This window comes from Chrysemys picta, chromosome 12 (genome assembly GCF_011386835.1).
Source record: "Chrysemys picta bellii isolate R12L10 chromosome 12, ASM1138683v2, whole genome shotgun sequence".
Classification (NCBI taxonomy): Eukaryota; Metazoa; Chordata; order Testudines; family Emydidae; genus Chrysemys; species Chrysemys picta.
The window spans coordinates 3,387,399-3,492,851 of record NC_088802.1 but is presented as its reverse complement, the minus strand read 5'-3'; the positions used below and the strand labels follow the sequence as shown (position 1 = coordinate 3,492,851).

General features: G+C 52.9%; 2 protein-coding genes, 1 long non-coding RNA gene and 1 pseudogene across 3 annotated transcripts; 1 reads left to right on the top strand and 3 right to left on the bottom strand.

Moving 5' to 3' along the window:
- Window positions 1-27,074: 27,074 nt before the first annotated feature.
- Window positions 27,075-49,014, bottom strand: LOC101947286 (tripartite motif-containing protein 10-like; annotated as a pseudogene).
- Window positions 49,015-53,686: 4,672 nt separating this feature from the next.
- LOC135974576 (GRB10-interacting GYF protein 2-like) lies at window positions 53,687-56,689 on the bottom strand. The gene is made up of 2 exons (XM_065562999.1): window positions 56,112-56,689; window positions 53,687-54,007 (listed from the first exon to the last, which is right to left on the bottom strand). The coding sequence occupies exons 1-2, from the start codon at window positions 56,599-56,601 to the stop codon at window positions 53,709-53,711; spliced, it is 789 nt and encodes a 262-aa protein (XP_065419071.1). The 5' UTR covers window positions 56,602-56,689; the 3' UTR covers window positions 53,687-53,708.
- A 2,507-nt stretch (window positions 56,690-59,196) lies between these two features.
- On the bottom strand, window positions 59,197-99,793 carry LOC135974684 (uncharacterized). Its single transcript, XM_065563117.1, has 2 exons — window positions 99,716-99,793; window positions 59,197-62,730 (listed from the first exon to the last, which is right to left on the bottom strand). Exon 2 carries the CDS (start codon window positions 62,712-62,714, stop codon window positions 60,627-60,629), a length of 2,088 nt encoding a protein of 695 aa, XP_065419189.1. The 5' UTR covers window positions 62,715-62,730; window positions 99,716-99,793; the 3' UTR covers window positions 59,197-60,626.
- On the top strand, window positions 82,916-87,985 carry LOC112061784 (uncharacterized). The gene is made up of 5 exons (XR_010591802.1): window positions 82,916-85,327; window positions 85,788-85,959; window positions 86,113-86,541; window positions 86,954-87,097; window positions 87,646-87,985. It is a non-coding gene; the product is annotated as an uncharacterized LOC112061784 (long non-coding RNA).
- Window positions 99,794-105,453: the final 5,660 nt, after the last annotated feature.

Genomic DNA, 105,453 nt, shown 5'->3' with positions numbered 1-105,453 from the left:
CCGTGCCAAAGGAGACGAGCCTCGGCCGATTGACGTCCCACATCTTCCCTGGCATGGAGTAGCTGAACCTGGGCAGCCTTCTGCAGGGCCGGAGCCGGCTGGAGCGGAGCGGGAGACACGCCGGACCTGGGCGAGTATCTGGATCACGCCCTGCAGCCACCCAGCGTCCAGGAAAAGACCCAGCTCACAGGGACCCCGTTGGAGTTGTCTCCAGGGCCGGGGAGAACGAGACGGCGATCTACCACAGCGGAGGGGAGATCCGGTACGGGGTCTATGGCAGGGGAACCACCATAGGCAGCGAGTGACAGCCCAGCCAACCCTGCTGGGGGGCTGGCCCCACGGCCCCAATGCAGCCCCGATCCATCGGCGTTAGCTGCACATGTAACACCAACGGACGCTGGTCATCAGCGGCAGAATCAAACCGGGAGCTCTGCAGCGTCAAGCAGGAGCCCCTACTGCAGGAGCTAAAGGCCACCTGGCGCTCAGCCCAGGCTGTCGAGCAGAGTCCGTCTCTCTGTGAGTGATCTCGGTGCCACTAGATGGGACACAACACCACACCCAGGAGGTGTGTGAGTTACACAAGCACAGGTGTGTGTGTGTTTGGGGGGTTAATTATACTCAGGGCGAGGCTGTGGCTGGACTGGGGGATTGTATCTCCACACCTGCCTCTTCTTCCTCCTTTGGTGACCCCACTGTCCTCCCAGAGCCAGGTTAGAACCTAGGAGTCCTGGCTCCCCCCCCCCCACACACACACACTAACCACTAGCCCCCACTCCCCTCCCAGAGCCGCGGAGAGAACCCAAGCGTCCTAGCTCCCAGGCCCCCCTGCTCTCACCACCAGCCCCCACTCCCCCCCCGAGCTGGGGAGAAAACCCAGGAGTCCTGGCTCCCAGCCCCCCCTACGCTAGCCACCAGCCACCACTCCCCTCCCAGAGCCAGGTAGAACCCAGCTGTCCTGGCTCCCCCCCCCCCCCACGCTAACCACTAGCCCCCACTCCGCACCCAGAGCTGGGGAGAGAACCCAAGCGTCCTAGCTCCCAGGCACCCCTGCTCTCATCACCAGCCCCCACTCCCCTCCCAGAGCCGGGTAGAACCCAGCTGTCCTAGGGATGACGATCAGAGACAGACTCGGATCTCAGGGTCCCCGGTGTGAACCCCGAACCCAGCTGACTTCAGCGTAAGGAAAGGAAAAAGCACCCCCAACGGTTCATTTCCCCCCAGCTCCATTCCTGCAGCGAGGCCGAGTCCTGCACAAACTCATCTCCGCTGTGGCGCAAAGGTGGAGCTGAGAGCCCACGACCCATTTCCCCAGCACCCTGTTTTCCCAGGAGTGGGGCAGCCGCCCCACTACACCCCCTCAAAAACAGGATGTTTTCTCCCCGATGGCCCTTCGTTAACGTCCGGTAATCCAGCGCTACAAAGAGGCTCTGGAGACACGAGGGGCCGGTATGCACGGCGCCGGAGGCGGCTCTGGTCAGTGGAGGCAGCTGCAGCGTTCGGTCCCCAGGCAGCTCCCCTGCTCCCGCCTGGCTGGGGCCCGGGGAGCCTGGGACTCCGCAGGTGGCCGGTGAAGGGCTGCAGGAGGGAGGGACAGACACACATCGTTGCTTCGCCCGTCTGGGGCCCCCCTTGCCTCACCCCCAGTGGCCCAGGGCAGGCAGCAGGGAGCAGAGGGGCCGCTCCTGCACGACCCAGCGTGTGGGCATGTGAGCCCAGCTGGGGCTGGCACCCAGCCCGCAGGATGCCCCAGTCCCAGCCGCTCTGAAGCGCCCAGGAGATGTCGCGGGAGGAGGCCGTTGGGGCAGCGGGCGGCGCTGGATCCATTGGCGGCAGCAACATGGTGACCTGGCGAGGAAGTCGCAGGGGCCGGACCTGACCCGGCTCTACGGCTTCTGCTGCCCGGTGTTGGGCTCCTGCAGGACTGCGCTCGCCTGCCCTGGGCTGTGCGGATCTGGTGCACGGAGCCCATGCCGGGCAGCGTGTCCTTCCCCGCCCTGGAGAGGAGCACGGAGCGCGAACATCACCAACGTGGGGACATCTGGCCTGTGTTTCTTAGCTACGATGTTGGCAACGGCACGTGACACTCGTGGCTCCAGCATCTCTCCGTATCAGGGCTCTCGGTTTCTTCTATTGACTCAGGGCGCCCGGATCTCCCCAGCCACAAGGCCCGGCCAGGAAGGTCTCCAGGTCCGGGCTCCCAGCCCGGCTGGCTCAGCAACCCTTGTGCTCAGGCTGCTCCCTGCCCTCTTTGGTGGTTTCTTGAGCAAATGCGGCTGCCTCTGGGGCGCAGATCCCCCCATTGTAACACGAGCGCTGGGGCAGGGTTCTGCTGAGGTTCAGCTGCCGTCCTGGGTTAATTTCCTGTGTTCAAGTGGTTTGTTTGTGAACCACATTTCGCTGGAGCTCAGAGGTGCTGGGGGTGGGGGGGCAGCTGGCTCCACATGGGGACAAACAGCACCAGCAGCCCCCAGGCCGCGATCGTCCCCTCCAGCCCAGCCCAGCCCCTCCAGACACAGATCCCAGGGGAGGGAGCCGGGCCCCAGGGTGGGACGGGGCAGCCCTAGATCTGCGGTTAGAGCTGGGCAGGGTCCAGGGCCGGGTGCCAGGTATCCTCACTAGGAGGGAACAGGACGGACGCAGGGTTCCGGGTTCACTTCCTGCTCCGGGAGAATCGTCTCACAGAGACCCCGATCCACCCACTGGGACCCTGCTGGACACAGGAGCAGCCGTGAGTCCGGGAGGCTCCTTCCCCAGCTTCTGACCCCCGACCCCCTCCCCCCAGCTCTGCCGGTGCCCCTCACTCCCGACCCGAAGCCCCTGCTAGCCCAGCCCTGCCACCCCCAGCTCTGCCGGTGCCCCTCACTCCCGACTCGCAGCCCCTGCCAGCCCAGCCCTGCCCCCCCCAGCTCTGCCGGTGCCCCTCACTCCCGACCCGCAGCCCCTGCCAGCCCAGCCCTGACCCCCCCCAGCTCTGCCGGTGCCCCTCACTCCCGACCCGCAGCCCCTGCCAGCCCAGCCATGCCCCCCCAGCTCTGCCGGTGCCCCTCACTCCCGACCCGCAGCCCCTTCCCCCCCCACCTCTGCCGGTGCCCCTCACTCCTGACCCGCAGCCCCTGCCAGCCCAGCCCTGACCCCCCCCCAGCTCTGCCAGTGCCCCTCACTCCTGACACGCAGCTGCCTGCTAGCCTAGCCTGGCTCTGCATGGGGCTGCAGGTCGGGAGTGAGGGGCATCGGCAGAGCTGGGGGGCAGGGCTGGGTTAGCAGGGGCTGCGGGTCGGGAGTGAGGGGCATCGGCAGGGCTGGGGGGGCAGGGCTGGGCTGGCAGGGGCTGCGGGTCGGGAGTGAGGGGCACCGGCAGAGCTGGGGGGCAGGGCTGGGCTAGCAGGGGCTGCGGGTCGGGAGTGAGGGGACCCCCACCCTGTGCCCAGCACCTCTGTTGCCCTGAGACTCCACCAAACCCTTTACCCACCCTCCCAGTGCCTAATGTACCAGGACAGAGAGACAGATAAATGGATGAGGGCCCCCTGCCTCCCTGTGTCTCTGGCCAAGAGGTTGCTGTTTCTAAATCCCGCAGGGTGTAGCCAAGGCCCCGCCCCGGCCGCCCCTAACTTTCGATTTCCCCGTCAAGGGTAACAGACTCCTCCTGGTTTCTGTCTCCCATCTGGGCAGGGGAGGAAAAAGGTTGTGGGACCTGTTTGTGAGGCATTTTGCTGCAGTTATTTTGTGAAATATCGACCAGGAAGGAAGAAATGAATGGGGTTGGGTTGGGGAGGGACTCTGCTGAGATGCAAAGGGAGTGTCATCTGAACATGCCAACACTAGCTGGTACCAGAGACCACCTAGTGGACAGTTATGGAATAACTTCCCCGTGGGGGAAATTTCTTCCAAATCTCCAGAGATCGAGTTAAACGCTGACAATTTTAGATCCAGACTCATTTGTATTTCGAACCTTCACGATTCTAACTTTGGATGGTCATCGTCTCCCAATAAATGTCCAATCCTGTTTCATATCATCCTAAACTATTGGTTCCAATGAAATCTTGTGGCCATGAGTTCCTCAGGCCAACTGTGTTTTGGGGGAAAAGGTATTTTGTTTGATCCATTTTCAATTTTACAGCCTGACAGTTTCATTAAACACAGACCCTACTTTTTTGTCCTTGAAAAATATTCTTTTTCTGCTGCAATATTTTTCCACACATAAAATTTGGGGTTTCTTTGTTATTGTGTGAAGGGAAAATGCTCACAGTAGTTTTTGGGTAAAAGAGGAAAATAAGACAATTTTCTTATTTATAACAAAGATTCTCTAAATAAGACAATCAATTTATGTCAATTTTTCTATTTTAAAAGGTCACTAGATGAGTCAATTTATGCATTTATTTAAATAAAATGTCAAAAATTATTTCTAGATTTTTTTAATAAATGGAAAATAGGACAATTTTCCCATTGATAAAAAAAACTATAAATGAGACAATTGTCCCATTTTAATAACGTTTTAGAAATACAATTTCCCCATTTCTTAAAAAAAATCTCTAAATAAGCCAGTTTCCCCATATGTGAAAAAATCTCCAAAAATGACAATGATCACATTTTGAAAAGTCTAGAAAACAGTATAATTTATCCATTTATTTAAAAAGAACTCTAAATAAGATAATTTTCCATTATAAAAAATCTTAAAGCAAGATGAATTTTCATACTATAAAAATATATTTAGAAATTAATTTTATGTTCATTTGGATGCCGCTAGTGTGGATGAAAAAATTGTGGAGGGAAATTTAAAGGTTTCAAAAATATTCGAATTGTCAGGATGGTTTCATTGTGGTTAATAAACAAATGCTTTAAATTTCCGAGGGAAAATTTTTGATTAAAAATATAATTTTCCAATTCTGAAATTCAAAATACGAACAATTTTTTACATCAGAATTTCATAGTTTTTCAATTTCAACACTGAAAAGGTTCAAATTTTCAGTTTTTTTTAAAAAAACTACAAAACTGACTACTCCTACCAGAGACCACTACATCTTTAAGGAAAGCAGCTCTGAAAAAATGAAGCAACTGTCAAAACACTAGCATGCTACGGGCTCTTGCAGTTCACAAAACTATCCCTCTCGCATGTGTGTTATCTGCGCACATCGCTCAGCTTTAAGATGCTAAACAGAGCTATGAGTCCACTAGAAATAGTCACGCTCTCCTCGCAAATATCCTGAATATTGTCTGATACTGGAAAGGAGATACAGAAAGCATGAACAGGTGGGAGTTGTCTTACCAACTCTGAGAGGCCAATTAAGTAAGAGCAAAAAAGACTTTTGAAGTGATAATCAAGCTAGCCCAGTACAGACAGTTTGATAAGAAGTGTGAGAATACTTACAAGGGGAGATAGAGTCAATGTTTGTAATGGCTCAGCCATTCCCACTCCTTATTCAATCCTGAGTTGATTGTGTCTAGTTTGCATATCAATTCCAGCTCAGCAGTCTCTCCTTGGAGTCTGTTTTTGAAGTTTTTCTGTTGTAATATAGCCACCCGCAGGTCTGTCACTGAAGGCCAGACAGGTTAAAGTGTTCTCCCACTGGTTTTTGAGTATTATGATTCCTGATGTCAGATTTGTGTCCATTAATTCTTTTGTGTAGAGACTGTCCGGTTTGGCCAATGTACGCAACCCCACCCCACATACCCCCTCCCACCCACCAACCTCCTCCCAGAGCCTGCACCCCCCCACGTACCCCTCCCACCCCCAACCCACTCCCAGAGCCTGCACCCCCACCCCACACACACCCTCCTTCCCCTGACCCCTGCCCAAAACCTGCACCGCAACCCCCTCCCCACATACACCCTCCCACCCCCCAACCCCCTCCCAGAGCCTGCACCCCAACCCCTTCCCCACATATCCCCTGCCACCCCCCAACCTCCTCCCAGAGCCTGCACCCCTACCCCTTCCCCACATATCCCCTACCACTTCCAGCCCCATCCCAGAGCCTGCACCCCCACGCCTTCCCCACATACCCCCTACCACCCCCAGCCCCATCCCAGAGCCTTCACCCCCACCCCTTCCCCACATACCCCCTACCACCCCCAGCCCCATCCCAGAGCCTGCACCCCCACCCCTTCCCCACATACCCCCTCCCACCCATCAGCCCCCTCCCAGAGCCTGCACCCCCAGCCCTTCCCCACATACCCGTCCCACCCCCCTGACCCCCTTCCAGAGCCTCCACCCCCACCCCTTCCCCACATACCCCTTCCAACCCCCTCCCAGAGCCTGCACCCCCACCCCTTCCCTACATACACCCTCCCACCCCCCAACTCCCTGCCAGAGCCTGCACCCCGACTCCATCCCCACATACCCCCTCCGACCCCCCAACGCCCTCCCAGAGCCTGCACCCCAGCCCCCTCCCCACCTACCCATTCCCACCCCTGACCCCCTCCCAGAGCCTGAACCCCCACCCCTTCCCCACATACCCCCTCCCACCCCACAGCCCCCTCACAGAGCCTGCACCCCAACCCCACGTAACCCTCCAAACCCCCAACCCACTCCCAGAGCCTGCACACCCACCCCTTCCCCACATACACCCTCCCACCTCCGACCCCCTCCCAGAGCCTGCACCCCCACCCCTTCCCCACATACCCCCTCCCACCCCACAGCCCCCTCACAGAGCCTGCACCCCAACCCCACGTAACCCTCCAAACCCCCAACCCACTCCCAGAGCCTGCACACCCACCCCTTCCCCACATACACCCTCCCACCCCCGACCCCCTCCCAGAGCCTGCACCCCAACCCCTTCCCCACATACCCCCTCCCACCCCACAGCCCCCTCACAGAGCCTGCACCCCAACCCCACGTAACCCTCCAAACCCCCAACCCACTCCCAGAGCCTGCACACCCACCCCTTCCCCACATACACCCTCCCACCTCCGACCCCCTCCCAGAGTCTGCACCCCAACCCCTTCCCCACATACACCCTCCCACCCCCAACCCCCTCCCACAGCCTGCACCCCCACCCCACACACACCCTCCCACCCCCAACCCCCTCCCAGAGCCTGAACCCCACCTCTTCCCCACTGTGAAAGTGAAATGAATTATATTAAAGAAATAGAAGGAATTAAAGAATGCTGTATGTATCTTTAAGTAGAAATGAGAAATGCTGCAAGCCAGGGGGCAGGAAAGCAGACATTAACTGCTTAACTTGCCACTTAAGGGCAATTGGTGAAGCATTAGTCAGATCGATAAGAGTTAACAAGGAAGCAGGATATGCATATTGTGCTCCATGCATATTTTACAATTTTGCTCTCTCTGTCCCTTTGTTTAGTTCGCACCCTTTTACCTGTATAAATAAGACTGTTTGAATCTTGCATGGAGGCTCACATTATCTGAATGTATTAGCAGAGCGCTGTGCTAAAACAGAGTGGTCTGAGAAACTAGGAGTCCTGAGTCTAACTTTGACAATTTGGAGGTTCCACCGAGATGGCAACCGTCTTCACTGGGGCTGTGTGATTCCTGACCGTTTTTGTAGGACGACCGTGGTAGCCGGCACCTGGGCATTTGGCCCGAGCGGTCCTCCTCCTGAACGGAAGGGTGCACGACCACAGTGAGGTCTACGCCATCGAACCTGTTGGTTCCCACTCTGTTCTGGTAGGGATCCCGGGATCTGACATCAGGAATCTGGTCAGGTAATTATTTCTGTGTTTTGTCCGGACTGAGGACTGTCCTGTCTCTGTGTCTATCTGTCCTCCTGTGGAGTGTTTGAGTCTGGGTGCCATCTCCGTCCGGGGATCGGCCGACCAAGGGGTTCCTGTCCCCGCGGTCTGAGTGAGTGAAATCTGCACAATCGCAGCCGCACCGCACCTTGGGTAAAACCCTTGGTGTGAAAGCAAGGGCGATTGAGTCAGTAGCCTGTGGGCTCCTTTTGTGTATTGCACCGGGCATCGCTCTGACAAACCCCAATTTCCTTCTTGTGTGATTGGTGTGTGTAAAGTCCTCCTGTATTGGTAACCAGACGTCTAAGTCAGGACAGTTCCCTAAAGGAACGCTGGCTCAGTTTTAGGAAGGGTCCGGACTCCTGTAAATTTCTGGAAAAATGGTCTAGGCTAACTCAGGGAGATCCCAAAACTCAGTGGCCACTGTTAAAACCTCGGAACAAGGACCGAGTGGACACCTTAAAAAAAAAAAAAAACTCGGCCAGCCTAAAACTAAATTGGCTAAAGCAGAGGTTAATTGTTTCATGCAGTGGTGGGAAGAGGCAAATCGTAGGTGGACAAAATCAAAACTCACCTCTCTCAAATATTCAAATAATAAATTAAAAGCTTTATTAAAAGCCTCCTCTCCCACCACCAGACTGAGCGCTCCCCTTCACCCTGTTCTCTGACAAAAAAAACAACAACAACAACCCCGGATCGATCCCAACTCCCTTCATACTCCCCTCTCATTGTAAAAAGGATAAAATGCCCCTTGTTCTGTTCCCCTTCGTTGTCTGCCTCAGAAACGGATTCTTTAGTGTTCCATTACCAATTCAGCAAGGAGGGTGGGTCCTCAACTAGCCCCCACCCTTCCTGGTCCCTTTCCTTAAGCATTTCTTTCAAAATTGTGAAATGACCACAATATCACTCACAAAAATGGTTCATTGGAAAAAGCGGGATTGGGCCCAGACAAGCAGGCAAGCAACAGATAAAGAAACTAAAAAAAACACAGGTTGGAAGCCCTAAGGGCATAGTGTCAGGAGTAAGTGCAAGTATGAACCCCTAGAACAATACTTAAAATGGTGAAATCTGAGTTGATAAAGGTGTCATTTTGGGAAATAAACAAGTGATTTAAGGAAAGAGTGAAAAGTTAACTCTACAGAGGCTGGAGAGAATTAAACAGTTAAACTTTGTGAAAATGTTAAAAAGGATCTTGTTAAAAGAATTCTTGGTTTCTTTGCAGCCATTCTAAAGGAAAAATGGGCCCTTTTCCAGAGGAATGTCTGTAAATAATCCAGGTAAAGAGACTATCTAATTAAAATAATTTGATTATGGACAATTGAGTCAAATTTGCTAAAAGAACATGGGGGGGGGGGGGTTCTATTGGAACTTAACTGCCCCAAATGTATAAAGGTAATGTAATCTATGTACAGCTATGTAAAAACAAAGCAGTGTAAGAGGGATGTTAAGGGAGAGAAAATGTGTATGTATCTGTCTGTCTGTGGGAATATGTGAGGTTTGTAAAACTCCTGTTTTGTAAGTTTAAGATAAATTGGTTTTGTTTTGTTTATAATGCCACTAAAAATCCATTTGACTCTTTAATTCAAAGTTGCAAAACTGACAGACCTTTTTGCCAGACACAGGTAATCAGTGTTGGTTGACTTTGAGATTTGGTATTTAACCCTTAAGGGGTAACTTGATTCTTTATAAAATTTAAATGTTTTCAAATAAAGACCAAGTCATGACTGCAGCAGGACAGTCAAAATCAGAAAAATAGGGAGAGATTCTGGATTCTGTTTGTTTGTTTGTTTTTGTAACAAAATAGCAGATGAAAGCTGTAGGAAAAGAATAAAGACAGTGGCCCTCTGAAGCAACAGCAGGGGTGAGGTGCATAAAACCAAAAGAAGCAATGTTAGAAACACTGAGCCTTAAAATGGCTCTGTGTAATCAGACTGTCTCTTTGATAAGGGTACATAAAACTCTGTAAGAACAAAAGAAACAGTTACACCCTATGTAAAAATGAATGTGGCTAATGTTTTAAAAGTTAAAGTATAGAAGGAATGTGCAGACGTGTGCAGTGTATATTATAGAGGGGGTAAAAGAAATGCAAACGAAACATGCTACTTAATTAAAATCCTTTTCGGGTTATGGGGATGTTTGTAATTACTGTAAGCAGCCCGGACATTGGAAGAACGAATGTCCGAGCAGGCCTAATAACTCTGTAAATAACCAGCTAGACCCCCTACCGGCACAGCCAGTCAGTCCCCAGCCTTACTTTGTCCCACAGCAATGACGGGACGACGGGGAACCTCAGGAAATTTTAGCTCCTTTACTACCTCTCACTCCCACGGGTGAGTGTGTGTTAACTATCAATGATTTGTCTCTCCCTTTCCTTGTTGATACGGGAGCTTCGCTCTCTGCAGTTCATACTACTGACCTGCCTGCGGTTCCCTGCTCCGGAAAGACTGTGTCTGCTGAGAGCATTTCGGGAGTCCCAACCCCTTATCCCCTTTCAAAACCTCTACCGGTCCAGGTTGATCCCCTATCTGCAGATCATGCCTTCCTTCTCTCTGACTCCACTCCAGTAAATCTTTTGGGTCGGGATCTGTTATGTAAACTTGGCTGCACCATATACTGTTCCCCGGATGGTGTCTATTTGCAAATTCCCCAGTCCTCTCTGAGTGATTCTGTGGCCTCCCTGCTGTCTGAGACCCCCCTTTCCACCCCAGTCCCTTGTTGCACACTGGTCCCGTCCCTTGAACACCTAATTTCGCAGGTCCCATCCTCTCTGTGGCCAAGCCATCCCTCTGAGGTAGGCCACCTAAATACTGACCCCGTCTGCATTACTGTTGACTCCTCCAAACCTCTGCCTCGCCTGTCTCAATACCCTTTAAACCCCGAAGCCGAGGCTGGCATTGCTCCGGTCATGACCACCCTGCGGGAGCAAGGCATTATTGTTCCCTGCTCCAGTCCCTGTAACACCCCTATCCCCCCAGTTCGAAAAGCTGATGGCAAATCATGGCGATTTGTTCAGGACCTTCGAGCCATTAATCGTATTGTCATACCTGCCTTTCCTGTTGTCCCTAACCCAGCAACGATTCTGGCTTCTATCCCACCAGAGGCAACTCATTTTACTGTTGTTGATTTGTGTTCTGCTTTCTTTTCTGTTCCGGTTCACCCTGACTCCCAGTACCTCTTTGCCTTTTCTTACAAGGGACAGCAATATACATGGACTACGCTTCCCCAGGGGTATACTGAAAGCCCATCTTACTTTTCCCAGGCACTAGCCCGAGACCTAGCTGACCTTGTTTTCCCATCCGGGTCCACTCTAGTCCAATATGTAGATGATCTACTCCTCTGTTCCCCCTCGTTATCTGCCTCAAAAACTGATTCTTTAGTGCTCCTTACTGCCCTAGCAAAAAAGGTCACAAGGCTTCTTGCTCAAAACTACAGCTCTGTCAAGCCTCTGTCACATACCTTGGTTTTCTCCTCTCCCAGGGTTCCCGTACACTTTCTCCCGCCCGCGTCCAGGCTATCCTTAGCTTTCCCCGACCCCGCTCCCCACGCCAGGTCCGAAAGTTTTTGGGCATGGCTGGATTTTGCAGGCAATGGATTCCCCAGTATGCCTCCCTTGCAAAACCTCTCCAGGAACTCACTCGACTCTCTGTGCCTGACCCCATGCCATGGCCCCCTGAAGCAGACTCTGCCTTTGTTTCCCTCAAACAGGGTTTGGCTTCTGCCCCCGCTTTAGGGCTGCCTGACTACTCTAAGCCCTTTACCCTTTTCTGCCATGAACAATCTGGCTGTGCACTTGGAGTTCTCACTCAGGTGCACGGAGGCAAGAACCGCCCAGTGGCTTATTTCTCTGCCACTTTGGACCCTGTGGCCCAAGGCTTACCCCCCTGCCTGCGTGCTGTGGCTGCCGCAGCACGCCTAGTTGAAATGTCCGAATCCCTTGTCCTTCGCTCTCCCCTTACCCTCCTGGTCCCTCACTCTGTGGAAACCCTCCTGCTACAACGTAACACAGGCCACCTCTCCTCCGCTCGCCTTACTAGGTATGAACTTTTACTGCTGTCAGCTTCGTATATTACTGTGAAGCGTTGTTCTCAGTTAAACCCTGCCACTCTCCTTCCTTTGTCTGATGACGGTGATCCCCACGACTGCCTTGCAACTGTTTCTGCTGTCACCATCCCGCGCTCAGACCTTTCTGATGTCCCTCTCCCTAACTCTGACCTTGTTTTGTTTACTGATGGTTCCTGTTTTCGAGACAACCAAGGTCGTCTCCTTGCAGGGTACGCTGTAGTGTCACTCGCTGAGACCCTAGAAGCTGCGCCTTTACCTTCTGTGACCTCAGCACAAGTTGCCGAATTGGTTGCCCTCACCCGTGCCTGCTTTTTGGCAGAGGGACGCTCCGCCACTATTTACACTGACTCCCGCTATGCTTTTGGGGTTGTACCTGACTTTGGCACCCTCTGGCAAGCTCGGAGTTTCCTTACCTCCGCCGGTACCCCTATCAAAAATGGCCCCTACATCGCTGCTCTCCTGTATGCAGTTTTACTTCCGTCTGCCCTAGCTATTGTTAAGTGCCCTGGCCACTCGACGGCGGATACTGATGTTGCTAAGGGTAACGCATTTGCTGCTGCCTCTGCTAAACATGCTGCTGCCGTAGAACCTTCCCCAGATGCATTTCTAGGTTCCCTTTGTGTTTCTATACCACCGCCGACCCTCACCAACCTCACCCTGCTCCAAGACTCTGCCACAGAAGCCGAAAAGGACTCCTGGGTTGCCCAGGGTTGCTCTCTATATCCTGATTCCCTTTGGCGTTCGCCTACTGGTGCCTTTGTGGCCCCCTTTTCACTCTACCCATCGCTGGCCGACCTGCTACACGGTGTTTAGCATATCGGAAAGGAGGGAATGGTCTCTGCTGTAACTAAGGCAGGATGGTGGGCCCCGCATTTCAGCTCCTTTGCAGCCCGCCACTGTGCCGCCTGTACCACTTGCCAAAGCCACAATATTGGTAAACCTGGAAAAGTGGCTCAGGGGTTCCGGGGCCTGCCCCAGGCACCATTCTTGCATTGGCAACTTGATTTTGTACAAATGCCGAAGTGTCAACGATATGAATCTATTTTGTGTGTGGTATGTTTATTTTCTGGTTGGATTGAAGCCTTTCCTTGTCGCAAGGCTGACTCACTGTCTGTTGCTAAATGTTTGTTAAATCATATTATGCCTGCCAAGGGAATTCCTGCCACTCTGTCCAGTGACCGGGGTACACATTTTACCGGACAAATTGTTCAACACCTGGATCGTATATTACATATCACACACCTGCTGTACTGTCCCTACCATCCACAAAGTGCAGGTGCTGTGGAAAGGCGAAATGGTGTACTTAAGAATAAGCTTGCTAAGATTTGTGACTCCACAGGGTTAAGCTGGCCAGCAGCTTTACCACTAGCCCTTATGGAAATGCGATCCACTCCATCCCAAAGGCATAAATTGAGTCCCTTTGAAATTGTTATGGGACGGCCCATGCGAGCTATGGCTACCATTACTCCAGTCCCAGACTTGAACTTGACTCACAGTACGCTCCTTCAATATTGCAAGGGATTAATGCAAGCTGTAAGTCACTTCCATTCACAGGTTCGAGCCGCCTGGCCAACAGAACCCACCTCTGACGCTTGCCACGACCTCGAGCCAGCTGATTGGGTCTACGTACGGCACCATCATTGAAAACACGCCTTGGAGCCCCGGTGGAAGGGTCCTCATCAGGTACTGCTTACTACCCAGACAGCTGTTAAACTATCTGGCATTGCAGCGTGCATACATGCTTCACAGTGTAAGAAGACACCCTCCCCGGCGAACCAATCATCACCTCAGGACCACGCAGAGTCAATTTTGACTCCGGAAGAAGACGTAGAGGAACAGCCTGCAGTACCTTACAATCTACGCTCTCGTAAGGGTTGCCAGAAGCAGACGAGGACCTAAAGCAAGGCCCAAGAAGAAGCAGTAGTGAGCCTAGCGCCTGCTGCCCGGTGGATGTAAAACCGTGACTGCGGTTCCCTCAGTTGAGGTTGTCAGAACCGGAAGGGCCTTGCCTCCGACATGAGCCTCTGGTGGTGCCTGTTCCTCGGCTGCTGGTGTCTTAAGGTCTGGGGAGTCCACAATGACAATTCTTTTATCCAGCAGTAAGTGTGGATAGCTCAGACCCTTAATATTTCTAATTGCTGGGTCTGCAGCCACATCCCAGCCCACTCTCAAGCTGGTGTTCCTGTCCTGGCAATCCCACTCAATTCCCCAGATCCCACTGGAGGACTTCATCCGTTTAACAAAACATGGAACAGCAATGACACTTGGGAAGCAGTGGGAATAAATGTATCTAAATGGATAAGTGTGGTGGAGGGAAAAGGTCATTGGTGTTGGGTGTGTAATGGGACAGGGCTGGATCTGGGAAAAAGTCGTTGCCTTCAACATATTGTGGCCAATGGTGTATGGGATTATTCGAACAAAACTAAAGAGTGGCGGGCCGGGTACGGGGATATGAATTTTTTCTTGACCTGGGATCAAACAGAAAAATCAATCTCATGTTCCCCCTACAGTAATCTTAGTGAAAACAATACAATCTTTCAATGCCATGCAAATAACACCACTCCTCATAAGGAGAATTACCCTGTGCCCTTCGGAGGATATTACTCCTCCTTTGTAGGCACCTATGTGACAAATGGGTGCAACCGACCCTTCCCAGCCTTAATAGGCCATCATTGGGTTTGTGGGACCAAAGCTTATACTGTGTTACCAGCTAACTGGTCAGGTATCTGTTATCCCGCTTTGTCTTTCAGAAAAAGCTAATATCAGCTACAGGACAACCTAATAAGAAACAAATAAAAGTGGGTATGATTATCCATGCCTGTTGCTCCAAAGCCCTGTAGTGAAGACATCTCACTAGGATCCTGTATGTGGGATAAAATGAATAATGAGACCAAAGTACTGTATAATGGGCTATGTGTATGTGTTAATTCTTGGAGGGGGGAGTGTTTTAAAAGATGGAAGTGTTAGCAACCTTCCAATAGACAAATGTAAATGTAATGTAAGTAATGTGTTTACAAAAGGTAAAAAGGTAACAGTTCCTAAAACAAACAAAAGGGCAATGTGGGAAACCGAACCATTCATATTATACATGCAAATGGCAACATGTTAAGAATTGCCATTGCAGAAAGACATAACAGCTTACCATTGGTATAATATATTTTCTGAATGGTCTCCCACAACTACTGGCGTACTAATGTTACTAACCCTAATTGGTTTTGATTTTAAATTGTATGTGGGTTTAATTGTAACGTTTGAAATGTGCTGTTGGATAAAACAAATGTATGCAAAGCTAGAGCCACAGGCCCAAATCACCTCCCAGTATTTTCTATTACGTGGACTAAATAAGAAGTGACACTGGCGATTAATAATCTTAGTGTCAAAAGGGGGATATGTAGGAGCAGGATCTTATAATGTCCCATAGGAATTAACGTATGATTTGATTTCATTCCTGTCAGCCACCCTTTTTGAATAGCAGAAAGGAATGACAGACCAGAACAATCCTTATGACTGATTATGGTCACCCTTTTGTTTTAGAATAAGTTATAATGTCTATTATGGTTTCCTATATGTATTACAGAGTAGGCCTCTAGTTAAATATACATTTCTTTGTTTTAAGGTTTAGTAAGTAAGAAACAGGATTCTCTAGTGTGTCTATGTTAAGTAGATTAGAGGAACATTGAAGGCCTGTGTCAGGACTGAGATCCCCACTTTGAACTTTAGGGTACAAATGTAGGGGCCTGCGTGAAAAACTTCTAAGCTTAACTACCAGCTTAGCTCTGGTTCGGCTGCCACCATCAATGGATTCCCTCCCTGGGAAGCCTTGAAAAACCCTCACCAAATCCCTGGTGAAAACAAATCCAAAACCCCTTGGATCTTAAAACAAGGAGAAATTAACCATTCCCCTCCTTCCTCCCACCAACTCCTGGTGAATCAAGATCCAAAACCCCTTTGGATCTAAAACAAGGAAAAATCAATCAGGTTCTTAAAAAGAAGGTTTTTAATTAAAGAAAAAGGTAAAAATCATCTCTGTAAAATCAGTATGGAAATTAACCTTACAGGGTAATCAAACTTAAAGAGCTCAGAGGACTCCCCTCTAGTCTCAGGTTCAAAGTACAGCAAACAAAGATAAACACTCTAGTGAAAGGTACATTCACAAGTTGAGAAAAACAAAGGAAAACTAACACGCCTTGCCTGGCTATTTACTTACAAGTTTGAAATAGGAGAGGCTTGTTTAGAAAGATGTGGAGAACCTGGATTGATGTCTGGTCCCTCTCATTCCCGGAGAACGAACACACTCCCAAACAAAGAACACAAACAAAAGCCTTCCCCCCCCCAAGATTTGAAAGTATCTTGTCCCCTTATTGGTCCTTTAGGTCAGATGCCAGCCAGGTTACCTGAGCTTCTTAACCCTTTACAGGGAAAAGGATTTTGGAGTCTCTGGCCAGGAGGGATTTATAGTACTGTACACAGGACAGCTATTACCCTTCCCTTTATAGTTATGACACGCCCCCCAAATCACAGATAGTGTTGGATGTTCGGTTCCACACTGGCTGTGATTTCTTCCTGGAGTTTTAGGAGAAAACAGAGTTAATAAGACACATGTACCTTTAGACATACTACTGATTATATAAAAACTAACAATAAGTTTCATTCCAAAAACAATTGTTAACCAGTTAACTCTGGGAAACTTTCCCGGGAGAGTGCATCAGCCACTTTGTTAGAAGCTCCCGAAATGTGTTGTATTTCAAAATCAAAATCTTGGAGAGCTAAACTCCACCGAAGAAGTTTTTTGTTATTTCCCTTGGCGGTATGAAGCCACTGTAGCGCAGCATGGTCTGTTTGTAGTTGGAAACGCCGTCCCCAAACATATGGGCGTAGCTTTTCCAGCGCGTACACAATGGCATAGCATTCCTTTTCGCTGATTGACCAATGGCTTTCCCTCTCAGACAGTTTCTTACTGAGAAATACGACAGGATGGAATTCTTGATCCGGTCCTTCCTGCATTAAAACTGCTCCCACGCCTCGCTCGGACGCATCTGTGGTTACTTGGAACGGTTTGTCAAAGTCTGGGGCCCTTAGCACAGGGTCAGACATGAGTGTTGCCTTAAGCTGGTTAAAGGCCTTTTGACACTCATTAGTCCACTGAACTGCATTTGGCTGTTTCTTTCTGGTTAGGTCTGTCAGCGGGGCGGCGATTTGGCTGTAGTGGGGTACAAATCGCCTATAATATCCAGCCAAGCCTAAGAAGGATTGGACCTGTTTCTTAGACTTTGGAACCGGCCACTTTTGGATAGCATCCACTTTGGCCTGTATGGGATTTATAGTTCCTTGACCCACCTGGTGCCCCAGGTAAGTCACTCTGTTTTGGCCTATTTGACACTTTTTAGCCTTAACAGTTAGTCCTGCCTGCTGAATGCGCTCGAAAACTTTTTCCAGGTGCTCCATGTGCTCTGCCCATGAATCAGAAAAAATGGCCACATCATCGAGGTAGGCAACTGCAGATTCTCCCAATCCCGCTAGGAGACCATCTACAAGTCTTTGGAAGGTGGCGGGTGCATTTCGCAACCCGAAAGGGAGTACATTGAATTCATACACCCCTGCCTGGGTGACGAAGGCTGACCTTTCCTTAGCGGGTTCATCTAGTGGTACTTGCCAGTACCCCTTGGTTAAGTTTAAAGTAGAGATGAATTGGGCATGTCCCAATTTCTCCAATAGCTCATCTGTGCGTGGCATTGGATAGTTGTCAGGACGAGTTACAGCATTTAGCTTACGGTAGTCCACGCAAAAGCGTATTTCCCCATCTGGTTTGGGAACTAGAACCACTGGAGATGCCCATGCACTCTTAGAGGGGCGGATTATACCCATCTGTAGCATGTCCTGGATCTCCCTTTGTATAGCAGTTTTGGCATGAGGTGACTCCCGGTAGGGTGGGGTTCTAATAGGGTGAGCATTACCTGTGTCAATGGAGTGGTATGCCCGTTTGGTCCATCCTGGAGTGGCTGAGAAAATTGGTGCAAAGCTTGTGCACAGCTCCTTGATCTGCTGTCGCTGCAGACGTCCAAGGGTCATGGAGAGGTTCACCTCTTCCACGCCACCATCCTTTTTTCCTTCGTAGTAGACACCTTCAGGCCACTCCGCGTCATCTGTTTCCTGGGCTGTAAACTGGCAAACGTTTAATTCTCTGGAATAAAAGGGCTTAAGAGAATTAACATGGTATACCTTAGGCTTTATGTTGGAGGTGGGGGAGGCTATGAGATAGTTAACAGCTCCTAGGCGCTCCTGGACCGTGAATGGTCCTTCCCACGACGCTTCCATTTTATGGGCCTGGATTGCCTTTAAGACCATGACTTGGTCTCCTACTTTGAAGGACCGTTCTCTGGAATGCTTATCATACCAGGCCTTTTGCTCTTCCTGAGCATCCTTTAGGTTTTCTTTAGCAAGGGCCAAAGAATGTCGGAGGGTGTTTTGTAGGTTGCTTACAAAGTCTAGAATGTTTGTTCCTGGAGAAGGCGTAAACCCCTCCCATTGCTGCTTCACCAACTGTAATGGCCCCTTAACCTCACGGCCATACACAAGTTCAAATGGTGAAAACCCTAAGCTGGGATGTGGTACAGCCCTGTAGGCAAAAAGCAACTGCTGCAACACGAGGTCCCAATCATTGGAGTGTTCATTTACAAATTTACGTATCATGGCCCCCAAAGTTCCATTAAACCTCTCCACCAGGCCATTGGTTTCATGGTGGTAAGGGGTGGCAACCAAGTGATTCACCCCATGAGCTTCCCACAGGTTTTCCATGGTTCCTGCCAGGAAGTTAGTTCCCGAATCTGTAAGGATGTCGGAGGGCCAACCTACCCTGGCAAAAATGTCTGTTAATGCCTGGCACACACTTTTAGCCCTGGTGTTGCTTAAGGGTACTGCTTCCGGCCATCGGGTAGCAAAATCCATGAAAGTCAGTACGTACTGCTTTCCTCTGGGTGTCTTCTTTGGGAAAGGACCCAGAATATCCACAGCTACGCGCTGAAATGGGACCTCAATTATGGGTAGTGGCTGGAGAGGGGCTTTAACCTGGTCTTGGGGTTTTCCCACTCGTTGGCACACCTCACAAGACCGGACATAATTAGCAACGTCCTTGCCCATTCCCTCCCAGTGGAAGGACTTCCCCAACCGGTCTTTGGTTCTGTTCACCCCAGAATGGCCACTGGGATGATCATGGGCTAAGCTCAAGAGCTTTACCCGATACTTAGTGGGAACTACCAACTGCCTTTGAGGATGCCAGTCTTCCTGGTGCCCACCAGAAAGAGTCTCCTTGTATAAAAGTCCTTGTTCTACAACAAACCGGGATCGGTTAGAAGAGCTGAGAGGCGGTGGGGTGCTCCGCGCCACCGCCCAAGCTTTTTGAAGGCTGTCATCTGCTTCCTGCTCGGCCTGGAACTGTTCCCTTGATGCTGGAGACATCAGTTCCTCCTTGGACTGTGGACTGGGGCTTGGTCCCTCTGGAAGTGATGCAGGTGCTGGGGCTGTTTCCATTGACTGTGAACCGCTGTCCGCTGGTGCACTATGTGGTAACTCAGGCTCTGGCTGAGCCTCTTGGGTAGGGTTATCTGCTGCTTCTGCCAGTTCAGGCTCGCTGGTGCCCTCTGGCATTGGAGTTGTAGACGGGTTTGCAAGCGCTGGACTCAGGGCTGGCAATGGTTCTGGTGCTGGTTGCGTTGCCAGTTCCGGTTCTGGGACTGGCTTTGGCTGGGTCTCTGGGATTGGATCCACTACGGCTGTTGCAGTCGTTGGCAGAGGATCCAGTTCCACCACCTTTGTCTGGGTCTCCGGTAACACAGACGGGGCCCTGGTGGACGGCTCAGGAACAGGGATGGGGGTGAAAGCTTGCTTAGCCTGGCTGCGGGTGACTATTCCCACCCTCTTGGCTACCTTCACATGGTTGGCCAAATCTTCCCCCAGCAGCATGGGAATGGGATAATTGTCATAGACTGCAAAAGTCCACATTCCTGACCAGCCCTTGTACTGGACATGCAACGTGGCTGTAGGCAAGGTTACAGATTGTGACACGAAGGGTTGAATTGTCACTGTAGCCTCTGGGTTGATGAGTTTGGGGTCCACTAGGGATTGGTGGATAGTTGACACTTGAGCCCCAGTGTCCCTCCAAGCGGTAACCTTCTTTCCGCCCACTCTCAAGGTTTCCCTTCGCTCCGAGGGTATGAGAGAGGCATCTGGGTTTGGGGATCTTTGGTGTGATTGGGGTGTAATGAACTGTAATCGGTTGGGGTTCTTGGGGCAGTGAGCCTTTATATGTCCCAGTCCATTACATTTAAAACATCGCCCTGCTAAGGTATCACCGGGACGAGGTTGGTTGGTGGAGACTGGTGTGGTGGGGTGAGAAGGCGTCTGGGGTTTCCCTTGGGATGTGGGTGGGGCCTTGGGTTGTCCCCGGTGGTAAGGTTTTGTTTCGGCTTGCCCCTTCTGATATTCGCTCCAACTGCTACTAGTTTTTTTCTTTTCTGCCACCTCCACCCATTGGGCTCCAATCTCCCCCGCCTCAGTTACAGTTTTGGGCTTCCTATCTAGGATGTACCTTTCTATTTCCTCAGGAACACCCTCTAAAAACTGCTCCATTTTTACTAGGGAAAGCAGATCTTCCAGAGATTTAACATTTGCTCCTGATACCCAGGCATCACAATTTTTGTCAATGTGGTAGGCATGACGGGTAAATGACACATCCGGTTTCCACTTTAGGGCTCTGAACCGCCGACGGGCATGCTCGGGTGTTAGCCCCATTCTGAGTCTGGCCTTGTTTTTAAAAAGTTCATAACTGTTCATGTGTTCCTTAGGCATTTCAGCCGCCACCTCTGCTAAGGGTCCACTGAGCTGCGGCCTCAGCTCTACCATGTACTGGTCTGCAGTGATGCTGTATCCAAGGCAGGCCCTTTCAAAATTTTCTAAGAAGGCCTCAGTATCATCGCCTGCCTTGTAGATGGGGAATTTTCTGGGATGGGAAGTGGTACCTGGAGGGGGGTTGTTAGCATTGGCTGGTGCATCCTGCTTAGCCTTTGCTACTTCCAGTTCATGCTTCCTTTCTTTTTCTCTCTCCTCCATCTCTTTTTCTTTCAGCTCCATCTCTTTCTCTTTCATCTTCATCTCTTTTTCTTTCAGCTCCATAGTTCTCTTGTGAGCCCTCCTCTTTGGCTTTTTCCAGCTCCATCTCTCTTTCATGGGCCTCCTTTTTGGCTTTTTCTTCTCTTTCTTTTAGCTCCATCTCTCTCTTGTGGGCCTCCTCTTTGGCTTTCTCCTCTCTGTCTCTCAGCTCTATCTCTCTCTTGTGGGCCTCCTCTTTGGCTTTTCTTCTTTGGTAGTCATTTTCCTGTTTTCTTGTGCTGGGTCACCCCCTTTGCAGTTGACAAACTGGAAGCTCTCAGCTCTGGCTGCTGCAGAGTTAACAGTAACTTCTAACTAGCTACTCCCGAGGATGTAAAAAGAAAAAAAACCAATTCAGCTTGTAAATACCTTTTACCAGTCATTTGCTAATTGAACCCTTCTCTTAACAAAGGACCTGTAAAAAAAACTTAACACCTCTGCCTTCAGGCAAGGAGAGATAAGATATGCATCTATCTACTTCCAGCTCCGCTTTCCAAGCAGCTAGAAGGAAAAAAAAATCTCACTGGCTTTTGGGTTTAAAATGATCCCACCGCTGCCACCATGTCAGGACTGAGATCCCCACTTTGAACTTTAGGGTACAAATGTAGGGGCCTGCGTGAAAAACTTCTAAGCTTAACTACCAGCTTAGCTCTGGTTCGGCTGCCACCATCAATGGATTCCCTCCCTGGGAAGCCTTGAAAAACCCTCACCAAATCCCTGGTGAAACAAATCCAAAACCCCTTGGATCTTAAAACAAGGAGAAATTAACCATTCCCCTCCTTCCTCCCACCAACTCCTGGTGAATCAAGATCCAAAACCCCTTTGGATCTAAAACAAGGAAAAATCAATCAGGTTCTTAAAAGAAGGTTTTTAATTAAGAAAAAGGTAAAATCATCTCTGTAAAATCAGTATGGAAATTAACCTTACAGGGTAATCAAACTTAAAGAGCTCAGAGGACTCCCCTCTAGTCTCAGGTTCAAAGTACAGCAAACAAAGATAAAACACTCTAGTGAAAGGTACATTCACAAGTTGAGAAAACAAAGGAAAACTAACACGCCTTGCCTGGCTATTTACTTACAAGTTTGAAATAGGAGAGGCTTGTTTAGAAAGATGTGGAGAACCTGGATTGATGTCTGGTCCCTCTCATTCCCGGAGAACGAACACACTCCCAAACAAAGAACACAAACAAAAGCCTTCCCCCCCCCCAAGATTTGAAAGTATCTTGTCCCTTATTGGTCCTTTAGGTCAGATGCCAGCCAGGTTACCTGAGCTTCTTAACCCTTTACAGGGAAAAGGATTTTGGAGTCTCTGGCCAGGAGGGATTTATAGTACTGTACACAGGACAGCTATTACCCTTCCCTTTATAGTTATGACAGCCTGGATCTCAATGTAAATTGTCTTGGTTATTGATTGTAAACTTAGCAAGGTTTAATTTGCAATGCCTTTTTGCTCGATATAAAATACTAGTGTTTGTATTCTCAATCTGTGTGAATAAGGAATGTATGCATCAGGAAAAGATAAGGTGTGAAGGCCATTGTTATAGCCAGAGTCAAGGAAGAAGAAGTAAAGAGACTTAAAGGACATCGAAGAATCATCAGGTACTGCTTACTATCCAGATGGCTGTTAAACTGTCTGTATCACAGCGTGGATACATGCTTCGCAGTGTAAGAAGGCACCACCCCCAGCGAACCAATCATCACCTCAGGACCACGCAGAGTCAATTTTGACTCCGGAAGAAGACGTAGAGGAACAGCCTGCAATACCTTACCATCTACGCTCTCGTAAGGGTTGCCAGAAGCAGACGAGGACCTAAAGCAAGGCCCAAAAGAAGCAGTAGTGAGCCTACCGCCTGCTGCCTGGTGGATGTAAAACCGTGACTGCGGTTCCCTCAGTTGAGGTTGTCAGAACCGAAGGGCCTTGCCTCCAACATGAGCCTCTGGTGGCGCCTGTTCCTCGGCTGCTGGTGTCTTAAGGTCTAGGGAGTCCACAATGACAATTCTTTTATCCAGCAGCAAGAGTGAATAGCTCAGACTCTTAATATTTCTAATTGCTGGGTCTGCAGCCACATCCCAGCCCCACTCTCAAGCTGGTGTTCCTGTCCTGGCAATCCACTCAATTCCCCAGACCTCACTGGAGGACTTCATCCGTTTAACAAAACATGGAACAATAATGACACTTGGGAAGCAGTGGGAATAAATGTATCTAAATGGATAAGTGTGGTGGAGGGAAAAGGTCATTGGTGTTGGGTGTGTAATGGGACAGGGCTGGATCTGGGAAAAAGCCGTTGCCTTCAGCATATTGTGGTCAATGGTGTATGGGATTATTCAAACAAAACTAAAGAGTGGCGGGCCGGGTACGGGGGATATGAATTTTTTCTCGACCTGGGATCAAACAGAAAAATCAATCTCATGTTCCCCCTACAGTAATCTTAGTGAAAACAATACAATCTTTCAATGCCATGCAAATAACACCACTCCTCGTAAGGAGAATCACCCTGTGCCCTTCGGAGGATATTACTCCTCCTTTGTAGGCACCTATGTGACAAATGGGTGCAACCGACCCTTCCCAGCCTTAATAGGCCATCATTGGGTTTGTGGAACCAAAGCTTATACTGTGTTACCAGCTAACTGGTCAGGTATCTGTTATCCTGCCCGACTCTTCCCACAATTCCGAGTGCTAGGGTCCTTCCCACGAGAACGCCTTCGTAATTTCAGGCGAAGAAGAAGGGACTTATCAGATGCCCAATGGTATGTAAATAACATAAGCCCCTTGACCTGGGAAGAGGCCATTGGCGGTTCCCTTATCCCACTTGGGGGAGTAATACACCATGCAAAAAGGCTCCTAAGGTTACAAGCAGTAGTTGAAATAATGGCAAATGAAACGGAGAGAGTTTAAAGACCCTGGCCAAAGAAACAGGGGCGATCCCACAGATGGCCCTCCAAAACCGTCAGGCATTGGACATAGTGCTGGCAGCCAAAGGAGGGACCTGTGCTCTCATTGGAAAGAATGTTGTGTGTTCATACCTGACGACACCAATGAGGTAATAGATCGCGCTAGTCACTTAGAACAAATTGCAAATCTTCCCCATGAAGAGCCAAGTTCTTTATGGAAGTGGCTAAGTAACCTATTCAATTTCTCTGGCACAGGAAACTGGTTGTTTCAGGGAGCCCTGACTATCCTGTGTGGAATCCTAATGATTTTTGTATGTTTTCAGTTAATCTCCTGTTGTATCCAGAATTGTGTAAGGTATGCCACCCAGGTGACTGCCCCAAAACAGAGTGCTAATATGATGGTGTTAATATGATGTGTGTTAAATATGATGAACGAAGAGATAAAGAACTATTAATATGTGGAACCCAGTAATTGTTGGTCTTTGCGTAAGCTTGACCAAAAGGAGGGATTGTGAAAGTGAAATGAATTATATTAAAGAAATAGAAGGAATTAAAGAATGCTGTATGTACCTTTAAGTAGAAATGAGAAATGCTGCAAGCCAGGGGGGCAGGAAAGCAGACATTAACTGCTTAACTTGCCACTTAAGGGCAATTGGTGAAGCATTAGTCAGATCGATAAGAGTTAACAAGGAAGCAGGATATGCATATTGTGCTCCATGCATATTTTACAATTTTGCTCTCTCTGTCCCTTTGTTTAGTTCGCACCCTTTTATCTGTATAAATAAGACTGTTTGAATCTTGCATGGTGCTCACATTATCTGAATGTATTAGCAGAGCGCTGTGCTAAAACAGAGTGGTCTGACAAACTATGAGTCCTGAGTCTAACTTTGACACCACATACCCCCTCCCACCCTCCCACCCCCTCCCAGAGCCTGCACCCCCACCCCTTCCCCACATACCCCCTCCCACCCCCCAAGCTCCTCCCAGAGCCTGCACCCCCACCCCTTCCCCACATACCCCCTCCCACCCCTCAGCCCACTCCCAGAGCCTGCACCCCCACCCCACGTACCCCCCTCCCATCCTCCCACCCCCTCCCAGAGCCTGCACCCCTCCCCACACACACCCTCCCTACCCCGACCCCCTTCCAGATCCTGCACCCTAACCCCCTGCCGACATACCCCCTCCCACCCCCAACCCCCTCCCACAGCCTGAACCCCACCTCTTCCCCACATACCCCCTCCCACCCCCCAACCCCCTCCCAGAGCCTGCACCCCAACCCCACACACACACTCCCTCCCCCGACCCCCTCCCAGAGCCTGCACCCCAACCCCCTCCCCACATACACCCTCCCACCCCCCAATCCCCTTCCAGAGCCTGCACCCCCACTCCTTCCCCACATAGCCCCTACCACCTCCCAGCCCCCTTCCAGAGCCTGCACCCCCACCCCATGTACCCCTCCCACCCCCAACCCCCTCCCAGAGCCTGAACCCCCACCCCTTCCCCACATACACCCTCCCACGCCCCAACCCTCTCCCGGAGCCTGCACCCCCACCCCACCTACCCCCTCACACCACCCAACCCCCTCTCAAAGCCTGCACCCCCACCCCACACACACACCCTTCCTCCCCCAACCCCCTCGCAGAGCCTGAACCCCCACCCCTTCCCCACATACACCCTCCCACCCCCAACCCCCTCCCAGAGCCTGCACCCCCACCCATTCCGCACATACACCCTCCCACCCCCCAACTCCCTCCCAGAGCCTGCACCCCCACACACACCTTCCCTCCCCGACCCCCTCCCAGAGCCTGCACCCCAACCCTCTCCCCATATACCTCCTCTCACCCCACAACCCGCTCGCAGCGCCTGCACCCCCACCCCACGTACCCCCTCCCACACCACAACTCCCTCCTAGAGCCTGCATCCCCTCCCCCTGGCCCACAGATCAGTGTCCGATCCTCCCTTGTGTCTGTGTCAGGAACCACAGATCTCAAAGGGTTTCAGAGGCGTCGCCGTGTTAGTGTTTATCAGCAAAAACAACAAGGAGTCCTTGTGGCACCTTAGAGACTAACACATTTATTTGGTCATAAGCTTTCGTGGGCGAGAACCCACTTCATCGGATGCATGGAGTGGAACATACAGTAGGGAGGTATAAACACACAGCACATGACCAGATGGGAGATGTCTTACCAAGTGGGGGGGTCAGTGCTAACGAGCCAATTTAATGAAGGTGGAAGTGGGCGACTCTCAACAGTCAACAAGACTCAAGCGCTGGCCCACAGGGCGCTTAGGAGCTCCTCAGTCCGAACCACCACCCAGTGTCCTGCTCACGCTGCTAGAATAGCCGCTGAAGGGGAGCAGAGGACTCCAGTCCTGGGCTCTGATTGGTGGAACCCTGGGGGGCCCGACGGGTCCCCAGCCTCTGTGTCCCCCAAGCCAAGGGGCAGGACGTTGTCTGTGCAGCTGGGTCCTCCCTGCTCAGCTCTGCTTCCCCTGCGATACCTGCCCCTGATCTCCTGGGAACCTCTCCCCGCCTGACGCCTGGTTTGCCCTCTGGTCTGTCCCCCGCAAGTCCCAAACAGCCTCTTCAGCCAGGCCTCCCCCCTGGTCCCTCCTCCCCACAGCCCCTGCAGCCAGGCCTCCCCCCTGCTCCCCCCTCCCCCCAGCCCCTTCGGCCAGGCCTCCCCCCTGCTCTCCCCTCCCCCCAGCCCCTTCGGCCAGGCCTCCCCCCTGCTCTCCCCTCCCCCCAGCCCCTTCGGCCAGGCCTCCCCCCTGCTCTCCCCTCCCCCCAGCCCCTTCAGCCAGGCCTCCCCCCTGCTCTCCCCTCCCCCCAGCCCCTTCAGCCAGGCCTCCCCCCTGCTCTCCCCTCCCCCCAGCCCCTTCAGCCAGGCCTCCCCCCTGCTCTCCCCTCCCCCCAGCCCTTCAGCCAGGCCTCCCCCCTGCTCTCCCCTCCCCCCAGCCCCTTCAGCCAGGCCTCCCCCCTGCTCTCCCCTCCCCCCAGCCCCTTCAGCCAGGCCTCCCCCCTGCTCTCCCCTCCCCCCAGCCCCTTCAGCCAGGCCTCCCCCCTGCTCTCCCCTCCCCCCAGCCCCTTCAGCCAGGCCTCCCCCCTGCTCTCCCCTCCCCCAGCCCCTTCAGCCAGGCCTCCCCCCTGCTCTCTCCCCGCAGCCCCTTCAGCCAGGCCTCCCTCCTGCTCTCCCATCTCCCCAGCCCCTTCAGCCAGGCCTCCCCCCTGCTCTCCCCTCCCCCCAGCCCCTTCAGCCAGGCCTCCCCCCGCTCCCCCCCAGTTGAGGGGTCTCTCCCTGGCCCTTGGGTGGGGAGTGGGTCCCTCCCACGGGGGGCTCCCTCCGTCCTTGGTGGGATCCCCCCCCCACTGCACACAGTGTTGGCCTCCCAGGAGCATAGAGACCAGCCTAGAGCCTCACAGAGACCTCCACAGCCATAGAGCTACGGCTAGAGCGTCACCCCCCCAGCCCTGTCTGTGCGGGGAGGAGACTGGCTGAGTCCTCCAGATCATAGAGATCAGGGGGTGGGGGCTAGAGGAGCCGCGCAGTACCAGCAACGACCCAGAAGAACGGGCGGAGTCTCTCCCCGGCGAAAGAGGCCGGCGGGAAAGTGACGATCGGGTCCCCGGTACCAGCATCGAAAAACATCACCTGCCCCCGTTCATAGTCCAGATACACCCGGATCCTGTGGGGTGCCCGGCTCGGGGACAAGGGGATGATCTGCACATGGGACGTGAAAGCCCAGCACCCATCCTCACTGCACATCACAGCCCAGATCCCCTGCTCAGGGGTAAAATCGATATCTCCCTTCCTCCTCACAGACTCTCTGGCCACCCCCACAATACAGACTCCCCCCAACTCCACCTCCACCTCCCAGTAATGTCTGCCCGAGGTGAATCCCTCACAGCCCAGCACGCAGGGCTCAGTGTCAAATCTCTCAGGGGTGTTGGGCAGAGTCTGCCGTCTGCATTCCCATCTCACACTTCTCCGATCCGCAGACAGGATGAGTCGGGGATGGGCCGTGTCTGGATCCAGAGTCACGTTCGCTGCAGAGAGAGAATCAGAGCGTGAGGGGCAGAGCTCAGCCCTGGGGCAGGGTCTGATCGTGTCAGTAACAGAACCTGCCCCAGCTGGGGAGTGAACCAAGCAACCTCCTGCCTCCAGGATTTACCCAGCTCTGCCTGGGGAGCAGCGCTGAGATCTCAGCCATGGGCAGGGGGGTTCACACCCCGACAGAGCCAGTTCAGTGACAGAGTGAAGGGATCAGCTCAGCTGAGCCAGGCCCCCAGACCCAGCGTCTGAGTCTCAGTGATTCCATCCTTGTGCTTGGGGGAAAGACAAGGGGGGTTAGAGGGAGGTGGGTTTAAGGCACCTGTGTCCTTCCTTTAGTCTCCCTGGCCCCTCGTTACAGGGGCCTCAGGGCTGCAAAGCAGAGAGCAGCCATAGTGTGATGCCTCCTGTCTCTGCCCCCAGCAGAGCCGTCCCTTGGGGAGGGCAAATCGGGGCGACCGCTCTGGGCCCTGCGCTTTGGGGGGCTCCACGGGCCGGTGCGATTGGCTGTCGCTGTCACTCCCGTCACTTCCACCACAGACCCCGCACCCCCCTAGGGATGGCCCTGACCCCCAGCATGGCCCCCAACCCACTCCTACAATAACAGTTGGGAGCAGAGTTGCTGTGGAGCCCCTGTGCCAACTTCACACGGATGCGGGGGGGCGGTTTCCTTGCACTGGAGCTATTTTCTGGGGTCTGTTTCCAGGCACATTAAGGCCCCTTTGCTCTGACGGAGCAGCACAAAAGGGCCTGACAATCAGACCCTGGAATCTTTCCCCACCTGCACCCACCTCTCCCCACAGATGTGATTAGAGACCCTGGTATCATAGGAGGCTCCCACCAGATTACAGGGAATCCAACGTCCCCCTGTCCAATGATGCGACTCTGCATAGCCTGTCTCCTTGCAGAGCCCCCCCCCAACGATCAGCCAGCTGAGCACTAGAAAACCTGCTTTTACAGAGACCCCCCTGGCCCCCCAGGACTGTGTGTAGCTGCGGGGGGGTGAGGACACCGCACACTTACTGAACGGCTGCTCGGCTTGTGCTGGTCTATCGGGAACTTTCCAAACTTCTCACTGCTGGCCCCAGGGCTATGCAATGGCTAATACAGTATTGCCAACTTCAAGGGATCAAATCTCATGAGATTGGCCCAACAATCATGACATGTTTAAAGGATTCTATTGTCGTTTTTAGGTCAGTCTCTTGATGTTTGAACTCCCCTGGCCCCTCCCCAGGGTGTGAGCATGTGACAATCAGTGTTGCCCACTCGCCCACATGTCCTGGAGAAGGGGATTTTGGCTCCTGCTGCAGGAGCTCTCACCGCCACATCTGCCCGTCTCCTGCCCAGCAATTAATCCTGTTCCCCAAACCCCATCAGTTCTGTTCCCATCCAATCCCCCCAATTCAGTCCCCCAGTCCCCATCATCACCGCCCCATCAGTTCAGCACCCCTACCCCACCGCCCTCAGTTCACCCTCCCAGCACTCACCCTATCTGCTCAGAACCCACCAGCAATACAGCCCCCCCAGCCCATCAGCCCCCCGCTCACTTCAGCTCCCCTGTACCCCCAGGCCATAATAAACCCCTCCCAGCATCACCTCTGCTCCTCCTGGGGTTCTTAACCCTCCCTAGGCAAGGGAGCAGCCGCACTGGGGTGGTGACAGCGGGAGCCCCAGCCGCGCCCAGGGCAGCTGACAGGATTTCAGAGTAAAATGAAGCCTCATTTTTAGAACTCTCAAATGTCGGGATTTTTTTTCAGCCACAGCTGAGAGTTCTATCATGAGATCATGAGTGAGGCTTAATTTTACTCAGAAATCACATCTCTCTCACTCAATTCGTGAGAGTTGGCATGTCTGCTAATAGGTAATGTCTACCTAACCCATTTTGACATTTTTTTCTTTTGACATATAAAGTAGGGATAAAACAGAAATGTCTATTTTTGTATGTTGAATTTTCCCATTCTTCATTGTACCACTTGTGCATTTGCTAATAATAATAATATTGCCAGGGGATGTGATGTATGGGCATAAAGAGTTCTGAAAATGAGGTGAGATGTTCCTCTCTGATTTTCCAAAAGGCTCATTTTTAAATTCTTAGATCTACGGAGATCCACTGCTCACCTCCTCTCCTGCACCCCAGCCCATCTGGTTAACCCAACCACTAGTTACAAAGTCTAAGAGAGGAAATAATCGACTTTTCTGTTTTTAGGGAAGATCTGGGCAGCCACCAGTAATATGTTGCTCAGCTCCTGTCAAATGCAAACTTGAAACAAAACCTGAACTATGGTGCTGCCAATGAGCCACCATAATTCATAAGGAAGTTTTCACTCCCCCTTTGATCCCAGAAATTTACCTTTGTCCCACTGAGGTATAGATGACAGTGAGTCTAGAGGAAGAAAAGGGTGAAAAAGATGAAATGTCAGGTTGTCATGGTTAGGGATATATTCACATTGTTAATGTTCTAACACAAAAGCAAAATGAAAAGAAAACAAACTTTATGCAGTTCTAGTTAAAGGAAGTTAAGTGCAATTCAGACCAATACAAACCATTACACACATCACTAAAAACTAACCACAAACATTAAAAACTAAGGACATGACCTAAGGTTACACGACAGACCCACAGATGTTTGACCAGCGATTACACACAAGTGGCTGGCCCATCACACTCGACTTGGACTCGCAGGGCTCGGGCACTGGGGCTGTTTCATTGCGGTGTAGATGCTCAGGCTTGGGCAGAGGCCTGGGCTCTAGGACCCTGCAATGGGAGGGGGTCACAGAGCCCCGGCTCCAGCCCGAGCCCGAACCTCGTGAGCCGGAGTCAGGGGACATGGGCCAGCCACAGGTGTTTAATTGCTGTGTAGAGAAACCCTTTGAAACCAACACATAATTCACAGACAGACCCACACACAGACACTTTTTCACTGATTAGCATTCGATCAACTTTACATCATAGGACCTAATCACATCAGCCATACCATCAGGGGCTCGTTCACCTGCACATCTACCAATGTGATATATGCCATCATGTGCCAGCAATGCCCCTCTGCCATGTACATTGGCCAAACCGGACAGTCTCTACGCAAAAGAATTAATGGACACAAATCTGACATCAGGAATCATAATACTCAAAAACCAGTGGGAGAACACTTTAACCTGTCTGGCCATTCAATGACAGACCTGCGGGTGGCTATCTTACAACAGAAAAACTTCAAAAACAGACTCCAAGGAGAGACTGCTGAGCTGGAATTGATATGCAAACTAGACACAATCAACTCAGGATTGAATAAGGACTGGGAATGGCTGAGCCATTACAAACATTGAATCTATCTCCCCTTGTAAGTATTCTCACACTTCTTATCAAACTGTCTGTACTGGGCTAGCTTGATTATCACTTCAAAAGTCTTTTTTCTCTTACTTAATTGGCCTCTCAGAGTTGGTAAGACAACTCCCACCTGTTTATGCTCTCTGTATGTGTGCATATATATCTCCTCAATATTTATTCCATTCTATATTCATCCAAAGAAGTGGGCTGTAGTCCACAAAAGCTTATGCTCTAATAAATTTGTTAGTCTCTAAGGTGCCACAAGTACTCCTGTTCTTTTTACAGATACAGACTAACACGGCTGCTACTCTGAAACCTTTATTACCTGTGAATTTCTTCATTATGGTCTCCAGAGGTGCATTTCTTTGAAAAGATTCCCAGATTCTCCATTTCAGGTCAGAAGAAAAGGCCACTGGGTTCTGAAACTTCTTCCTCTCACATCTGAAGAACAACCCAGTGTTACTCGCTGTGGAGTTCGGTCATATTTGTGTTTTACTAACATGTGTTTTACTCCAGTGAATGGTTGTAGCTCAGCAGACCCTGGAGGATTAAAGTCTCTGTTGCCCCAGGAATAGGTCCAATCCCAGCTTGGACACTACAAGCTTCCCCTTCATTCTGGTGAGACCGATATTGGAAAACTGCCTCCAGTTCTGGTGTCCCCATTTTAAAATGGACGTTGAAATACTGGAGACGGTGCAGAGAAGACCCACAAAACTGATTTGAGGGCTGGTAAAAATGCCTTGCACAGAGAGACCCCTGGGGCTTGAGTGTGGGGTATAAATACCGTCATGGGGAGAACAGAGTTGGTACTAAAGGGCTCCTCAGTTTAGCAAACAAAGGCACAACAAGGACCAATTGCGGGAAGCTGAAGCCAGAGAAATTCCAATGGGAAATCAGACAGACATTGTTAACAGTGCGGGTGGATTAATCATTGGAAGAAACTGCCAAGGGAAGTGGTGGATTCTCCATCTCTGGACGGGCACCAGAACACAGGGGCCATGGCCCCATCACTTTTAAAAGTGGGAGAGCTCTGCTCTCTGCCTTTGTACCTGCCTTAAAGGCAAGTGATGGGGGGAGGGGGTGGAGAGGACGATCAGGGGGCGGGGTCTCGGGGGAAGAAGCAGACCAGGGCTGGGGCCATGGTTTGGGCACCGCTGCCCCCCCCCCCACTTCTAGGGAGCGTGAGGAGTTACTGTCTGTTGATGTCTTTAAATCTAGACTGACTGGCTTTCTGGAAGGTGCTTTAGTCAACACACGTTAGGATTTAGTCAAATTCAAGTGATTGGGCTGAACACAGGAACAACGGGGTGAAATTTAGGGACCTGTGATACAGAGGCACCAACTCCAGAAAAAAAATCGTGGGTGCTCAGCACCCACCAGCAGCCCCATAGATCAGCTTTCTCCCCTCCCCCCCAGTGCCTCCCGCCCGCTAGCTGGCCCTGCCGATCAGCTCCTCCCTCTGCCTCCCACCCACCGGGGATCAGCTGTTCAGCAGCAGGCAGGAGGTGCTGGGGGGAGGGGAGGAGCAAGGGTGGGAAGAGGCGGGGCAGGGCAGGAAGAGGCGGGGCCTTGGGGGAAGGGGATGAGTGGGGGCAGGGCCCGGGGCCGAGCAGGGGTCTAACAGCCACAGGGAAATGAGAAAGTCGGAGCCGGTGCTGTGATAAATCAGTTGCACTGAACGTCCCCTCGGTCTTGTATTGTGAGTGTGGGTAAGCAGGATCCCCTGACTTATATCCTGTACACCATTTAAGGGAGACAATTAGTGACAATCCTTGTGGTGATGTAGATACCCATCGTACCAGGACCTGGCGTGAGACCCACTAACCCATTTCAAAAATAATTTATGTTCTTATCTAGTTCTTTGGATACATAGAATGGTCAGTCCACTAGCACAGGGGTTCTCAGCTTACAAAGGCCAGTGTGTGTCCACTCCACACTGAGGGACGGCAAACTACTGAATGAACTTGCATTGCCCGAGGGAGCCTTGAGCAGTGTGAGTTGGTGCAGTTCTGGGGGGCAGGGCTGGATCTGGGGGCAGGGCCGGCTTTAGGCCAATTCCACCAATTCCCCCGAATCGGGTCCTGCGCTTAAGAGGGCCCCGCGCCCAGTGGCAGGGTCGCCCGGAGTGGGGGGCAAGTGGCAGAGAATCCCTTCCCTGGCTAGAGGCACCTTTTTAATTTTTACTCACCTGGCGGCGCTCCAGGTCTTTGGCGGCGGGTCCTTCAGTGCCGCCAAAGACCTGGAGTGAGTGAAGGACCCACCGCCAAAGACTAGGAGCGCGGGCCGGTGAGTACGAGCTCCATGTGTTTTTTTTAACTTTTTTTTTTTTTTTTTTTTTTAAGTCATCCCTGTCGGGGCCCCGTCAAAACTGTTCGAATCGGGCCCCGCACTTCCTAAAGCCGGCCCTGTCTGGGGGGAACTGGCTGACGCCTTCTATTGCTGGTTCATCAATGGTTGGGAGAGGATTCATGTAACACAGCTGGGCGGGTCCCTGCCCGTAGGTGTCTGTGTCAGCGCAGGGCCTGTCAGGCTTGGAGCTTGACATCAGCATCACAGTCAAGAGGCAGCCCAGGTCGGGGAATTGGAGGGCTCAGCAGACCCACAGTCCAGGCTGCGCCCCAGGAACCCGTCACACTGATGTAAATCTCCCTTGTGGCCAATTAAACTGATTACTTCTTGTTCTGCCCTCAGCGGACTTGAAGAACAACTGATCACCGCTCTCTGTAGAACAGCCTCAGACATAGCTGAAGACTGTTAGCAGGGTCTCCCTTAGTCTAGAGAAGAGAAGGCTCAACACACCCATTTATTTCAACCTTTCCTCCCAGCTCATCCATACTAAACCTCGGATCATTTCTGTTGCTCTTCTCTGAGCTGTCTCCAATTTTTCCACATCTTTCTGAAAGTGCGGTGCCCAAAACTGGACACAGGATTCCAGCTGAGGCCTCACCGTGGCAAGAAAAGACGGTTACTCACCGTTGTAACTGTTGTTCTTCGAGATGTGTTGCTCATATCCATTCCATTAGGTGTGTGCGCGCCGCGTGCACGATCGTCGGAAGATTTTCTACCCTAGCAACACCGGCGGGTCGGCTGTGGAGCCCCCTAGAGTGGCGCCTTCATGGCGCTGAATATATACCCCAGCCGGCCCGGCGCCCCCTCAGTTCCTTCTTGCCGGCTACTCCGACAGTGGGGACGGGGGGCGGGTTTGGAATGGATATGAGCAACACATCTCGAAGAACAACAGTTACAACGGTGAGTAACCGTCTTTTCTTCTTCGAGTGCTTGCTCATATCCATTCCATTAGGTGACTCCCAAGCCCAACTTAGGTGGTGGGGTCGGAGTGAGACATTGCTGTGTGCAAAACCGCTGATCCGAATGCAGCATCGTCTCTGGACTGTTGCACTAGTGCATAGTGAGCTGTAAATGTGTGGACTGATGACCAAACCGCCGATCTACAAATGTCCTGTATCGGAACATGTGCCAGGAAAGCAGTCGAGGAGGCTTGGGCCCTCGTGGAGTGAGCGGTGAGGTGCGGTGCTGAGACACCTGCCAGGTCATAGCAAGTCCGGATGCAAGACGTAATCCAGGAGGATAGGCGTTGTGAGGAGACCGGTGAGCCTTTCATTCGGTCGGCCACTGCAACGAAGAGTTGCGTCGTCTTTCTAAAGTGCTTTGTGCGGTCAATATAGAAGGCCAGGGCCCTTCGTACGTCCAGGGAATGCAAACGTTGATCCTGGCGAGTGGCATGTGGTTTGGGATAAAAGACCGGGAGAAATATGTCCTGGTTGATATGAAATGTAGAAACCACCTTAGGGAGAAAGGCAGGATGTGGACGAAGCTGCACTTTATCCTTATGAAAAACTGTGTAAGGGGGCTCAGAGGTAAGCGCCCTGAGTTCAGAAACGCGCCTTGCTGAGGTGATGGCTACGAGGAAGGCTGTCTTCCAGGATAGGTACAGAAGTGAACAGGTGGCTAGTGGCTCGAATGGAGGACCTGTGAGCTTGGAGAGAACCAGGTTGAGGTCCCACGTCGGGACGGGCTGACGTTGTTGTGGGTACATCCGGTCTAAGCCCTTGAGGAATCTAACGACCATCGGGTTAGAGAATACCGAGGACGCGAGTTCCCCTGGGTGAAAGGCCGATATAGCGGCCAGGTGAACTCTAATTGAAGATATCGCCAACCCCTGCTGTTTTAGGGAGAGGAGATATTCCAAAATGAGAGGAATGGGTGCCTGCAACGGGGACGTGGCTCGTTGTTCGCACCAACAGGAGAACCGCTTCCACTTGGCCAGGTACGTGGTGCGTGTTGAGGGTTTCCTACTGCTCAGCAGAATCTGTTGGACAGAGTGCGAGCATTGCTGCTCTGCCTGGGTGAACCATGGAGCAGCCACGCTGTGAGGTGGAGTGATTGCAGGTCGGGGTGACGCAGCTGGCCGTGGTCCTGAGAGATGAGATCCGGACATATTGGAAGCGGGATCGGTGTCTGAACCGAGAGCTCCAACAGTGTGGTGTACCAATGTTGTCTCGGCCACGCTGGAGCGATCAGAATTACCTGTGCCTGGTCTCTGCGCAATTTGAGCAGTACCTTGTGGACCAGAGGAAACGGAGGGAAGGCATAAAACAGGTGGTCTTTCCAGGGAAGGAGAAACGCATCCGAGAGGGAGCCCGGAGCTCGACCTTGTAGGGAGCAGAACACGTGGCACTTCCTGTTGTCTCGAGATGCAAACAGGTCTATCTGGGGAAACCCCCACTTCTGGAAAACGGAATGTATGATGTCCGGACGGATAGACCACTCGTGCGTCTGGAAGGACCTGCTGAGTCGGTCCGCTAGAGTGTTCTGGACTCCAGGGAGGAACGATGCCGTGAGATGGATTGAGTGGGCGATGCAGAAGTCCCACAGGCGAATGGCCTCTTGGCATAGAATTGACGAACGTGCTCCTCCTTGCTTGTTGATGTAAAACATGGCCGTGGTGTTGTCGATGAGAACTAACACACAACGGCCACGTAGGAGATTGAGAAATGCCTGGCACGCCAGGCGCACCGCCATCAGTTCCCGAACATTGATGTGCAGGGCTAACTGGGGTGCAGTCCACAGGCCCTGAGTATGGTGTTCGTTGAGGTGGGCGCCCCAACCCAGAGATGACGCGTCTGTGACCAGGTGCAGAGAGGGTTGTGGGGCGTGAAATGGCATCCCCTCGCAGACCACATTGTGATCTAGCCACCAGGTGAGGGAGGCCAGGACCGAGTTCGGGACCGTGACCACCATGTTCAGGCTGTCCCGATGTGGGCGGTATATTGATGACACCCAGGTTTGAAGTGGGCGAAGCCGAAGTCTGGCATGCCTGGTTACGTACGTGCAGGAAGCCATGTGACCCAGCAGGGTGAGGCACGACCTCACCGTGGTAGTTGGGAAGGCCTTGAGCCCTTGAATGAGGTTCTTGATGGTGCCAAAGCGGTTGTCTGGCAGGATGGCTTGTGCACGTCTGGAGTCTAGAACTGCGCCGATGAATTCTATTCTCTGGGTAGGTTCTAGAGTGGATTTGTCCTTGTTGAGTAGGATGCCCAACTCGTTGAATGTGTGCACTATTCTGTGGACGTGAGCTTGAACTTGCTCCTTGGTGCGACTGCGTACCAGCCAGTCGTCTAGGTACGGGAACACCTGTATCCCTTGTCGACGAAGGTACGCTGCCACGACAGCCGTACATTTCGTGAACACTCTTGGGGCCGAGGATAGGCCGAAGGGAAGGACTGCAAATTGGTAGTGCACCGTGTTTACCACGAATCGCAGGAAGCCTCTGTGAGGTGGGTAAATTGTGATGTGAAAGTATGCGTCTTTCATGTCGAGGGCGGCGAACCAGTCTCCAGGATCGAGGGAAGGGATAATGGCCCCCAAAGAGACCATGCGGAACTTCAACTTTACTACGAATTTGTTGAGTCCGCGCAAGTCCAAGATGGGCCGCAGACCTCCTTTGGACTTGGGGATCAGGAAGTAACGGGAATAAAATCCCCTGCCCCTTAACTCTATCGGAACCTCCTCTATGGCCCCCAAGGCCAGGAGCGTAGAAACCTCCTGTATAAGAAGTTGCTCGTGAGAAGGGTCCCTGAAGAGGGACGGGGAAGGGGGGTGGGAGGGGGGGGTAGAAGAAAACTGGATAGTGTATCCCCCTTCCACCGTGCGGAGGACCCAACGGTCCGAAGTTATAAGGGACCAAGCACGGTGGAAGTGGGAGAGACGATCCCGAAAGGAGGGGGCTGGATCCTGGGGGATGACTGGGGCGCCGTCCTCGACCGCACCTTCAAAAGTTTTGCCTGGGGCCTGAAGGTGGTCTAGGTGGCCCCTGGTTCTGGCCAGGTTGAGGGCCGGTCCACCTTCTCCTACCACCTCGCCCTCGCCTCCGGGCCGAGTCTTGTCTCTGACGAGGCGGGGGGGGGTAGAAGCGCTGAGGCTGCGGCCTAAATGGTCTGCGCTGAGGGCCCACAACATGCATCCCCAGGGAGCGCATGATTGTTCTCGAGTCCTTGAGGCTCTGCAGGCGAGAGTCCGTCTTGTCCGAGAACAATCCATGTCCCTCCAAGGGCAGATCCTGTAGGGTTTGCTGCAGCTCCGGAGGCAAACCCGAAACTTGAAGCCAGGAGATCCTCCGCATAGCGATACCCGAAGCCAGGGTCCTCGCAGCCGAGTCTGCTATGTCCAAGGAGGCCTGCAAGGAGGTCCGAGCCACCTTCTTACCCTCCTCTACCATGGCTCCAAACTCTTCCCTGGACTCTTGGGGAATCAACTCCTTAAACTTCCCCATAGAGTTCCAGGAGTTAAAATTGTAGCGGCTCAGTAGCGCCTGTTGGTTCGCCGCTCTAAGTTGCAGCCCTCCGGCTGAGTAAACCTTACGGCCAAACAAATCGAGCCGCTTAGCCTCTTTTGATTTAGGCGCTGCAGCCTGCTGGCCGTGGCGCTCTCGTGCGTTCACTGATGCCACCACCAGTGAACACGGCTGGGGGTGGGTATACAAGTACCCGTAGTCCTTAGACGGGACAAAGTATTTCCTTTCCACCCCTCTCGCTGTGGGTGGGATAGAGGCAGGAGTTTGCCATATCGTATCCGCATTCGTTTGAATCGTGCGGATCAGGGGTAACGCCACCCTCGATGGGGCATCCGCTCCGAGGATGTTCACGATAGGGTCCTGCACTTCCACTATCTCCTCCGCCTGCAGGTCCATATTACGGGCCATCCTACGCAGGAGATCCTGGTGAGCCCGAAGATCTATCGGAGGGGGACCTGTACATGAGGTGCCCGCCACTGCCTCATCCGGAGAGGAGGAGGAGGATGCCTCCGGTGGTACTGGATCCAAGGGGGGGTCCTGATCCCCCTGCTCTTGGGCCGGAGCATCACCTGTACCTGGGTCTATGGTGTCAGGTGGCGTGGACACGGAAGCCTCCATGCCCCCTGGCGGAGGCCGAGAGATGGTGGATTCTGGGGCCCTTCTAACCGAGTGACCCGAGCGAGAGGTCGATGGTATTGGAGCCCCTTGCTCCTGGTGGTACGCCCACGGGGTCCAAAACGACCAGTGAGATGGGCCATGAGAGTGGTCCTCTGCCATCTCCTGCCAATGGCCCAAGTTCCATTCCTCGGCTTGCCCTTGAGGGGGGTATGCCGATCTCGACAGGTCCTCCGAGGAGCGAGACACTGATCTTGACGGCCATGGCGGTGCCGAAAGAGACGAAACGATCCCCGTGGGCTGCGGTGCCGCACGGTACCGGTCCGGAGATGATCTATCTCTGCGCGGTGCCGGCGAACGGTGCCGGGACCGCGATCGGTGCCGATGACCCCGTCGGTGCCGGGAGCCGGATCTGGACCTCGACGAGGACCTGGAGTATGCCCGGTGCCGGGAGCGGCCTCTCGACGTCGAGCGTCGACCATAGCGGTGCCGAGAACTACGTCTCGACGTTGATCGGTGCCGACGATCATAGCGGTGCCGAGACGTAGAACGGTGCCGCGATGAGGATCTTGGCCGCGAGTACGACCGGTGCCGAGGTGATATTCGGTGCCGGGACTGCGAGCGGCGTGGGGACCTGCTTCTGGACCTGGACCGGTGCCGAGGTTCCAGCCCTTGTGATGGAGGGCGCATCAAGGCAGGTTTCCCCCTTGACTGGACCGGGCGAGTCAACGGTGCCGTCGGTGCCAGTGGTTGAGGCGGTGCCGGCTCCGTGAGAGCTATCAAGTCTCTCGCCGCCACGAAGGTCTCCGGAGTCGACGGGAGTTGTATTATCGCCGGTCTCGGTGGAGACGCTATCTGCACCGGACTCAACGGCCTCGGTGCCGGAGTCGACAGTGCTGGAGGCACCTGTTTCCAGTGCTCCGCCGGCGCACTCGGCTCTACCCCCGGCACTGGGGGAGCCGGCGTCTTCGGCACAGAGGTCCCCGTCTTATGGGCTTTTTTATGCCCCGGGGATAATGACCGGCGTCGAGGTACCTGCTGCGGTGCCGACGAGGTCCGGTGCCGGGGAGGTTTTTCTGACACCACCCGCGCTGTCGGCATTGCCGGTGCTGCTGGGGCACTGCGCACCGAGGCGCTAGGCGCCGGGGCCTGGCTCGTAGAGGGAGTGTCCGGGCTAAGTGCCGCCTCCATCAGGAGTTGCCGGAGCCGAAAGTCCCGCTCTTTCTTGGTCCTTGGTCTGAAGGCCTTACAGATCTTGCACTTATCTGTTTGGTGGGACTCTCCCAGGCACTTCAGACAGGAGTCGTGCGGGTCGCTCGTGGGCATAGGTTTAGCGCAGGAGGCGCACTGCTTGAAGCCGGGAGCTCTGGGCATGAGCCCGGGCCCGCGGCCGGGGGAGAAAGAGGGAGACGACCCCCTTAGTCCCCTGGACTATAATAACAAATCTAACAACTTTAAAACTATTTAACTATTTTAACTACAAACACTAGAACTATAACTGCGAATAATTAACTAAGCTAGGGAGAGTGGAGGACAGCTATGCCGCGCTCCACAGTTCCAACGACCGTCAGGGGCGGTAAGAAGGAACTGAGGGGGCGCCGGGCCGGCTGGGGTATATATTCAGCGCCATGAAGGCGCCACTCTAGGGGGCTCCACAGCCGACCCGCCGGTGTTGCTAGGGTAGAAAATCTTCCGACGATCGTGCACGCGGCGCGCGCACACCTAATGGAATGGATATGAGCAAGCACTCGAAGAAGAAGGGTGGAACAACGTCCTCCTGTGTCTTACATATGACACTCCTGTTAATACATCTGTGGTGGGGTGTTCAGCCCACATCAGCCCCCGAAAAGAGTGAAGGAAGCTGAGAAAGAGGAGATTAGTGAGACAGGCCACACATGAGGGGTTTAGGCCAGAAAAGCAACCCCTGATTGGACGATGAAGCTCAGCTGAGCAGGTGGGGGCTGGGCTAGTATAAAGCCAGGAAGCTGGCAACAGAAATTGGCTGCAGTGAGAAAGTCTGCAGCCCCCCTCTGTGCATTTGAACGGGAAAGAGGGAACCCAGGGAAAGAACAGCATGCTGGGAGCCTGGCACTGGGGGAAGGGAGTACTTAGAATCACAGGGCTAGAAGGGACTGCAGGGGTTATCTAGTCTAACCCCTATAAGAGAAAAGGGTGGAGAAGAAAGCCTATGGGAGGTGAGTAGGAAGCAGCCCAGGGAGTGAGCAGACCTTGCCTGCATGTGGTAGGGTCCCTGGGCTGGTCCCTGGAGCAGTCTGTAGGTCAATCACTCTTGTCTCAGGCTGCTCTATTCTGGAGTCTAGTCAGAATGACAACAGCCCCAAGATTAGATTTAACAGAGGGAGATTGGGAACCAGCCCCACACTCTGCACTGCTGGACCATGGGGAGCCAGGTCTCATGTCCAAAATCCCTTCCCTGCATTGGGGAGTGAAAGGGAGAGTGAGAAGGAGCCACGTACCTGCTCAAGGTGCCTTTGATGTCCTAGAGGAGAAAGATAAAAGGAAATTCAGTCCCAAATCTCATACTAAGGATCCCTCCTGCTCTGGAGGGGACTCACTTTGTCTTCATAACTTGAGGTTCAAAGTGAAATTATTTGTTATTTATTAACACAAACAAAAACTTTGAATGTGTTGCCTTTGCTCCTTTGGAAAAGTGCTGTAAGTTCAGGATCTGGGCCCAGGAAGTTTCTACGTGGAAGCACACTAGCTCTTTGAATAACCACCCGGCACATGGAATCGGAGGGCTCAGTCTAGTGATGAATGAGGTTTAATATCACTCTGGATTCTGTGTTATCCATATCAATAGCTGATCACTTTGAGTTTTGCTAAATGCTGGGTCTCAACGACATCTGGTGGCAGTGAGTTCCACAGTCTAATTACGTGATGTGTGAAAATGTGTTCAGTGGATCAGTTTTGAATTTGTCACCTTCTAATTTTATTGAATTTCCCTTTGTTCTTGCATTATGAGACAGGGAGAACAGAATTTGGAGTCTGCCATTTCTGGAGGAGTCTTCTCCGACTAGAATTCAAATGCAATTTTTTTTTCCATTTAGGGCTTGATTGTACTCAAGAAGTATATTTTCATTGACTTTACTGGGAATTTTATCAACCCCTTCAGGAAAAATAATGTATATTTTAGCAATACTGTATGTTTGACCATTCAATCCTACACTCCAAAAGTGAAGGGTTAGGAGACTTTCTTGCCCTGAGAAAGGTTCTGGGGTGTTTCTAACACTGTCTCACCTGCAGGAATTCACTTGCTGGCAGCTGGCACTTCTGCTCCATCTCACTGATCAGGGAACTGAAAGAAGCTATTTCCTCAGATAGTTTGGCAGCATAGTCAGCCCTCCCCTTTTCAATTTCCTTATTCAGCTCTTCCAACTGGGCCAGCAGGAGTCGCTCTTGTTCCTCCAGAAACTGGCGCAGTTGCTGAAATTCAGCCACAATCTTCTGCCTCCCAGTTTCCAGCTGTTTCTGAAATGAAGAGACACAAACAGGGAAAGCACAAGTCAAGGACAGGAACATGGAGTGAGTTATGGGACATTTTGTAAAGCCTTATGTATGCACACGGGAGCATGTCATTGCAACCCCAGAGAATTTAACTCCTGATATTTTATGGAGAACAAACGCTATGCTCAGTAGACAGACGATTTTCCAGTGGAATTTCAAGAATCCTAACGGGTGTTTAGAATATGAATGTATCTTGCATTATTAGGATATTCTGTTATCAGTGGCATCTAGAAAACCAGATCCTTCAAACAACAAAAAGTACAGCAGGTGAGGGATCCAGGACTGGACAGGCAAGGTTACTTCTGGGGAGCAAACAGCAGAACCCAAATTCAGAAGCGCTAGACTTGAACTGGGGAACAGAGGCTCTCCACAAAATACACCTAGTGAATAGGGCCATGTTTCTAAAACAGGATTTAAAATTAGAGCAACAATTGCTCTGATGAGCTTTGAATGCACAGGTTAGGATATATACATTTTGTCACATCATAAATCTCCAATTTTATCCACAGAGGGATTCTGAGCACAAATTGAGTGGCTGGCAAGACACCTATTTGCATGTACAAATCTGCATCTGCAGGGCACTTAGAAACGTGCGCATGTGAACTGGACACAAGCCCACTAATTCATGCCATTTCTGGAGCACTCTAGCTCCTGATACCCCAGGAGCAAGAAACTTACATCATATTTAGAACCCAAATCTTCTTCATGGCAAGGTCGAGCAGCGATATCACTAGGGCCTGTTCCAAAGCTCACCAACATCAATAGGAGTCTTTCCAATGACTTCAGTAGGGTTTGGTGAGGTGTTAAGTGACCAGCCTTCCCTGGGGCAGCAGATTTCTCTAGTGGCTGCCCGCACTATTCTGTTGTGGTTATTGTTCGAGGCTTTTCCCTTAGCCCCTCCCCAGGTTCTTGTCACGCAGACAGAAAGGAGGAGACCAAAAGTCCGAAGTGCAGGCAATGCGATGTTTGGTGGGGTTAGTTCCAAGCAAGGATATCCATAGCTCTACACACCAGCAGAGCCTTTACCCCGCGTCCCCCTTCCCGGCTCCGACGCTGCAGAGCCCTTACCCCATGTCCCCCTTCCCGGCTCCGATGCTGCAGAGCCTTTACCCCGTGACCCCCTTCCCAGCTCCGACGCCGCAGAGCCTTTACTCCACGTCCCCTTCCCAGCTCTGACACGCAGAACCTTTACCTCGTGACCCCCTTCCCAGCTCTCATGCCACAGAGTGTTTACCCCGCGTCCCCTGGTGACGTTATTGACAAAATCTGTAACCGTACAGATCATTGTTGCAACCAAAGTCCTGTAATGGCACCAAATCTTGTATAAAGGGGGTCAAATAAGGTGTCTAAGACAAGGTTATGGTTTGCTGGTTATGATTATGCTCTCTATATGTGTGTATCATTGTTGTAGTTGAAGTTATGAATATTGGCTCTACCCTGTCTGTATTTCAAACTTGTGCTGTGCTTCTGGGTGATACTCCAGACAAGTTAGTGTTAGCTCTGCCTAGCCTGCTTGATAGCCCATCAAGGACCATCAGCTACACAACTGATCCATTGAGAGAAGGCAGATGCGCCTTGTGACTCAGCAAGATATGCAGGGACATGCCTATGGACAGAACTCTGAGGTTTTTCCATGCCATGTGATGTCCTTGGGACAAAGAAAGTAGAGACCACATGGCAAGAGACTATAAAAAGCTGCTGCAGCTCCTCCATCTTGTCTTCAGTCCTGCTTCTTACCTCTGGAGGGACTTTGCTACAAACTCTACACAAAGGACTGAGGACCCATCCCAGCTGGGGATGTTCCAGAGACTGGACTTGAACCTGCAGTTTATTCCATCACTGCTACAAGCCTGAACCAAGAACTTTGCCATTACTGGATGTCACTGATTCCATTTAACCAGTTCTAGCTCTCACCTCTATCTTTTTCCTTTTATGAATAAACCTTTAGATTCTAAAGGATTGGCAACAGCGTGATTTGTGGGTAAGATCTGATTTGTATATTGACCTGGGTTTGGGGCTTGGTCCTTTGGGATCGAGAGAACCTTTTTTCTTTTACTGGGGTATTGGTTTTCAAAACCATAATGAGTAGCACTGGTGGTGATACTGGGAAACTGGAGTGTCTAAGGGAATTGCTTGTGTGACTTGTGGTTAGCCAGTGGGGTGAGACCGAAGTCCTCTCTGGCTGGCTGGTTTGGTTTGCCTTAGAGGTGGAAAAACCCCAGCCTAGGGCTGTAACTGCCCTGCTTTAAGCTGTTTGTCCTGAATTGACACTCTCAGTTGGGTCCCACCTGAATGAGCATCATTACATCCCCCTTCCCAGCTCCGACACCACAGAGCCTTGCCTGTGTCCCCGTTCCCCATTTCCTCCTTCTCAGCAGGTCCAAATATACCTGCAGTGTGCGCCCCTAGTCACTCCCCTTACAACTTGTGGTCATGTTCCGTTCTGGAGGGTCGGGAGTCTGGGGTCTTCATCCCACCTCTTCTGTACCCCAGGGGAGGGGTGAGGTTGTGTCCTGGCCAAGGCCCGGCATTTCTTTGGTTTTTAGTGGTTCTTATGTGTCCCCCCCCCATTCCCCTTTGCCCCTCCTAACTGGTTGCTTGACCTTGGCTTGAGAGAGGAGCCAGGCAGCCTCCCAGTGTGTGCTCATATTTAAAAATTTTATTGAAGCTAATGTTAAAAATGTATATAATACATAGGTTGGGAAAAGAGAGTGTCTGTACATCTGGGTACAGTGCTTAGATTATCCACAAATATAAAGTTAGTTTTTAAAAGTCACCTTGTAACACTTTCTCTGTTCTTATCTGTTCCCATCATACTAACAAACCCATCTGGCCAGGCAGAAGCAACACACAGTGTCTTTGTCCTTCACACACATTAGTAAGGATGTCAGAATATCTAAAGTCAAACCCAAAATTGTATCTCAGGTTAACAAACAGGCTTATATGCTAACAGTTGTGGCTGTTGAAAGTAAAGCCAAAAAATGGGGGAGGAATTTGCAAAAAAATTTGAAATTTCAAAGTTGTTTCCATTTTTCAGTGTTCAAAATGGGACTTTTACTTTGTTTGAAAAATATCATGAAATAACTTGAAAAAAATTCACATTTCTGTTTCCCTTTTTTTCCTAAAATGTAATAAAATAATGTCCATTTCCACCACCACCCCATTTGTTCCTTTTATTCCATTCTCTCCGGAACTCTTCAAAAGTTCTTCCATTTTAGAAAAATTGGCAAAAAGGAAAATCTAGGAGAAAAAGAACTGGAAATTATTCATGTTATTGTATCAGTGGCTAAAGGGAGGAAATGGGGAAACAAAGGGATAAAAACATTTGAAATTCTAAAAAAAATCTCAGCTTTTAAAAACCAAAATGAAAACTTCAGTTTGAAATGAAAATAAACATTTTTGTTCATTCTGAAATTTCCTGTTAAAAAAAAAAAACTGCTTATTTATTTATTTGCAAAAGACACTTTCCCATGGAAAAAAATTGTTTTCTACTAAATCCCATTTTCTTACAGGACTTTTTTGTGGTTGCATTTCAACCAGCTCTAGTTGAAAGACTAAAGGAGAAACTACTGTCAGCTAAACAAATTACACTCACATTATCAATGGAAATATTTGGATTATTAAAACTCTTTCCTTAATGCTCCATTTTCCTGTTTATAGTCAATTAAAGCAGAACAGTTTTTCTTTCCAATGAGAATAAATAAGTAACAATCTTTCACAGAAAGGAACAAGTTTCTCACTGTTCTTCTTCTGTTAGACTAAGCAGAGTATCAATAACGTCCCCAGGGCCAGCTCTGGCTTTTTTGCTGCCCCAGGCAAAAAAGCCTCCCGCCGCCACCTCCCCCACCCCGTGCGGCAGGGGGAAGGGCGGCGAGCCCGGCCGGGGCTCCCTGCTCTCCCCGGCGGCCAGAGCACCGCCGGGAGGGTGGCGAGCCCAGTCGCGGCCCTGCTTTCAGGCCGTAGCGCCCCGCCGCGCCGTCCCCCTCCAGGTGCCGCCCCAAGCACATGCTTGGTGGGCTGGTGCCGGCCCTGAATGTCCCTGTGCACATTTGCCTCTGAGTAAGAACAGCACTTACCAGTAGTTTCTGGCTTGTTTTTTCCCCACTCGATTTATACGACAGAATCTCGTCTCTCTCTTTTTTCAAACTCTCCAAACGGATCTGAATTTTTTCCTAATAAAAGAAAAACTGGTTTAGTTTTGGTTGCTATTGGAGGCTTTCCCCCATTTTATTTATATTTTCTAGACTATTAAATGCATAATAAAATGGGTGAGTGCTCTAACCACATGACTATAGAGTCATTCTCATGCTTGCAGTCTCTCCCCCTCTCCTGCAAATGATTCTCTAAGTATTTATCCCCAGTGGAACAGCTTCTGCAGGAGAGATGGAGGGAGCCTATCTCAGAATATCCCATAGAGAGGTGGCAGATCCCTGTTCAAATCCTGTCTCCTCATCAGGTGGAAGAGGGACTTGAACCTGTGGCCTCCCATGTCCCAGGTGAGTGCTCTAAACACTGGGCTTTGGGATCGAGAGAACCTTTTTTCTTTTACTGGGGTATTGGTTTTCATAACCATTCATCCCCATAACAAGTGGCCCTGGTGGTGATACTGGCAAACTGGAGTGTCTAAGGGAATTGCTTGTGTGACTTGTGGTTAGCCAGTGGGGTGAGACCAAAGTCCTCTAAGTCTGGCTGGTTTGGTTTGCCTTAGAGGTGGAAAAACCCCAGCCTAGGGCTGTAACTGCCCTGTTTTAGCAATTTGTCCCGAATTGGCACTCTCAGTTGGGTCCCGCCAGAACCGCATCGTTACACCATCGTGATTAATGTACATCAGTTACATTTTCAAGACTCCCTGCTATAAAAGAATTTAACGTGCCTTGGTTTTTATTATGGAGAGGGACGAGAAGGAGAAAGGGGGTGTTGCTTGGCTGAGGAGGAAGAGATGGTAAGGAATGGACATAATTCTTTCCCAGTTGCCAAAGCCGGCATGTTCTCCTCCCTGATCCTGCACCTCTTTCCCCCCAGATAACAGGACCCTGGATCTTCATTTTGAACATATGGTCACACTACTCCTGCCTCCGCAGATTTCAAGAAATGTGCTGGAATGGGCCAGGCCCCCTCAGCCGTTGTCCATTGTGTCTGAGAAGCAAACCCTGCTCCCCCACCGTGCAACGATTAAAAGGAAACTCTGTGAGCTGGAACTTGTGGAGTTTCCTGCCCCCGTGTGGATTTTTCCCTGCACAGGGGCTGCCCTTGCTCTAGGGCACAAATCATACCCTGCTTTACATCTCCTGGTACTAATAAAGCCATACAGCCCTGCTAGCGTGGGTGTAGTTACAGCTGTATAACCGGGTGTAGCTTATTCCTGTATGGAAAGGGAAACAAGCGTTCCTGGCATCAGGCACCTTTATACCAGTACAACTTGTATTCACACCGGGGGCGGGGGGGGGGGATGTTGCTGATATAACTCTTGTTTTAAAAAAAAAAAAAATCCCAGCCCTCCCCACCACAGATCAGTACAAAAACTATATGCAGAGCAGGCCTTAAAAACATGTCTCCTCAACGTTCTTCCTGTATGAAATCACTTCTGCTTTTCTACCTTGTCACTGTAGGAAGCTAGTTATATTACGTTGCTGGTTTTATAGTGCTCAGATGGCTGCTCTGATTGTTCGAGCATGTCTGGGCTGGGCTGTGTCCCAAATGCAAAAATTACCTGGTAATCCACAGCAGCTTCATCAACAGGAAGCACGGCGTGGTCTTTGTGACTGCGGGACTCTCTGCACACCACACAGATGGGGATTTGATCCACTTCACAAAAAGCTCCTCGTGTTTTTCACACGCTTTCTTCCCCCTCGGCTCTGGGAATTTTTTGGCTATTTCAACTACATTCCTCAGCTGCCGGTTGGGCTGGAATTCCCCTTCCCCGAACAGTTCTCTGCACTCAGGGCAGGAATAGGGAGGGGAGGTTTTGGAGTCCTTGCAGTACTGAGTGATGCAGGATCGGCAGAAATTGTGCCCGCACTTGAGAATCACCGGATCGTTAAAAGAAGCCAGGCAAATGGAACAGATAACAGCCTCTTGGAGATCTTTTACCTGACTGCTTGCGGCCATGGCACCTACGAGACAGAGGAAAGTAACTTTTATTTTCACTTTGCTCAGAAATGTGTCTATCCCCGACTGAAGCTGGCCTCCGCCCTTCCTGCAGCAGCCTGCAGCTGCCTGCCTGGTGCCTCCTTGCTGAGCTGTTGTGAATGTGTTTGCTGGGCCCTGGGATCCTTCCGTTCTGGAAAGGAGAAAATATAAGGAGATAGGAGAGACGTAGATAAAGATAAAATAGTGAATATATTGAACTCCTACATTTGTACAGATTAGACTTTAAACAAATATTTCCCCATACAGTCATAAACAGAATTAAGTCAGTCAAGTCACTGAAGTGATACAAGCATTTTCTAAATAAAAGAGCCGGTCATAAAATCCCTCATTCCATGCCCACGAAAACTTTATAGAGGCCAACAGTATTGGCAAAAATATGCCATTACACTTTCCTTCAACCATCATAGTTAGAAATTATTTTTAAACATTTCAAAACAGGATCTGATATGAGTGAGAAATAGATCAGAGTCACAATGTTGGGTTGATTGGGACTGGAACTTTGCCAAAATTCTGGTGTTCTCGATCTAATCAGCTCCATTCTAATACAAATAACAGGTGTAATTGTATTATTTCTGTATGTCGCAACATTTAAAAACTTCCTACGAGTTATCTAAACAATTAAATTTAAAATCCAGAACTACAGAGTGTCATGTTAAATCCGCTTTTTAATGTATTTGAAACATTCAACTACATTCAGTGTTGCCAACACCATGTATTCAAAAATCATGAATACGCCCTAAAAGAAAAAAAAAGAAAAAAAGAGTGAGAGATTAAAAAAAATAACACATTTAATTTTTTTAATTTCCTTCTGGTTACTGAGCCATTAGATAACACGTGTGTCATGTTTTCAGTAGCGCTGGTTGAAACAGAATTTCTGTTCCATGGGAAGTTCTGACATTTCAAAATTTATTTTGATTCTGAATCAGAATTTTAAAAATTGAAATTTCCCATTAAATGAAAATGTTGAAAAAAAAATTCATTTTGGGTCAATCAACACATTTCATTTTAATGAAATCAAAATGTTTCATTCTGCTTTTGACTTAAAAAATAAGATCAAATTTCAAAATGAAAAGATGTTTTGAAACAAAAATGTGAACCAATCCATTCTGAAATGTCAAAAGGAACATTTCAACCTTTTTGACCTGAAACTCAAAAAAGAGTCCTACAAAAAGTGGAAAGTAGGTCAAATTATGAAGGATGAATATAAAAGAACAACACAAGCATGTAGGGATAAAATTAGGAAGGCTAAGGCACAAAACCAGATTAAACCAGGTAGGGACATGAAGGGGAACAAGATGACATTTTACAAATACATTAAATTCAGTGGACAAATGCAAAGTACAAGGAAGGAATAATCAGTTACACAAATACAAAATGGGAAAGGCCTGCCTAGGAGGGAATAGAGCAGGAAAGGATCTGGGGGTTATAGTGGATCTCAAACTCAATATGAGCCAACAGTGTAATACAGTTACAAAAAAAGAATACATCCCAGAATGATGTTCTAACAGGAATGTTGTAAGCTGGAAACGAGAAGTAATTCTTCTAATCTACTAAGCACTGATAAGGCCTCAACTAGAGTACGGTGTCCAGTTATGGGCACCACACTTGGGGACAAATTGGAGAAAGTCCCATAGACAGCAAAAAAAATGATTAAAGATCTAGAAAAATAACCTCTGAGGAAAGTTTATAAAAAATAGGTTTGTTTAGTCTGTAGAAGAGAAGACTGAAGAGGGGAATGATAACAGTCTTCAAGCACCTAAAAGGTTGTTTTAAGGAGGAGGGTGATAAATTGTTCTCCTTATCCACTGAGGCCAGGACAAGAAGCAATGGGCTTAAATTGCATCAATGGAGATTTAGTTTAGATATTAGAAAAATCTTCCTAACTGTCAGGGTGGTTAAGCACTAGAACAAATGATCTAGGGAGGTTGTGGAATCTCCATCACTGGAGGTTTTTAAGAACAGGTTAGACAATCAGAGAGGCTGATGCCTTTGCAGAGAAACTTGGACTCTCTAGCAGGAAGTATCAGCACCTAAGGCAACTCTCTGTTAACCGTGATTTAGGGTTTGTCTACACGGCCACTTTACAGCGCTGTAACTTTCTCGCTCAGGGGTGTGAAAAAACGCCCCCGAGCGATGCACGTTTCAGTGCTATAAAGCACCAGTGTAGACAGTGCACCAGCGTTGGGAGCCGCACTCCCAGTGCTAGTAGCTATTCCCCTCGAGGGAGTGGGGTTTTTACAGCGCTGGGAAAGCTCTGTCCCAGCGCTGGTGCCATGACTACACAGCAGTGCTTTAACATTGGTAGTGAAGACATACCCTTAGTAACTGATGATTAAAGGCACAGGCACCTTTACTAGTTACGAAGTCCAGGGTTCCGTGTGTGTTCACACAGCAACTTTTCTGCCATGCTGCCTGACCATGTGTGTAATAGGCTAGGAAGGATTCGATTTTTATTGGTAAATGTTGGTAAACAGCAATTTCATCAAACAGACAAAATATAGTTTTAAAAATAATAATTGAAATTTACAGGTAGGCAAGGTAAGAAAAATGCTGCTTGAGACCTTATTAGAGTTTGATTTAAGGATATTTATTTTTTATTCTCTGACGTGATATTGACAATTTGTGTTTTAATGGTAATAAAACTTAAACGTTTTGAATCTCAACATCTGTCATTAAATAATTGTCTGACCATCCCCCATAGTGTCCCATAACTGTGAAAATTTAAATTGATAAAAATAAAAAGCGTAAACTAAACATAGATATTATCTATTGAAATTATGTATATTTATATAAAAAATCAAATTCTGCCAAGCCTAGTGAATTTTGGTAGAAACTAGCCAATTGTCCCACTGTCTATATGTCAATGAGGAAAACCATTGTTAGCTGGTATGGGTTACCTTAGGCTGCCGCATTTTCAAAGGACTGAAGATTGGAAAGGCCTGTGTGTGATTTGTAGACACACTCATTATGAACTACACTTGTAAATGCAATAAACTCACCAGGATGTGGCTAGTTAAATAGCTAGCAGGGGATTTGTGCGTGCCTATGCACAACTGCATTAACTATGCACAAGTGTAGTTGTGTGTTTGAGTGTAACCTCAGTCACTTTTTTTGAAAAAATGTGTCTCCTGCCAAAGCAAAATCTGCCCCAAATTCACAGATGTTAAAGCCATTCTGACCCTCTGTTCTGACCGCTAACATGATACAAGCCAGAGAATCCCACCCAGACATTACTTCATACAGCCCAATAACTTCTGGTCAAGCTAGGGGATATAATTATGGTGAAAGCCAATAGATGGCACTGTTACATATAGTTTTACACGTTCTTTTTCTTAGCCCTGGTCTACACTATGAGGTTAGGTAAAATTTAGCTGCCTTAGGTCAATTTTATAAGCAATGTGTTTACACAACCAACCCCGTTCCGTTGATCTAAAAAGCTCTTAAAATTGACTGCTGTACTCCTCCCCAGCGAGGGGAGTAGCGCTAAAATTGACTTTGCTGGGTCAAATTTGGGGTAGTGCAGACACAATTTGACGGTATTGGCCTCCGGGAGCTATCCCAGAGTGCTCCACTGTGACCGTTCTGGACAGCACTTTCAACTCCGATGCACTAGCCAGGTACACAGGAAAAGCCCCGGGAAATTTTGAATTTCATTTCCTGTTTGGTCAGCGTGGCGAGCTCAGCATGGGACTCCCATGCAGTCCCAGAATCACAAATGAGCTCCGGCATGGAGCGAACGGGAGACACTGGATCTGATTGCTGTATGGGGAGAAGAATCCGTGCAGGCCAAACTCTAATATATATGCCAAAATCGCACAGGGTGGGGTTACCATACGTCCGGATTTCCCCGGACATGTCCAGTTTTTTGGTCCTCAAATCCCCGTCCGGGGGAAATGTCCAAAAAGCCGAACATGTCCGGGAAAATAGGGAGGCATAAGCCAGGGTCTGCCCGGCCCCAGCACGACCCGCTGTGTCCGCAGTGCAGCCCAGCCGTCCCGGCTACATTGTAGCGAGCTCGGGCGGGGGAGGGGGAGGCACAGCCGCAGAAGGCGGCGGAGGGGCCACTGCTGCCCCCACAGGCCAGGCGGACCGCGCGCCCCAGCCGAAACCGCAGGACCATGGGGAGGCCGGGCCCAGCCAGCGGCTCGGGCTTCCCTCGCAGGCGGGGACCCCCTGGCCATTGGGGGACCCTTCCTGTGGCCCCGTCGCCCCGCGCGGCTCGGAACCCAGCGCCACGGGAGCTGTTTCCAGAGGGGACAGACAGTCCGGGGAATATGCTCGGCGGCGGCAGGAAGGAGGCTGCGGGGTGGGGCGGGGAGTGCGGCGGGTGCCAGGGCTGCAGGGACCCGCACCGCCCCGGTCGCCGCTGAGCGTCCGAAGCCCCCGCCAGGCAGAGCAGGGATCACAGAGGCTGCAGGGCAAGGGGGTGCAGAGGCTGCAGGACGAGTGGGGAGCGGGGGTCACAGAGGCTGCAGGGCAAGGGAGGAGCAAGAAAGCACTTACCAACCCCCAACCAAGATCAGAGCAGGAGGGGGAAATGTGGGGTGCTCAGAGGAGGGGGCAGAGTTGGGGCAGGGACTTTAGGGAAGGGGTTGGAATGGGGGCGGGGAAGGGGCGGGGTTGGGGCGGGGCCGGGGGGTGGGGAAGGGGTAGAGTTGGGGCAGGGCCAGTTGCCCCGTGGAGTGTCCTCATTTTTCAGTGTTGAAATATGGTAACCCTAGCACAGGGCCATAGGTGGCGAGTTATAAGGGACCGTGGTGCCCATGCTCCATCAATATTCAAAATATCCCTGCCCCACCCTGGCTTACTCTTGTCCTTGCCCCCAGTGACCCCCTCACTCCAACTCACTAGACCCCACTCCTCTCCCAGAGCTGGGGATGGGACTACGAGTCCTAGCTCTCAGCCCCCCCTGCTCTAATCGCTAGACCCCACTTCTCTCCCAAAGCTGAGGAGAGAACCCAGAAGTCCTGGCTCCCAGCTCCCTTCCTCTAACCACTAGATCAGAAAAATTAAACACCTAAAACTGACTACAGGGCTATGTCAAATACTTCCTAGCAAATGGTTAAAACAATAATTAATATACTAGATTCAGATATTTCTTTATGGCTTTGAGGCAGGAAAATTCATCTAGCCTTGCTTTTTCCAGATTGAAATACCAAGGGTAAGGACAAATGTTCAGAAAAGGAGACCCAAAATCTATGGGGGGAAACGTACAATTTGTGTCCCAATTTCCACAATTGTGAATGCAGTTTGTCATGTGATTGGCCATAAATGCACAGAATTTGCCAATTCTAGGGCTCGCTGAACTGTCAAGCAAATACCGGAGAAGGTTTTGCTCTGCTAGGTTTGAAAACAAATTGACTTTTTAAAAATTTATTTTCTGCTGAATTTTTTTTTCCTTCTGGTTGATTCTGTCCTTTTTGAAAACAAATTTCAAAAGTTTCAGTTTTAAAGATTTTGGGGGGGCAGGGAAATCCAAAATAAGCAATGGCAGGAAGCTCCCAAATGACAAACAAACAAAATTACCAATATGATTTTTGGTTTGTTTGTTTCAATCTGAGCAAGCAGTCGTGTCTCGTTGGCTGCGATCTCGGCCTCCACCTGCCGCTCCTGCTCGTCGTACCTGTGAACTTCTGCTGAGTACCTGGACGCTTCGTTCGTGTGTCGATTAACGGCATCCTGGGCCTCGCGTGCAGCTTTCTCAGCGGCATCCAAAGCTACCTGCCCACAGCCAACCAAGACGGAGCCTGGTGAAACCGAATATAATTAGTTACGGGATACTGATTATTACTGGTATTAAACTATTGCTTGGAGGCCTCGACCAAGATCAGGTCTGCCCATCACGCCGGGCCCTGCACAGACCCCTCCCAACCAAGTCGGGAGCCCTGTCCACCGGGTCTGCACAGATACCCCGCCCCCCAACAGAGCTCAGGACCCCTTTTATGCCAGGTGCTGCATGGACCCCTCAACAAAGATCGGGGCCAAGTGCTGCATATGCAGAGGGGTGGCTCCCTCCCTGTGCTATGCACAGACCCCTCCAATAACCTGTGGGGAGGCAGACATTAACCCTGGACTCACCCCCCCCCAGCCACTCGCAGTCCCACGGCCCCTCCCAGCAGCCCCAGCCCGGGGCCTCCTTCCCTTTGGGCTCTGATGCTTCTCACACACAGCCTGGGGCTTGTGCCCTAACCAGTGACTAATGCAGCCCCTTCCCCACCCCCACCCCCAGAGGAGGGGGCAGCATGGCCAGGTATCCAGCCAGAGCCCAGTGGGGCATCTCCTGTGTGCTCCCCCAGGCAGGGCACCGGGGCAGGGCGGCTTCCACAGCCCAGCTGCTGCTCTGGGCAGTGGAGGGCGCCACACCCAGACCCCGAACGGGATCAAGGCCCCGTTGGGCCAGTGCTGCCCAGATGCCAGGCCAAGGCACTGACGGGCTAAACAGGAATAAATGGGCTGGGATTTGAGAGAACCAGGGTCTATTCCTGGCTCTGCCAGGGCCCCGCTCGGTCACCTTGGGTCAGTCACTGCCTTGCTCTGTGCCTCAGTTTCCCCACCTGTACAACATGGTCAATGACACCCCCCTCCTTTGTGAAGCACTTGAGCTCTGCAGCAGGAAAGCGCTAGATAAGAGCCAGGGATGGTTAGGATTAGACAAGGCCCAAGGTTTTACTTTGCTGACTACACGGCAAGAAATTATTTAAATTCACGTGGTTCTTAAGTATGCGATGAATGTGTGGTTATGGGACCTTTCTATTCATGGAACCCATCCATCCATCCCTACACTCCCCTCTCTCCATCCATCCAACTATCCTCATCTCTCCATCCATCCCCATACACCCCCCCATCTCGCCATCGCCACCGCCCCCATCCATTCATCAATTTCCATACAAAACATCCATCCATCCATCCATCCCCACAGTCCCCTTTATCCATTCAACCCCACATATACCCCTCTCCGTCCATCCCCCCAACATACCCTCATCCATCCCCTTACACCCCCCTCCATCCCCGCACACCCGTCTCTCTGTCCATCCATCCTTATACACTCCCTCTCCATCCATCCATCCATCCATCCCCCCAAACCTGTCTCTGCATATCTCCATCCTAATACACCTCCCCCATCCATCCATCCCCATTCACCCCCTCTCGCTCCATGCATCTACATACACCGCACTCCATCCATCCCCATACAGCCCCATCTCTCCAAGCCCATACACCTCCTCTATCCATCCATCCATCCATCTCTCCCCCTACACATCCATCTATCTATCTACTCGCTTGGAGGCCTCTTTGCGTCCCCTCCCTGCAATGTAGGATCCACCCAGCTGGCTGGTGGATAAGATCCCCTTCTACCACATACAAAACCTTCGGCCTGAGCCGTGAAATGAGCCATCTCTGGAGAAGAGGGAATTTTGCTCTTGGTGTCCTGATCAGGCCGGGCTGGGTAACCCAGTCTGAGAACCTGCCAATGTACTTCATACAGAACAAAACATCCCGTGAGAGAGAATCAGACCCACTGCCCCAGAGTGGAAAGGCCCCGTGCCCCATTCCCTGCACCTCTGAGCCAGCCATTCCCCCTCCCTGGGGCTGGATCGGAGCCAGCATGCCCTAGAGGGGATAGACCCCCATCCCATTCACCAGCCCTCTTATGCTTGCCAGTCTGTGGCTGGTTCTCCATGCTCAGTAGAGACTGGAAGAGTGAGAACTACTAGAAAGGGGATTAAGTGGACCCATCCTATCGCGCCAGTGGATGGACGGACTCTCCAAGTCCTAAATCCCTGGTAGCAACTGCAAAGTGTGTGCGATAAGGCGCCATGAGGCTGTAACGTACAAACAGCACAAGCCACTCACCAGCAATTGTCCCCAGGAGAGGAATAAACATCAGCCCGATACCGATATCTCGTTGCAGTCGGTTGCGCTCTGCTTCCTCTCGTTGTCTCTGCAGCTCGGCCTGCATTTCTCCAAGGTGTCCCTTGGCCCTTTCCAGCATCTCTCTGGCCTCTCTTTCCGACCTGCGGCAGGAGTCCAGCTGGATCCTTAAGCGCTCGAGGTTCCCTTTCTTCTCCTCTTGCTCGTCCTGCAGGCTTTTCTTCTTCGCTACGAGCTCCTCGGTTGTGGCATCTACCGTCTTCAGCTGCCTTCCCAGCTCCTCTTCTGCTGCTGACATTTCTCGGGAAGCTGCCTCGATTCGTTCCCGGATTTTCCCATGTGCATCCGGATCTGCCTCGGCTTCTAGTAGGTGTTGGGTGAAACACACCAGCTCCCTCATCCCTGCCTCAAAACGGTCCCGGACGACCAGCTTATAACCCTCATCTCGTCCAGAGCAAGTGGAAAGCGCCATGGGGAGCTGCCACGAGATGATCCCCTGCCTGCAAGAACAAAATAACTCTGAGCATCACAGACAGATATTGGGTCCAGCTGTTAGCAGAGGACAGCTGTTATCCAACCTGTGCACTGTTACACCTGGGCAAGTACAGAACAACTCAACTGGTGCAGCAGGGTCACTCCAGATTCACACTGGGTCATTGAGATCAGAATCCAGCCCTGACTCCATTGACGGCAAATGAGGGCCCTGATTCCCCACCATGTTCCTAGTTTAACATAGAGGTGACTTCGTGTTACCAGTTCTCACGGGAGATTTTAGCCTTGGTGACTGGAGAATGTGATTTTTTCATACCCAGCCCCCCCAGCCTTTGACTGTCTTCCCTGAACCACAGGGGTTTTGGGGTATGGGTGGGGGGGTGAGCAGATCCCTGCCCCAGGTGGGGGGGGCGGGTGGTGGAACCAGGGAGCAGGTCTGGGGCTGTACTGATGTAAGGCAGGGGCAGATGCGAGGGCTGGGAGCTGGCAATTAACTGATGTGGCAGCTTCCACAACCTCTGCAGTTAGGCATAGGTCAGCGAACCGGCTGATGGTGCCATTGGCATCTTCCAGCATAACCGCACCCCAGCTCCGCTCTGCCCGTCGCCCCAGGAGAGGGGAACATGCTGACACCCTGAATGACGGGTCTCCCAGTGAGAAAGGAACGCAGTAGGAATGGTGGGGGAAAGGAAGTAAATGAGCCCCTGGCGTAGGTGGCAAAGGGGGCATACAGATGCCATGATGAGGGGGGAATGAGGGACTCTGGGATTGGAGCAAAGAAGGCACACCGAGCCCCTGGCATGAGGACTCCTAGGGGAATTCTGTGCCAAACAATTAAAAATTCTGTGCACATTTTAAAATTCTGCACAAATCTGCATATTTTATCTGACAAACACAGTATAATCACACCAGTTTCAATTATTTTGGTAATTCATTTCAACACACCTGTCAGCAAGTCTGTCTGTAAAATCCAAACAACAAAGAAGATTCCCCCAGAAGACAGTTAAAAAAACCCTATGACCACCCAGTTCCTGTTTCTTTGTTATGCTTTTGTTGGGCACCTCTGTCTGGGTGCATCATGCGTGGCAGCTGGGCACATCTTGGGGGAAAATGCTGCCTCTCCGGTCTCTTAGTCGATTCTTGTTTTTTCACCCTGTCCCCATAGAGTTACCATACAGAGCAGAGGTGGGCAAACTACGGCCCGCGGGACCGTCCTGCCCGGCCCCTGAGCTCCCGGCTGGGGAAGCTAGCCCCTGGCCCCTCCCCTGCTGTTCCCCCTCCCCTGCAGCATCAGCGCGACCCGATGCCAACGCTCTGCTCCTGCTGGGCAGCGTGGTGGCGGCATGGCTGGCTCCGGCCGGGCTGCGAGCTCCTGCTGCTCTGAGCAGCCTGGTACGGCGGGGGGGGGGGGGTTCGATAAGGGGCAAGGGGTTTGGGGGTCAGACAAGGGACAGGGACAGAGAGTGGGGGGCATTGGATAGGCATGGGAATCCTGGGGGGGGGGCTGTCAGGGGGCGGGGGTCTGGATAGGGATCGGGGCAGTCAGGGACAGGGAGCGGGGGGGTTGGATGGGGTGGAGGTTCTGGGGGAGTCAGGGGGTGGGGAGTGGGGGGCGGTTGGATGGGGCGTGGGAATCCCGGGGGGCCTGTCTGGGGGTGTGGGTGTGGATAGGGGTCGGGGCAGTCAGAGGGAGCAGGAGGGATGGATAGGGGGTAGAGTCCCGGGGGGCAGTTATGGGCGGGGGTCCCAGGAGGGGGTGGTCAGGGGACAAAGAGTAGGGGGGGTTGAATGGGTCGGAGGTTCTAAGGGGGGCAGTTAGGGGATGGGAAGTGGGAGGGGGGTGATGGAGGTGGGGGCCAGGCTCTTTGGGATGGCACAGCCTTCCCTACCTGGCCCTCCATACTGTTTCTCAACGCCGATGTGGCCCTCCGGCCAAAAAGTTTGCCCACCCCTGATATAGAGGTTCCCAAAGAGAGGACACTGCAGGAGGTATGGGGAGGTAGAGAGGGGGTACAGTTAGGGGGCACTGGAGGGAAGTATTTGGGGGATGCTGAAGGGTGTGTATTTATACTGGGAGGGGTATTTGGGGGATACTGGAGGGCTATTTGGGGAATTGCTGGAGGAGGCTGCGTCAGGCCTCCCTCTGCCCAGACACCCACACCCCATCCCCGCCGAGCCCATGGATCCCGAGGCAGACACAGCCTGATGCTGGTCACACCGCAGTGGATGGAGTTTCCTGTGGTGATTTCAGTGCTGGGCTGTGCAGAGCTGATCTTGCCCAGGGCTCCATACCCACTGGGCTGGGCACTCTGCTTACTGCGGGACACACTGCCTCCTTCCTTCAGGGCATGCTGGGAACAGCAGCTGCCGGGAACCCTCCAGCTCCCCTTCTCCCCTCAGTGTCCTCTAAACTTGAGGTGGGGAGCCAGGCTCTGCCGGGTCCAGCGGCCCCTAGTAGTGGCCAGGAGTTCTGCAGCACCAATTCTGCAGGGAACAATGAAATTCTGCACAGAACATTAATTCTGCTAAAATTCTGCATTGCTCTACTAAATAACGACAATGACAGTCTCCTTCATGCTAGTAAATGCCAGAGGCTTTATTGAAAATGCTCAGTGCTGCGGCATCACAAAGCAGGAAATCCAAGGACCAACTGGGCAGCTCACACTTGATGGTTGGTGTGCGTGGCGCACTGCCATTTGGCTGAATCCCCCCATGCACCTCAGGGAAACTACTCAGCGTAAGTGAGGCAGCTAGGTCAGCCTCTGATTTCCTTCCAACTGTCAGGAGGAACCCTGGGCCAGTCTCGACTTTAGTGGGCACAAGATGGGCCTTCCTCAGGCCACACCCCTGTAGGCCACGTTTCCAAAGGGATTTAAGTACCTCACTGTGCAGATGGGGACCTAGTCGGACTCTCAAAAGTGCCAAAGCTGGTTAGGTGCCTAACTCCCCTTGCAATCCACTAGGTGCCTAATTCCCCTTGCAATCCACTAGGTAATTTTACTTGCAATCCAATTTAAAATCCCACCAGGTGCCGATCTGCACCATTAGGTGACTAAATACCTTGAACACCTGGCCCTGTGAGTCCAACAAGTGCTATAGCCCCATCTTGCAGATGTGAGGCCCAGAGAGTGGTGAAGTGATTTGCCCTTCAGCTAACAAAGTGAGACACAGGAAAGACTGACTGGAACCCAAGAGTCCTGGCTCCCAGCCCCCCCACCCACTTCCTTCTGCTCTAATCACTACATCTCACTCCCTTCCCAGAATTGGGGCTAGAATCCAGGAGTCCTGACTGCCAGCCCCTCCCTTCTATAATCCACTAGAACTCACTCCATTCCCAGAGCCAGGGATAGAAACCTGGAGTCCTGCCTGCCAACCTCCAATGCTCTAACCACTAGAGACTACCTCCCTCCAAGAGATAATGATACAACCCAAGAGTCCAGCCCCTACCCCGTCTCTGCAATCTAATTGGCTGGCTCTCTGGCTGATTCCAATGCAGCATGTGAATGGAAATTTCTCCTGGGTTATTGAAGGTGGAATTTGCTCTCCAGCACAAGTAGCAGGAGCTCTGTCGCTTGTGATGTTTCTAAAAATCTATAAATCCTGCTTCATAAAGAATGGGCATTTTCCTCATCTCCCCCCTCCACAAATCTCTCTGTAGGTTCTTATCAGGGCCAACTACTACCTAAGTGCCTCACCTCCTGCCCTACCCCATGCCTGAGATGGGGAAACAACACATCCCTATCTTACAGATGGGAAGCTTAAGCACAGAGAAATAAGGTGACTTGCCCAGGGTCACAAAGGACAGCGTGTGGCAGAGTAAAGACTAGAACCGGTGTCTACCGTGTCCTTGCGCAGCACCTTGACTGCAACGCTGGCCTTTCTCAAGCTTGGGTCTTGCACAGCAAAGGTCATATTTGGAGCGAAGCGAAGTGGGACTGCATTTGGTTGATTATGGAGATTCCCCACTGCATGAGCCAGTAGCTGGGACCCCACCAATACATCCATCTACTCAAACAGGCCTTTTTCCTCCACAGTCAGCTCCTTCATTCCCCATTTCACCGCTCCCTCAATTGCCTTCTGCTCTTCCATGCTTATGGGGGGTAGCACGGCCTTCAGCTCCCTGTCGATCATCTCCACCCTGGCCTCGACACTCCTATCAAACTCCTTTTTCTTCTCGATCACCATGTCGTAGATGGCTTGGCGGGCCTCTTCACAACCTTTCTGTAATGCCTCCCGCTCGGACTTGAAGCTTGGGTCAGAAGGTTCCATGGCAATCAGTCGCCCCAGGCTGCTCACGCGATCCATCAGGTATTTATTGGACACTTCGGTGTAGGTCTCAGAGATCATGTGCACCAGGTGGGCAACGTTGGAAGCATTGAATGCCTGGGTGTAGATGGTGTCTATCACGAAGGATTTGGAGGAATAATTTTCAATTTTCTGTACGTCCGAGACAGTGCTCACAAATTTCTTGATGTCCCGACTGAGGCAGGAGTCAATCAGGCTGGAGATCATCTGGAAGAACCTCACCATCTTCTCCCACTGCTCCTTCACCTTCCCCAGGGCCTGCAGCCCTTTGATCAGCATCTTCCTGGCTGCCTCAAAATCTACATCTTGCACCTTGCATTTCTCCATAGTGCACATGATCTCCATCAGCTCATCATTCTGCCTCTTGAAGTTCTCAAAGCTCCTCTGATACTCATCCTGGGTCGACTTCAGCATCTCCCGGCTCTGCTCGACCTTCAAATGTGCATTGCGCAGGGCACCGGATCCTCCCGTTGAGTCTTGCTGACATTTTGCCACGTTTGGCGGCCTGGCGGTGAAGGCAGGAGATCCCACTGAGGATTTACTGTGAGAATCAAATTCTGATGCTCTTTGGTATAAGCGTTTGATCTCTTCAATGAGAGACTTCTCTTCTTCCTTTCCTTTGTTTTCGGACAAGGCCATCTTTTCCAGCTGTTCACAGATATGGAGGCCAGAGGCGCAGATCTCTTGAGCTTGATTTTTTGGCTCACACATATTTTCCATGTCTATGCTGCTCTTCGTCTTTAGGAAACTGTCTTTCAGCCAGTTGGTGTTAACTTCCTGAGTTTTCTCATTGACAATTTTCTTCATGTTGAGGCCATTTTGCTCATCGATTAGCTCTTTGAGCTGCGTTGCATAAGTCAGTAGCATTCCTGACTTTGCAAAAATGTTGAGTGCCGGCATCATGCTTCCAAAATCGAATTTCTCTGAGCCAGCCACTGCACTGCCTATCAATTTCCCAGCTTGTGGCATGCAAAATTTTCCCATATACATGCCTGCCATCCCAGTGGCAAAACTTGTCATTTCATTTGTAATATTCTCCACAACATTCATGCCCACAACATCCCACCCTGTGGGGATGGCTTTCATGGCTTCATTGTACTGCTTAAAGGATTCATCGACCTGCTGCTTCATCTGTTCCTGATACTCCTTGGCCAGCTTCTGTGCCTCCTTGGCCGCTTTCTCCTTGATCTGTGCCTGCTGCAGCGCTATCTGGATGTCTTTCAGCTCATCCTCGTAACTTTTCTTGGCGTTCAAACAGGCCTCCATCAGCTCCTGGATCAGGTAGATGACATCTGAATACTTGTCCTCCACTGCCTGGGCTAAGTCTTTGCAGTCGTCTGCCACGGCCTTCATGTTCTTTAGGTGCGTCGGCAGCATGGCATTCACCGTCTCCATGTCCTGGAACAGAATTTTAACAATCGCCTTCATCCGTCCTGGGACACTCATGGAGAGGAGTCTGATCTGGTCCATATTGACATGTGCAGTGTTGAAGGCCTTCCAGCCTTCATTACTGACTTGACACAAGCAGGCCCTGAAGGATTCTGGGTATTTAATGTGCTTGAAGCCGTCCTTAGGGGGGTTCTTATTGATGGAGAAGTCACCCTGCCCTGCTGAAATGAAAACCAGCTGCCCCAGGATGGCGATGGAGATTGGGGCCGGCATGAGGAACTCCTCCCAGTTGGCATAGGACTTCATCCTCAACTCCGTCTCCTTCCGCACATCCTTGGCTTTGCTGACACTCAGCTCAGCTTTAACCAGTGCCTGGGACTTTCCGGCTTCATCTGCCATTGTGCAGCCAGTAACCCTGAAATATTATTAATTATTATTAAATGTGTATTTTAGAGTACAGTAACTCCTCACTTAAAGTCATCCCAGTGAACATTATTTCTTTGTTACGTTGCTGATCAACTAGGGGACATGCTTGTTTAAAGTTGTGCAATGCTCCCTTATAATGTTGTTTGGCAGCCACCTGCTTTGTCCACTGCTTGCAGGAAGAGGAGCCCGTTGCAGCTAGTGGTGGGGGCTTGGAACCAGAGTGGACCAGCAGCCCCCCCCCCATCAGCTCCCTGCTCCCCCAAGTCCCCTGTGCGGCAGCCGCCCAGCAGGCTATCAATTGCCGGGCAGTTCAGCTGTCCCTCCCCGCACTGCCCTGTGCTGCTCTTGCCCTCTGCCTTGGAACGGCTCCCAGAGACTCCTGCTTGCTGTGCGGGGGTGGGGGGGGGAAGAGGGGTGCTAATGTCAAGGTTCCCCCCCTCTCCTGTACCTCATCGGGCCATCTCCACAGAGTTGGGGGGGAGGGAACATGACAGGGCTCAGGACAGAGGGAGCTTGCTGACAGCAGCATCTGTCTCAACTTGCTGATCTACTTGAAAAGGCAATTTACTTAGAGTGGGGTCAGCGTACTTAAAGGGGCAATGCACGTCTCTCTCTCTCTGTCTGTCTCACACACACACACACACACACACACACACACACACACAGTGTATGTCTCTGTCTCTCTCTGCTGTCTCCCCTCCCTCCATTCCTGCTGCCTTGTAGAGTGTGAGGCTACATTAACAACGTGTTAACCCTTGAGGGCTCAGCCGAGTGCTAGTTCATCATTTAGCAACATTCAACCAAGCTTCACAATCATCATTGCTGTGTGCTGTATTAACTTGTTTAAAACTTATACTGTGAATATGTGTGTGTATATATATTGTGACAAAGTTCCTCCTCTATCTTGGTGAGTCCTGCGCTGCTTATTGGCGGATTTTCTTGCCTCAGAGATTCACCATGGGGTTGGGGAACAGCCCAGAGACCTTCCCCTCTGGGAGAACCCACAGTCCAAGTCAATTGGGAGGTTTGGGGGGAACCCAGGCCCGCCCTCTACTCCGGGTTCCAGCCCAGGGCCCTGTGGACTGCAGCTGTCTATAGTGCCTCCTGTTACAGCTGCATGACAGCTACAACTCCCTGGGCTACTTCCCCATGGCCTCCTCCAAACACCTTCCTTATTCTCACCACAGGATCTTCCTCCTGGTGTCTGATAACGCTGGTGCTCCTCAGTCCTCCAGCAGCACACCCTCTCCCTCTCAGCTCCTTGCGCCTCTTGCTCCCAGCTCCTCACACTCACACCACAAACTGAAGTGAGCTCCTTTTAAAACCCAGGTGCCCTGATTAGCCTGCCTTAATTGATTCTAGCAGCTTCTTCTTAATTGGCTCCAGGTGTCCTAATTAGCCTGTCTGCCTTAACTGGTTCTAGCAGGTTCCTGATTACTCTAGTGCAGCCCCTGCTCTGGTCACTCAGGGAACAGAAAACTACTCATCCAGTGACCGGTATATTTGCCCTCTACCAGACTCCTGTACCCCACTGGTCTGGGTCTGTCACAATATATATAAAATATGGTCTTTTCTCTGGCGGAAAAAAATGTCCCTGGAACCTACCTCCCCCTATTTACATTAATTCTTATGGGGAAATTGGATTCACTTAACATCGTTCTGCTTAAAGTAGCATTTTTTAGGAACACAATTACAATGTTAAACGAGGAGTTACTGTAGAACCCAATTAGGAAAAAGGCCCCCGTACTTCTGGGTATGGGGCAAAGACCTGGGAAGACACGATCTCTTCCTAAAACAGTTTACAAACATGTACTAGTGGGTTAGTGCAGAGGGGACTTGGAATCAGGATTCCTGGGTTCTCTCCCCAGCTTGGGGAGGGGAGGGGAGTCTAGTGGTTAGATGGCGGGGGTCCTGGGAGGCCAGACTCATGAGGGGAATGGGGTTTAGCAGGTTAGACCTGGGGGAGCTGGGAGCCAGGACTCCTAGGTTCTATCTGTACAATGGGGCTAATAATCCTGCCTTTCTTTCTCTCTTATGTATGTATCTATCCCCCTTTACTGCATCGAGGGACGTGATCGTTCCCCTTTATTCGACATTGGTGAGGCCTCATCTGGAATACTGTGTCCAGTTTTGGGCCCCACACTATAAGAAGGATGTGGAAAAATTGGAAAGAGTCCAGCAGAGGGCAACAAAAATGATTAGGGGTCTGGAGCACATGACTTATGAGGAGAGGCTGAGGGAACTGGGATTGTTTAGTCTCCAGAAGAGAAGAATGAGGGGGGATTTGATAGCAGCCTTCAACTACCTGAAGGGGGGTTCCAAAGAGGATGGAGCTTGGCTGTTCTCAGTGGTGGCAGATGACAGAACAAGGAGCAATGGTCTCAAGTTGCAGTGGGGGAGGTCCAGGTTGGATATTAGGAAACACTATTTCACTAGGAGGGTGGTGAAACACTGGAATGCGTTACCTAGGGAGGTGGTGGAGTCTCCTTCCTTAGAGGTTTTTAAGGCCCGGCTTGACAAAGCCCTGGCTGGGATGATTTAGTTGGGAATTGGTCCTGCTTTGAGCAGGGGGTTGGACTAGATGACCTCTTGAGGTCCCTTCCAACCCTGATATTCTATGATTCTATGATTCTTTGCAGTATCTGAGCACCTTGAGGTCCCTTCCAACCCTGATATTCTATGATTCTATGATTCTTTGCAGTATCTGAGCACCTCACAATCTCTAATGTTTTACTCTCCCACCCCTCAAGGAGGCAGGGCAGAGCTGTCATCCCCATAGCAGGGAAGGGAACAGAGGAACAGAGAACCTAGGCACCAGATATTCAAAAGTGTCTAGGCATCTAACTCCACCTGGAATCAATGGGAGTTAGGCACCTAAATATGTTGAAAAACCTGGCCCTAAGTGACTCCCCCAGGGCTGTGTCAGAGTCAGAACTGAATGTGGGTTTTGTCTAAAACTACCTGCCTAGCCACTGGCCCAACCGCCTTCCTCTGCTATTGTCAGTTTAGATTATAAATTCTTTGGGGCAGAGACTGTCTCTCCCTGTGTGTCTGTGCAGCGCCTGGCACAACGGGGCCCTGATCTCAGCTGGGGCAGGGACTGTCTCTCCCTGTGTGTCTGTGCAGCGCCCAGCACAATGGGGCCCTGATCTCAGCTGGGGCAGGGACTGTCTCTCGCTGTGTGTCTGTGCAGCGCCCGGCATAACAGGGCCCTGATCTCAGCTGGGGCAGGGACTGTCTCTCCCTGTGTGTCTGTGCAGCGCCCGGCACGACCAGACCCTGATCTCAGCTGGGGCAGGGACTGTCTCTCCCTGTGTGTCTGTGCCGCGCCCGGCACAACGGGGCCTGATCTCAGCTGGGGCAGGGACTGTCTCTCCCTGTGTGTCTGTGCCGCGCCCGGCACAACGGGGCCCTGATCTCAGCCGGGACAGGGACTGTCTCTCCCTGGGTGTCTGTGCAGCACCCGGCACAATGGGGCCCTGATCTCAGCTGGGGCAGGGACTGTCTCTCCCTGTGTCTGTGCAGCGCCTGGCACAACGGGGCCCTGATCTCAGCTGGGGCAGGGACTGTCTCTCCCTGTGTGTCTGTGCCGCGCCCGGCACAACGGGGCCCTGATCTCAGCTGGGGCAGGGACTGTCTCTCCCTGTGTGTCTGTGAAGCGCCCGGCACAATGGGGCCCTGATCTCAGCTGGGGCAGGGACTGTCTCTCCCTGTGTGCCTGGGCAGCGCCCGGCACAATGGGACCCTGATCTCAGCTGGGGCAGGGACTGTCTCTCCCTGGGTGTCTGTGCAGCGCCCGGCACAACAGGGCAGTGATCTCAGCTGGGGCAGGGACTGTCTCTCGCTGTGTGTCTGTGCAGCGCCCGGCGCAACAGGGCAGTGATCTCAGCTGGGGCAGGGACTGGATGTGGGTCTCCACTTGCTGATGACTGAGTGATCACAGCGCCTGGAGGGGTTTGCTGCTTGCCACTGGCAGGTGCCACAAGGATTCCTCATTGTTTCTGCTGATACAGACTAACACGGCTACTGCTCTGAAACCTAGCACAGCTCTGTGAGAGACAGCCCAAGCTGGAGAGGGAAGGGGACACAGCTGCACCACAGTCCAGGTTGTACCCCGGGGATCCTGTCACAGAGGGTTAGCCGATCTAGCCATGCTGGTAGAGCTGTACCGAGAAAGCTTTTCCAGTGTGAACCTGACCGGAGTCACACACCCAGAAAGCAGTGGGGTAAGGTGCATTTCCTCCTTCTGTTACACGTTCAAACTTAAACGTGTCCCAACTGCAGCCTGTGGGATTTGTTTAATTTGAATTTGAACACAAATTTGCATACAAAGTCAAGGCCAGTTTCAAGGAAGGAGACTTCTGATCATTAAATCAGTTATCCGTAGCTGATTGCCCCATCCTTCTGCAACCAGACTGTTTTCCCTGGAAGATGTCCAGCTGAACAAACACATATCCTGCAGCTAGACGGTAGACAAGAAAGTGGTACAAAGTCCCCTGCTTTGGAGATATACCTATCTCCTAGAACTGGAAGGGACCCCAAAGGGTCATCAAGTCCAGCCCCCTGCCTTCACTAGCAGGACCAAGTACTGATTTTTGCCCCAGATCCCTAAGTGGTCCCCTCAAGGATTGAACTCACAACCCTGGGTTTATTCTGCCAGTGCTCAGGGCCTGGTAATCTGCTGCAATCCATCTCCTATGCATTGCTCAGGTGTTGCAAAGGGACTGGCAGAGCTGGCTTTATGGGTGGGCACCGTGGACAGGGGGGCACCATGGTCATGAGGGTGTTATATGAAAAAATTCAAATAACAGCCCCGCTCACACCCCCAGCCTTGCTGTTCTCCCCCCCCAGCCCTGTTCAGCTCACAGTCCACCCCATCCCCTGCTCTGCCTGCACCTCCACTCTGCCCCGCTTCACCCCAAGCTCCGCCAACAGCCGAGTCCATCTCCTGTTCCAGCTCTGCCTCCAGCCTAGCTCCTCCCCCTTCCCAAGCTCCGCCTCCAGCCCAGCTCCACCCCCCCAACACACTCAAAGAAAGGGTGGCGCCAAAATACAACTTCCCAGGGTGCCATTTTCCCCAAGGCCAGCCCCGGGGACTGGAGAACAGCTGCATGGCTCCCAGGTGCCCCCTCCACACAAGTGCCCTGTGCCCCCCATCACGGGCTGGCCGGCCCCTTGAGGGGAGCTGGGCTCAGCCCTGCCCAGGACTTAGCACCTGTTCCCTCAGCCTCCCTCATGAGCTGGCAACACGAGGGCTAGTTAGTGACGGTGCTGGGTGGAAGGGGGCTCGATTACCATGTCTGAGCCTAGCTGTGGTGGTGGAGCCGGCAGCGCACCACTGATTCACCAAGAGCCGGGAGGGTGGGGTGAAGCCCTGGGGGAGGAATAAGGGAATTGCCCCTCTGGGAAGAGCTTGAAGATGTGGAGCTGAGGGACCCACGTGGAGCAGAGCAGGCCCCTGGGGGAAGCCCTGAGCTGGGCTCACAAGGAGAAGGGAAGAGCAGAGAGGCCCAGGCGGGGTCGGGGACCAGGCGAGGTGCTACTGGGACTCCCAGTGGGAACAGCCTGGGCAATCGGTGCTCTGACAAGAGTGAGGAGAACTGAGGGGAGCCCCGGAGGGGGAAGGACCATGTGTGTGTGTCAGCTGGGACTGCAGATGCCCCAGAAGGGGACTGAGCTGTTAGGTGACTTGGTCAAAGGGCAGAGCCATGGAAAACCCAGAGACGGAGTCAGGAGAAGACAGAGGCTGGGACGGGCCCTTGTGGCCAAGGAAATGTCTACTGGGGGGTGGAGTATGTGAGGTAAAGGCCCCTGCAAGGCCACACCCCAGCATGGGCCGGCCCCCAGAGGTGAGGATACACATGTGCGCACCCTGACTGAAGGGGACATGGCGGGACTGATGCGGGCAAGGCTGCTGCATGGTGCACGCCAGCAACCCCATTAGGTGGGCAGCCTCTTAGGGACCCAGGGACAGCCCCAGCAGGGCTGGTGTGGAGCCAATCCCAGGGACATGCAGCTGCACTCAGCCCTGTTGTGGTCTGTGCCTTTCAATTCCCCTACAGAAGTTCGGCACAGCTGGGAATCTGGCCCTGCATGTCGACTCTTGCCTTCTGTCTGCAAGCTGACGCCACCTATCATCTTCAGCCCGCCACTTGCTCCGTTCAGCCCGTGATTCAGCCCACCACCTCTCCTCTCGTTCAAATTGTGCTTTTTTGCACTCTAAGGTTTTTCTATGCCACATGCTGGATAGAGTGTTCTTGGGACAAAGAAAGCAAAGACCACACGGCAAGAGACTAGAAAAGGCTGATGCCTCATCTCCATCTTGTCTTCAATCCTGCTTCATACTTCTGGAGGGCAGCCAGCCCCTGTATCCACCCAGCCCCACACCCCCTGCCCGCAGCCAGCCCCACACGCCTTGCCCTGCCTCCAGGCAGACCCTACCTCCAGTCAGCCCCTGCCCTGCCCCTGCCCTGCCTCCGGCTAGCAATGTATGTAATATATAATTTTAATTTTATTTATATAGTTATGGAAAGTAAATAATACATGGAAGAAATGAAGGGGGGGGTACATGTTTTTTTTTAATCATCCCTGTCGGGGCCCCGCCTAAAATGTTCAAATTGGGCCCCGCACTTCCTAAAGCCAGCCCTGCATACAGTAATGGCAAAGTTCTTGGTTCAGGCTTGCAGCAGCGATGGAATAAACTGCAGGTTCGAATCAAGTCTCTGGAATACATCCACAGCTGGGATGGGTCATTCAGTCCTTTGTATAGAGCTTCCTTTTATAGCAAAGTCCCTCCAGAAGTATGAAGCAGGATTGAAGACAAGATGGAGATGAGGCATCAGCCTTTTATAGTCTCTTGCCGTGTGGTCTTTGCTTTCTTTGTCCCAAGGACACTCTATCCAGCATGTGGCATAGAAAAACCTTAGAGTTCTGTCCACAGGCAGGTCCCTGCATGCCTTGCTGAGTCACAAGGTGTATCCACCTTCTCTCAATGGGTCAATTGTATAGCTCATGGTCCTCAGTGGGCCATCAAGCAGGCTAGGCAGAACTAACACCAACTTGTCTGGGGTGTTCCCCGGAAGCATAGCACAAGTTTGAAATACAGACAGTATAGAGCCAATATTCAGAACGTCAACTACAAAACTGATACACATATACAGAGAGCATAATTCTAATCAGCCAATCAGAACCTCTCCATAGACCCCTTCCACGACAACCTTTGTACAATATTGGCTGCAAATATAGAACAGTGGTGGCAACGGTGATCTATACAGTTACAGATTATGTCAATAGCGTCACAGGAGGTGACACGGCATCAGTGAGACCGATATTGGAATACTGCATCCAGTTTTGGTGTCCGCCTTTGAAAAAGATGTTGTGAAATTGGAGCTGGGGCAGCAAAGAGCCACCAAAGGTTCTGAGGGCTGGAGAAAAATGCCTTCTAGTGAGCGATTGAAAGAGCTCAACCTGTTTAGCTTATCAAAAGAAGATTGAAAGGTGACTTCATTGAAGTGTTGAAGTGCCTTAATGGAGAGAGAAGATTGGGTATTAAAGGGCTCTTTAATCGAGCAGAGAAAGGCAGAACAAGACCCAGTGGCTGGAAGGTGAAAAGAGACAAATTCATATTACAAATAAAGCACAGATATTCAACAGCGAGAATGATTCACCACAGGAACAAGCTACCAAGGAAAGTGGTGGATTCGCCCTCTCTTGCTGTCATTGAATGAAGACTAGATGCCTTTCCGGAATGTGTTTGCCCCCAAAGTAGCTATTGTGTCATACAGGAGGCCTGTGACATGCAGGGGGTCAGATTAGATGCTCTAATGGTCTCTTCTGGCCATCAAGTCTACTAATTTCTGAAAAACGGAGTGTAGCATTGGGAGCAGCGTCTGAGGTTTTACTGTCTAGTCGGCTTGCTTCCTAGAATGATTCATAGATTCATAGATTATAGGACTGGAAGGGACCTCGAGAGGTCATCGAGTCCAGTCCCCTGCACTCAAGGCAGGACCAAATACTGTCTAGAAACTCCTTGAGTGGGGTGATCCACAGGGAGTAGCTCAAAGCTCCCAGGTGCCTGGCCAGGGGCAGGACATTAGCACCGCAAGGGAGGGGCATGGCAGTGACATCACAAAGGCCTTTTGCAGGACCTCAGACTATTGGTCAAAGGTGGTGACCTCACAGAGAGATGCTGACATCAGCCAGGCAGGACAGAGGCGAGTGGCCCGGGAAAGCTCAGAGACCCCTGGGGCTTTGCTTCAGCACGTCTCTCTCTCGAGGTCTCTCTTTGAGGACTGAGAGAACATTCGGTTTCACGTACGTGAGCGGCAGGAGGAACCTCTGTCGAGTTTTCTCCTTCCTTTTCGTGATTGTACTAGAAAGCAGACGTCCCTGTGTAGAAGGTAAGAGCCTCCTCCAGGTGTGAAACCTGTTCAGTCTGATCCATCGGGTGAGAGTTGAATTCTAGGCATGGAAAACACGAGCTTGAGGAGGCAGAATTTTATTCCGCACCTGGGATTTTGTCCCTTAGAATCACTGGGGACATTGGGGTTTGTCCGTTTTGTTTCCCCTTTTCCTCCAGCCCTCCCTCCTTTCTCTTCTTCTCTTGCTTCTTTTGTCCTTTCCCCTGTTCCCCTCCCAACACCAGGGTGTGTGTGTTTGTGTGTCGCGGGGGAGTGCTCTGCAGCTCCCACGGTGGGAGGTCCACCCAAAAATGTGGGGCTGAAATAGTGCCCCGGCAGTGATCCCCACCAGTAGCGTAGCTAGGGGGGTGCAGGGGAAGCAGCCACTTCCCCTCAGCACATTTTCCAAAAGTGGGGCCTTAGTCAGGGGTTTCCATGGCGCCAGCGGGCGGGGCCCACGCTCCGCTCTGAAGCTTGGCCTGCCCTGACCTCCTGCACGCAAAGGGGGGCAGCACGGCCGGAGGAGCCATGGGAGGAGGGGGGCCGCGGGGGCGGAACGGCACGGCCGGAGGAGCCATGGGAGGGGGGGGCCGCGGGGGCGGAACGGCACGGCCGGAGGAGCCATCCTTTGGGCTCTCTGGTGAGAACCCTCAGCCTCCCTTCTTATCAAAAGAAGATTGAAAGGTGACTTCATGGAAGTGTTGAAGTGCCTTAATGGAGAGAAAAGATTGGGTATTGAAGGGCTCTTTAATCGAGCAGAGAAAGGCAGAACAAGACCCAGTGGCTGGAAGGTGAAAAGAGACAAATTCGTATTACAAATAAAGCACAGATATTCAACAGCGAGAATGATTCACCACAGGAACAAGCTACCAAGGAAAGTGGTGGATTCGCCCTCTCTTGCTGTCATTGAATGAAGACTAGATGCCTTCCTGGAATGTGTTTGCCCGCAAAGTAGCTATTGTGTCATACAGGAGGCCTGTGACATGCAGGGGGTCAGATTAGATGCTCTAATGGTCTCTTCTGGCCATCAAGTCTACTAATTTCTGAAAAACGGAGTGTAGCATTGGGAGCAGCGTCTGAGGTTTTACTGTCTAGTCGGCTTGCTTCCTAGAATGAAGACGCCTTGAGTGGGGTGATCCACAGGGAGTAGCTCAAAGCTCCCAGGTGCCTGGCCAGGGGCAGGACATTAGCACCGCAAGGGAGGGGCGTGGCAGTGACATCACAAAGGCCTTTTGCAGGACCTCAGACTATTGGTCAAAGGTGGTGACCTCACAGAGAGATGCTGACATCAGCCAGGCAGGACAGAGGCGAGTGGCCCGGGAAAACTCAGAGACCCCTGGGGCTTTGCTTCAGCACGTCTCTGTCTCGAGGTCTCTCTTTGAGGACTGAGAGAACATTCGGTTTCACGTACGTGAGCGGCAGGAGGAACCTCTGTCGAGTTTTCTCCTTCCCTTTTCGTGATTGTACTAGAAAGCAGACGTCCCTGTGTAGAAGGTAAGAGCCTCCTCCAGGTGTGAAACCTGTTCAGTCTGATCCATCGGGTGGGAGTTGAATTCTAGGCATGGAAAACACGAGCTTGAGGAGGCAGAATTTTATTCCGCACCTGGGATTTTGTCCCTTAGAATCACTGGGGACACTGGGGTTTGTCCGTTTTGTTTCCCCTTTTCCTCCAGCCCTCCCTCCTTTCTCTTCTTCTCTTGCTTCTTTTGTCCTTTCCCCTGTTCCCCTCCCAACACCAGGGTGTGTGTGTTTGTGTGTCGCGGGGGAGTGCTCTGCAGCTCCCACGGTGGGAGGTCCACCCAAAAATGTGGGGCTGAAATAGCGCCCCGGCAGTGATCCCCACCAGTAGCGTAGCTAGGGGGGTGCAGGGGAAGCAGCCACTTCCCCTCAGCACATTTTCCAAAAGTGGGGCCTTAGTCAGGGGTTTCCATGGCGCCAGCGGGCGGGGCCCACGCTCTGCTCTGAAGCTTGGCCTGCCCTGACCTCCTGCACGCAAAGGGGGGGGGGGCAGCACGGCCGGAGGAGCGAAGGGGGGGGGGGCGCGGGGGCGGAACGGCATGGCCGGAGGAGCCAGGAGGTGGGGGCCGGCACGGTGCTGGGCGGGGGCCGGGCCGGGGGCCGGCGTGGTGCTCGGCCAGGGGCCGGCGCGGTGCTGGGCCGGGAGCCGTGCCGGGGGCGCGGGACCGGGGGCCGGCGCGATGCTGGGCCGGCGGTGCGGGCACTTCGCCGGGAACCGGCGCGGTGCTGGGCCGGGGGCCAGGCCGGGGGTCAGGCCAGGGGCCGGTGTGGTGCTCAGCCGGGGGCCGGGGCTTGGCCTGGGTGCGGTGCTGGGCCGTGGGCCGGTGCGTGGGCACTTGGCCGTGGGCCGGTGCGGTGCTCGGCCGGGGCCCGAGCCAGGGGCCGGGCCAGGGGCCGGCGCGGGCACTTGGCCGGGGGCCGGCAGGGGCACTTGGCCGCGGGCCGGCGCGGTGCTGGGCGGGGGACCGGTGCGGTGCTCGGCCGGGGGCGGGAGCACTTGGCCAGGGGGCCGGCATGGTGCTCGGCTGGGAGCCGGGGGCGCGGGCTCTTGGCCGAGGGCGAGCGCCCCAGGGCCCGAGCCGGGCGGGAGACGCCGGGGCCAGAGCCTCTTGGCCTGGGCCGGTCGGCCGCCAGAGAGAGCCGCTCGGCCAGGGGGGCCGGACTGAGCTGCGCCGCACCCCGCCCCAGCCTATCTGCTGCCTCCCTGTTTCAGGCTTCCCGCGAACATTTGATTCGCGGGAAGCAGGGGAGGGGGAGGAGCAGGGGGCGGAGCGTTCAGGGGAGGGGGCAGAGTTGGGGCGGGGCTGGGGGCGGGGAAGGGGCGGAGTTGGGGCAGGGCCCCATGGAGTGTCCTCCTTTTTAAAAATTAAAATATGGTAACCCTACTAGTGAGCATGGACTTGTCAAGAACAGATCATTCCAAACCAATCCTAGCTCCTTCTTTGGCAGGGTTATAGGCCTAGTGGAGATGGGTAAACAGTAGATGTGATCTCTCTTGGTGTTTCTACGGCTTTTGACACAGTCCCATGGGACATTCTCACAAGCGAACGAGGGAAATGTGGTCTAGATGTAATCAGTGAAATGTGAGTGCAGAGCTGGTTGAAAGCCCAGACTCCAAGAGCCCTTCTCCATGTCTGGCTGTCCAACGGAGAGGGTGTACCTAGTGGGTCCGGCAGGGATCAGTCCGGGGGCCGGTAGTATTCAATATTTTCCTTCAGGATTTGGAAAATGGAGTGGAGAGCATGCTTCTACAATTTGCAAATGACACCAAGCACTTTGGAGCACAGGATTGGAATTCAAAAGGCCCTTAACAAATTGGAGACTTGGTCTTCTTGAGCCAAAGTCCATGGCTGGGCCCCTCTCTCTAGACTGGGCTGAAGTGAAACCCCAGAGCCAAACCCTCCTCCTCCAGGGCAGTGCGCTCCCACCTTCAATGGCCAGGAAGGTGTGTAAAGTGCTGGGATGTCGGGATCCTGGACACGCTGTCACCCCTGCACGAGGGCGGTGTTCTGCACCCCCTGCTGCTGGCCCAGTTTCTCCGTCCCTTGACAATAAGACAGACTCTTGTTTTCACAGCCAGCCGATCGCCCCGTGCCATCACCCTGCCTGCTTCCTGGGCAGGGTAACTCCTCAGCTCACCACCACCCTCTCCAGCCTGCCTTGGGCTTGGAGAGTGAGGAGAAGGGCGAGGGACGACCCTGAACATCCTCCATCCATCGCTCCGTCACCAGAGCAAGTGAGTGGCATTAGGGTTCCTCGGGGGCATCCCCTGTCTGTCTGGGGAGAGGCAGAAAGAGGGGGAAAGAATCTCTCCCAAAGGAGATTGGATTTGCAAACAGCCCTCAGGACCCCCTCGCTCTCAGACCGGGAAGGGGCTTCTCCAGAGCCGTCTCCAGTGTGTTTGGCAAGGTCCCAGCAATGGGGCTCCCAGCCCTTCCCTTGTGGGAGACTGTTCCCCAGGCTGAGAGTCTGTGAGCTGGGCCAGACCCGGTGAGCTGCTGAGCATGGAAATCAATGGGAACCGAGGGGGCCCTGGCCTTGCTATGCCTAGGGACTTTGAAGTGGGGAATGGTTTCCCAGGAGAAGTCCGGACTCCTGGGTTCAGGGCCGGCTTTAGCAAGTGCGGGGCCCAATTCCTGGGGCGGCACTTCGGATTGCTGGCTGTGGGAGGTGGCCCCGCGGGGCTGCCGCGCTCCGGATGGCGCTCTGGCCAGGAATGCACGGCCACGGGGCTTGCCGCGGTCCGGCCAGCGGTCTGGCCAGGGTCGTGGAGCTGCAGGGCTGTTGCGGTCCGGCAGGGGTTGCGGGGCCGCGGGGCTGTCCGGAGCTGCAGCCAGGGTCGCAGGGCCGTGGAGCATCCACGTTCTGGCCGGAGCTCCAGACGGGGTCGCGGAGCTGCTGTGGTCCGGCCGGAGCTCCAGTCAGGAGAGCAGGGCTGCAGGGCTGGCCGCTCTCCGCCAGAGCTCCAGCCGGGGTCACGGGGTCACAGGGCTGCCGCGCTCCGGCCTGGGTCGTGGGGCCACGGAGCTACCACGCTCCGCCAGAGCTCCAGCCGGGGTCACGGGGTCACAGGGCTGCCACGCTCCGGCCTGCGGAGTGGGGCCCCTGAAGACGACTGTCACCGGGGTGAATGCGCGGGGCCCTCTTAGGCGCGGGGACCGATTCTGGGGAATCGGGCGAATCGGCCTAAAGCCGGCCCTGCCTGGGTTCTGTTCCTTCTCTAGCCTGGGCGGGAGGTGGGGGTGGGGTGTGAGTGTGGTCTGGGGTCACAGGAGGAAGCTGCTTGTCCAAAGTGACCAGTTTCTTTGTGACTGACCCCAGTGCTCGAAAGGGACGAGACTCCCCGGTTCTTGCAGCCCCAGGGATGACGAGGGGGAGCCTTGAGGGGGAGCAGAGCATGCAATGAACTCCTGCCAGTGGGGGTAGCTTGCCCTCCCTGTACCCCTGTGGGGGGAGCAGGAGCTGCTCTGGCTGGGGCAGGGATGGGGAGGGACCAAACAGGCTGGTTAGTGAGCGGCTGCCTTGACCCCAGACTCACGCCTGCTCCCCGCTGGGTTCCAGGATGGCCAGGCTCCTGAGGAGGTTCAGGAAGAAGGCTCTGCAGGTGGCCCCAGAGCCTGAGGGAAGCAGCCACCATCTTCCCCAGGAGCGAAGCGGCCCCTCCGTCCCCACTGGAGGGGAAGAAGCTCCCGGCCGCGCCAGGAGGTGGAAGCGCCCAGCCTTCTGGCGGAGGAAACCCACTCCCGGCACAGGTGCCGAGGTGGGAGCATCACCTCCCAGGCCAAAATGGAGCTGGGCCAGGCTGCGGCTGGGCAGGCAGGACCCAGCCCAGGGGCGGAACCGGGCAGGGTGGCTCTGGGGCTTGTTGTTGTGTGGGCAGCAGCGGCCCCAGGAGCCCAGCCCCAACTTCCAACCGGGGCCATCGCCCTGCCCGGTCAGTGAGGACCTTCCAGCCTCCCCCGGGCAGGAGGTGGAGGATCCCTCTGCCAGCCCCAGCAGCTCGGGCCGCTCCCCATCCGACAGCAGCAGCGCCTGCGACTCGGACAGCAGCCTGGCCGACGGACGCGTCTGCTTTGTTCCCGGTGAGGAAACAGGCTGGGCTCGGGGAGGGGTGAGGAGGGGGCCGTGAACACCCTGAGCCCAGGCCCTCGAGCAGTGCTATGGGGGCGGGTCTCGAGCCCAGGTGTCTGGCCTGAGCCACGTGAACCCCACGGACACTAGATGCTGCCACTTTGGTCCTTGGTGCTCCATTGGGAGGGGGTGGGGGGAGGCACCTCCAAGGAAGTCCAGGACAGTGGGGAGGGTCTCTTTCCTATGGGCTCCTGAAGGAGTTGGGGGCTGATGCCATCACTGAGAGGGGGGAGTGTGGGGCCCAATCTGCCCTATGTCCCGGAGGTGGGAAGGGGACACATTGTCCCACCATGCCCCTGTCCTCCCCCCGCGTGGCAGCAGGAGTCACCTTGTCCCCTTCTCTCCCTGGTGCAGCGTCCGCCAGGGACTCCGAGGAGGACGAGGAGAAAGAACTACGGGTAGACTTGGTAACGGAGGAGGCTGCTCTCATGAACATCCGAGAGCAGCTCCATGCCCGAGAAAAGGTACAAACGTTCCCCAGCTGTGCTGGAACTGAGATTGTCCTGCTCCTTCCCAGCATCCTGACCCCCTGCAGAAGGTCTTGGCCCTAATCGGGACCCTTCTCCTTCATGATCTGGGACCCCCAAGATGGGGGTGTTTGTCACACACCAGCCGGGGTCTCCTCCCCGCACAGGCACTGTCCCAGTTCCTGACCCTGATTGTGGAGGAGTCGTGGGTGATTTGGACAATAGGCAGGTCCCCACTATCCCCCATTCAGCCTAAGTCCTGCAGCTGGTGTGGCTGGGGCAGGGAGGTCCCTGGCTAACTGGCTCTCTCTCCCCTAACCCCACTCCTGGTGGGCGCAGGACGAGGCGCAGCAGCTCGAGTTCCTGCACGCCATCTACCCCGCGTGCCTCGCTGCCCAGCAGAGAGGGGACGACACATTGGAGCCACACTGCTCCAAGGCGGCTGTGGTGGAGAGGATTGTGGTGAGTGAGACACGGCGCCCGGCAGCTGGAGGGTGGATAGAGACATGGGAGGGGCAGGGGTCTCCCCGGGCCGAGGGTTGGGGGATGGCTGGTGCTGGAGGGCAGCTGAGGGCAGGGATTGCTGGGGCTGAAGATTGGGGAGAGGAGACGGGAGAACTTGTGGGCAGGAATCGGAGGAGCGGGAGGCAGCTGGGGGGATCCTGCTGGCTGTGTAATCTCCTCCTTGGGGAGTGTCCGTGAGGCCCGAATCTCACACGCTCCTTTGTCTCCTTTGCGTCTCACAGGAGCTCATTGAGGAGCTTCCTCCTAACTCCCCACCCGACGCTGTCCTGGCCAACTCTCTCGTTGCTGTGGCCAACCTCAGGTACCGAGACCCTCCCGCCCAGTTCCCCTAACCCCGGTGCTGCTCAGGCCCGTGGCTGGGAGTCACTGCCCCTCCCACTCCCAGCTCACCTCCCAAGGGGGGCTCCTCTGGCAGAGGTGGGGGGAAGGGTCACTCCCTCTCCTGGCTGCTCTGTTCTTTGCACTCCAGTCACATTGCAATGGCTTTGGGGAGAGGCTGACTCCCAGGATCAGATACAGGAGGGGCAGCAGGGTCCAGGGAACAGGCGCCATTCCTGCCCTGCCACTGTCGGTCTGGGAAACCTCGGCCTTATCATTCCCTGGCTCGGTGCCTCAGTTTCCATTCTCGCCAGCCTCTGCCTATTTCCCTGCAGTTTCACGTCCGTGTTGGTGCCAGTCCCACCCCCGCACTGCACAGTCTAATACCGGCTCCTCTCTCTTGCCAGCACCATGACACCTGCCCTGGAGCCGGAGCTGGAGACCCACCTCCTCCGAGCCACGCTGCACGCCGTGTTCACCCTGGGCACGCAGACGGACACCAACCAAGTCCAGGTAGATCAGCCAGCTGTTATCCTGCCCGAATCCTTGCTAATTGCCTGCAGTGGGATGTGAATGAGAGAGGCCAGGATATGTGTTTGGGGGTCTCACCAGTGCTTCCCAGAGACTCCTCTTCCCATCCTGTGGCAGGTGTAGCCCCAGTTTCCCTAACTCTGACCCATGGCTCTCCCTTGCTTTGCAGGATCTGCATAGGGTCATACCAGACCTCCTGGACGCCATGCTGGGGAACCTGCTGGAAAAGACCCCAGACACGGACAAGCTCCACTACATCTTGGAGGTGAGCCCGATGAGGGGGTGGGGGCAATTTTACCTTAACTCTTAGATCCATTTTCCAGTCTGTCCTCCTAGCTGGGCCCCCAGTGGCCGTCCTTGGTCAGGGCAGTCAGTGCAATGCAGGGTCAGGCCCTTCCTCCTTGAAGGACAGAGGAAGGAGCTGGGACTTCAAGCCAGAGCTCTGCCTGGTTGTGTCGAGCACTAACCACAGGGCCCCCGGCTGGCTTGGGGAGTGAGAGTCTGAACCCCTCCTGGGAGATCCAGAAGATGGTCCTCAGAGAAGAGCCACAGCTTCATTCCTAGAGAAACAGGAGGGCCCCAGAGAATCAGCCCTTGTCTCTGATGGGCCCCGAGATTCCTGGGGGGATTGTGCTCACACTCAGTCCCTTCACCCAGCCAAGGACTTGAGAGCCAGGGAGGGGGGAGGGGTCTGTCTCCTTCCTGGGGAGCTGTTCAGGAATCAGCAGTTCAGGGAGGATGGGACCAGCCCCGACACCGAGCATTGTCCCAATCTAGAGAGACAATGACAAGCTGTGACCTGCAGGATACAAGCATCGTCCTGGGGGCAAGAGTCCCCTTCTAAAACTCTGCGGTCAATGAATCAGATATTCCACCCCCACCGCATGCAATGTCTCAGCCCCCTTGGGATGGGGGGGGGGCATTAGCACTACACATGCACCCCCCCCCATCAATCCTGAGCTGCCTCCTTTCCCCACAGCACATTAACTACTGGACCGTGTCCAGGGTGCCACGAGAGAGAGCCAGGGCCATCAGGAGCAGCGCGGCCCTGCTCACGTCCGTCATCTCCCTCCCTGACTTTGACGTAAGTGGCCTCTGAGCCCAGCTTCCTGACTCCAGGCGTAGGGGGGCCGGCTCCAACGGGCTGGAGGATCTGCTGCTGCAGGGGCTGTGGGCTAGGAGTGATCCTCTTGGGGAGGCAGAGGCAGAGCAGAGAGTGAGCCTGGCTTGAGTCAAGTTCTTCTTGTCCTGGTTAAGTGGCGACTCTCGCTTGGAAGGGGACCGTGCTCCAGGTTCATGCCTTCCCGTCATCCTGGAGCAGCTGGGGAAGCAAATCCTCCTGGAGGGCCCTGCCCACATCTCTGTCCTCCGGGCTCCCTTGCGGGCAGAGATAACTAAGGATTCAGCTCTAGCTCCTATCCTCTAGCATCTCCTGCAGAGGGGCTGAGGGGAAGGAGAGTCCTGGCCCAGGCAGGGACTGGGAGCTGACAGGAAAATGCTGATGGAGTCCCCTCTCCCTCTCCCTTCCATTAGAACTCAGCCGAATTCCCCAGGATGGGCCGCCACGTGGCACAGCTGGCTCTGTCCGTCAGTGACCCAGACGAGGACATCAGCCGGCAGGCCAGGGAGGGGGTTTACCGGCTCTACCAGCTCCTGCTGCGCCAGAGGGGTAAGGAACCCGGCTAGACGAATGAGACTGGGACCCCAGCCAATTTCTCTCCGAGTGACCCCGGCTGGCGGATCAGTCTCTCTCTCTCTCTTTCTGTGTTCTCCACCACCCCCGCAGTTCTGTTGGGCTCTGCCCACCGTGCAGCCACCAATGGGATTGGAAGGACACAAGCCCTGCAACCAGAATGACCAATGTGTATGTGTCTCTCTCTTTCCCAGAGCTGACCATCCGTGAGGTCGAAGACCTTTGGTGCTGGGACTGGCACGAGGACAGCCAGCTCCTCGGCTATAAGAACACCGCCAGGGTCGGAGAGGTAAGGACACTCTGCCAGGCCATGGCACAGCTCTGCAGGGCAGGTGGCTGCCTCCTGGAGCCACGCGACGGAGTTGCCGTTCTAGGCCAGGATTTGGAGCCTGGTCCTGGGCAATCTGCTGAAGCCTCACATCTGGTTGGTTTCAGGTTTTTGGCAAATTCTTCTCGGAGGGGCAGAGAAGCTTCTTCCTGCAGACAGCGGTGCTGGCCGTGCACGACCCCCTGCTGCGTGTCAGCCAGGCTGGGCTGCTCCTCACTTACTCCCTCCTGGGGCAAACCGAGCAGCTGATGGGGAGCACGGTGAGCAGCTGCATTAGACTCAGGAGATTGGGGCGGGGCCCAGGCCTCATTCCCATCCTCTGGCCATTCGCCAGCCTGGCAGCAAGGTGACCGGTGGGGAATGAGAGTGAGAGCAGGTGCTCCTGGGAAGGGAGATGAATTCACCTCCATGAGCAGGAGGGAGGAGGTTGTCCCCGGAGCAGTTCCAGCCCAGCTCGTTAGCAAGGCTAATGAATGACAAGCATTGCCTCAGCACGGACTTCTGTTCTTGGGAAGGGCAGCAGAGTCCTCTACGTGCCCTCTGCGAGCCTCTCCTGTCACCCGCGCCACCTCCCAGAGTTGTTCCCGTCACTGGCAGCCTGGGAGGCCAAGGACTGAGGGGTGATGGCGACTGACCGGGCAGGTCTGAGGCACATGGGCGGGGGAAGCTCGTCCTGCTGCCGGCAGGGCTGGACTCGCTCTAGAGAGAACGGGAGGATTCACTCAGCAGGGGCTGCTGATCTGCCCCATTCACCAGGGCTGCCATCCTGCGGCTTCAGCCTCAGTGGCTGGGATAACTTGGGGAAAGGTCTCAAGCTCCCCACATCCCACTTCACTGCTGCCAGAATCCCTCCCCCCGCCCCGCTAGAGCCCCCTCCCTGCCCAATCTGGGAGGGGGTGGAGGAGAGGGGTCAGAGAACTTGAGCTGTGGATTGGAGGTGGAACAGCTGTCAGGGGCACTGGGTGGGAGGTGGCAGGAGCTCCCCCTACAAGGAGGTTGTTGGCACTGGAGGTCCCTTGAAAGGAAAACAAGACTCCATTCTGGGGGTCAGGAGGGGGACTCCATCCCTCAGAGGTGCGCGGGTGCTGGGTGGGATTGCTGCTGGTCCCAGGGGCCCTTAATTCCCCCTGATTCCACGGGGGCATCTGAGTCTCTGACAGGTCCTCGTTCCCTTGCAGCACGAGGTCGTCACAGCCAAAATAATGAAGGAACTTCACATCATCCGGCACTTGCGCCAAGTGCCGGAGGCGCTGCAGGAATTCTGCCTCCAAGGCCACCAGCAACTCCTGCTCCCTCTAAACGGGGAGTGTAGTGAGACTGAGCGGCCTCCCTCCGAGCAGGAGAGCGAGGGCCCCTCTACACACCCCTTGGAGGGCAGAGTCTATATCGCCCCACACCCCTTGCCTGTTGGCTGGCCACCGGGGCCTCTGGTAGACTCTGTTTCAACTGAGCGGCCTCCCTCTGAGCAGGAGAACGAGGGCCCCTCTACACACCCCTTGGATGGCAGAGCCTATATCGCCCCACCCCCCTCGCCTGTTGCCTGGCCACCGGGGCCTGTGGTAGACTCTGTTGAAACTGAGCGGCCTCCCTCCGAGCGGGAGAGCGAGGGCCCCCCTAAACGCCCCTTGGAGGGCGGAGCCTATATCGCTCCGCCCCCCTCGCCATAAGGACCGGGGCGTGGGGTCGGAAATATAAAAGGCCGGCCCTTCACCACAGTTAGGGGACAGCCTGCAACAGAGGAGGACACTTGGCCTGTTCTCCAGAGTCCCCTAACCCTAACCCCAGACATGGACGAGGACTGGCCCGGAGTACCCGCTGCGGTTTACCCCAAGGAGCCGGAAGAGGCCTGGAGGCCGCAGGTACCAAACCCCGGGGAGGCAGGAAGTAGCCCAGGGACAGCCCGGGAGCTGCTGGCTGCAGAGCCCGGCGCGACTCAGTCGGCGTGTTGCGGCTGGATCCCCGCCGACGCAGGGGCTACCAATCCTGCCCCTGCCAGCGCCTTGGGCTGGGACGCGGGGGAGGAGGGTGGGACCGCGTCCCCCTGCCACCCCACCCCGGGTGGCTGACCCCCTACACGGTGCAAGGAGGCTCTAGCCCAGGACAGGAACTGTTTGTTGGCTGGCCACCGGGGCCCCGCCCAGGCTAGAGCCAGCCCTGTCAAGTCTGTCTGTTTGCTGGCTGCCAGGGTTCCACCCAGGCCAGGGCCCGCCCTTGAAGTCTGGTTGTTTGTGGAGTGCTTGGGCCCCGCCCAGGCCTGAGCCACCCCCGATACACTGTGTTGAGGGGCTGACCACTTGAGCGACCTCAGTCCAGCAGCGCCGGCTCTACCGTTTTTGCTGCCCCAAGCAAAAAAAAAAAAAAATGCAACAACGCTCGGACTGCCAAAGCGAGCAAAAAGAAAACCAAAAAACCCCCAACCACTTGGACTGCTGCCACCCGAACTGCCAAAGCAGAAAAAAATCCAACAACAACGCTCGTACTGCCGCCGCCCGAACTGCTGAAGTGCAAAAAACAAAAAAGTCGCCGGCCTGTGCTGCCCCAAGAATGGACGGAATGCCGCCCCAGGCATGTGCTTCCTCCGCTGGTGCCTGGAGCCCGCCCCGCAGCCCAGGCCACAGCCTGGTTGCGACAGCTGATCGCTGAGGTGGGGCGGCTGCTCCACCCCCATGCAAGAGGGCGCTAGAGTAGGCCAGAGCGGCTGCAGAGGCTGGTAGCCAATCAGAGAAGGGCCAACTGAGAGCCAATCAGGGCCGAGATTAGAGCCAGCCAATCAGGACTAAGCTAGGCGCTATATAAAGGCTGCCCAGGTAAGCAGCAGGCAGTATCCCCCAGACCTTGATGGGAGAAGGTCTGTCCTCAGAGCAGGAGACCAGCATCTCCGAAAGAGCAGTGCTGGGCCGGCTCAAGGGAGCATACCACAGCTCCGGCCCAAGACCTGCCAGACTGCGGGCCCTGATAGAAAGGGCCTAGAGGAGAAGTGGCCCAGGGACAGTTGGACAAGGGGAGAGCAGGGAGACTGCCACTAGAGGATCCCTGGGTTGGGACCCAGGATAGTTGGTGGGCCTGGGTCCCCCCGTTCCCTCTTGTACTGCACCTGGCCATGCGGTGGCTGAGTCAAACTGCAACCGGCCCTTGAGACAAGGGGCTAGACTTTGGGGGTTTTGGTTGGCCACTGAGGCAGGTGCAAGGACTGTTGCTAACCTGCTTCCCCCCTCCCTGCCGGAAGGAGATGAGGATGGATTAGGGGGCACTGCTGGAGGGAAGTGGCCTGAAGAAGGACACAGTCAAGCGGACTAGGCAGATTGTGCCACATGGAGAGACCAAAATGGTGGAGAAAAGAGACTTCTATTGGAGGGCCTGGGTGGCTCAGCTTGCCGATCAGCAGAGGGAGTTGTTCTGACTGCTGTGGAGGTCGGCACCCAGACCAAACAAGAGATCCGGCACCGAGGGCGAGAGGCCAGGAACGCTGAACTGCTTCGCCTGTAGGTGACAGGGACACTAAAGGAGGGCGTGTCCCTCCTGGGAGGGGGCAGAGAGGCCCCACCCAGAAAAGGCACCCCCTGTGAGAGTAACAGGGGGGCCCCCAGCTTGTTGGGTCTGTGGGGAGCCAGGGCACCTGAAGAGAGAGTGCCCCTACAGGACTCCCAAGGCCCGGGCCAGCCCAGAAGGAAGGGCTAGGGCCCAAACAAGCAGGAGTAGGGATGTGGCAGGGGGAAGACCCAGAAAGTGCTTCCACTACCACCAACAGGGACATTTAAAGAGGCACTGCCCCCTGAGGCAGAAAGGGGGAGTGTCTGAGACAAGGGCTCGGTCAGAGACCAGCCACAGAGAAGAGGTGGTGAAGACGGAGCCCCCCGAGAGAAAGGGGCTGGGGCAGAGAGGCCCCACCGAAATGAGGGAAGCCACATAGGAGCAAGGAGGGCCCATGTGGGAACCCAAAGAGAAGTAGGAACCCACGTAGGACCAGGGCGTTCTACAGTGGGAACCCAGACCCTACAGGTGGGAAGCAGCTGGCTCCAGACTTTGGAGGGCCTGCGAGAGGCAAGGGATGCCCTGGAGGCCCCACTACGAAGGAAGCTGGGGCGATAGGGACCCCTTTCCTCCCCTCCCCCGTGAGCATTTTTTAAGGGGGAGGGTTTGTGGTGAGGACGGCTGCCCCACCCCCATGTGAGAGGGAACTAGAGTAGGCCAGAATGGCTGTGCAAGCTGTCAGCCAATCAGGGAAGGGCCTACTGAGAGCCAATCAGGGCTAGGCTAGGCCCTATATAATGGCTGCCCAGGAGAGCAGCAGGTAGTCTCCCCCAGAATTTCATGGGGGAAGGTCTGTCTCCAGAACAGGAGACCAGCATCTCGGGCTGGGCAGTACTGCATCTGGCCATCCGGTGGCCGAGAAAAATTGTAACCGGCCTTTGAGACAAGGGGCTAGACTGTGGGGGTTGCGGTTGGCCACCGAGGCAGGTGCAAGGACTGTTGCTAACCCCCGCCCCTGGAATGGGGTGAGGATGGACTAGTGGGCACTGCTGGAGGGGCAGCGGCCTGAAGGGCAGTGTCAAGCGGTGAGCAACGCGGCTCCAGATGCCAATGGAGGACAAGAGACGGATGGGACGCTGCCAGCAGAGGGCGTTCCCCATCAACTGAGCTAATTCCCAGAGCAACCAGCGGGAGGCGCCATGCTGGTGAGTCCCAACCCTGTCAAAACCGCCCAGCCCTATTGTGGGCCCACTGCTACCCTGCAGACTCTGGTCAGGACCAGACTGGGCCAGCTGGAGTGGCCTCCCTCTGAGTGGGAGAGCGAGAAGGGGAAATGGAGCCCCCTGGCACTCACAGAAACTCTCTCCCCTCTCTGTGGAGCAGGGTTCTTCCCTCTGCCCCCCAAATTCCTTCATAAGGGGCAGGACCTCTTTCCCTTGCACCCACTCCCCTCGGTCTACCCCCCCTCATTCCCGCTGTGCCCAGGCAGAGCTCTCCCTGCCCCATATGGTGCAGAAAGGCCCTTGTGTCAGGGCCACAGCCCCACTGGAGCTTGGAAAGCTCCACTTTTGAGGAGGTGGGGGTGGGACAGAGGCTCAGGGCTAGCTTCACCTCCTGCCCTTTATTCTCCCCTTGGCCCTTCTATGGGGTCTCTGGGTGTGACAGGAATAGGAGCCTCCTTCCAGCTGTCTTCCAGGCCCTGGGATCTGGCACAGCCTCCCAGACGGGCACTTCCTGTAGCTGAGCCACGTCAGGGAGCAGTGGGGACAGGTCACCTCGTCCCAGCAATGCCGGCTCTCAAAGAGGCTGAGATGGAAGACCCCAGTCCCTCATGGAGGTAAGAGCCATTTACTGCTTGGGGCATGTGGGTCTCTTGGGGGAGAAATGGCATCCCCGATGCATAGCCTGGCTGGGAGCTTTCCCGGCCCCTGGATCCCAGCCCTGGTACAGAGCCCTGTTTCTCATCATGATAGCCTCCTTTTATTCTCAGAGGCGGTGTCCAGGATCCTGGAGACTGTTTCCTGCTGCAGGAGGTTTGAGCGGGGAGAGATCACTCACTGTCACGACCCAGGGGTCTCCAACCCGGGTCTGCAGGGTTCATGGGAGCAGCCACTCCAACCCTCCACCTGGAAGCCTGCCGAAAATTGCTTACCTCGGACCCATGAAGTTCAGCTCCACTCCTGAGGTCCTATTGGAGGAGTCCCAGGAAAGCTCCCTGGCCCTGCGTAAGACAGCAGCAGGAACACGAAGCTGACTGAACACCAGGCCTGCTCCCGGTTCTGGACCGTGCGCTGCCTGGTTCTGCTGCCGCTCCCCTGGCTTGATTTCCTGGCATCTGAGTTGTGGTGGTGATCGCACGTTTGTCTTTTGCTGCTGATCTTCCAGTCTCCTGACCCGGCTGACTCTGCACTCCTGTCATGTGAGTGTGGACTCTGGCTCTGACCAGTAGGTCTGGCTGCCCTTGACCCAGCCGTGACATGGACTTTGGTACAATTTCTCCATTGCCCCTTTCTGATCTCCAGGAAGTTACATGAGTCCCTTGGCTCCCAAAGTCCCAGTTGCCCGCTATTCAAGGGCTGAGGGGTAGTGCTTGTATTGCCCCCGCCCCCACCCCAGCTGCTTTTCCTAGGGGAATCTCCCTAGAGCAGAGGAGAAATCTGCTCTTCTCTTAGGATCAGTCCCACCCTGGCCTCAGCTCGGCTACTTTGTTGACCTGGGGTCAGGCACCACTTTTGAAGCCCTCAGCGTGGGGGTGGAGGTGGGAGTAGAGGCTGAAGCTCCAGCAGTTTCCACCAAAGAACACCCCCCCTGTCTTTCTATGGTCCGGCTAGGGCTCCCCATCCACCCTGGAGTTGAACACCAGATGGGAGCTGATGGATTGTCCTTGGTGGGCCATGTTCTTGTGTGTGATGAGAGGGCCAGGAGCAGATGCACCACGCCTGGCCAGGACCGGGCTAAGCAGCCTGTAATGCTAGGTGAGTCAAACCATGGCCACAATACAGCCACCCTGGGCATCCATGGGGACTGAATCTGGGCCCTGCACTACGAAGAGCACAACTCGTTCCAACTTGAGTCATGACGCTGGTGACCCCTGCCAGCCCCTCTGAGGTGGGTCAGTATTATCCCTGTTCGCTGGGGCATAGGGATAGAAAGCAACTGGCTGCAAGGTCACACACGACGTCCCTGACAGAGGCAGGAAGGAAGCGTGGGACTGATACCAGTCCAGCTCCAACCACTAGACTCCACCCATTTCCAAAGTCAGAGAGCCCAGGAGCCCTGACTCTGACACTAGGCCTTAAATGACCAGACCAACCTCCCTCCCACTCAGGAAGCCATAGAAGGGACCCTCTGCTGAGCTCCCCTTGGCAATGCTGCTGTCCGAGACCATGGCTAGTGGGTGCCAAGTGCCTGAGCAGGGAACTGCTTGAGAGCCTCCTAGAGACTCGCAGGTGTTTGACTGTGACCCTCAGGGAGCCGTGGCAAGAGACTCTCGGGCTCTAACAAAGGGTTTCTGTTCTCCTAGACAGTCAGCCCGTGAGGCCAGTTTGCAGAATGTGGAAGAGCCCTTTGGCGAGGCGTTGGAGGATTCACCATGAAGGTGGCAGCAGCCGCAGTGCCTGGGGTCCCCATGGGCCAAGCCTCAACTCCTGCCAATCCAGGCTAATCTCCCGCTGCTCTGTGCGGCCTGGCTTTAGCTGCTGGGCCTGTGAGCCTAGACCAGGGGTCTCAAACTCCAATGACCACGAGGGCTGCACGAGGACTAGCTCATTGGCCCGAGGGCCACATCACTGACACACCCCCCCTCGCTGCCCCCAGTCCTGCCCCCAGGAGGATGCAGGAGGGGTGTGGCAGGGGCTCAGGGCAGGGAGTTGGAGGGGTGAGGCAGTGGGTGCAGGGTGCAGTAGGGGGCTCTGGGCAGGGGGTTGGGGTGTGGGGTGCAGTAGGGGTGAGGGGTGCAGCAGGGGGTGCAGGAGGGAGTGTGGGGTGTGGTAGAAGGTTGGGGTTCAGACGGGGCTCAGGGCAGGAGGTTGGGGTGCAGGCAGGATGTGGGATGCAGCAGGAGGCTGAGGGCAGGGAGTTGGGGTGCAGCAGGGGGTTGAGGTGCAGGCAGGGGGCTCATGGCAGGGGGTTGGGGTGCAGGATGGCATTGGGCTGTGGCCCGGAGCCGCTTACCTAGAGAAATAGCCCCGCAGGCCGCGTGTTGGAGACCCCTGGCCTAGGCCGAGCACTCAGGGATTCCCATCAGCCTGCTCAATGGCGAATGCAGCCCCCCAAAGAAGGGAAGAAGAGTGGAAGTGAAGGAGTAAAGCTGGACCATCCGCTGAGCTGCTGCACTCAGTGAGCAGAGCCGGGGAGAGAAGAGGGAGAACTCGAAGGTGGCTGGCGGCCGTAGGGAGGAGAAGCAGTTTGGGAGCCAGGAGAGGAGAAATAAATAGTTCATGACAAATGCTGCCGGCTCTCTCTTGTGTGCTGAAGGGTTGAAAAGGGGTCTCTTTACTATCAGGCTAAACTTTCAAATAGCTGTGTACGGGGGGGGGAGATGTATATAAAGGTAAGAGGTCGCTCTAGGGGCTTGAAGTCCCAGATTCTGGGGCTATTGCCTCCTTCTACCGGCTGATCTCAACCCAGCAACTCCCTCAGGTGGTAGCAGTAGTGAGCTCTTGTCCTCCTTTTCTGGGCTAGCCACCAGAAAAAGGACACGATCCATGTGGCCAAGGAAAGAGAGAGGCAGTGTTGCCTGTTACCATGGCTCTTGTGGGGGCGCACGGCAGGTTACGCTGGACTAGGTAGGAGCCACATGTCTCCAGACCTGCACCTCCCGAGGCTCCAGAGACTTTGCTCCCGATCCCAGAGCGTCCTCAGAGTCCTAAAGCACCAGATGGGTTCTGGCCTCTCCCCCCACCTCAGCAGTCCAGAAAAAGTTTTGTAGACATGTTGTGTCCTCGCCTACCACACTCCCCTGTTGGCGACTAATGCAGTCACAGAGTCCAGGCTCTGTGACAGGCATTGCTCTGGGCTGGGACAAGCAGGAGGACATGAGCTGCAATGGATCCCCCGTGCGTGGGCTGAATGGGCAACCTCTCTCCTTCCATCTCTGCTTTCCAGCCCACAGGCAGTAAGGAGAAGGTGATGCACTTACCCAAAGGTGGGGGTGGGAAGAAGCAGAGTGAAGAGGAGATCAGAGCGCCATCCCATAGCATTTCTCCTAGAGTCTCTCCAACCACCCCCTGGCTCCTTCCTGCCGTAGGCCGCGGCCCCTAGGTTCCACAGGGACTTTCTGAATTAACCCTCTAGAAAGCTGCCTCTGGCTTCCTACAAGCTCTCACATGGCCCTGTCACGGGAGGTAAGGAATAAGGTCCTGCCTCCCCCAACTGCTCAGGGGAATCCTCTCCGAGAATCAGTGCAGGGCTTTATGCAGCTCAACAAACAGATCCCTTTGTGTGGTGTTGTCAAGAAGCTGCACCCCCCCCCCCCTTGGCAGCTCTTTTTAGAGCAACATTAACTCCCCCAGGGATTTCTGCTCTAAATGCTCCAGGCCTGAGGGAAGGATTCTGCGGAAAACAGGCCTTTCCCTTGCTCCAATCCAGGCTCTGCTGTTCTGATGCTGCAGAGGCTTGAGGGTTCCTGGAGAGCATGCTGCAACGCCAGCAATCCCATGGGGCCTCAGCCCTCGGGACATGTTCTCTTTCTCCCCCAGCACCTTGCAGTGGAGGGAAGAAAGGAACAGGGGAGATGGAGTCTCTCACTGCAGGATGGGTTATCCGTAAGCCAGGAACACCAGTGTGGACGCAGGGGAATGCTGTGCTGTGGTGTATGTGCCCTGCAGGATATCACTCGTGAAGGGAAGCAACACCGCTCTTGGCAGCGGAATCTGGGCAATAAGGAAGAGGAGATGGAAATTCTCCCTGGGGAGGGGAAATGGGAAACCCGGGGGGACGATGGGTATGTCGCTGGTTACAGCCCACTGAGGTAGGGGAGAGAGGGTACAAAAAGTGGTGGGCAGGGAGGTGGTTCTCAAACTCTGGGTCAGGACCCAAAGTGAGTTACAACCCCATTGTAATGGGGTCACCAGGGCTGGCTTAGACTTGCTGGGGTCTGGGGCCCACTGACTGAGGCCGAAGCCAAAGCCTGAGGGCTGAAGCCCTAGGCAGTCAAGCTCGGGTTGCAAGCCCCTTGTCTGGGGCTGAAGCCCTTGGGCTTCGATTTTGGCCTCCCCACGCAGGGTGGGGGGATTTGGGCTTTGGCTTTCCCCCCACACCCAGGGTCGGGAGGGCTCAGGCTTCGGTCCCCCCTCCTGGGGTCGTGTAGTAATTTTTGTTGTCGGAAGGGGGTCGGAGTGCAATGAAGTTTGAGAGCCCCTGCATTAGACACATCATTACCTGTTTTACGTTCTTGGTTATTGAGAACCCCGGACCTCGAATGGACAGGGATCAAGCTGCTACTGACACAGCCCAGCAGATGAACCGGTGGGGGGCTGGCACAGTTCACTGAATCCAAACCAGAGAGCAGGAAATGTTTCTCCTTTTGCACCTGTCTATGACTTGTGGGAAGAAATTAGGTTAGCCCGGGGGACTTCCTACTGGGAGACAGACAGGGGCGGTCTCACGTAGCCAGGAGTAAATCGTCCTTGGCCATTTTAAAAAATTATAGATACTTTTCTAATACAAAGTTTTGTGCCCAACTAGGAGTGACTCTATTGTGGGCCTCCTTGTGTTGGATAAAGATGAACTGATCACTGGACTGGATGTCCGTGGTTGCTCTGGGGCCAGTGATCATGACTTGACTATTCAGTAAGGACCAGTATCCTTACTGGTTTTGGAACAAAGTGATAAATGAAACAGCAATAAGTCACCTGTCCTTTAAATCAGCTTCCACACCAGATGCCTGGAGGAGAGCTAATATGACACCAATGCATAAAAAAGGCTCCAGAGATGCTCCTGGCAATTACAGGCAACTAAGGCTAACTTCAGTACCAGGCAAATTGGGTGAAATTATAAAGAGCACAATTATTAGACACATAGATAAACATAATTTGTTGGGGAAGAGTGAACATGGTTTTTGTAAAGGGAAATCATGCCTCACGAATTTACTAGAATTCTTTGAGGGAGTCAACAAGCATGTAGATAAAGGTGATCCCGTGGATATAGTGTACTTAGATTTTCAGAAAACATTTGAGAAGGGCCCTCCCTTGGCTCTGAAGCAAAATGGGATAAGATGGAAGGTCCTCTCTGGGATATGTAACTGGTTCAAAGGCAAGAAAGAAAGGGTCTGACTAAGTGGTCAGTTTTCAGAATGGAGAGAGATAAATAGTGGTGTCCCCTGGGGCTCTGTACTGGGACCAGTTCTGTTCAACATACTCCTAAGTGATCTGGAAAAAGGGGTAAACAGTGAGGTGGCAACATTTGCAGCTGATACAAACCAACTCAAGTTAGTTAAGTCCAAAAGAGAGTGCAAAGTGTGACAAAGGGATCTCACCAAACTGAGTGACTGGGCAACAAAAAGGCAGATGAAATTCAATGTTGATAAATGCAAAGTAATCAATTACAACATGTCAGGGAAGATTCTAGGCATCAATGATCTGATCTTTGGGTTGATGGCGGTAAACAGATTCCCATAAGGCTCCCTCTCTCCCTCTTCCCAAGAGCCACCCTCATCCTCTCTCCCCTTTCTGCTCCCGCATCCTCTGCAAACTTTCGAAGATGGATGCCTCGTGATGGCCTTCGCTCATGGGGATGTTGCGTAGTGGTCAGGGTTTCGGCCTTTTTGGGGGGAAGGGCGCAGCAGATGGTGGGGGAGCCCAGAGCCTCCCACTGGGCTCTGACCCAGGCTACTCTGGGGCAACTGTGACGTTATTGACATAAACTGGGACCGTATAGATCATTGTTGCAACCAAGGTCCTGTAGTGGCACCCAAATCTTGTATAAAGGGGGTCAAATGGGGTGTCTAGGACAAGGTTATGGTTTACTGGTTATGATCATGCTGTCTATATGTGTGTATCAGTTTTGTAGTTGAAGTTATGAATATTGGCTCTATACTGTCTGTATGGCAAACTTATGCTATGCTTCTGGGTGACATCCCAGACAAGCTGAGATGAACTCAACCTGGAACGGGTACAGAGAAGGGCCACTAGGATGATCAGAGGAATGGAAAACCTGTCGTATGAAAGGAGACTCGAGGAGCTCAGGTTGTTTAGCCTAACCAAAAGGCTGAGGGGGGATATGATTGCTCTCTTTAAGTATATCAGAGGGATAAATACCAGGGAGGGAGAGGAATTATTTTAGCTCAGTACTAATGTGGACACGAGAACGAATGGATATAAACTGGCCGTGGGGAAGTTTAGGCTTGAAATTAGACGAAGGTTTCTAACCATCAGAGGAGTGAAGTTCTGGAACAGCCTTCCGAGGGAAACAGTGGGGGTGAAGGACCTGTCTGGTTTTAAGATTAAGCTAGATAAGTTTATGGAGGGAATGGTTTAATGGGATAACGTGATTTTAGTCAAATCAACAGGTAAATAGTATCAAAGGCCAATGAGGGTCAGGCTGGAGAATCTTGCCTACGTGCTCGGGGTTCTACTGATTGCCATATTTGGGGTCGGGAAGGAATTTTCCTCCAGGGTAGATTGGCAGAGGCCCTGGAGGTTTTTCGCCTTCCTCCGCAGCATGGGGCAGGGGTCGCTAGCTGGAGGATTCTCTGCGACTTGAATTCTTTAAACCACAGGATTTGGGGACTTCAACAGCAGAGTCAAGAGAAAGGGGGTGGGTCAGCTTTTGTGGCCTGCATCATGCGGGAAGTCAGACTAGATGATAATAATGGTCCCTTCTGACCTTAAAGTCTATGAGTCTATGAGTCTATGAGTTTGGCTGGGGGCTATTTAAAACAGCCAAGCTATTCCGTTTGCACGCTGCAGGGATGCTGAGTCCAGCTGACAACATGATCAAGTTAAGTAAAGCTTTCTCGTGAAAAATTCGGAATCCATTTTTGGAAAATTTTGGAAAATTTTTTGTTCAAAGTTTTTCTCTGGAGAAAGAAAACGTTTTTCACCCAGCTCTTCAAAAAAGCTTCCTAAAAATCCAAACTGATTTCTATGTTAATAATCCTACTTAGTGTTTACATAGCATTCTGCATGTTGAAAGCACTGCACAGATATACTAACAAAGTATTCAGAGCAGTAGTCGTGTTAGTCTGTATAAAAAAAAACAAGGAGTCCTTGTGGCACCTTAGAGACTAACACATTTATTTGGGTATAAGCTTTTGTGGTCTAGAACCCACTTCATCAGATGCATGGTGTGGAAAATAAAGTCGCAGGTATAAATACACAGCACATGAAAAGATGGGAGTTGCCTTATCGAGTGGGGGGTCAGTCTAACGAGACAATTCAATTAATAATAGAATACCAAGGGAGGAAAAATCACTTTTATAGGGGTAATGAGGGTGGTCCATTTCAAACAGTTGACAAGAAGGTGTGAGTAACAGGAAATTAGTTCTGCAGTTTCACGTTGGAGTCTGGTTTTGGTATAACCCTACCAATGTGATATATGCCATCATGTGCCAGCAATGCCCCTCTGCCATGTACATTGGCCAAACCGGACAGTCTCGACGCAAAAGAATAAATGGACACAAATCTGACATCAGGAATACTAACATTCAAAAACAATTCGGAAGACACTACAACCTCCCTGGACACTCAATAACAGACCTAAAAGTGGCAATTCCTCAACAAAAAACCTTCAAAATCAGACTCCAACAAGAAACTGCAGAACTGAAATTAATTTGCAAACTGGACACCATCAAAGTAGCCTGAATAAAGACTGGGAGTGGATGGGTCATTACAAAAACTAATTTTGAGGGAATTTTGCTCTCGGTGTCCTGATCAGTCCTTACCATTTCTGCTGAAACTGCAAGCCGGGCTGGGTAACCCAGTCTGAGAACCTGCCAATGTACTTCATACAGAACAAAACATCCCGTGAGAGAAAATCAGACCCACTGCCCCAGAGGGGAAAGGCCCCGTGCCCCATCCCCTGCACCCCTGAGCCAGCCATTCCCCCTCCCTGGGGCTGGATCGGAGCTGGTGCCTCCTAAAGGAGAAAGGCCCTGTGTCTCCTTCCCCAGCCCCTTTATGCTAGCTAGTTTCTGGCTGGTTCTCCATGTTCGGTAGGGACTGGGAGAGCAGGAACTATTAGAAAGGGGATTGAGTGGACCCATCCTCTGGCGCCAGCAGATGGACGGACTCTCCAAGTCCGAAATCCCTGGTAGCAACTGCAAAGTGTGTGCGATAAGGCGCCATGAGGCTGTAATGTACAAACAGCACAAGCCACTCACCAGCAATTGTCCCCAAGAGAGGAATAAACATCAGCCCGATACCGATATCTCGTTGAAGTCGGTTGTACTCTGCTTCCTCTTGTTGTCTCTGCAGCTCGGCCTGCATTTCTCCAAGGTGTCCCTTGGCCCTTTCCAGCATCTCTCTGGCCTCTCTTTCCGACCTGCGGCAGGAGTCCAGCTGGATCCTTAAGTGCTCGAGGTTTCCCTTTCTTTTCCTCTTGCTCGTCCTGCAGGCTTTTCTTCTTCGCTACGAGCTCCTCGGTTGTGGCATCTACCGTCTTCAGCTGCCTTCCCAGCTCCTCTTCTGCTGCTGACATCTCTCGGGAAGCTGCCTCGATTCGTTCCCGGATTTTCCCATGTGCATCCGGATCTGCCTCGGCTTCTAGTAGGTGTTGGGTGAAACACACCAGCTCCCTCATCCCTGCCTCAAAACGCTGCCGGACGACCAGCTTATAACCCTCATCTCGTCCAGAGCAAGTGGAAAGCGCCATGGGGAGCTGCCACGAGATGATATCTTGCCTGCAAGAACAAAATAACTGTGAGCATCACAGATAGATGTTGGGTCCAGCTGTTAGCAGAGGACAGCTGTTGTCCAATCTGTGCATTGTTACACCTGGGCAAGTACAGAACAACTCAACTGGTGCAGCAGGGTCATTCCAGATTCACACCGGGGTCACTGAGACCAGAATCCAGCCCTGACTCCATTGATGGCAGCAGTGTCGCTCTGGATTCGCACCAGGGTCGCTCTGGATTCGCACTGGGGTCACTGAGATCAGAATTGGTTCTGGCTCCATTGATGTCAGTGGAGTCACTCCAGATTCACACCCGGGTTACTGAGATCAGAATCTGGCCCTTTATGTTATTCCTCACAAACGGAAAAGTTCTGTGGCCCCTTCAGGTCTGAAGGATCTTCTACTGGACAGACTGATTCCTTCCCTGCATTGCAAGTACGGGTCTAACCTTTCCCCTGCCATTCTGAAATTCAAGGCACATCAGCTCCAATAAGCACCGTCATGTCTGTAATTTATTTTTTTTCAATGGGAAAGGGCCTCACGTAACCACAGAGCAAAGGAGGGCCTGATTCCCCGCCGTTTTCCTAGTTTAACATGGAGATGTCACCAGCTCTTGCATGTCCATCGTTGCAAGGAGATTTTAGCCTTGACAACTGGAGAACGTGAATTTTTTAGACCCATCCCTCCCTGCCTTCGACAGCCTTCCCCGCTCCACAGGGGTTTTGGGGTACGGGTAGGACAGGGAGCAGCTCCCTGCCTCAGGTTGGGGGTGGAACCTGGGGGCAGGTGTGGGTCTGTATTGATGTAAAGGCAGGGGCAGATGCAAGGGCTGGTGACAGCAATCAATTGATGTGGCACCTTTGACACACTCTGCAATTACCCATAGGCCAATGAACCGGCTGATGGTGCCATTGGCATCTTCCAGCAAAAACGCACCCCAGCTCCGCTCTGCCCATCGCCCCAAGGGAAGGGAATGTGCTGACACCCGAATGACTGGTCTCCCACCCCAGTGAGAAAGGAATAAGGAATGTTGGGGGGAAGAGAGTAAATGGGGTTGGCACACAGAGCCCCTGGCATGGGTGGCAAAGGGGGCCTACAGACGCCATACTGAGAGGGGAATGGGGGACTCTGGGATCAGCGGAAAGAAGGCACACTGGGCCCCGGCATGAGTACTCCTAGGGGAAATCTGTGCCAGAAAAATAAACATCCTGCGCACAAAATTTAAAATTCTGCTTATTTTATCTCTCAGAGTAACACAGTATAATCATGCCAGTTTAAATAATTTTGATAATTCATTACAAAAACACCAGTCAGCAAGTCTGTCTGTAACAACCCAGACAACAAACAAGATTCCCCCAGGAGTAGAGAGTTAAGGAAAGCCCTGCGACAAGCCAGTTCCTGTTTCTCTGTTATGCTTTTTTTGGGCACCTCAGTCTGGGTGCGTCACACGTGCCAGCTGGGCACATCTTGGGGGAACTGCTGCCCCTCTGGTTTATTAGGCGATTGTCCTTTTTTTGCCTTGACCCTATAGGATTACCATACAGAGATTCCCAAATAGATGACACTGCTGGGAGAGGGGGAACTGGGAGGGGGGTACAGTTGAGCGATGGTGGAGGGCGTGTTTGTGTACTCGGAAGGGGTGTATGGGTGGTGCTGGAGGGGATCCAGGGCCCAGGAATCCAGAGGCAGACACAACCTGATGCTGGTCAGACCAGGCTTGGACAGAGTTTCCTGTAGTGATTTCAGTGCTGGGCTGTGCAGGACTCCATCCCCACCAGGCCAGGCGTTCAACTCACTGCGGGATACGCCGCTCCTTCTTTCAGGGTGTGCCAGGAAGCGCAGCTGCCAGGAAGCCTCCAGCTCCCCCTCCGCTCCCCCTCCTTCCTGCAGTGTCCTCTTTTTGTGAGCTGGGGAGCTGGGCTCTGTTGGGTCCAGGGGCCCCTAGTGGCAGCCAGCAGCTCTGCAGCACCAATTCTGCAGAGAACAATGAAATTCTGCGCAGAACAGTAATTCTGCGAAAATTTTGAATTGCGCAGTGGTGCAGAATTCCCCCCAGAGTAATCATGAGGGACAATGGTATGGGGTGGGAGGGAATGTGGGATACACAGATCCCCTGCCACAGTGGGGAAGGGGGGAGATGAGTGGTCACACAGAACCTATGGTGGGGGGGATGCGAGACCCTAGTGTGACACTCTGTGCCCCAAAGAGACCCTCTGCACCCCATATTCACCATGGGGACCTGATCTCAGCTGGGGCAGGGACTGTCTCTCCCTGGGGGTTTGTGCAGTGCCTGGCACAACGGGGCCCCGATGCCCGTTGGGGCCCATAGGTGCTCCTGGAATACAAACAGTTAATAATACTAACGAATTAATGGGCTGAATGCAGTAGGCAGAAAGGGCTGCACTGAGGACTTGTCCAACTGGATCAGCTCTGAGAATATCATCTGCGTAGTGTCCGGTCTCCTCTCTCTGGCAGCGGCCACTGTCAACTGCCTCAGAGGAAGGTGTAAGAACTAGGCAATAGGAGATGTGGATAATCTCCCCGCAGGGAAAGTTCCCTCCTGACCTGCGGTAACTGATGATTTAGTTGGGAATTGGTCCTGCTCTGAGCAGGGGGTTGGACTAGATACCTCCTGAGGTCCCTTCCAACCCTCATGTTCTATGATTCTATGATTCTATGGTTTTCACTCTGAAGCAGGAAGGTTAGAGCCTCTCCAAATCCTGAGGGTTTGTTTCTTAATCCTCACTATTCTAATTCGTGGCTGGACTCATTCTCCATTGCAAGTGTCCGAGCCTTCTTTTTAATCTTCCGGAGCGGTTGGGTGCGAGCTTGTCTTGTGGCAGGGAGTTCCACTGGCCAAGTGTGCCTTGTGGGATCAGTCAATTTGTTGCCTTTCAGTTTCATTGAACGTGCCTTCTTTATTCCATTTTTAAATGTCTGGTATTCTTTATTCCATTTTTTAATGTACGAGCTGGGACAGGGGGCGAGGCACAGAGAGGAGCTTCTCCCTGGTTGCTCAAATTTGCAAGCTTGAAGATGTGGAGCTGAGGGACCCACGTGGATCAGAGCAGGCCCCTGGGGGAAGCCCTGAGCTGGGCTCACAAGGAGAAGGGAAGAGCAGAGAGGCCCAGGTGGGGTCGGGGACCAGGCGACAGGGCCGGCTCTAACTTTTATGCTGCCCCAAGAAGCAAAAAAAAGCGCCACCCCCTGAGCTCCCCGCGGAGTGCCGCGCCACCCCCCCCAGCGACGCCCCCCCGCCGAGCGCCTCGCTGCCGGAGCCCGCCACCCCCGCCGAGTGAAGCCGGAACACCCTTCCCCTCAGTGCAGTGCCCGCGCTGTGTCCCCCCCCCCCCGTCGAGCGCCGCACCGCCGGAGAGCCCCCCCCGTGGAATGTCGCACCACGCCGCGCTCCTCCCGCCGCCCCTTACCAGGTGCCGCCCCAAGCATGTGCTTGGGTGCCTGGTGCCTGGAGCGTCCTGACGTATGGTTACCCTACATTTTTTTTAAACTATACAGCTTGGTTCTACAGAATCAGGCTTGACATCCCAGGAGTTGTTTTCTTTAGAGACTGATCCACGCCAAGTTTATGATCGGACCAGGACAGGTTCTTCTCCTCACCACACATCATTTACCCTCCTCCACACACACAAACTCCTGTCTCCTGAGTGTAAGTGGTGCAGCGACGCTGCCTAAGTCTGCAGAAAGCCTGAGCCGATTGCTCTGAGAAAGGAGACCTACCCCAGACATGTCAAGGGGGCGATAACTCCTACGCCCAAGGTAGAAAACATGATGCATTTCACTGCCCATTAAAGCCCTGAGAAAAGGGGGTGTCGGACTATGACAATCACCACATCTCATTTTGTCAGGGCAAGTGGTGGCATCTGGGGGATACCACTGCTTACTGGTCTTAGAATCATAGAATTTAAGGTCAGAAACGACCATTATGATCATCTAGTCTATCCTCCTGCACAACACAGGCCACAGAATCTCACCCACCCACTCCTGTATCAAACCTGTGTCTGAGCCACTGAAGTCCTCAAATCACGGTTTAAAGACTTCAAGGTGCAGAGAATCCTCCGGCAAGTGACCCGTGCCCCACGCTGCAGAGGAAGGCGAAAAACCTCCAGGGCCTCTGCCAATCTGCGCTGGAGGAAAATTCCTTCCCGACCCCAGATATGGCGATCAGCTAAACCCTGAGCATGTGGGCAAGACTCACCAGCCAGTTTTATCTCAGTGGGCAGAAGAATTCATCCAGCCACCTAGCACTGTCTACACAGAGACTTAGGTCAGTGTAACCACACCGGTGGGGAGTGGATTTTTCTGCTGATGGACATTTTTAGCACAAACCAGCCCCGGCTCGGTGGTGCTGGAGTCACAGAGCTCCCTGCTCCTCTCCATTAAGGAGCAGTTTGGGCCGGGAGGCGGGAGAAGTTGGACTACGAAGTGCTCAGAGCTGAGCCTGCTGGGATCCGGAGAGAGCCGGGTTAGTCACAGCCCCGCTGGCCCCAATCGCTGTCTGATTTGCCCCCCGCTGGCCCCGATCACTCTCTGATTTGCCCCCCGCTGGCCCCGATTGCTCTCTGATTTGCCCCCCGCTGGCCCCGATCGCTCTCTGATTTGCCCCCCGCTGGCCCCGATCCCCACCTGATTTGCCAGGTGAGACTTTCACTAGGCCAGGGGCTTTTTAGGTTTCTATATAAAAAACAACCAACCTCCCCCTCCCCCGCAATCTGCCCACCGGGGGCAGAGAAAAGCCTTACCACGAACCACCCAGCAGCGCCCACTTGCTCGGTCCTGCCAGAGATGCTGGAAACCAGAGCCCGGTGCTGAGTGTAGACAGCAGTGACTGCGTCCGGCAGCTCCTCGGGGGGTCACTCAGGCAGCCCTGTGGGTGGGACCTGAGGTTTGCGTGGGATGGGTGAGATGTCGCCTTGTAAGGGGCTGGGGAGGTGCAGGAACTAGACCCATTGGCTTTCAGATTCTCACCCCCTCCCCCAGCTTGCCCTCCCCCCCAGCCTTTACACTAGCAGGGGGCAGGATGTCAGAGCTGCTGAGCTCACCTCACCCACCAGGGCTGCTGGATCCCTCCATACCCCCACAACCTCCCTGGGTGCCACCCTCCCGTACCTCCAGGGAACCCACTCTCCCCCCGCCAGGGGCTCTAATGCCCCACCCTGGCTGGGGCTGTGTGCCCCCATCCATTCCCCCGCGCCAGATGCTCTAACGTTCTATGTTCTCCTTAGTGTTTACATAGCACTCCGCCTGTTGAAAGCACTGCCCAGATATACTAACAAAATAAGCTTTACCACACACACAAGGTAGGTGTGTACCTATTACTACACCACTTACAGACTCTTCTCTGGCCCTGCAACATGCAGGGCCAGATTCCCAGCTGTGCCGAACTTCTGTAGGGGAATTGAAAGGCACAGACCACAACAGGGCTGAGTGCAGCTGCATGTCCCTGGGATTGGCTCCACACCAGCCCTGCTGGGGCTGTCCCTGGGTCCCTAAGAGGCCGCCCACCTAATGGGGTTGCTGGCGTGCACCATGCAGCAGCCTTGCCCGCATCAGTCCCGCCATGTCCCCTTCAGTCAGGGTGCGCACATGTGTATCCTCACCTCTGGGGGCCGGCCCATGCTGGGGTGTGGCCTTGCAGGGGCCTTTACCTCACATACTCCACCCCCCAGTAGACATTTCCTTGGCCACAAGGGCCCGTCCCAGCCTCTGTCTTCTCCTGACTCCGTCTCTGGGTTTTCCATGGCTCTGCCCTTTGACCAAGTCACCTAACAGCTCAGTCCCCTTCTGGGGCATCCGCAGTCCCAGCTGACACACACACATGGTCCTTCCCCCTCCGGGGCTCCCCTCAGTTCTCCTCACTCTTGTCAGAGCACCGATTGACCAGGCTGTTCCCACTGGGAGTCCCAGTAGCACCTCGCCTGGTCCCCGACCCCGCCTGGGCCTCTCTGCTCTTCCCTTCTCCTTGTGAGCCCAGCTCAGGGCTTCCCCCAGGGGCCTGCTCTGCTCCATGTGGGTCCCTCAGCTCCACATCTTCAAGCTCTTCCCAGAGGGGCAATTCCCTTATTCCTCCCCCAGGGCTTCACCCCACCCTCCCGGCTCTTGGTGAATCAGTGGTGCGCTGCCGGCTCCACCACCACAGCTAGGCTCAGACATGGTAATCGAGCCCCCTTCCACCCAGCACCGTCACTAACTAGCCCTCGTGTTGCCAGCTCATGAGGGAGGCTGAGGGAACAGGTGCTAAGTCCTGGGCAGGGCTGAGCCCAGCTCCCCTCAAGGGGCTGGCCAGCCCATGATGGGGGGCACAGGGCACTTGTGTGGAGGGGGCACCTGGGAGCCATGCAGCTGTTCTCCAGTCCCCGGGGCTGGCCTTGGGGAAAATGGCACCCTGGGAAGTTGTATTTTGGCGCCACCCTTTCTTTGAGTGTGTTGGGGGGGTGGAGCTGGGCTGGAGGCGGAGCTTGGGAAGGGGGAGGAGCTAGGCTGGAGGCAGAGCTGGAACAGGAGATGGACTCGGCTGTTGGCGGAGCTTGGGGTGAAGCAGGGCAGAGCGGAGGTGCAGGCAGAGCAGGGGATGGGGGTGGACTGTGAGCTGAACAGGGCTGGGGGGGGGAGAACAGCAAGGCTGGGGGTGTGAGCGGGGCTGTTATTTGAATTTTTTCATATAACACCCTCATGACCATGGTGCCCCCCTGTCCACGGTGCCCACCCATAAAGCCAGCTCTGCCAGTCCCTTTGCAACACCTGAGCAATGCATAGGAGATGGATTGCAGCAGATTACCAGGCCCTGAGCACTGGCAGAATAAACCCAGGGTTGTGAGTTCAATCCTTGAGGGGACCACTTAGGGATCTGGGGCAAAAATCAGTACTTGGTCCTGCTAGTGAAGGCAGGGGGCTGGACTTGATGACCCTTTGGGGTCCCTTCCAGTTCTAGGAGATAGGTATATCTCCAAAGCAGGGGACTTTGTACCACTTTCTTGTCTACCGTCTAGCTGCAGGATATGTGTTTGTTCAGCTGGACATCTTCCAGGGAAAACAGTCTGGTTGCAGAAGGATGGGCAATCAGCTACGGATAACTGATTTAATGATCAGAAGTCTCCTTCCTTGAAACTGGCCTTGACTTTGTATGCAAATTTGTGTTCAAATTCAAATTAAACAAATCCCACAGGCTGCAGTTGGGACATGTTTAAGTTTGAACGTGTAACAGAAGGAGGAAATGCACCTTACCCCACTGCTTTCTGGGTGTGTGACTCCGGTCAGGTTCACACTGGAAAAGCTTTCTCGGTACAGCTCTACCAGCATGGCTAGATCGGCTAACCCTCTGTGACAGGATCCCCGGGGTACAACCTGGACTGTGGTGCAGCTGTGTCCCCTTCCCTCTCCAGCTTGGGCTGTCTCTCACAGAGCTGTGCTAGGTTTCAGAGCAGTAGCCGTGTTAGTCTGTATCAGCAGAAACAATGAGGAATCCTTGTGGCACCTGCCAGTGGCAAGCACATCGGGTGGCAGCTCCCAAGGGGGTTTCTGTGAAGACTACCCCTGCTTCTGTTTTCCCTGCCAGCTCAGGACTCCAGCACCCTGTCTTGCTGAGCCAGACAGTCCCGTCTGGCTCCAGACACAGACCCAGCGTCTGAATCACTTGTCCCAAAGCTGCAAGTTTACCTGAAAACAGCTCACAGTAGTGTGCTTGTCTTTAGCACTCAGATGCCCAACTCCCAATGGGGTCTAAACCCAGATAAATCCGTTTTACCCTGCATAAAGCTTATGCAGGGCAAACTCATAAATTGTTCGCCCTCTATAACACTGATAGAGAGATATGCACAGTTTTTTGCTCCCCCAGGTATTAATACATACTCTGAGTGAATTACTAAATAGAAAGTGATTTTATTAAATACAGACAGTAGGATTTAAGTGGTTCAAAGTAGTAACAGACAGAACAAAGTAAGTCACAAGCAAAATAAAATAAAATGCGCAAATCTATGTCTAATCAAACTAAATACAGTTAATCTCACCCTCAGAGATATTTCAGTAAGTTTTTCTCAGACTGGACACCTTCCAGGCCTGGGCACAATTCTTTCCCCTGGTACAGCTCTTGTTGCAGCTCAGGTGGTAGCTAGGGGATTCTTCATGATGGCTTCTCCCCCTCTCTGTTCTCTTCCCCCGCCCTTTATATATCTTTTGCATAAGGCGGGAACCCTTTGTCTCTCTGGGTTTCCACCCCCCTCACTGGAAAAGCACCAGGTTAAAGATGGATTCCAGTTCAGGTGACATGATCACATGTCACTGCAAGACTTCATTACTCACTTGCCAGCACACACATATACAGGAAGACTCACAGGTAAATACAGCCATCTGCAAGACAATGGGAGTCATCAAGATTCCAAACCATCATTGATGGTCCACACTTTACACAATTACAATAGGCCCTCGGAGTTACATTTTATATTTCTAGTTTTAGATACAAGAGTGGTACATTTATACAAATCAGATGATCACACTCAGTAGATGATAAGCTTTGTAATGATACCTTACAAGAGACCTTTTGCATGAGGCATATCCCAGTTACTTACATTCACTTATTACCGTATTTTCTCTAAAACTATCTCAGTTACATTATATTGACTTATCAAGTTTTTATAAAACCATATAGACTGCACAACGTCACAGTCCCTTCCAACTCTGATATTCTATGATTCTATGACGAGGGCCCCCTGCCTCCCTGTGTCTCTGGCCAAGAGGTTGCTGTTACTAAATCCCTCAGGCTGTAGCCAAGGACCCCCCGGCCGCCCCTAACTTTTGATTTCCCCATCAAGGGTAACAGACTCCTCCTGGTTTCTGTCTCCCATCTGGGCAGGGGAGGAGAAAAGTTGTGGGACCTGTTTGTGAGGCATTTCGCTGCAGTTATTTTGTGAAATATCGACCAGGAAGGAAGAAATTAATGGGGTTGGGTTGGGGAGGGACTCTGCTGAGATGCAAAGGGAGTGTCATCTGAACATGCCAACACTAGCTGGTACCAGAGACCACCTAGTGGACAGTTATGGAATAACTTCCCCGTGGGGGAAATTTCTTCCAAATCTCCAGAGATCGGGTTAAACCCTGACAATTTTAGATCCAGACTCATTTGTATTTCGAACCTTCACTATTCTAACTTTGGATGGTCATCGTCTCCCAATAAATGTCCAATACTGTTTCATATCCTCCTAAACTATTGGTTCCAATGAAATCTTGTGGCCATGAGTTCCTCAGGCCAACTGTGTTTTGGGGGAAAAGGTGTTTTGTTTGATCCATTTTCAATTTTACAGCCTGACAGTTTCATTAAACACAGACCCTACTTTTTCGTCCTTGAAAAATATTCTTTTTCTGCTGCAATATTTTTCCACACATAAAATTTGGGGTTTCTTTGTTATTGTGTGAAGGGAAAATGCTCGCAGTAGTTTTTGGGTAAGAGAGGAAAATAAGACAATTTTCTTATGTATAACAAATATTCTCTACATAAGACAATCAATTTATGTCAATTTTTCTATTTTAAAAGGTCACTAGATGAGTCAATTTATGCATTTATTTAAATAAAATGTCAAAAATTATTTCTAGATTTTTTTAATAAATGGAAAATAGGACAATTTTCCCATTGATAAAAAAACCTATAAATGAGACAATTGTCCCATTTTAATAACGTTTTAGAAATACAATTTCCCCATTTCTTAAAAAAAAATCTCTAAATAAACCAGTTTCCCCATATGTGAAAAAATCTCCAAAAATGACAATGATCACATTTTGAAAAGTCTAGAAAACAGTATAATTTATCCATTTATTTAAAAAGAACTCTAAATAAGATAATTTTCCATTATAAAAAATCTTAAAGCAAGATGAATTTTCATACTATAAAAATATATTTAGAAATTAATTTTATGTTTCTTTGGATGCCGCTAGTGTGGATGAAAAAATTGTGGAGGGAAATTTAAAGGTGTCAAAAATATTAGAATTGTCAGGATGGTTTCATTGTGGTTAATAAACAAATGCTTTAAATTTCCGAGGGAAATTTTTTGATTAAAAATATAATTTTCCAATTCTGAAATTCAAAATACGAACAATTTTTTACATCATAATTTCATATTTTTTCAATTTCAACACTGAAAAGGTTCAAATTTTCAGTTTTTTTTTTTTAAACTACAAGACTGACTACTCCTACCAGAGACCACTACATCTTTAAGGAAAGCAGCTCTGAAAAAATGAAGCAACTGTCAAAACACTAGCATGCTACGGGCTTTTGCAGTTAACAAAACTATCCCTCTCGCATGTGTGTTATCTGCGCACACAGCTCAGCTTTAAGATGCTAAACAGAGCTATGAGTCCACTAGAAATAGTCACGCTCTCCTCGCAAATATCCTGACTATTGTCTGATACTGGAAAGGAGATACAGAAAGCATGAACAGGTGGGAGTTGTCTTACCAACTCTGAGAGGCCAATTAAGTAAGAGCAAAAAAAA

What these genes read in the sequence shown, in the direction of transcription:
- LOC135974684 (XM_065563117.1), bottom strand. Translation starts at nt 62,714, where the DNA reads ATGGCAGATGAAGCCGGAAAGTCCCAGGCACTGGTTAAAGCTGAGCTG.
- LOC135974576 (XM_065562999.1), bottom strand. Translation starts at nt 56,601, where the DNA reads ATGGCGCTTTCCACTTGCTCTGGACGAGATGAGGGTTATAAGCTGGTC. An exon ending in TCTCCTGGGGACAATTGCTG is followed by an intron (nt 54,008 to 56,111) that starts GTGAGTGGCTTG and finishes CGGTTTCACCAG; the next exon opens with GCTCCGTCTTGGTTGGCTGT.